We start from the raw sequence: 144,179 nt of genomic DNA, 5'->3' as shown, positions 1-144,179 counted from the left end.
GAGGTGCAGAGATTCCGACGTCATTATCTGGCTTTTCCAAAGTCCAAAAAAAAACAACAAAAAAACAGGACAGTCGGCATCTTGAGTTTGCTTCTGCCAGAACCACAAAAAGCTGAAAAAAACAGCAGTAGAATGAGTCACCCATCACCCTGCTGGGAGAAGCTTTTTTCAGCAATTTTTCGGAGTGACACCGAGCCAAGGGAGGTCTGATCAGATGGTGGGATCAATCGGACCATGACAGCAGGAAGAGCCACACAGAGCAGGAGGTGTTCAGGCCACATTCTTGAGTAGAGCGAGACATCACAGCCGAGGTGATGGAGCAGACACACTCAATCCTCACTTCCTCACTTTTAGATATATACAAACACCCAGTTTGAGCAACGGAGCCTCGTTCCGCAAATTTGTCTGAAGTGATAATAATTTAAAAATAAAATGTGACATTACTGCACTGCTGAAGGTTTAATGCACAGCTAACGTTAACTTAGCGTTTTAGCTGCAGAATCACAGTCAAGGTGAGTGAATGTTGTAATTTGTAAATGGTTCAATCTATTATTATTTATTTATTTTTACCAGATAAAGCTACATTTGTTTTTATTGTTACAACCCCAATTCCAGTGAAGTTGGGACATTGTGTAAAATGTAAATTAAAACAGAATACAATGATTTGCAAATCTTCTTCAACCTATATTCAGTTGAATACACCACAAAGACAAGATATTTAACATTCAAACTGATAAACTTTATTGTTTTTGTGCAAATATTTGCTCATTTTGAAATGGATGCCTGCAACACATTTCAAAAAAGCTGAGACAGTGAAATGTTTACCACTGTGTTACATCACCTTTCGTTCTAACAACACTCAATAAGCGTTTGGGAACTGAGGACACTAATTTTTGAAGCTTTGTAGGTGGAATTCTTTCCCATTTTTACATGCTGTACGACTTCAGTTGCTCAACAGTCCAGAGTCTCCTTTGTCATATTTTGCACTTCATAATGCGGCACACATTTTCAATGGGCGACAGGTCTGGACTGCAGGCAGGCCAGTGCAGTACCCGCACTCTTTTACTACGAAGCCACAATGTTATAACATGCAGAATGTGGCTCGCCATTATCCTGCTGAAATAAGCAGGGACGTCCCTGAAAAAGACGTTGCTTGGATGGCAGCATGTGTTGCTCCAAAACCTGGATGTACCTTTCAGCATTGATGATGCCATCACAGATGTGTAAGTTGCCTGTGCCATGGGCACTAACACACCCCCATACCATCACAGATGCTGGCTTTTGAACTTTGCGCTGATAACAATCTGGATGGTGTTTTTCCTCTTTTGTCCAGAGGACACAACGTCCATGATTTCCAAAATCAATTTGAAGTATGGACTCATCAGACCACAGCACACTTTTCCACTTTGCATCTGTCCATTTCAAATGAGCTCGGGCCCAGAGAATGCGGCAGTATTTCTGGATAAGCTAATGTTAGCTGTTACAGTCACTTGCCCAGTTCCGGATCATTGCCAGTTCCAGATCACTGCTGTAGTATTTGCACCACCGTTTCTCGTAATCAGCGCAAATAAGCTAATACTTGGCACCAGTGGAAAGACTGATGTTTTGTCTACAAGCGACCACAAGTTCGACCGATCCAGCCATCTTTGTGATCAGCAGAGGAATCAAAACATCCCAGTCTTGGTGGTGTGCGTGCATTTTCTGACTCACTCATTCCTGCAAGTGTGAAAGTGACAATCTCTATTAAGTAGCAAAGGTGAGTTAGCCATTCAGTGTCATTAGTTCTAGAGTGGGGAAAATACTTACTTACTTGGGTAGAAAATGTCAGTGTGTTATGTCTTGCTGTTTAATTGCTGCACAGATTTATCTCTGATGTGAAAATTTGCCGGTTGTGGATCACTGAAGCAGCAGCCTCGTGTCAGTACTTGTGAGCCATGTAGTTTGGGGGTCGTCTCAACATCACAAATGGGCATGAATGTGGGGGTTTTTACTTTTTAATTCGAGAGAAATCTCACCTCCACACTTCATTTTTTGCTTGTAAAAACGTTAACAGTGCCTTTGGAAACTAAGTAAACTCTCATTTAATAAGTATAATTATATCACAAGACTAGTCGAGTGAGTATAAGAGAAATTGTGGAGAGCTGGGCTTGTCCCAACTTGTCCTTTAACACTCCGAAACGGAGGTGTTCCCTTGTCTCGCTTCATCAGTGAATCCGTGGTGACGCGCGAAGCCTCCGCGCGGCTTTCCATGACAAAATCTCTTGTTAAAAGTGAAATCTGCCGGAAAAATGGCTGATGTCCAGCTCTTGTGATAACCAGAGAAATTGCACACGACGGTCCCGTCTCCACACAACGATCCGTTTAGAAATGATGTGGTGGTTTCTGCCTCTCGATGGCGGCTCAGAGCGCGGCGCGCCGTGCGCCATTGTGGGCCATCCTTAAAGCTGTAGTAACACTCCTTATTCTCTGTGAAGCCCGTAAAATTTTCCAGCTGCCTGTCTCTAACAGTTTCTGAAAAAATTCTGATGGAAAAAAAGCCCAAATCAATCCGCCATTTCCTCGCAATGAAACAACGACAAGAGGGGTGGACCAGTGCTCACTCAAAGCCTGCCCACAGGCGAATGACGCAACCGACAGGCGTGGAAAAACTCACGCATGCGCACGAAGGTTCAAGCTTGGCTGACGTAAAAACATATGAATCAAATCCATATATTTTTTGCATAAAATAAAAAGGTCAGATTCTTTTCTCACAGACCTCATATATATAGATATTTAATAGCTAGTAGGCTAAGCTGTATTTGTAGCTATGTTACTATATTAACAGAAGCTAAGATATAATGTTTTAGGTTTTTATCTAAGATTTATCCTAATTGTTAGGTTATGGATAGCTACTATAAGCAGAAAAAAAATTCCATCTTCCTCATGCTTTCTAGTGGGAACCCCAAACTTGGATATTATCTCTTGATATCTATTAAAAAATTATTTTAAAATGAAAAAACATTTTGTCATACAGAAACCCTTGTTTAACTAATCTACTAGTCAGGTTATGGTGTCTAGTGGGAAAACTTTGGTAATTATCACCGATACAACCAATTCTGACTAGTTGGGATGTGTAAACACCATATGTAGGTTTACTCGGTATGTTTCTACTCAAATAAGGAAATTTTACAATATGAAAATTAATTTCCTCCCAGGCAAAATTATATATTTCTTTACACATTTTACAAACGTCATGTCTTGACAGTAGTAAGGCTCCCATTTTTACTTGAATGGGAATTGGTCGGTAATTCATGCAGATACAGTTTGTCCACAGTAGGTTCTGTGATGAATGATATGTGCACAGCTTAATCATCGGTCTTATCAGACAGTTTCACCGTGCAGCAAAGTACAGAAGAGCTGGGAGGGAGAGGATTAAAATCATCCCATTTGTTGAAAACTGCTGTTCTAAACTATCTATAATGCTATACTCTATATCTAAGTATGAGAGTTTATCTTTTTCTGTAGTATTTTGCTGACTGGCTATTTGTTTTATTAAGTTGATCTTTCATAAATTTTTAATCATAATAAAAAGGAAAAGGTTAGCTAAAAATGGAGCACAATCTGTTCCATAGGTATCCCTATTGTTTGAAAATTCTGTTGCCAACTTCTATATAGATACTGTCTACAAGGAATTCTATATGCTCAATCATGTTTTCTTCAGTTATATTATGATAATGTGTCGAAGTTGTTTTAGACCAGTATGTAGTGCCATCATTTCTAATAACGATATATTTAGAGCCTCTAATCCTAAAAGCTTCCCTGACTAGTTCACTGATACTATATATAAGTTGGTCATGTCGGATGTTTGTATACAGGGTGGAAAAATCAAAACTATCAAAATGTGTAGCTACTTTTGTTTTAACTTTTTTAGTTTATTTAAAACCTCTGTATCATTAAAGATAATCCAAAAAACAGTTAACTCCAGTGTTACGAGCTATACCTTCGCAGTATTGTTTGAAATGCTTTGTAACTAATTTAAGACTAGAGGTTAGCAGTTGGAATCATGATTTAGTAGTACATGCACTAGAGGCTGCTATAAATCTACTACCTATCAGATTTTTTGTGCATTTTTGGAAGCCAGTAGAAAGATAATTGTTTCATGTCGGTAATAATTTTAATGTTATATTTAGTTATAAATTCTTGGTGTATTGTTATAATATCTTCTATGCGACTATTATAAGACATACATGTTTGTGAGTTAGTCCCATCACTACGAACAACGAACAGTTGTCCAGCTCTGAGGACGCTCTGCAGCGTGCGACTCGGGCAGCTCTACCTGGCTTATGTTTGTTGAGTCTAAATGTGAGATTACAAAGTATATGTTTGAAGGCAGTGGTCACAATGGAATCATTAAGCTTTATCCTTGTGAATCTCGTGCTTTTGATCCTCTGCATCAGTGTAATCTGTGGATATAATGTTGAAACCTGTGGGGATGCCCTGTCGGGGAGAGTGATTCTCAGCAGAGACTTGCTTCTGTCTTTAAGAGCCACAACCCATGGTTTAATACCACAAAACATCCCTACTGAGATTTTGGTGAGGAAAGCCAATCGAAGGAAAAGGGGAAGACGGGGTGGTTTGAAACGCAGACTGAAAAAAATTAATCTAAACAACTGTAGGAAACTACCGGCTTTACCAACAGTGCTTCTCTCGAACATGCAATCCATGTGCAACAAACTGGATGAACTGGAAGCGTGGATTCAAATGAATAGCGAGGAAAAAGAGACTTGCATTCTCGCTCTAACTGAAACGTGGCTTAGTGACTCTGTTCGAGAGGAGGAGCTGCAACTAGGAGGGTTTGGAAGCACTTTTCGTCTTGACCGCTCTTCTGACATCACCGGTAAACGGCGTGGAGGGGGCGTATGCATTTACGTGAACCAGCGTTACTGCAAGACTGTTGTCGTTCGTGAGAAGATTTGCACTCCTGACATTGAGCTCCGTCCATTCTATCTCCCGAGAGAGTTCCAGCAGCTGTTTGTCACTGTTGTGTACATACATCCAACAGCCAATGCTTCCGTAGCAGCTCACGTGATCGCTGACGTCACGCACAAATTGGATACCATCTCCCCTGATGCTCCTAAATTCATTCTTGGGGATTTTAACCACTGTCGCCTTGAGAAAACACTTAGAACATATGAGCAGTACATATCTTGTGTAGCTACATTAAAAAACACTAGAACAGACCTCTGTTATGGTTCTGTATCTGGTGCTTATAAGTCTCTGCCCCTGCTTTCCTTTGGTGCCTCATATCACAACAGTGTGTATCTTATGCCCATGTACATGCCCATTTTTAGACGGGTAAAGCGAGAGGACAAAACTGTCAAATGCTGGTCAGAGGACAGTATTATTGCACTTCAGGGCTGTTTTGAGTGCACTGACTGGGGTTGTTTTTCTGAGGGGTGCAGTGATATTAATGAATTATGTGATACTGTCTCTGCTTATGTCAATTTTTGTGTAGACTCTGTAATTACCACAAAGTCTGTGATGAAATTCCAAACCAATAATCCCTGGATAATGAAAAGCCTAAAGCCCTATTTACACATAGACGGTAAACTCTCCCAGAAGCGTCCTGGCAGAGACTTTGCCCCCTCCGGGCCGTTTTAGGGATCAAACATCGTAGTTAACGCCGGCGCACTGGGGCGTGGTTTGGTTCCGGCTTCACCGGGAGTCGTCGAAAAAATTATTCAACATGTCGAATAATTCCGGGAGCGCTCCCGGAGAAGTGGCCTGACGACGGAGACAACGTGAACAACGGCGTTTGATACTTTTTAATTGCTGTGTCATCCCGCCCCTTCCTGTAGTGCCGCAGTTTACACCGCCATAATTGGCGGCCGGCGTTGTATCCCTAACCAACAGCGTGTAAATAGAGCCCACATCGGCATCGTCAAAGGCGTTTTAACCGGCGACAGAGGCAGACAAAACAGCGGCGCTAGCGGACAGTACGCTGTTCTAAATGCCACCTCCCGGTTAACGGCGTTCCAAACGGCCGATAGGCGGCGGTCAGTATAAAAACGCTAGCGCGCTGCATGCAGGTCTCTCACTCGCGGCCAGCTCCAGATATTTTTGCAGAGAAGCTCCAGTATACCTCCTAAAATAAAATTGGCAGCGGCAAGGACTTACCAAGAGGTCTGGTTCAGAAGCAGAGGATAGCCCTGTGGTGGAAACGAGCAACACGTTGAGGAGGGGGAAAAGGAGAGTAAAGAAAAGGCTGAGAGATGAGCTCCCTGTCACTCCCTCCCCCTGCACTGACAGCTGCTTCAGCCTATTATACTCTGGGGGTGGTGCCTATAAGCAAAAGTTCCTGGAGTAACGCAGGGCATTATCGGCAGCAGCAGAACACCGCCATTCTCACGCGCGTCTTAACCTGCGATTGTAAAGGATAGAACTGAGTATTAACCCCCGTTGCCTGACGTATGCCGGATGCTACGGCGTCAAAACTCTGCTTTATTCGGCAGATTTAGCGGCGTTTATCCGCGTATTTGCGGGTAGTACGGCACTCAAAACGCCGGCAAAATGCTCTGCCCCTTTCCACCGCGAAAACAGCCGGAACTACCGCGAACTTCGGTCTACGTACTACCCGCGGACAAAACTGTCTATATGTAACCTGGGCTTAAAGGATATCATAAATAGGAAGAAGAGAACCTTCTATTCTGGAAGCCTCACAGAAATGAAGGAAGTGTCTAGGGAAGTTAAGAATAACATCAGGAAGTCAAGGTGGGAATACAAGAGTTGAAGCTCATTTTAGTAGTGGGGATATATACTCAACAAAAATATAAACGCAACACTTTTGGTTTTGCTCCCATTTTAAATGAGATGAACTCAAAGATCTAAAACTTTTTCCACATACACAATATCACCATTTCCCTCAAATATTGTTCACAAACCAGTCTAAATCTGTGATAGTGAGCACTTCTCCTTTGTTGAGATAATCCATCCCACCTCACAGGTGTGCCATACCAAGATGCTGATTAGACACCATGATTAGTGCACAGGTGTGCCTTAGACTGCCCACAATAAAAGGCCACTCTGAAAGGTGCAGTTTTGTTTTATTGGGGGGGATACCAGTCAGTATCTGGTGTGACCACCATTTGCCTCATGCAGTGCAACACATCTCCCTCGCATAGAGTTGATCAGGTTGTCAATTGTGGCCTGTGGAATGTTGGTCCACTCCTCTTCAATGGCTGTGCGAAGTTGCTGCATATTGGCAGGAACTGGTACACGCTGTCGTATACGCCGGTCCAGAGCATCCCAAACATGCTCAATGGGTGACATGTCCGGTGAATATGCCGGCCATGCAAGAACTGGGACATTTTCAGCTTCCAAGAATTGTGTACAGAGCCTTGCAACATGGGGCCGTGCATTATCCTGCTGCAACATAAGGTGATGTTCTTGGATGTATGGCACAACAATGGGCCTCAGGATCTCGCCACGGTATCTCTGTGCATTCAAAATGCCATCAATAAAATACACCTGTGTTCTTCGTCCATAACAGACGCCTGCCCATACCATAACCCCACCGCCACCATGGGCCACTCGATCCACAACATTGACATCAGAAAACCGCTCACCCACACGATGCCACACACGCTGTCTGCCATCTGCCCTGTGTGAACCGGGATTCATCTGTGAAGAGAACACCTCTCCAACGTGCCAAACGCCAGCGAATGTGAGCATTTGCCCACTCAAGTCGGTTACGACGACGAACTGGAGTCAGGTAGAGACCCCGATGAGGACGACGAGCATGCAGATGAGCTTCCCTGAGACGGTCTCTGACAGTTTGTGCAGAAATTCTTTGGTTATGCAAACTGACTGTTTCAGCAGCTGTCCCAGTGGCTGGTCTCAGACGATCTTGGAGGTGAACATGCTGGATGTGGAGGTCCTGGGCTGGTGTGGTTACACGTGGTCTGCGGTTGTGAGGCTGGTTGGATGTACTGCCAAATTCTCTGAAACGCCTTTGGAGACGGCTTATGATAGAGAAATGAACATTCAATACACGAGAAACAGCTCTGGTTGACATTCCTGCTGTCAGCATGCCAATTGCACGCTCCCTCAAATCTTGCGACATCTGTGGCATTGTGCTGTGTGATAAAACTGCACCTTTCAGAGTGGCCTTTTATTGTGGGCTGTCTAAGGCACACCTGTGCACTAATCATGGTTTCTAATCAGCATCTTGGTATGGCACACCTGTGAGGTGGGATGGATTATCTCAGCAAAGGAGATTTAGACTGGTTTGTTAACAATATTTGAGGGAAATGGTGATATTGTGTATGTGGAAAAAGTTTTAGATCTTTGAGTTCATCTCATACAAAATGGGAGCAAAACCAAAAGTGTTGCGTTGAGGGGAATTAAAACTATGGTCTCACTTAATCAGTCCCCATCAGGTAAAACAAATATTACAGTAGCAGGGATAAATGACTCAGAGTTGCCTAATGCACTCGTGTTCTTTTCTAGATTAGAAAAATCTGACTTTTTTGAGGATATTGTTTCTCTCAAACAATCTTTTGTTCCTTCAATGGACATTGACATTAGTCAGGAGGAGGTGGGTGCTCTCCTCAGGAAGATCAGCAGTAGGAGAGCGTGTGGACCTGATGGCATCTGTGGGCGCACTTTACATCACTGTGCTGATCAGCTCAGTCGAATCGTGACCCAGCTTTTTCAAATGTCTATACACCAGGGTCAAGTCCCCCAGTTATGGAAGACCTCAGCTATTATTCCTGTCCCAAAGGCCACACGACCGAAAAAGCCTAATGATTTTAGACCTATTGCTCTTACTCCCCTGATGAAATTGTTTGAGAAACTTTTAAAAGACATTATCTTATTTTATACTGCTGACAAAATGAATCCTCTACAATTTGCCTATCAGCCCAGTAAAGGGGTGGAGGATGCTAAAATATTTATTATTGATAAAGTTTTAAATCACCTTGAAAATCCTGGAACCTTTGCACGGCTTTTATTTGCAGACTTCTCATCAGCTTTTAATAAAATGCAACCGCATGTTTTAATTGAGAGACTCTGCACATTTTAATCTACCTGATCAGCTGCTGGCAATCCTTCTGGACTTCCTCACTAACAGAGTGCAGCGTGTGCGGGTAAATGGGTATATTTCTGCTGCTCTTGTGTCCAATACTGGCTCTCCTCAAGGATGTGTACTATCGTCACTTCTTTTTATTTTGTACACAGACGGGTGTAGGAGCTCAAACAGCAACACACACTTTGTCAAATTCTCTGATGACACAGTGTTGCTGTCCCTTCTGCGGAGCGAAGATCAGGGGCATGGCTCGGCCCTGTCTTCATTTGTCACATGGTGTGATCAAAACTATCTGGACCTGAACGTTGCAAAAACAAAAGAAATCATTATAGACTTCAGGAAATGTAAGAGTGTTCATATTCCTAGCGTCATTCATGATGATGTCCAGATAGTGGAGCAATATAAATATCTGGGAACCATTTTTGATGCTAAACTGAGATTTGATGACAACACAGAGGCCATCTGTAAAAAAACACAGCAGAGGATTTATCTGCTGCGCAAACTTCAATCCTTTGACGTGAGTGAGAGGATCGTCAGAGTTACTGTTCGTATATAGAGAGCCTGCTCACCTTCTCCTTTGTCTCTTGGTTTGGTTGTCTGTCTATGAAGGGTAAGAATAGCCGAACAATATAGTGAAAGCCTGTTCAAAAATAATTGGCGTCCAGCAGAGAGACCTAGCATCACTGTGGGAAAGTTGTGTCATGACAAAAGCCCAGCAGATCATTGATTTAGATCAGAGACACATCTTATCATTAGGCTTTACATTCATGCCCTCTGGGCAGCACTATCAGATGCCCCAGATGAGAACTAATCGCTTTTCAATGTCTTTTATTCCTTCTGCGATTAGACTCCTGAACACTGGCTGAGGATTTTGTCTTTGTTTTTAACCTTGATTCTGTGATTGTCATTTAGCATATATTTATGTAAATGTTATGTTTGTGTTTTTATGATTGGCCGGGGGTCTGCAATGAATTGCCCTTTAAGGGACTAATAAAGTATTCTGATTCTGATAGTACTAAGTTCCTTAAAAACTACATCTAAGTAATATTTTTTGCAAACTATTAGGGTATTGTTGCTGGCTGTATCTGCTAATACTAAAACAAAACGTCTTTGAAAGTTATTTAGGTATTCTAGGCAAACCTTGTCTGACAGTACTTGTTTTTTTTGTATGGATGTTTCCTTTTTTCCAAAGTCTATCAATCTTAATTTGAACTGTTTCTAATACACTACCTTCCCATTCATGCAATGTTCAAGTATCTACTTTTTCTTTTTTTAACCCAGTGTTTTTTGTAATCCCAAATGGCTTTTTTTTTAACCATTATGAGGTTTGTGTCCCAGTTAATATTATTTTGTTCTCTAAATGATTTACTAAGCAAATTTCTCAGCTTCCTGTTCTCAATTATTCCAAGATTACCGGTTATTACATGCCCTGTTGGCTTGTATTTGAAATTTGATGAGTGGCGGGTTTGTAGTTCCTAATTAAAGTCTAAAATTTTTATGCTTTGTTTGAAATTAAAAACTTTACCTGCTATAGTTTTAGTAATATGAGTAGCTAATGTAGGGGAAAAACCACAGGATGAATATAATAATGTTTTGGAATATTGAAAATTATCACTTGTGGATAATTTTATATCAGGGCACCACTTATTTCAAAGGATAAGTCCTTATGAGTTTAAACACTCATTAATTGATTAGTCTCAATTTAATTAATCAGTCTCAGTTTAATTAATCAGTCTCTAAAGGATAAGCTCTGCAGGTCAGATCCAACACCCTCTGTAAATACAAAAATCACAGACAACTTCACACGTTTAAGATATTTATTTAACTCTAGCAGGAGTTAAATAACAGGACATATCACAGTGAGCAAATTAAGGATGGCGACATTCAATTAGCAGTGATTATACAATGTTCTGATAGTTTGGTTTCGTAGCGGGAATTTAGGAGTAAGATTTGTCCTAATTTAACAGGTAATTTAGTATTGTTAACCTGAGAAGATTAATGATTTTGAATAGAGTTAAATAAAGCCACTCTGTTTATCTGACAACACAGCCCAGTCTTACTTTGCACAGTGCAGCGAGTCTCCGTGAGGTCCAATGCTGGAATCGTCTGGTTCGGTCGACGCTCTGTTCGCCACACAGCTTTGTCAGGGACCTTGACAAAGAGGCTCTGCCGGTCCACCCGCTCGGTCTTGTCAGTGGCGGGGATGATTTCGGTTATTGCTGTGATTTTGCGGCGGCAGTTCAAGTCGCTTTGGACGTTTCAACTGACCTGGATGTTTTTCCTCTGCAGCGCTCTGGTGGATGGCTCGTCAGAATAAATGTTTCGAGCGTCTTTATTCTCTGTCAAAAATCAAAAATTCGTCTTTCGTCGTCGTCTTTTTGGAAGCTTGGTCGAATCAAAATTCAATACAAAAATAGCTGACTTTAGAAGAAGAATGTTGGTGAAAGGAATTTGGAGTTTGAAAAAGAAAAAAGTTTTAATTTGAAAATTCAAAAAAGGAAGTTAAATGCGCCGGCGCGTTGCAAAAGTTATCTGTCGGAAAAATAAATTCTTGTCGGTACGCCAAACAAGAATGAGTCTTAAAGTAGCACGTGGCTTTAGACAAAGGGTCATAAATCTTAACGGCTTTTAGGCGCGTCTTTAGACCCACGGAAAAGAAGAGAGAAAAGAAAGGGTGAAGAGAACAGTGTATGAGCAAGAGAGTAAGAAAATAAGAGAAAGAGGATGAATTCCCTGGCGCGAGGTCTTTTAAAGGGTTAATAAGCTCCACCCCCAAGAATTCTGGGTAACGTAGTTTCTGGAGTTTCCTTTGTCTAGTTTTATATATATAAATCAGCATGGCTCCAACATTCCGCTTTGAAACCAAACCAAGTCCTGCAGAATAAATCTTGTAGCTGGTTTACCTGGAATTATATACCACACACATATATATAAAAACGAACACACTAAATAAACGTTCCCCAATGAACAGAGTGTAACACATCAAATATAATACTTTCATGGGTAAATAGAAAAGAGTGAAATGTTTCCTTTTCTCTTTTTTTTCTGTTCTTTTGTCACAACAATACAATGAAATTTCCTTTAACAAATGTGGTTACGGTTTGAGGGGTCCATCACCTGTCCTTCCCCAAATCGTCCCACAGGGGTCACTCTTGTTCCATGGTTAGACCTGGATTTATCTGGCAGAGCTGTGAAAGGTGGTGTTGAATGGCGTCTGGTTTTGGGTAACTGATAAGAATTCCCAGTTATGCAGAGAATGCACTTTGGGGGAGTTCTAAATCCTGCATATGGTGGGTTTTGTTGACAGATCCAGGCATGCATGGCTTAAACTGTCTCCTCTTTGGTACCTGGAGATATACCAGGCCTTGCTGTATGGGTTTTATCTTTTCTTTGAAGGAGTCCAAGGGCCCCATCTTAATGCAAGCTTAGGATGTTGGCTATTTGATCACAGCTTTCCGCTACATTCCCCCACTCGATTCGACTTTGGATCTCCAACGTTGAATCAGCAAGATGAGGAAGGCTGTGACAGTTGGTGGGTGATGTCTTCCACTGGCAGTGGTGGGCACACTTCCGATAATCCGATAACAGATAATTATCGAAGATAATGTTTTCATTATCGGATTATCGTTTTAGATAAATTTAAAAACCATCATCGGACTAATTATCTTCCGATGAATTACCGTCCGATAACTTTTAGACTGATAATGTACTAAACTAAGTTGAACAGTGAAAAACATTTTTAAAACTGTTAAAGCTGTTGAGACCTACCTGTTAAAAGTTTCGTAATAGGCATGTTGTTCTACCCTCTGCAAACAGAAACCACTCTATCGTCTGTAAGAAAAGGAGAAGTGGTGACCAAAAAAAAAAGTCATTTCCTTTAACACCATACTAATATAATCGCAATGTCACCAAGTCATCCAGAGTCATACATGTTTAACTTATGGTTCAAATTTTAACCACTCATTTTAGACAAGTTATTTAAAATTATTGTCATGTCTGAAGTTTATAAAGTGAAAATATCAGATATATGTTTTTGTTTTAAAGTAATGTGCTAATTTTTAAGGTTTTGTGAGCACATGCTGTGCCAGGCAGCAATGCATTATGGGTAGCATAAGGTAATGTCAGACGTTCATGACAGGACAAATGCATTTCAGACACTCTGCTCAGGGTCCACAGATAACAGCATTAAACTCTAGTGCCTAAAACTTTCGTGAATATATTCTTTGGGTTTATAGACGTTAGTGTATTTTCGTTTGTTAAATTCCACGCATTTTAAATGTAGCAGACACGGATTATCTGGAATTTTGTTTGACATTTTTTCAAGGCCGCTACTGCCATCTACTGGCCAGGAGTGTTCATGGCAGTATTAAACGTCTGGGTACATGGCTGCTCTCAAAGTGTTGGTATTGTCCATTGTCCAGGCGCTTTTTGTGTGCATATATTTGTTAACTTTGTATTCTAAAACTACGGTTAGAAGTATTTCCGACGAGGTTGGTGCCATGTTTTTAGTTTTTGTGGAAGTGACGACAAGAGAATAAGGCTCCTGATTGGATAGAATTTTAATCAGTACCGCCACCGAAAGGCTTGGCAGACTAATTACAACACATTTATATGGTTCGATGTGGATGGATTTTTTTTTTAAAGGACGTAGTGTGGATGAAGTTTTTTCCCCAAACTGAAAGGGTAAGATATTCGGTTTTACAAATACCCGACAACGTGGCAACGTGTGTACATGGCCATATGTCTGTGAAAGGCACTATATAAATGAATTTACTTACTAATATTGAGTGCACGTTTTACAACATCATAAAAGTTTTAAAACATGCAATTGCGATGACACTTCCAGGGCTCCTTAAAAATGCCTGTTTTTACAAATAAAAATGGAATATTTTACAAAAGCACATTTATCTTTAAACCAACACGCGTCACATTAACGTGTTGGTTTACATAATGGATTACTGAACCAATCACTGTTTAGCACTTTTACCCAGAATGCTTTGCGGTCTGTGTTTGTTACAAAACCTCAGAATTAGTGCCTTATTCAACATTAAAAGATATATATTATATTTTAACTTTGTACAAATGACAGAATTGACATTAATGGAGTTATTTTATCAGTATTTTATCAGTATGACTTTATTTTTCAAGACCTCCGCCTGACCGGAGTGTTGAAATTGATAAGGAGCTGGTCTTATGGCTGCTGTTGGTGTGGTGGGAGCGTTGTTATAAACAAGAGCTTCCAGCAGGGGCAGAATGTTGAAAGAAAAATGATTATGATTAGTAAAGAGTTGATTTCATGGGTGCTTTCAGGATTTGTCTGTGCTGTTTCCTGCAGGGGGGCAGCATGGTCAAACATTCTTACTTATTCTTTAAGTCTTTTACCGCTTTTGATGCTTTCAAAAGCGATCGTGTTAAAAATCAATTTCAGCTCTTTAGTAACTGCAAATGTCCCATAGACAATACCGAAATTTATCGGTTATCGATTATCTGTAACTTCCGATACATTTTTGGGTGGTTTATCTTTATCAAAGATAACTTTTCAGTTATCTTATTATCTGTTATCAAAGTTAATTTTTTTGGTTATCTGTGCCCACCACTGTCCACTGGTGGTGAGGCTGAGGAGGGTTAGTGTCAGACTAGCAGAGTGGCTACTACATGCTAAAGTGGTCCGACTATGGTACCACATCCTACATTTGCCTATTTATTTACATTATTCACGCCACGTTTGGCTACTCCAAATTTAGTAGCTCGGATACCTGGTCGGCTTCGTGTTCTCGGTCTAAATTTGGGTTGGCTTCAATGTCTTCAGACGGTTCGGCCACGCGTCGTTTTCTTTGGGCTAGTCTGGCAAGGGCTCGCGACCACCTGGTTATACCGTTCTGAAAAGTATTGGCGTATCTGCGCGCCCACAGAGCTAAGCCGAGGGTAGTCAAGTAACCGATGATTGTAGCCACAAACAACAGTGTGTCAGGAGTAGACCAAGCATATGATAGGGCTTGGTAGGGTTTGAGATCTTGGTTTCGAATCTCTTTCAACGTTTTATCTATTGGGGCCACGTCGATGACTTGAGAACCCTCATACTGGATTTTCTCCAGAGTCTGTTGGTCTATTTCGATAGAGGTTTGATTGTAAAAGTCGGACAATTCAATGGCTCCTTCGTATTGGTCAGGATGCAGGTAATAGAGAGACACCTCACCAATACGGAGCAGGGCGTTTTCGGGTACCGTGACCCACAAGGTTTTTCACGGAAGTTCGATACGAGTCGACGTGTCATGACGGTCGTACACTAGTAGGGCTGATTTTTCTGGGGTGTTGACTAACCAGCGTGGTCCTACTATCTCTGCCTGAGTATCCGTGACTTGGCGGAACGGCGTGATGGTCGTCGGACAGCGATTTGTCCCAGTAAGTGTTTTGAGATCGCAGATGCCGGCAGTGTCATCTCGAATGAACGGTTTGCTGGGGCACAAATAATGGATGTCTTTTGTGACAGTGCACATTTTGAGATTCGGCACTAAGTATAGCTCAGGATTAGCGTAGTTGAAAGCCACTACGGGTGGTGTGTGGATCTTAAGGTGATTGTCTCCTTGCCAGAGACCTACGTTCACGACACTTTTGAGCCTGTAGATGTTTTCAGTAGTGACAAACGGTAAGTTAATTAGAAACGCCATTGCAACATCCTCTGGGTCTACATAGATTGAGATTGAGCTTTCCAATGCACACGCGAGATGAGCTTGTAGCGGCGTGACTAGGCTATGAGTTGCAGACTCGAGAAGTTGGTGGACCAGGGTTAAAGGGACAATGTAGGGTGGAATCCTACCAATGGCAAGGCTGTCAATGGAAGATCCGACGTCCCTGGTCATGTCTGTTATGAGCATACTCAACATCTGTGTGTGTGCATAGTCTTCCTGCAACACTGACGTTAGTTGGTCAGTTACGCCCACGGTCTTTTTCAGCACGTTTGTATGGGTGTTAAGGATTACCACGGTGTCTCGTACGGTTTGTCCGATGGTCTCAAGACCTTCTCTCTGTATGTTAAGCTGAGCCTGTATTTCAGGGATTACCTCTTGGAGCTCGCTAACGTGTCTCTTTACCGTTGATAGTGTGACGGTGTTAACTGCTGATAAGCCGAAACTGAAGAGGGATCCTACAGCTGAGGCTGCCATTAGCAGACCTCCATTGAACCTCTTCTCTCTTTTGTTGAGTCCACTCAGTTCTGCCTGTGTTACCGTGAACTTCTCCATCTGGCGTAGCATGTGGACTATGTCTGCCTCAGCATGCTTCAGGACAGACTTGGTCCACCGGCTACCTGCCCAGGAGACCAGGTTCACTGTACTGCTGGCGAAGTTGGCCCTGTACACTTCTGTGGGGTCGAGCCTGATGAACACCCTCTGTGTGTGCAGGTGGCAGTTTGTTATCAATAAGCCGGGCTGGTCCTTCAGGACAATGCCCAATTCTGGTCCGAATTCAACCACGTCTGGGGAGCTGTTGGTGACGATTGCGCTGAGGAGCAGCAGGGTCACGAGCCAGGTCATCCTGGCAAACACAACAAACATGGTTAGGGATTTGTCTTAAAATGGTCAGAGATTTTTTCTTTTTCTTTCCTGGCTTATAGCACAGAGTTTAAGTGATCTAATTCTTACATAGTGTGTTAGGCTGCTGCCTCTTTTTCTTTTGTTGGTAAGGACGGAATTCACGTGGTGGTTCACCCCCACTACGGTGGTGTTGGTGAGATCACCTGAGTTGTTTTATTACTCTCGTTGGACATTAAAGTTATTTTCTTAATTTGTCTCGATCGGTGTGATTCGATTGTTTGGGACGCGGCAGATGTCGATATTCCTTCTTTGCGTCCTCTCGACCTAATGAGTTGTTTGACGTTCTATTGGCGACTGTGACGTCCCCGGCGAGTCCCATGGGGTTTTTGTGAGGCTTAATTTGGTTGCTGTGTACCCACTTGAAAACTGGTTCTCTTTGACCCTTGCTGACCTTGATTTGGTATACCACGGCAAAGAGTTTGTCAGTCACCAAATACGGTCTGGTCCAACGGGGTAGCAACTTGCGAGTTAACCTGGTTGTTTTCTGGCTGGGTTGCCCGAATGAGTAGTACCACACCTTGTCCCCCACTTGTATCTCATGGTGGGATGCCTTCTGGTCATAGTAGGCTTTTTGACCTTCTGCGCTTTTGTTCAAGTGTTTTTGAGCAAAGGAGAAGGTGGCTTTCAGATGTTCAGTCAGGTCAGTCATGTATTGTTGAGCCGTATACGCTGTCGCAATGTTTGCCTCCCCTGGCTGGTACAGCAGGTGGAGGGGGAGCATCATTTGATGGCCTGTCATCATTTGAAAAGGGGAGAACCCCGTTGATTTGTGAGGGGTCGCCCGGATGGCCATGAGGACCAGGGGAAGTTTCACATCCCAGTCTCTGTGGTTGTCTGCCAGATAATTGCGCAGGATGGTCACCACAGTTCGGTTGGCCCTTTCCACCTGTCCTGACGACTGAGGGTGGTGGCTGATGTGGAAGTTTGCCTTTACCCCCAGCACTTGCCAGAGCTGTTGCATGACTTCGCTGGTGAAGTGGGTGCCTCTATCCGAGTTTATGCAGATAGGTAGTCCAAATCGTGAGAAGATGTGATTCATCAACAAATAGGCTGTCGTCAAGGCTGTATCATTTGGAGCCGGTAGACATTCCAGCCATTTGGTGAAGTCACATGTGACAGTGAGGAAATATTTGTTTCCTCTTGCAGACTTCTTGAAGGGTGCTACCCAGTCGATTTGTAGATCTGATCAAGGGAAGGAAATACCTCTTTTTTGTAAGGGAGCTCTGTGAATCGGGTTCACAGGTTGGAATTGGCAACAGACCAAGCAGCCTTTGATGTAATCGCTTACATCCTTTTGCATTTTTGGACAATATGCCACCTGTCGTATCGCATTGTATGTTGCTTTCGTTCCTCTGTGACTTGCACATGCTGAATCGTGTCCGTGCATCAACATCACCCCCCGGTGGTTACGAGGAACCACTAACGCAGGTGAAGAGAAATCCTCGGAATCATAGAACAAGATGCCACGGAGCACTCGTAGGTTATCTCGGGTGTGGTACAGCAGTTTCAAGTCAGGGACGGAAGCAAAATCATCCTCAGTGAGTCAGTGAACTTGAGGATTAGTGAGGTTTAGCACCATTTTGTTTATGGCCGGATCCAGAGCCTGGAGTGAAGCCAGGTTGGAGTCAGAGAAAGCTGGAGCGACCGAGGCTGTTGTGGGGATGGAAGCAGTGGCAGGGTCTGCGGCAGCAGTCCTGGCACGAGTCACCACTGATACAGCATGGGTGGGTGGGTGGGGCAAAAGTGCCTCATCGAATGTTGCAAAAGTTATCTGTCGGAAAAATAAATTCATGTCGGTACGCCAAACAAGAATGAGTCTTGAAGTAGCACGTGGCTTTAAACAAAGGGTCATAAATCTTAACAGCTTTTAGGCGCGTCTTTAGACCCACGGAAAAGAAGAGAGAAAAGAAAGTGTGAAGAGAACATCGTAAGAGCAAGAGCAAGAGTATAAGAGCAAGAGAGTAAGAGAATAAGAGAAAGAGGATAAAGCGGAAGAAAATGGATGGATGGATGGATGGATGGATGGAAGAATTCCCGGGCGTGAGGTCTTTTAAAGGGTTAATAAGCTCCACCCCCAAGAATTCTGGGTAACATAGTTTCTGGAGTTTCCTTTATCTAGTTTTATATATATAAATCAGCATGGCTCCAACATTCCGCTTTGAAACTAAACCAAGTCCTGCAGAATAAATCTTGTAGCTGGTTTACCTGGAATTATATACCACACACATATATATATAAAAACGAACACACTAAATAAACGTTCCCCAATGAACAGAGTGTAACACATCAAATATAATACTTTCATGCGTAAATAGAAAAGAGTGACATTTCCTTTTCTCTTTTTTTCTGTTCTTTTGTCACAACAATACAATGAAATTTCCTTTAACAAATGTGGTTACGGTTTGAGGGGTCCATCACCTGTCCTTCCCCAAATCGTCCCACAGGGATCACTCTTGTTCCATGGTTAGACCTGGATTTATCTGGCAGAGCTGTGAAAGGTGGTGTTGAATGGCGTCTGGTTTTGGGTAACTGATAATAATTCCCAGTTATGCGAAGAATGCACTTTGGGGGAGTTCCAAATCCTGAATATGGTGGGTTTTGTTGACAGATCCAAGCGTGCATGGCTTAAACTGTCTCCTCTTTGGTACCTGGAGATATACCAGGCCTTGCTCTATGGGTTTTATCTTTTCTTTGAAGGAGTCCAAGGGCCCCATCTTAATGCAAGCTTAGGATGTTGGCTATTTGATCACAGCTTTCCGCTACACTAATAACGGGGGGGGGGGGGGGGGGGGATCACTGATGGAATTTGGTATAGTTTTTTGGATTGGTTTGCTATGTAGAATCTGTGACAGTTTGATCATTTCAATGCCTTTGTTGTGAAAAGGAATTTTCAAGAAAGATTTATTATTTTGGTTATTGTCATTTTTTTCTGTTTTATGTAAACCTAATCTAAAGCTAGCAAAATCTTTTATGAGAAGAGGAATATAAATAGGTAATTTTTATTATAAAAGTATTGTATTTGCTAAAGGTATTTGTTATATAAGTTTTCATTGAAAAAACGAAAAAATTAATGATACGTTTTTGCACTAACACACGTCTATTGTGATTGTTAACTAGTTCTCTTAATCTAAGTTCTAAATCTGTCTTTATGTTGTCTGTTGTGCTTGCCTGATCATTTTTTTATCTTACTTTTTTAATTAAAGTATGTCCATATTATCCATCCATCCATCGATCCATTTTGTTCCGCTTTATCCAGAGTCGGGTTGCGGGGGCAGCAGCTCAAGCAAAGCCGCCCAGACCTCCCGATCCACACACACACCTCCCCCAGCTCCTCTGGGGGAACACTGAGGCGTTCCCAAGCCAGCCGAGACACGTAGTCCCTCCAGCATGTCCTGGGTCTTCTCTGGGGCCTCCTCCTAATGGGACGTGCCCGGACCACCTCTCCAGCGAGGCGTCCAGGGGGCATCCGGAAAAGATGCCCGAGCCACCTCAGCTGGCTCCTATCGACGTAGAGGAGCAGCGGCTCGACTCTGAGCTCCTCCCGAGTGACCGAGCTTCTCACCCTATCTCTAAGGGAGCGCCAAGCCACCCTGCGGAGGAAGCTCATCTCGGCCGCTTGTACTCGCGATCTCATTCTTTTGGTCATGAGCCAATTCTCATAACCATAGATGAGGATCAAAACGTAGATCTATCGGCAAATGGAGAGCTTTGCCCCCCTGCTCAGCTCTCTTTTCACCACGGCGGTCCTATACAGCGACCACTTCACTGCAGACGCTGCACCTATCCGTCTGTCAATCTCACGCTCCATCCGTCCCTCGATCGTGAACCAGACCCCGAGATACTTAAACTCCTCCACTTGAGGCAAGGACACTCCACCAACCTGAAGAGGGCAAGGAACCTTTTTCCGGTCGAGAACCATGGCCTCGGATTTGGAGGTGCTAATTTTCATCCCGGATGCTTCACACTCGGCTGCAAACTGCCCCAGTGCACACTGAAGGTATCATTTTTTAGAAACATTACCTAGTTTGCCATTAAGCCCGGACAGATAAATTGTGACTAGTTTCTTGTACCAGTATTCCTCCCTTTGTAGTTGTTTTGAGACTAAGCTCAGGCATTCACCCTCTTCCAAAAATATCACTTCTATAAGGAATTACAATTATGTCACCTACACTATGACCATATGAGCAAAAGTGTTGGTATAAAATAAATCACACATTTTATTAAGCCTCTGTCTATGGTTGTTCATTCTACTCCTAAAGGTTTGGCTAGTTTCTCTTGCAAATTGGATACCACATTTTTTGCAGCTAATCAAGTAAATTATATTTTTTGTAGTGCATGTTATTTCGGTTTCACATGAGCTAACCATGTACTGTCTACCTGTGGTGTTACTACTGAAGTTATTCCCTTCTACTATGTATTTGCAAGTTTTACATGTAATATTACTGCATTTAATAACTTTAGTGTCCTGTCTAGCATCAATCACAAAACTTCCTACCAAGGTAGGGTTTAAGATAAGATAAAATATGCTTTATTGATCTCACAGAGGAAAAAGTCACATGCGATGAGATGAGATGAGATATACTTTATTGATCTCACAGTGGAGAAATTACGCTTACACTCCAGTTACCTCAGACAGCAGTTAGTCCACAATTATTACTTGTTTACCATAATAATGGCATACATCAGAATTAAAGACAGCACATACACATTTGACATTGTTTATGTGCACTAAATTTGAAGAAGTCCGTTCTCCGAATTGAGGCAAGTGGGTGAAGGTCACGCAGCAACCCTGAGTTGGGCCACCATCAGCATGGGGGGGAGGCAGCTGCAGCTAAAACCACGCCGCCCCCGCAGAAGGGAAAGGGTGTGACGTGAGCAGAAGCCGGAGTGGGCGGTGTGTGCTGGGGGGTAGGAGGGGGGTGGGGGAGGGAGTGGAGCATGCTTCAGTCCTATGAAAAACAGTTTATTGTCTTTGTGGGTTGAGGTAAGAAGGAGCCAAATAATCGTCAAGGCCAGAAGATATTCCTCTGGAGGAAAACAGTCGGGCAGTTTGTCTTTCAGGCTTGATAAACCTGCCGTGTTGTGGTTTGACCAGTGAAAAACACTTTTTACAGTTCCACTTGAACAAACCAAATCCCAATTATGAATTAAGAATATTCCCAATTATGAATTAAGAATATTCATATTCCGCGGCCTCCGAAATCTTCAACTTCATCTGCAAGGCACGCATCTGCTCCAAGATGTCATCCAACTTGCATCTAAGTTCAAGAGTCATCGCAGTCTGAGAATGCAATGACTTGCCCACCTCATTAATCATGACGGACAAGCCAGGGGCCGTGGTTCTTGGTGCCGCCGTCTTGCCATTTTCCGATAGATCAGGGCAGCACATAAGCCAGAAAGTACCAGCCCTGCTACCATAAGACCAAATACAAATAAATCCTCGACGTCCTCAATGGAGAAAGGGGCCAAGCATGCAATACACCAAGACCCCCAGGAGTCAAGAGCATAGCCCGCAAGATGCGTTCCATTTGGGCAGGTAGGATCCCACGGTCCTGACCTTCTTGTAGAAAAGATGGTGTCAGTAGTGTTCAGAGACCAGCTGATCAATTCCATGGTGAATCCAATAGTAGTCCAATAGATCCAGTATCCAATATAATTTGAGGAATTCACACTCTGGTGAAGTAGGGACTTGAAGGTTAAAGCAGAGAGCAGAGATAGGAGAGAGTGGAGGAGATGTGACCGCCCAAGCTGAATCATGTTACGTCAGCTCTTAAAAAACAGACAAGATGGGTGCAAATATAGGAAAATGTTCATCAAACAGCATGTGCAAGGATAAGCAATAATAATAATACTTGTAACAGTGCAAGACATAAGAAAATGAGGTTGAAATAGAATTACATGTATATGTGTATATATATATATATGTATATATATATATACGAGGTCTGTTAGAAAAGTAACGGACCTTTTTATTTTTTGCAAAAACTATATGTATTTGAATCATGTGCACTTGCATCAGCCAAGCTTGAGCCTTCGTGCGTATGCGTGAGTTTTTTCACACCTGTCGGTTGCGTCATTCACCTGTGGGCAGGCTTTGAGTGAGCACTGGTCCTCCCCCTTCGTCGGATTTTCATTGTCAGGAAAATGTCTGAACGATTGGAGCAGCGCTGCATCAAATTTTTTCAGAAACTGTGAGAGACAGCCAAGTGGAAACCATTCGGAAAATTCAGATGGCTTTCGGTGAAGATTCTATGGGCGTCATACAGATTAAGTAGCATTACAACCGGATTAAAGATGGCCCACAGCGGCTGAGGGCGCGCCGCACTCCGAGAGGCCATCGACAGGCTGAAATGACCAGATCATTTCCAAAGTGAAGGCTGTGTTGATCCGGAACGTCGTGTGACCCAGAGAAATTGCGGAAGAGGTGGGCATAGCCATTTTTAGGCACATTCCACTGTTAAAGGAGATTTTGTAATAAAAGACATGCGGCGGAATTTGTGTGTCGGGACGAAGCCGCAATGGCGGAGAACAAAAGCAAGTCCGTGTTGGAAGTCTCACAGGACATGTTGACATGCCCAGCTCTCCACAGTTTCTCGGATACTCACTCGACAAAAAAGCCACCGAAAGCCATCTGAATCTTCTGAATGGTGGAAGCTTTGGATGGCTTTTCAGTCGAGTGAGTATCTGAGAAATTGTCGAAGAGCTGAGCATGCCAGGGCATGTCCTCTGAGACCAACACAGAGGTGCTTTCGTTCCGCGCCATTAGCGGCTCCGTGGCGAATTTCTCTGCTGCTATTTTCATGACAAAATCTTCTTTAACAGTGGAATGTGCAGGAAAAGTGCTATGTGCACCTCTCTTGCCATTTCTCTGCTAGTCAGACGACGTCCCGGATCAACACAGCATTCAGTTTGGAAATGATCTAGTCGTTTCAGCCTGTCAATCACCACTCGGACCGCGGCGCGCCATCCGCCATTGTGCGCCGTCTTTAATCCGGTTGTAATGGTCCTTAATCTGTGTGATCCCCATAAGATCTTCACCGAAAGCCATCTGAATTATCCAAATGGTGTCCACCTGGCTGTCTCTCACAGTTTCTGGAAAAATTTGATGCACTACTGCTCCAGCCGTTAAGACATTTTCCTCACAATGAAAATCCGATGATGGGGGAGGACCAGTGCTCACTCAAAGCCTGCTCACAGGCGAATGACGCAACCGACAGGCGTGAAAAAACTCACGCATGCGCACGAAGGTTCAAGCTTAGCTGATGCAATCACACGTGATTCAAATCCATAAGGTTATTGCAAAAAATAAAAAGGTCCGTTACTTTTCTAACAGACTTCATATATATATATACACACACGTGCACACACATACCTATATACATACACATATACATATGGGATTGAAAAAGAGATAGGAGCATCCTATTTACAATATGTGGAGTGGAGTTTAGATGTGATAAGGTGACATTATTGCAGGGATTTGTAAATGAGCTGTTATTGCACATGATTTGTGGACATATTAATATTGCATGTGATTTGTGGACATATTATTGCATGTGGTTATTTCACAGTGTTATTGTACAGTCTGACAGCAGCAGGGAGGAACCACCTACAGTATCGTTCCTTCTTGCACTGAGGGTGCCTCAGCCTGTCACTAAACGAGCTGTTCAGCTCCACTACAGTCCGGTGCAGAGGGTGACAGGAGTTGTCCATGATGGATTTGAACTTGGCTACCCTCCTCTCAGCCACCTCCTCCACAGAGTTGAGAGGACAACCCAGGACAGAGCTGGACTTCCTGACCAGCTTATTCAGTCTCTTTCTCTCCCGCTCTGTGCTGCCCGGGGCCCAACAGACAACAGCATAGAGGAGAGCAGAGGCTACAACAGAGTCATAGAAGGTCTTAAGCAGAGGCCTGCTCACTCCAAAGGATCTCAGTCTCCTCAGGAGGTGGAGGCGACTCTGGCCTTTTTTGTACAGGCGTCGCTGTTGTGAGTCCAGTCCAGTTTGCTGTTGAGGTGAACACCCAGGTATTTGAAAATGTCCAGTGTCTATGTCCTCCCCATGGATGTTCACCGGTGGGTGAGGTGGTGGTTTCCTCCTGAAGTCGATCACCATCTCCTTCATCTTATTGCTGTTGAGACAGAAGCTGCACTCACACCAGTCCACGAAGTCTGTGATGAGCGACCGGTACTCCAGCTCATTCCCCTCAGACACGCGACCCACAATGGTGGAGTCATCAGAGAACTTCTGGGGGTGGCAGCTATCTGTGTTGTAGGTGAAGTCCGAGGTGTAGAGGGTGAAGAGGAAAGGCGAGAGGATGGTGCCCTGGGGGGCCCGGTGCTGCACCTTACCACCTCAGACTGACAGCCACGCAGCCGCACGTACTGCAGGCGGTCAGTGAGGTAGTTGATGATCCAGGCGACGAGATGTCCATCCACACCTGCGTCCTTCAGCTTCCCCTGCAGCAGTGCCAGTCTGATGGTGTTGAAAGCGCTGGAGAAATCAAAGAACATGACTCTCACAGCGCTCCCGCCAGTCTCCAGGTGGGTGAGCACTCGCTGCAGTAGGTAGATAACAGCGTCTTTTACCCCGATGTTGGGCCTGTAGGCGAACTGCAATGGGTCCAGGATGTCGCTCACCATGGTGTGGAGGTGAGACAGGACGAGCCGTTCCATGGTCTTTATGAGGTGGGAGGTCAGGGCAACTGCTCTGTACTGGGCCGGTTCCTTGGCGTGCGGTGTTTTGGGAACCGGGACCACAGAGTAGGGCTTCCACAGGCTGAGGACCACCCCCAGGCTGAGGCTCATGTTGAAGATGTGGCTGAGGACCTCACAAAGCTCATCTGCACAGGTCCTCAGCAGCCTCAGGGAGATCCCATCAGGTCCTGCTGCTTTCCTCTGCTTCATCCACTCACCTCAGTTGGAGTTACAGTGAGGGGGGAGGGAGGGGAAGCTGAGGTGTGAGCTGAGGTGGGCTGGTGCTGAATACAGTCCCGGGGGAGGAGGGACAAGGTCCAGGGTGCAGTGGAGGTGACTGGGGGGTAGAAGGTGGGGGTTCAAAGGGACTGGAGGGCTGGTGCTTCAGATGTGTGGAGAGCCAGGAGGAGGAAGAGGGGCAGGTGTGGAGGAGCCAAAACAGTTAAAGTAGCTGTTTAGCTCCTCTGTGAACCGGGAATCTCCATCTGCAGTCCTGCTGGCACCCTGCCCAAATCCAGAGGCAGTCTTGAGGCCTCTCCACACGTCTCTGATGTTGTTCCGGGCCAACTGCTCCTCCATCTTCCCTCCATACACCTTCTTGGCTGCACGGACCTTCCACTGGAGCTCCTGTTGGACTCTACGCTGCTCCTCTCTGTCTCCCGAGTTGAAAGCCCTCTTCTTCTGGTTCATCAGGACCTTCAGCTCGGGGGTCACCCAGGGGTGGTTGTTGGGAAAGCACTGTACCCTCTGGGTGGGCACAGTGCTCTCCACACAGACGATCATGTAGTCAGTGACACACTGGGTCAGGCTGTTGATGTCTTCACCATAAGAGTTTTGAAACATGCTCCAGTCTGTGGTTCTGAAACAGTCCCTCAGTCTCTCAGTGGCCTCTTCAGTCCAGAGTTTCACTGACCTTTTCTGTATTGGTTCTCTTCTCACCCTGGGTGTGTATTGGGGGAGCAGATAGATGAGATTGTGAGCCGAGTGTCCCAGCGGGGGGAGGGGGTGGAGGTGTAAGCGTCCACGGCCCCCGTGCTGCTCCTCCCTGACCCCGCTCGGTCCTTTATCTTTAACTGTAAATGTTCCTGATGTGGACAAGCAAAATAATATATTTTAAAATATAAAGACACATGAAACAATTAAAAAAAATAAACTTAAGTTATTTAAAGTTGAGGTTTTTTGTTGTAGTCACAGAAGCAAGAATTTAAAAAAGGTAGCTTTATTTGATAAAAATACAAATAGACTGCACCATTTACAAATTAAAATGTTTACTCAGCTTGTCTGTGATTCTGCAGCTAAAAGGCTAAGCTAATGTTAGCCGAGCATTGATCCTTCATCAGTGCAGTAATGTCATATTTTATTTGTAAATAATTCCCACCTCAGACGTTTTTGCAGAATGAGGCTCTGTTGCTCCAACTGGGTGTGTGTATATATCTGAAAATGAGGAATTTTGGACTGAGTGGGTGTGCTACATCAGCCCGGCTGTGGTGTCTCACTCTACTCATGAATGTGGCCTGAATCCCAGCTGTTCTGTAGGGCTCTGCACACTGTTGCGGTCCGATCGATCCCACCGTATGAGCAGTCCTCCCTTGGCAAGGCGTCACTCCAAAAAGTTGCTTAAAAAAGCTTCTTCAAGCAGGGTGATGGGTGACTCATTCTATAGTAGGCTAGTCAAGATATGGTTTGACCCAGAACAAATTGCAAATGTAATATCTTTGTTGTCATTTGGACCCCCCAAAAGTCTACAATAACATACTAAAAGTCATGGAAAATTGGAGTAGTGGAACAGCCCCAAAATGCAAGATGGCAGCCCAAAAACAGGCACTTTTTTTGGTTTTTCAGCCTTAACTTGAAAAATATTAATTTTAAGCCCTATGTAGATGTATTGAAGTTGAATATATTGCTGGATATTGCGGACATTTTGGTACCTTATTTGTTTCTATATCTGTGTTGGTTGTAGAGATATTGCATATATATACGCCGACTGACGCGAAATCACGCAAAAATGGTATAATCAAAACTATACAATATACACCCCATAAATGTATTAAAGTTGAATATAAATATGGATACTGCGCACATTCTGACATGAAAATCATATCTGTATCTGCTGTGGTTCTGTAGTTGCCAATGATGGCAAATTCTTAAACCACCAAAAATTTTCAGAAATATGCCATTTGTGTGGTTAGCAATAAAATTGTTGTGTGGGCCGCTGAAGAGGAGGTACTGCTGGCCCACCACCAGAGGGCGGCCTGTCTGAAGTGCGGGCTTCAGGCACGAGAGGGCGCTGGAGCAACCGGGAGTGACAGCTGTCACTCATCAACAAGCACCAGCTGTCACTCATCATTATCACAACCACATCTCCATAAGAGCCGGGCAGCATCTTCACCTCACTGCCGAGAAATCGTCTACCAATCAGGTAAACACTCAGCTGTGGTTTTGTGCCATACAACTTTCTGAACATTTGCAGGTGTACCTGTTTGACTGGTCAGCAGCTGGAAGCTGGGAGGAGACGACGTCTTCGCTCCTCGGATAAGTAGTTTTTCAGGCGCTGCACGTTTTTGTTCCTGTGTGACTGTGCTTAAGAGGTGGAGGTGCTTCCCACCCTTTCTGACTGTTTGCTGGGTGTTCACGCACCCACCATCACTTGTATGTTCTTCCTGCCAGCAGTACCCGATCTGACAGCCGGAGGCAGTGGCCACCTGGGGACCCAGCGCTTGGTGGTTCCAGGGTGCTTCAGATCCGGTGGCAGTGGAAAGCGTGTGGGATCCGGCTCTTTTCTGGACGGGCGTCTTCTATCCTCGAGCCTGCCCACACATCACCGTGACTTATTGACTGTTGATCTCAATTGTGTTGTCTGTTGCTCTGTTGTGCACATTCACAACATTAAATTGTTATATTTTGGCTTATTCCATTGTCCGTTCATTTGCACCCCCTGTTCTGGGTCCGTGTCCCTACACTTTCACAACAGGATTTCTCGGCCAGCGTCATGGATCCCGAGGGGCGTCAACCATCGTTTGAACCGCCAATGGAAACACAGGGTGCACAGGCGTCGGCAGGAGGCGTGTTGAGTGAGCTGCAGCACATCTTAACCGCCTTCACTGCTCGGTTAGACTTGGCAACCGAGCAGAACGTTATAATCAATCGGAGGATGGAGGCTCTCACCGCCCAGGTGGAAGCACGCACTCAGGGCGCTGCTGCAGCACCTCCTCCAGCTGACCGAGCACTAGATACAGACATTCCAGTGGTGATTCAACGAACCCCCCCCCATCCCCTGAAGCATACATAAGCCCTCCGGAGTGGTACGGAGGTTGTGTGGAGACTTGCGTAGACTTCCTGATGCAGTGTTCGCTCGTCTTTGCACAGCGTCCCGTCATGTACGCGTCAGATGCCAGCCGGGTGGCTTATGTCATTAATTTGCTTCGAGGAGAGGCACGCGCCTGGGCTACGGTGCTCTGGGAGCAAAATTCACAGCTCCTAATGACATATACTGGGTTTGTGAGGGAGTTTAAACAGGTGTTTGATCATCCCAGTAGAGGCGAGACCGCTTTGACAGTGCTGCTGTCAATGAGACAGGGACATCGGAGTGCAGCCTTCGTAAACGGACTGTCTCCGGTCCTGAAGGAGCACCTGCTGGCTATGGATGAGCCACGGGATTTTGACGGGCTTGTCGACCTGGTCATATGGTTAGACAACCGGTTAGAAGAACACCGTCGGGAGCGGGGCGAAGGGCGTGGCCAGGCGTGAGCCGTCCCTCTTCCTTCCGGGTCCGAAAGGGTGCCGCCGTCCCCACGCTCCACAGTCGGAGAGCTCCGTGGAGCAACAGCTCCCCCTGCTAACTATGGACATGGGCAGGGCTAAAGTAAAATCACATGACAGACAACGGAGGCTGGCTCGCGGAGAATGTTTTTTCTGTGGCTCTAATGAGCACATACAAAGAAACTGCCCCAAGCGGTTAAACTTCAACGCCTGCCCTTAGAGACTGGGTTAAGGGTGGGCCATAACATCCACGCGGGGAGAGCCCGTAGATCCGCACGCATCCCAGTGACGATCCTTTGTGGGGATCTTACCCTTCACGCTCCAACACTGGTGAACACGGGGTCTGAAGGGAATCTGCTGGACAGGAGGTGGGCCAGGGAGGTAGGGCTCCCTCTAGTGGCTCTACCTTCCCTATTGAAGGTACGGGCACTAGATGGCACCCTTCTCACCTTAATCACACACCAGACACCACCCGTGACTTTGGTGGTGTGTGGAAATCACAGGGAGGAGATTGTGTTCTATGTAACACCTTCTACCTCCCGAGTGATTTTGGGATTTCCATGGATGATTAAGCACAATCCCCGGATTGATTGGCCGTCTGGGGTAGTGACGCAGTGGAGCGATACCTGCCACCAGGAATGTTTAGGATCCTCGGTTCCACCCGGTGTGACAGCTAATGAGGAGGTTAAAGTCCCCCCCAATCTGTCGGCGGTGCCGGAGGAGTATCATGATCTTGCTGACGTCTTCAGCAAAGATCTGGCGATCACTCTTCCCCCGCACCGTCCGTATGATTGTGCCATTGATTTGATCCCGGGCGCTGAGTACCCGTCCAGCAGGTTGTACAACCTCTCTCGTCCTGAGCGCGAATCAATGGAGACCTACATCCGGGACTCCTTAGCTGCCGGGTTGATCCGGAACTCCACCTCCCCGATGGGTGCAGGTTTCTTTTTCGTGGGCAAAAAGGACGGCGGACTCCGTCCATGCATAGACTATAGCGGGCTGAACGAAGTCACGGTTCGCAATCGATACCCACTGCCTCTGCTAGATTCTGTGTTCTGTAGGGGACTGGGGGCCACCGTGAGCCTCTCGTCTGGGTACCATCCCCAGACGAACGGACAGATAGACCGGGCCAACCAGGAATTGGAACAGGTCCTTCACTGCGTGACCTCAGCGCACCCGATGGCCTGGAGCAACCATCTGGCCTGGATCGAGTACGCACACAACAGCCAGGTTTCATCTGCCACCGGCCTCTCCCCGTTTGAAGTATGTTTGGGGTACCAGCCCCCATTGTTTCCGCTTTTGGAGGGAGAGGTCGGGGTGCCCTCGGTCCAGGCCCATCTGAGGAGGTGCCGTCGGGTGTGGCGCTCTGCCTGCTCTGCCCTGCTCAAAACCCAGACGAGAGCCAAGGCCCACGCAGACTGCCGGCGATCATATCAGCCCGGGCAGGAGGTTTGGCTGTTGACGAAGGACATTCCATTGCAGGTGGAGTCGCAAAAATTAAAAGACCGGTACATCGGCCCCTTCTCCATCCTCAAGGTCCTCAGCCCCGCCGCAGTGAAGCTGAAGCTGCCAGCTTCACTGCGGATTCACACGGTTTTCCACGTCTCCCGGATCATGCCTTACCACACCTCTTCCCTCTGCACTCCTGGACCGGCGCTGCCTCCTGTCTGGATCATCGATGGGGAGCCAGCCTGGACAGTGCGTAGGCTCCTGGATGTCCGTCGACGGGGCCGGGGTTTCCAGTATCTGGTGGACTGGGAGGGTTATGGACCTGAAGAACGCTCCTGGGTGAAGAGGAGCTTCATCCTGGACCCGACCCTCCTGGCCGACTTCTACACCCGTCACCCGGACAAGCCTGGCCAGGAGGCGCCCGTTGAGTAGGGGGTCCTGTTGTGTGGGCCGCTGAAGAGGAGGTACTGCTGGCCCACCACCAGAGGGCGTCCTGCTTGAAGTGCGGGCTTCAGGCACGAGAGGGCGCCGGAGCAACCGGGAGTGACAGCTGTCACTCATCATTATCACAACCACATCTCCATAAGAGCCGGGCAGCATCTTCACCTCACTGCCGAGAAATCGTCTACCAATCAGGTAAACACTCAGCCGTGGTTTTGTGCCATACAACTTTCTGAACATTTGCAGGTGTACCTGTTTGACTGGTCAGCAGCTGGAAGCTGGGAGGAGACGACGTCTTTGCTCCTCGGATAAGTAGTCTTTCAGGTGTTGCACGTTTTTGTTCCTGTGTGACTGTGCTTAAGAGGTGGAGGTGCTTCCCACCCTTTCTGACTGTTTGCTGGGTGTTCACGCACCCACCATCACTTGTATGTTCTTCCTGCCAGCAGTACCCGATCTGACAGCCGGAGGCAGTGGCCACCTGGGGACCCAGCGCTTGGTGGCTCCGGGGTGCTTCAGATCCGGTGGCAGTGGAAAGTGTGTGGGATCCGGCTCTTTTCTGGACGGGCGTCTTCTATCCTCAAGCCTGCCCACACGTCACCGTGACTTATTGACTGTTGATCTCAGTTGTGTTGTCTGTTGCTCTGTTGTGCACATTCACAACATTAAATTGTTATATTTTGGCTTATTCCATTGTCCGTTCATTTGCGCCCCCTGTTGTGGGTCCGTGTCCCTACACTTTCACAACACAAATTTTGGAAAAATTGTAAATTGTTTACATTTTGGTAAAAAATTCAACACTTTGGTACCTTGAATGAATATTTACCCATCTCTATGAGAGAAAATCAAAAGTTTCAACAAATGAGGATTCAGTTATCACTGGACGTTGAGGAAATAACATTGCTACACACCCCACAAATCTGATCACATGCAGTTGAACACTGTCGGCCATGCTTCCGGCAAGTGCACATATGACTTGAGTATCCTGTTTTGCATGAGCACCTGATGATATCCAGCAATGCTGGTGACGCTAGACCCATGTCTGTGTGATTCAGAGGTAATTTTCCATCTCTCAGCAACCATCCCCACTTCTGAGGGTCCAGTTCATTTCCCATCCAATGTTGCACTTGGTGGTAAACTCTGACTACGAGGTCTGCGAAAAAAATAACGTACCTTTTTATTTTTTTCAAAAACTATATGGATTTGAATCACGTGCGATTACATCAGCCAACCTTGAACCCTCGTGCGCATGCGTGAGTTTTTTCACGCCTGTCGGTTACGTCCATCGCCTGTGGGCAGGCTTTGAGTGAGGAGTGGCCCACCCCCCTCGTCGGAATCCCTTTGTATGACTTCTTCCTGAGAGACTGGCGCTTTGCTTTATCAAAATTTTTTCAGAACCTGTGAGGCAGATCAAAGTGGACACCATTCAAGAAATTCAGCTGGTTTTTGATGAAAATTTTAACGGCTGATGAGAGATTATGGATTGTTACTGTCGCTTTAAGGACTTCTCATGGAGCGAGACGTCGTGCAGCGCTCTGAGGCGCCGTCGCCAACCTGTTTCGAGCTGAAAACCTCCAAATTTAAATCTCTGTTGACCCAGGACGTCGTGAGAGAACAGAGAAGTTTCAGAAGAGCTCGGGATCAGCAGTTTATCCGGACATTCCACTGTTAAAGGAGATTTTGTAATGAAAGACGTGCGGACGGATTGGCGCGTCGGCAGGCAGCCGGCGCGGTGCACTGCCACAGGTAAAAAACACCTCCGTGTTAAATGGTAAATGGACTGCATTTATATAGCACTTTTCCATCTGCATCAGACGCTCAAAGCGCTTTACAATTATGCCTCACATTCACCCCGATGTCAGGGTGCTGCCATACAAGGCGCTCACTACACACCGGGAGCAATAGGGGATTAACGACCTTGCCCAAGGGCCCTTAGTGATTTTCCAGTCAGGCGGGGATTTGAACCCATGATCTTCTGGACTCTAGCCCAACACCTTAACCACTAGACCATCACCTCCCTGTTTTGGTAACCATTTGTAAAAACCAGGCGGCTTTTGATGGCTTTCAGTAGAGTGAGTATCTGAGAAATTGTTTAACAGCTGGACATGTTCCAACTTGTCCTTAAGGCTTCCAACAGAGGTGTTTTTCCTGTGGCGGCGCGCCGCGCCGGCTGCCTACCAACACACCAGTCCGTCCGCACATCTTTCATTACAAAATCTCCTTTAACAGTGGAATGTCCTGATAATCTGCTGATCCCAAGCTCTTCTGAAAGTTCTCTGTTCTCTCACGACATCCTGGGTCAACAGAGGCTTAAATTTGGAGGTTTTCAGCTCGAAACAGGCTGACGACGGCGCCTCAGAGCGCTGTGCAACGTCCCGCTCCGTGGGAAGTCCTTAAAGCGACAGTAACAATCCATAATCTCTCATCAGCCGTTAAAATTTTCACCGAAAACCAGCTGAATTTAACGAATGGTGTCCACTTCGATCTGCCTCACAGGTTCTGAAAAAATTTTGATAAAGCAAAGCGCCAGTCTCTCAGGAAGAAGTCAGACAAAGGAATTCCGACGAGGGGTTGGACCACTCCTCACTCAAAGCCTGCCCACAGGCAAATGATGTAACCGACAGGCGTGAAAAAACTCTCGCATGCCCACGAGGGTTCAAGCTTGTCTGATGTAATCGCACGTGATTCAAACCTATATAGTTTTTGAAAAAAATAAAAAAGGTCCGATACTTTTCTCACAGACCTCGTATAATAATAATAATAATAATAATAATACATTTTATTTATATTGCACTTTACATTTGTAAACAAATCTCAAAGTGCCACAGAAGTTAAACAGAAGCATAAAACAACTATCAACAACAATAAAAAAAAAAAATATTAGGATAAATTAAAATAATTAAAATTAGCAACTATAATTCATAAGCTTTCTGAAATAAAAACGTTTTAAGATTTGATTTAAAAGAGTCCACTGACTGCGCCGCCCTCAGGTGGATGGACAGGGCATTCCACAGGCGTGGTGCTGCTGCCTGAAAGGCTCTGTCCCCCATTGTGTGGAGCTTGGTTTTGGGGACCTGGAGGAGGTGACTGTTGTTTGAGCGGAGGCGTCTCATGGGCTCATGGGGGGACAGAAGTTCTTTGAGGTACACTGGTGCACCGCCGTAGACACACTCATAGGTCAGGAGACAGATCTTATAGTCCACCCTGAACCTAACAGGAAGCCAATGGAGTTTATTGAGGATAAGAGTAATGTGTTGAGTTTTGGGCACCCCCATCAGGATCCTGGTAGCACAGTTTTAAATGGACTGGAGATGTTGTAAATTTCTGCCAGAGATCCCGATGAGGAGTGCATTACAGTAGTCCAGCCTGGAGGAGACAAAGGCGTGGACCAGCCTCTCAGCATCAGACAACGACAGGGAGGGACGGAGTTTGGAGATGTTCCTGAGATGAAAGAATGCTGTCTTACAGATATGCTGGATATAGATCTCAAATGAAAAGTTGGGGTCAAAACAGACTCCCAGGTTTGTAACAGATGTTGATTTTTTTTTTTTTCCTTTATATAGCGCCAAATCACAACAGAGTTGCCTCAAGGCGCTTCACACAGGTAAGGTCTAACCTTACCAACCCCCAGAGCAACAGTGGTAAGGAAAAACTCCCTCTGAGGAAGAAACCTCAAGCAGACTAGACTCAAAGGGCTGACCCTCTGCTTGGCTCATGCTACAATCATAAATTATAGAAATAATTCACAGAACAATTCACGGACAAATATACAAGAATTGCTGTTGGTGCACAGGACAGGAGGATCACCAACACAAACACAACTCCCATCTCTGGATGGAGCTGCACCTTAAACAGAGAAAAAACAGAATCAGGCATCAGAAAGACAAAAAATACTGTATAATTTGCCAGCATTTCTCAACAAGAAAAACAGAAGAAATACTAAGGTGATCGCTGGCCGCTAGCTAAGCTTCACTAGAATTTAGGTGAAGTTGAGGCCGCGGCCTGCTCCAATTATTAATAACATGAATTAAAAGAGTAAAAAGCATAAAACAAAACTGTACCAGTATGCTAGCCATATGAAAGGGAAAATAAGTGCGTCTTAAGTCTGGACTTGAAAGTTTCCACAGGGAGATCATTCCACAGAACAGGGGCACGATAAGAGAAAGCTCTGTGACCCGCAGACTTCTTATTCATCCTAGGGACACAAAGTACTCCTGCACCCTGAGAACGTAAAGCCCGGGCCCGTACGTAAGGTTTAATTAGGTCAGCTAGGTAGGGAGCTGCAAGTCCATGAATAATTTTATAGGTTAGTAGCAGAACCTTAAAATCTGATCTCACTGGGACAGGAAGCCAGTGAAGAGACGCCAAAATGGGTGTAATGTGGTCAAACTTTCTGCTTCGTGTCAAAAGTCTAGCTGCAGCATTCTGAACCAATTGGAGACCCCTAATGCTAGACTGCGGTAAACCAGAAAATAGAACATTACAGTAGTCCAATCTAGAAGAGATGAACGCATGGATCAGGGTCTCAGCATCAGCCATAGACAGGATGGGACAAATTTTAGCTATATTTCGCAGGTGGAAGAAAGCAGTCCTGGAGACCAAAGGACAACGAAGGGTCAAAAATTACCCGAAGGTTCCTCACTTTGTCAGTGTGATGTATGACACACAAGCCTAGGCTGAGTGTTAACTGGTCAAATTGATGCCGATGTCTCACTGGACCAAGAACCATCATTTCAGTCTTTTCAGAGTTTAAAAGTAGGAAGTTTGTAGACATCAAACTTCTCACTGCTGCAAGGCAATCTTCTAAGGATTTTATGTGAACGAGATTACCAGCAGTTATCGGCATATATAACTGAGTATCATCTGCGTAGCAGTGAAAGGTAATCCCAAAACGCCGCAATATGTGCCCAAGGGGTGCTATATAAAGGGAGAAAAGCAGGGGCCTAAGACAGACCCCTGTGGAACCCAAATTTCATGTCATAGGTTTGTAACAGATGTTGATAGTGGAATGTTGTTGCCAGAGAATGAAAATGCTTTAAGGGGGGATGATTTCAGTTGATGTGTGGTGCCAATGAGAATGGCTTCAGTTTTTGTGCTGTTTAGCTGGAGAAAATTGTCATTCATCCACGCCTTTGTCTCCTCCAGCCAGGCAGTGAGGGTGTGAATGGAAAATGAAGAAGTGGGGTCCAACCTGACATAGAGCTGAGTGTCATCAGCATAGCAATCGAAGGATATTCCATGCCTGCTGATGATATGGCCCAAGGGGAGCATATAGATGGAAAATAAGGTTGGTCCAATGACCAACCTCTGAGGGACCCCACAGGTTGCAATGTGGGGCCTCGACCTGGCTTCCCCAAGGGCCACATACTCAGCTCCATCAGTCAGGTAGGACCGAAACCACTGGAGTGCTGTGTCTGAAAGGCCAATGAAATGCAGGAGTCGGTGAAGAAGGATGGTATGGTCTACACTGTCAAAGGCGGCCGAGAGGTCTAGGAGCAAGAGAAGAGATGGAAAGCCCTGGTCAGGAGCCACAAACAAATCATTGGTGACCCTGACCAGGGCTGTCTCAGTGCTGTGGGCAGAGCGAAACCCTGACTGAAACTTCTCATTGAGGCTGGAAGATTGCAGATGATCATGGATTTGGGTGGAAACAACTTTTTCTATGATTTTTGATTGATTTAAGATTTGAAATGGGCCGAAAGTTTGAAAGTAGTGCAGGGTCGAGAGTAGGTTTTTTTAGCAAAGATTTTATTAAGGCGGTTTTAAGAGTTTGTGGCAGATGACCAGATTGCAGAGAGTAGTTTATAATATGTGTGAGGAGAGGGCTGAAGGAGACCACATGGGATTTAATCAAAGATGAGGGAAATGGATCCAAGTGACAGGTGGAGGGTGTCATCTTGCGAATGAGAGCCTCCACCTGTTTCTGTGTGGTGGAAGTGAAATTAGTGAAATTGGGAACTGGGGAACCAGGGGTGGAATTGGGGGCACCAGAGGGACTGAGAGAGCAACGGATTTTATCAATTTTAGATGTGAAAAAAATCTAAAAATGCATCACACTGTTCATTGGTATTGATTTCATGCACATGTTTTGGGGGTCTTAGCAATTTGTTTACGATTGTGAAAAGTTTCTTGAATTTCCTGAATTACTGTTTATTATATTGTAATAATAATGTCAACGAGCTTGACTGAGGTATTAGGAGTAGGATTTTTGATGTTGCCGGTATGCATCTCTATGGACAGTTAGACCTGAAGCTACATAGCGCCTCTCAGGGACCCTCCCAGCCACCTTCTGTCTACGCAGTGCACCAGTGTGCCACGGAACAGATTTGGAGAAGGACACAGCTTGCATTTTAAGGGGATTATGGACCTCAAGGATTTGCTGTAGTCCGGTGTTGTAGTAGTCCACAAGTCCATCTGGAGAGCAATTATTAGCAGTTTGAGTGAGATGAGATAGATCAGATGCCAGTTGTTCTGGATCAATGTCATTTATTTTCCAAAAATGGATCAGGCGTTTAGTTTTACTGAAATGAGCTTGTAGAGGGAGGTCCAGTGAGATCACCTTATGGCCAGAAACATCCAGATCATACACATGAAGATTTTTTATGGGGCAGTTTGTAATGTTGAGGTCCAAAATGTGTCCTTTAGTGTGAGTTGAAACATTGACATGTTCTATGAGGTGCAGTGAGTCGATGAGTTGTGTCAGCTCTGGAATACTGACTTTGGAGTGAATTAATATGAATATTCAGGTCCCCAAGTATCATCACATTGTTTGATGATGTGCAGATTGACAGAAGGAGCTCAGTTATCTCTGAAATAAAATTTGAATGTGGTTTGGGTGGGCGATATACGAGAATTACTGTCATTTGTAATGGTTTTGAGCAAGTGAAAGCCAAACATTCAAATGAAGACAGTTTAGGCAGAGTGACAGAGGACAGATGTAAATCAGAGCGGTAAATAACCGCGATGCCCCCACCCCTACCAGAGCCGTACGGGCCTTTTCTAAGAATGAATAGCCCGGTGGACGTTTCATTCAATATGCAGTACACATCTGTTTTGTGCCAGGTTTCTGTGAGGCACATGAAGTCAATTCCTTTTTCAGTTATATGGCTATGGATCAGGGATGCTTTGTTAGTCAGTGATTGACAGTTTAAAAGTTCAATTTTAACAGCTGAACTTGCATTTGATGGGGACTTTACCAGAGGGCGGAGCACACTGAAATCCACTCCGCGTTTTCCTGATTGCCCGCTGCGGCACTGCCCGAGGACTACAGTACTGTAGTTTTTATGCCCTGAAGTGGCGCTGTTCTGATGACGCGTCAGATGACCCGCAGGGTATGCGCCAGTACGAGCAGCTGTCCACAGGCTTGGAATTGAGCCCTCAGTCCAGGGTCCAGCGTAAATAAATCGCCGCCGAGCCCCTCTGTGGACATATCGGGGCTGACAGAGGTTCCCCAGGTGGTCAGTTGGTCCAGAGTGAAAGCCGAAATCCAGGAATTGGTTGGGCAAATGCAGAAGCATGGTAGCAGGCGGAGGGAGTGTCACGTTGCTATTGCTAGCTGGTGACCATGGACCGGGAACGTGTAGATGAAAAACTGTAGCATACAGCACGATCCACACCAGAGCCAAAAATGAAGAGGATGACGAGTGATGGATAGTGAGTCCCATAGACTGAACAGACTGAAGCGCTGTTAGGGTTCTGTGTGTAGTCTGTCTGTAATCAGGGCTTAGTTGGTTGTGTCTGCGTTTTGTCCTCCTCTGTCTATCTTCTCTTCCCCTATGAAACTTCACTGAAGTTGATTGTTGGTGGCAAGTTTTCAGGCTGGACAGCTGCAAGACTTGTGCTTACTTACTTTCTTTCTTTCTTTCTTTACCTTTATTTAACCAGGAAAAAAGTGTCATTTGTCAGGATGAGTTTGCTCTATTTTGCTTTGTTTTGTCTTTATCTGTTTGGTTGCTCTCCAGTTTGTCTGTTCCTCCTTGTGATCTTTTTCTGCATTGGTTTCTCTGTCTCTCTTGGTGGTGGGTGTGTCTCTTGGTCTCTGCTCTCCTGACCAAGCCCTTGTTCTAGGCTCCTCCTTGTGCACCTGCTGTCAATCTGCTGCTAATCACTGGGATGTATATATACTGCTCATTTTGTCTGTTTCTTCGCCAGATTGATGCGCCCTGTGCCTTCTTTCTAGCTCTCGATCCTGTATCCTCTTGTTCTGCCAGCCTCATTGTGTTCTTGACCTACAGCCTGTTTAATCTGACCATGTCTAAGCCTGATGTTTTTTGTACTGCTGCTGTATTTTTTGGTCTGCCTTCCCATGTACCGACCTCTGCTGTTTACTCCACTAAAGTCTTTTAACCAGAGCTGCCTGAGTGAGCCTTGCATTTGTGTCCAATCCATACATCCTGTCATCATTGAGATTAAGAATTTCTTTTACAAGAGTGTCCTGGCCATGACAGGCAGCAATGTTACATGTCAATTTCAACATTCAACCACACATACAAAATAAACAATTACCAACCAATGAAAAAGTTTCATTATGAAAGTTCAGAAACAACACATTTTTACATTATAATTAAAAATAATCAGTTAAAACAACGACATGTCAATGTGGCAGCATCTCTATCATTTAAAAGTCCTTTAAAAGACTCTAAGGAGACCAGCTCCCTCAGTTTTAGGTAATTCTGTAAAAGGTTCCATGCACAGGGCGCAGCAAACTGAAAACCCTTCTTTCCCAGCTCCATTGGAACCTTTGGAACTGACAATAAAAAATGGTCGGCTGAACGATGACGATATGAACCAGTACATACAATAAATACAAATGCTGAAGCCTGCGAAACACCAAGGAGGACCAACCAACACGAGATTAAAGAACACAGTGATGTGTAAGAGCTCTGATGCCAATGATGACCCTGAGAGCTCCATGATAGACAGTATTGAGAGCTCTCAGACTCTGAGTTGATGAGTGCATGTACAATACATCGCCATAGTCCAACATTGGCATTAAAAGTTGCGGCAACAAGCCTACTCCGGGCCTCAAAGGACAGACAAGTCCAAATTCAAAAAAAGAAACCCAACCTGATTATAAGTTGATTTCCAAGCAAATTAATATGGTGTGCAAATGAAAGTGTATTGTCAATCCAAATTCCAAGAAATTTGTACTGTTTAACAGATTCTATTTGAATTCCCTGTAAGGTGGTGATTTGTGGCAGGATTTGAAAATTGGATTTGGTGTTTGAGAACAACATGACTTTTGTTTTGAGTTTAGGGTGAGTTTTAGATTAAGATTATTTTGAATAATGTCAAAAGCTGATTGTAAATGAGTGATGGCTTGTGCGGGTGAGTGTGCAGAGCTCTAGATAATTGTGTCATCAGCATAGAAATGCAAATGGGCATTGAAGATATTCTGATGTTATTGATGTAGAGGTCCTAGTACTGATCCTTGTGGTACTCCTTTGGTGATGGTGAGTGTTTGTGATGTGAATCCATCTATCTTCACACATTGAGTCTGGTCTGAGAGGTAGTTGTGAAACCATTTTACTGTCTGATTTGAAAGTCTGCATGCAGTGAGCCGAGACTTTCTAATAAAAGCAGTTGAATCTGAGGGTGTTCAAGCGTTTGATATCTTTGCTGCCATACAACCGTACCAGGGCATTTTTGCCAGAAGCAATCACCTTCTTCTGTGACTGGTTGAGAGCTGTAAAGACTTGCGCATCCCATTTGAATGCTGTCTTTCATCAACAGCTTAAGGGATGCGGGTTTGGCTATGCCATAAGCATGAGAGGTAGTGTCACATCCTAGGACTGTATGGACAAAGAATATTCTTGCATACATCTAGGGCAAGGCTACACTTCAGTTTGTAGATGTTACAGAACTTTGTGGTTTTGCTGTTATTTCTCTTTGGCTCAGGACAAAGGAACAAATTCTTCACATCGAGAGTAGTGTGATAGCACAACAGAACCAAGATATCAGTGTCATCTGCAACAACAATTGTTGACTTGTCTGTGGCCCTGGCAACAGATACTGCTGTTGTTGCAGTCAACAAGTCTGCATTAGCAGATGCATGCTCAACATTGCATCCATTCTCATACAACAGTTGCCCCAGAATAGTCACAAACTGTTGCTTGTTGCGTATGTTTGTCAAGAAGTGTTCCTTCTTTCCCTGGAATAACCTTGAGCCAAGGACTTGCGCAGATGAGCCAGTGTGACCTTTGGTCATCCTGAGATGAGCAATGTCTTTGGTTGATGGACCTGAGACATAGCCATCAAATACAACTGCTGCCGTTCCATAATGGGCTGATACATAGCTGACATATTGCTGACAAATTTGATGGTATGTATGTCCTTGGTTCCAAGGGATTTTGTGTAGCAATGCTCCACCATCTAAGACATAAACTTTGCTGTCAGTTATGTCTGTGTCCTGCACTGTCGTGAAATGCTTCCACTTTGCATCAGCAAGTGTGGCTTTGTTTGCTGGACGGGGAAGGGTCTTGTTCTCAAATAGTGATGGTGGAACGCTGCAGAGCTCATATTTGAAGATGTTCTCCACATTCTCTTTGATTTCCTGCCATGACGAGTCACTGGAATAGAATCTGTGGATCAGTGTGAACAATGTCATCCTGACATTTGTGACCACTTGATGTTTCATCTTGAAGGAGTGACCTGAGATGGTTTTGCCCACCATGGACATGATGAGCTCATCCAATGTCAACTGAGTGATGAGCATTTACTGTAGCCTGTGCAGCTACACCAGTTACAATGTTGCGCAGTGTTTGCTCCTCATTGAAAGGGTTTCTTGGAAGAAGAAACGAAATGAGACTACATGTGTCCCCGGTGTCCTTCTTAGTGCAGGGCTGTGACATGTCCTTGTGCTGCTCCTTGGTAGATACCTGACATCTGTGAGCTCCTGCATGGCCAGGTTCACAGCAGAACATGCACAGAAAGACGATGCTCACACAAGCCTCTGAGTCTCAGTCATACCTCTGCCATGAGTCAAGCCACCAGAGATCTTCAGACTTCGCATTAGGACCTGCTCTACAATCAGTTCTGCAGAGAGGCCTGCCCAGTAGCGATCTGATCTGTGCACAACATGAAACCCTTGACTGAAAAAGCTGTAAATATCAGGAGATGTGTGCTGCAAATGTGCCATCCTCTTCAGATAGAGGTACAGGGATCTGGTGTAGTGGTTGTGCCCTGCAGAAGCTAGGAATGGGAGCACTTCTCTGAGGGTGTTGGATGTCGGCTGTTTATGGGGTTTTTATAGGAGTTTGGCGTTTCGTTCCTGTAAATCCCCTTTGTGTGTTTGATTGTGTGTGTCTCTGATCTCTGCTGTCTTGTGGGAGTGTCCTTCTGTGCACTCTGACTGTCTGGTGGACACGCCTCCTCAGGCTGTCAGTTGCAGGGCTCCAGCTTGGGTGTGTGCATGTTTTTGCACTGATCATCTCCCCTTCTTGCGGATGTTTTGTGTCAGACACATTTTGCCTCCTGTCTTTATTTGTCTGCATCAATTCTGTCTGGTTGTTGCTGTCCTTCCATGTTTCACCTCTGTCTCTACCGTTCAGTCACGTCTTGTGTTAATGTGGGTGTGGGGTTTTGAATCAGTCACGTATTTCCTTTTGTGATTGTTTTATTGTGGCTACTCAGTTGTTTGTCATGTTATTTGTGGTGTGTGTATCTCTACTCATTTTGAGTGGGTTGTTTTTATTATGCATTTCAGTTTCAGGTTTTCTGTCTTGGTCTTGCTGGAGTTTGTATTTTCTGTATTTATGGTTTGCTGCCTTCTGGTGTTGTCTTTTGGTTAATACGCATCATCATCTCAATCAGTATCACCTGTTCCCCTGTGTACTGGCTGTCTATTTAAACCTACTTTGTTTGATCTTCCGTGCGGGCTCATTACACTGTGAATGGTTTTTCTTGCGTCGTGTTTTAGTACGTTTTTCCACAGTTGTATTTCTGTTTTGATTTTGTTGGACTTTGTACCTTTTGACCTTAGCTGTTTTTCCTCATCCCCTTGTGAAGGGTTGAAAGTGTATTTTCGTTCTTTATCCTGCACCAGCCTCTCCTAATGTTGGTTTTACACTTGGACATGACTTCCTTTATGTTTGGTCCTTAATTCCCCAATCCCTTCAGAGGGTTTGAAATTGTCTTTTATTTTTTTCCCTGCTCAAGCCTCCCTGATTTTTGAATTACACTTGGACATTAATTTCTTGTATTTTGTTGGAACTTTGTTATCCCACTTCCTTGGTCGGGTTTGTAATTGTATCTTTGTTAATCCTCCTGTAATAGTATTTTTCATTCATGTTTGCACAATTAACCTTTTGCATATTTTTGGAACTTACCATTGAGTGTGGCTGACCTGCATTTCTGGGGTTTATCTCATTCCTTGAGAGCTGCTAATCATAACAGAGGGACTTCATCTGCAAGTGCCAGTTGCCTATTCAAGTTTACTAAACTTCTGTTACTTGAATTCTTATATTTCATGGCACACGAGATAAGCCCTTGTTTGTGTTATTATGCTTGTATAAAGGCACAAAAATACAATATCTCAACAACTGTAATAGTTATAGACATAGATTTGGTATCAAATTGTCCACAATATCCAACTTTATATTCAACTTCCATATATTTATGGGGCTTAAAATCAATATTTTTTAAGTCAGTGAGCTGAAAAATCAAAAAAATTGCCTGTTTTCAGGTGGCCAACTTGGATTTTGGGGGTGTTCCACTGCTCCGATTTTCCATGACTTTTAGTATGTTATTGTATACTTTTGGGGGTTTCAAATGATACCAGTACTTTTGCAAGTTGTTCTGGGTGGCCCTCTATTTCACTGTATCTTGACAAGCGTACTGATGTTTTTTTTTCTTCCAGCTTTTTTTTGTGGTTCTGACAGACATACCAAGATGGCAGTTGCTCTGTTTTTTGAGCTTTTGGAAAAGCCAGAGTGTGATGTAGAAATCTTCCCTCCCCTTGTTGCGTCGGACACATCCAACACATCAGACTGAAAGGGAGGCGTCATTTGACCCGGATCAAGCGTGCAATCTGAAAAGCCCTTAAAAGTGCACATTTGAGTCAGTTAATGTCGTGAAATAATGTTTAAGAAATGACACGACTCACATAAACTCCAGATTCTCAGTAATAAAGTACATTTTGTTTTTGTAAATAAAGATGTATATGTGGAACAACTTCTGTGTCTCTTTGTGTCCAGACTCTGTCAGACTGGTTCATGGGTCGAGTCTGTGTTCAGGCAGACTGCAGGTGAAGTTGAACGAGTCCTGGTCCTCAGTTTGTGAAGATGACTTTGACCAGCAGGATGCACAGGTGGTCTGTAGAGAGCTGGGCTGTGGACCTCCTTCAGTCCTCCAGGTGGCGCTCTATGGAGAAATGGTGTTAGCAAAGTGGACCAAAGAGTTCCATTGTGGAGGCAATGAGTCTGGTCTTTTGGCCTGTGGAAGCTCAGGCTCAGACAGAAACTCCTGTTTACGTGGTAAAGCTGTTGGACTCACCTGCTCAGGTAGAAGAGCAGCTGCAGCTTTGATTCAGTTTCTAATCAAACTCACTTTACTTCTTTTAATAACGACTCTGTCTGTGTTCAGAGCCTGTCAGGTTGGTGGGAGGAGCCACCCAATGTGCTGGTATAGTGGAGGTTAACGTCCAGCAAGACTGGAGACCAGTGATGCACTATTACTGGACCCTGAAGAGAGCAGATGTGGTGTGTCGAGATCTGGACTGTGGCTCTGCTGTTTATACAGAAATGAGACGTGGTTCCTCAGACAGACCTGTGTGGGAGATCACATATGAGTGTCTTGATTATGGATATTCACTGAGGGACTGTGGGGCATCTTCATATTCTTCTGACAGCATTCAGATCAACTGTTCAGGTAACTCCGTCGATATAAATAGCAGTGATGCATTCAGTGTCTCCATCTTTCTGTCAGGTTTTTTATGTTTGCTTTTCCGCTGCAACAGTAAATGAAATAAGAAACTGTAAGGTGTCTGGACTGGTGGAGTTACAGATTTGGTTGTAGTTTGCATTCCTCAGGTATGCGTAAAAACCAGACCACACATTCTGATGTCAGACCTGCACAGTGTACAAACTTAAGGACAGCTTCACTTTTCTACCTCATTCACTGAATCTGTTCCACACATTTTGTTAATCAGAAATATTCCAGAATTTGACGTGGACCATGTAAGAAGTCTGCTCCTGAGTAAGATTCCCAGAAGTGAACTAATTTAGCTTGACTTTTTCTGCTGTTTTCAGATTTGTTACCCTCCGGGGAATGTTGATTTGATTTTTTTTTTTTTTTTTGTGACATCACCTTGTGGACCTCCCTCCAGAGCCATATTCATGAGCTGGAGGCAGAGACTAAGCACCAAGATGGACAGTTTTTATCTCGATAACAGACTGTTTTTGTTGCTTCTCTGTTTTTCTGTTTCTTGTTGTTTTTTTCAGCATCTTTTGCAAAAACCTTGTAACTGCTGTAATGGCCCAAGCAGTGGGTCACCCCCCTGAGTCTGGTTTGCTTTGGGTTTCTTCTTCAAAAACGCCAGAGGGTTTTTCTTTACTACTGTGGCCTGTGTGCTGGCTCCGGGGGGTTGGTAAGTTTAGACCTTACCCGTGTGAAGCGCCTTGAGGCAGCATTGTTGTTGTCAGGATCCCCAGGCTGGGGTTCATGTCTAGGTTTCCCCCTTATTTGGGTCATGTCTTTCTCTATGGATTTTACAGTTTTACTTTTCCTATCATTATTCATTGTTATTTAAGTCTTGGTTTGGGTCTGTTAGTTTCTTTATTTTGTGTAATGCTTTTGTTACCGGTATAATTCTCTGTTTATCATTCATTTGTGGTTTAGTCATTCATTGCATTACCTGTATTCTGTAGTCTCTGGTTTTGTTTTTGTTCAAAATTTATTTCCCATTCAGTCAATAGTTTGATTTGTCGTTTATTGTATTCACTTGCCTGTATCACGTCCTCTCATTTTAGTTATTGTGATTAGTTTTCTGGTTTTCCACTCTTGCACTCTCCACCTTAGTTCTTAGTTTTGCCCCTTGTTTTGTTAGCATTTATTATGGTTAGTCAAGCACATCACGTTTTGCACTGTTGGGTTTTCTGTCACTTACTTATCTTGCCCCAATTCACTTTGCTTTTGTCTTACTGCACTCTCTTGCAGTTACTTTTGTCTTCCCTGGTCATACCCCCTTCCAGCACCTTCTGCACACCCTGATTCTTCCACTAGTATCTAAGCCCTCACAGTCCCTCACTAGTCCCTTGCACTTTCTAGCCTCATGCCATAAGTCCTGTTTTGCCTTGTTGTATTTCTGACCTTGTTTGTGTTATTGGCCTCCACCTCATCTTATCCCTGAACTCTGCTCGTTTTTTGACTTTGCCCCTGCTTCAGCACTATGAACTCCTTGGTGCCGTGCATTTGGAACTTTGCTTGTTTTTATACACTCTGCCTCAGGTTGCTACCTGCCTGTACCTCCACTACGTTGACTGATATCCTGTATACCGAATTTGTTGCTTGCTTACCAGATAATGCCATTTTTCTTAATCCTACACTTGTGTCTGTGAGTCTGCATATGCCTCCTACAAACTTCAGTGCCAGGCCACCACAAATCATGACAGAACAATCTGGCTAGTACCAGGAGGCAGCGGACTCAGATCCTGAGCTGAACCTGACAAGAATTAAAGAGATCTTCTCTGACATAAGTTTTTTTTTCACCTGTTTCCACCACACCTACTCCCTGAGGGAAAAGTTTGACTACCTGAAGCAAGCTTGGGAGCAAATACCTGGCTCTGCAGCCTCTTCCCTGACTTAGAAGATTTGAACAGTTTGTTTACTTCAGAGAGGCTGCCTGACTGGGTGAAGCAACCTGAGCCATATTTGCAGTCCACTTGCCCGCAATGCAATGATGACGCTGATTGGGTTGACTTGGATGAGGATTCCTCATCTGAGACAGGGGAGTCATCACTCCAGCAGATGGCAGAGTTTCTTTTCAAAATACAGGACTTATTTTTTTAGTTCAGAGACAGTTCAGGAGAGCACAACAAGCAGCACATTCTTTCTGCTTTAGAACATGTTCTACACGCTGCGTCTGAAATGGTAACTGCATTCCTAGATCTAAAATGTATCAAAACTCTGTTTAAGCAAGGTCGGCTTCCTACCTGTGTCGAGGATCTGATGGACTACTTGTTTGAATCTGAGATCTAACTCCTGCCTGGACACGCCCCGCTTCACACAGTCGGCCAAAGCAGTCACGCCTCCTCAGCCGTCTATACTTCCCACATCCTGTCTGCCTCCAACTCCTGCTCCACAAAGGCTGTTCATACAGGAACCGATGGATCTGAATCTCCGTGATGATATGCGGCACCAGCTCCAGTCCCACCTCGTCTGACCCTGTGTCGGCATTCCGGAAGCTCTGTGTGCCAGCCTGGTGCCACCACGATTTCCTTGCCCATGGGAACGAAGGTTCCCATCTTGCCCAACTTCTCTGCTGGAGACATTCCTCTCCTGGTGCCCACAGAGCCATCGGGAAAGACCACATCACCTCAGCCGTTGGGAGCACCAGCCGTGATGTCACCAGAGCAAGTGGAGAGACACACGACCACAGAGGTTTCTCTGGTACACACACTCCAGAAGCCAGCTGAACAGCCCGTGTCACCACAGCTCGTCAAGCCTCAGCTTCAATCGACTGTTCCCACGTCACTTGCATCACATACAGCACACACTCCGCTCCAGACTCAACCAGCGATGGCTGAAGTATTCACGGTGCACTCGCTGCCACCATCAATGGCCACATCACTCCAGGTATCAGCAGAGCGTCCTGTTCCTCACCCTTCAGTGAAGACAGCTAATACTGCCACCGTGCACACCAGGCCACGATCACCAGTCCAGCATCCAGCAGTGCACACAGCTTTTCAGCCTTCAGCAAAGCCAGCTGCTTCTGACAATGTGCGCGCTTTTCCATGCATGGCTGCAGAGCCAGTCGGGTTGACTATGGCACGTCTGATGCAGGACATCCCTTCATCACCTCCGTCTCTCTTCAGATCTTCAGAGTTCTTCCCAATGAGAACTGTTGCTGCCATAATCAGCGGAACTGAGAGTTTTTTTTAATTTTTTTTAATCATACTGGAAGACTGTTTCGTGTCTCATTTTTGGTCAACATAGGGCTCCTGCATTTCTTTGGTGCTAAGCTATTTCTTAGCTTATCGGTTGTCATATGTGTTGGGTATTTTCTCCTCCAAACATTTTTAAAACCTTTAACAAGACAAACAGAGTCAAGAAACACCAGTGAGACAGAAAGTCAAATTTTACGCGCGGAGTGCAGTCAGGCTGTACACCAAGGCTACACTAAAGTCTGGCCTGCGCTCCGCTCTTTTTATTAGTGAATCCCTCATCACATAAACAAAAACTTGTCCTAAGGGTGGGGGAATGACGCAAGACAAGTTTCTTCCCGTAACATAAACACACACGTCAATAAGTGCAGCTGTAAGCAAAAACAGTTTCTTTCTTTTACTCTTATCGTCGAAGGTCAGCACATCTCGTTCGTCTGTTGCAATTATCAGCTGTTCTGCATCTGCCTGGAACACTAAGCATCACATCACAATCAGTCAAAATTCAGCCTTCAGTTCTTTTACTCCCAGTCGTTAGCGGCTACGAAAACAAGTTGTATAATAATAATAATAAGTACATCCAGCTCCTCATTCCCAGTTCAGATTGACCCCAGCATGCTAAAACAAGGTTGAATAACACGTACATTCTCGGATTTAAGTGCAAACAGCACAACACCGTTCTCATCAGAAAGAAGACAAAGGTCCAAATGTTTAACAGTGATAACATATATATATATATATATATATAAAATCCTTAACATTTCCCTCCTGTTTATCACCTGTTAAACATACAGTAGTAGTTATCACCTAGCTTAGCACTTCTTTTTGAGATTTTCACTAAGAGGTTCATCATGGTATGTTCTATAGGCTTACACCCCAGAGGTGATGTCATCATTGTCACCATCATCGGTGTCTGGGTCATCATACTTCCATGGGTCTGGGTACAGGTCATGGGAGTCATCGTCCTCCTCGGTGTCGTCTTGCCCCAGGAGTGGATATGATGCTGGTCCCCCTCCTGGTCCTGGACTTATTGCTGCGGTTATCATTCTATTTACAAGGCCTCGGAGACATGGAATACAACAACATCCACACAATGTTAGAATTGCAGCAAATACTGCTATAGACACTAATAGTGAAGAAATCAAAGACCTCCATCTTCCCATCCCTTCCAGCCACCAATCCCAGCCTTCGGTGTTTACTCCACTGTGCTCTTTCATCTTCAACGTTCAACGTTCTCAGCCCGTCAATGGCTTGAGTGAGACTGCCGTCTGCAGCCGTGTTGTTGGGAATGAATGTGCAGCATTGTTCTCCGAACACGGCACAAACACCTCCTTTCTCTGCCAACAACATATCCAGAGCAATACGATTCTGGAAGGCCATAAGGGACGTGGCTTCTAACTGTGAATGGACAGCCTTAAATCCTTCCTCAGTCCAATTTCTTAATTTCTGTACATTGTAGTGGATGTAGTTTATTCTGTCCACGTTTTTATTAATTGAACACCACCAACAGATGGAAGATTCGAATCCAGCTGCTATTTGATCAACCAGTTTATACTCGTCAGGCACTCCTCTGGGGACTCCTATTGCGTCAATATATGTTGGATTTCCTACTCCTTTCCACTCTCTTTTTACTCTATGTCTGGCTATGCCTTTCTGCCAATCTTCAGGAATAAGAGAGGCTGCATATGTCGTAACGTCTTCAGGGGTCATGGGTATGGCTTTAACTGGTAACAATAATGATATTAATGCACAATAACCTGACACATTTCGTGGCAGTCTGTCAAAGATTCTGTTATCACCACACCACCAACATACGTCACTCCTCCCGACAGGTTTGAATGTGGGAGTACTATGGACCACATTCTTACACCAGGCAATGTGGCTTAAGCTACCCAAAGTCTTACTTGTCCCTGTCAAGTGTACACATGTATGGTTAGCATGCCCAACTTTGCTTGAAAATAAAGGTTTGATCTTAGTCAATTTGGTAAATGGATAGATCTTGTCCCACTTAGAACAATTGTTGTTTGCTGCAATGTATGTCTGTGTCATAACAGTCAGCAGACAGTCTTTGGGTAATGCTGCCGGTATTACCTGTAATATAGGTCTGGGTCCCATACATACAACACAGTCCTTCTTTGCTGCTAGTCCTGCTTGTTCTGCCATTAAAAGCCAATTGTTATTTTGTCCACTAATTCCTGTAGTTACTAGGAACCAGTCATCTGCCTTCATGTCTTTTGTGCCTCGTACGGACATCCCCTTTGCTTGTATGGACACAGAGGAAAAAATGGAAATACGGATCTTTTCCTTGTTTGTATACCCAAAGGAGGAACAACCAACAGTCTCCCTCTATATCAGGTGGGAATATGGTTCCTTTTTCTGTGGTATTCACCACTATAGACAGCTTATCATCTGTTTGATACATTTTGAGAATTTGACTCTGGTACTTAGCCCACTCGGTTTGTGCCCATCTTGGTGTCCATCTACTCCATTCATCGGCTACCAACGTTTCCCATCTCTTATCTTGTTGATCATTGGTCATATACCATGAGAAACTATTTCCGTAATTAGTCCCTCTGTCACCATCCCCACCATCCCATATTCCATGGGTAAGAGCACTATATGGTACAGAGATGACCACAGAAGCTTTTCTAGGAATGCAGGCTTGTATACCAAATCGGTATGCATTGTTCCTATCACAGCTATGTACTGTGGCATTTATTATCGGACTGGGGTCTTCGTTACTTCTTTTTGGTCTCTGCAATCTGCGGAGGTGATCCTTATTATCATGTCCCGTGCTTATGGCTTTTAATAATAAGCCCAATCCGAAAAAGAAAAGTAGCATAACAAGGACTGTCCATGGGGTCCAGAAACCCTCGTTCTTTTGTTTTTTTTCTTTCGCCATTTCTGCACACTACAGCACACCTATGTTCAGAACAGTGGCTTCTTAATGTCTTCTGCTAGCTTTCGTGTCTAACCTGGATCTTAACACCAAGCTCACACACTATTACTAGTCTTGTCCTACTGTTCTTACTGTTTGTCTGTGTCTGCAGAAATGACTTTCTTACAGTGAGTCAAATGAATCCATGTACTTCTTTCCCCAATTTTCAAGGCTGTGGGTGTTGTGAGTAGTACTTGATGGGGCCCTTCCCATTTAGGTGAATGCCAGTGTTTTCTCTTGATGCTTCTTATCAACACCCAGTCTCCAGGTACCACTTTAGGGTCCTCCTGTGGAGAAATGGGATCATCAGTGTTTGGAACTCTCCCTCGTTGTCCTTCTAACATTTTTCTTATGTAATCCGCCAAATTGGCTTCCTCAGGTACATCCCAAATTTGCCCATAATATGGCAATCGATATTTTCTGCCAAACAATGTTTCATACGGTGTCAACCCCATGGTACTAGTTATGTTTATATACATTTTTACCAAATCTACACAATGCGTCCATGGTCTGCCTGTTTCCTCCATTGTCTTTCTAAGTCTGTTTTTTACTGTTCCATTCATCCTTTCCACTAATCCGGCGCTTTGTGGATGATAAGCACAATGATTTTTGAGATTGACCTGTAGCGCTTCTCCTACGTATTGCACTATTGTATTAACAAAATGCGCTCCATTATCTGAATAGACTGTTTCTGGTATTCCAAATCGTGGAATGATGTCTTTGCACAATGCCTTAGCCACTGTAAGTGCATCTGCATGTTTTGTAGGGAACAATTCTACCCATTTTGAGAAGGCATCAATTATGACTAAACAAAATTCCTTCCCTTCATGTTTACTCAGCTGTATATAATCCATATGAATCACTTGAAAGGGATATTGTGGTGTTGGAAATTTGCCTCTTTGGGGTCTCAAATTGCCTTGTGAGTTGTGTTTTGCACATATCATGCATACTCTACAATGCTGTTTTGCATATGCATCGAACCCATAAAGACAAAAAAAATAGATTGCAATTGCGATATCATACCCCCTGATGAGACATGCGTCACGCCATGGCTCATAATAGCTGCCCATTTAAACATATTTTTTGGCAATATGGGTTTCTTTTGTGGTCATATCCGGAGGGGTGTCATATAGGAGAAAAATAGAAAGAGCTGTTGCTGCCTTTGCGGTTTTGTCAGCAACGTCATTTCCTTTTGAAACACTGTCAGAGCCTTTGGTGTGAGCCGCACATTTGCATATAGCAATTTGGTTAGGCAATCTCACAGCCTTCAGTAGTGCAGTTAGGAGAGTGGCATGAGTCACTGGCTTTCCAGATGATGTCACCATTCCACGCTCTTCCCACAGTTTTGCAAACACATGCACTGTGCTGAAAGCGTACTGGCTGTCTGTATAAATTGTTACAGCCGTACCTTTAAACAGATAGCAAGCTGCAGTTAAAGCAACTAATTCAGCTGCTTGTGCTGAAAATGAGGATGGCAATGAAGCAGAATCCAATACTTCTGAATTTGTGACAACAGCATATCCAGATTGTGTTTGTCCATAAGCGTTTTTAGTGGAAGAACCATCCACATACACAATTGTACTGTTTGGGATGGGTGTGTCCCAGAGGTCTGGGCGTGCTTTCGTACAGACCGTAGCTACATCAAGACAATTGTGCGGCTCACCATCCTCAGGTAAAGGTATCAATGTGGATGGATTCAATGTTGTACAGCGCTCTACCGTAAGGTGTGGTTGTGATAATAGCAAGGACATGCACGAAAGATGTCTTGCTGGGGACAAAAGGCTCATGTTTGTCTGCAACAGAAGTGCAGAAACTGCATGTGGAACTTTCAGTGTCAACTGATGGAATAGAACAACATTACTGCTACTTTGAACAGCCATAGAGGCTGCAATAACAGCTTGTACGCATGGTGGTAGAGCACTTGCCACTGCATCCAATTTAGATGAGTAGTAGGCAACTGGCCTCAATTTTGAGCCATACACTTGTACCAAAACACTAGTCATGAACTTATTCTTACAATCAACTGTTTGAATGAATGGTTTACTATAATCTGGTAGTGCCAAAACTGTGGATGACACTAATGTTTGTTTTACTTTTACAAAAGCTTCCTCAGCTTCTTTGTTCCATTCCAACACGGTTGACATTGAAATATCATCTTTGTACATCAAATCAGAAAGTGGACTAGTCAATTCTGCATAGCAGGGAATCCATGCCCTGCAGTAATTAGTCAGTCCAAAAAATGACATCATCTGCTTTTTGGTTTGTGGTTTTGGAGCGTGCAAAATTGCTTCCTTCCTGTCAGACAGGATCGTGCGCCCTGTGGCTGATAATTCATGTCCTAAATATTTTACTTTATCCCTACACAACTGAACTTTGTTTTTACTCACTTTGTGGCCATTATCAAATAAGAAACATAATAATGCTACTGTGTCAGTTATGCAGTTTTCTCGTGTGTCAGAGGCAATCAAAATGTCATCGACATACACTAATAGTTGGCTATCTGCCGGTGGAACGAAATTAGCTAAACATGCTGACATGACTTGAGAATAAATAGTTGGGCTCTCTGCGTAACCCTGCGGTAATCTGGTGAATGTATATCGTTGTCCTTTAAAGGTAAAAGCAAACCAGAATTGACTATCTGGGTGTACTGGTACAGAAAAAAAAAAAATGCATTACTGATATCTATTACAGAAAAACAACTAGAATTTAATCTCAATGAGTTTAACAGTGTGTGCGGATCTGGTACACATGGAGCTCTTTTTACTACAGCAGCATTTACTGCCTGCAGATCTTGAATCATTCTCCATCCCACTGAGGGCGGAGCCTTTTTTTACAGGAAATATGGGTGTCCTACATGGTGAATCTGGACATGGCACTATTACTCCTGCTGTTAACAAATCCTCTATTACTGGCCTGATTCCTTCAATTGCATCAGGTTTCAATGGATACTGTCTTACACATGGTCTGTATTCTGTTTTAGGTCTTATAACTACAGGTTGTGCATTTTTTATCAGTCCTACGTCTGAAGGACCTGTTGTCCACAATCCTGATGGTACCGAAGAGAGAAGATCATCCTCTTCAGGACTCAACTGAAACACTCAGGATTGTGAAGTGGACACATCAATGTGTGTTCCAGCTGTCAGCACCAATGAGACATTAACTGGCACTTTATACAATTTAGTTGATGGACTGAACTCCGTTCGTGGTCCAACTCTGCTCCAATCAGTGGCTGACAAAGCTGTTATGACTGTCAGTCCCAATTCTTGCCATTCTGTCAAATATGGCTTACAAAGTGACACATGCAAAGGCATACCTGTGAATCTCAATTTTAAAATGTCTTCAGTGGCACCTGTCACTATTATGACAGCTGTTGAGTTGCCATCATGAATCAAATCGGTCATTGTCAGCTTCACAGGTGAAATGTTTTTCAATTTGTTGTTCATACACTGGTGTTCCTGGCAATATGCCACTGTGGACCTTAAATACACTCTCAAATCTGCATCTAAACTCTGTCCATGGCTCTCCTTCTTTCTGAGCTGTCCTGGTAATTTCAGTGTAATTTATTTTTGGTCCTAACACACCTTTTGCTCGTGTAATCATAGCTTCCACTCTTGTTTTCAAGACTGGATCATCATGTGGCAACGGTACGCCATCCTGGTCTGCAGGATTCCAGTCTCCGCATATCTGACTCCATTTAGGGCCACATGCTTTCATCCACACCTGTTGGACTTCAGGTTCATTAAGGTGGTAAGAATTTCTAATGTTTTCTATATCCTGCATAAATCCCTCAATATCGACATGTGGCGATGGTATCATGTCGACTGCTGCTTTGATATCATCAGCATTCCATGTTCGATATACGAGCATGGTTGATCGATGTCCTGCTGTTCCTGCACGAGGATTTGGTACTTCTATCATAGGATAGGCACCTCCCTGGTCACTGTGTTCCACTATGGGAGGGGCTGTGGGCACTTTCGCTTGACTGCGTGTTTGTGGTTTTTCTGGTTTTTCTGGTTTTTCACTTTTTACCTTAGGTTTTACTGCCAAATCATACTGTGGTGGCGGTACATCGTCATCCTCTGGTAGAGGAGATAAAGGTGTTGTTGTCACCGACGATCCAGCCGGCGGTGGTTGCTGAGGCTGTTCTGATTCTCTGTGCTGAATTATCACATCTTCTTCTGCCTTACCTACAGCTTTCTTTTTCCTTGCTTTCTCTAATCGTCGCTTCTCTGCTCCCTTCTGTCTGTTCTCTGCTTCTTCCTCCCAAAATGCCACTAAATCTGCCCCTACTTTCTGCATCTTTTTCTCATCACCTTTATGTTTCTGTTCTAACTCCTTCTTTAGCTTCTGTATGCTGATCAGGTTCAGTCGTCCGTCAAAGTCATGTTTATTAATCCAGGTCTCCAATTTTTTGTTGTTTTTGGATTTTTTGCTTCCATAAATTTCCAGTCGTCAGTTGATAAATTTCCCTTATTTATAGACGTCTTACCCCCCATTTTTATTATCCCTTGTTATAATTTGGACTTCAGACGGGGGCACACCTAGGGTGTTCTAAATCTGAAGTTTTCACTTTCTTTGGACGTGACAATTAATTTGCCGTCGTGTGGTTGATTCCTTTCACCTCCCCGTAGGAAGCGGAATCACTTGCCTCTGCTTCCACGCGCACAGTTGTCACTAACGTTGTCCAAAGTATTACACTCTCACACAGTTATTTACACTTACACAAAACACTATTTACACATAGAAACACTTTTAATAATCGTACGCGTATTCTTAGCCCAGGGGAGCTCGCCCTCCCGTGAAATTTAACTAATGTCCTGCATTAGGGGACTCCGCCGTCCCTGCCAAATTTAACTGCTTTTTTACAGTGCACGTATTTCTACCCGGGATTTCCTTTACGTATTAAAACAGAGGAGTCCGTACCCTCCTTCCGGAATTTAACTACGGGCGTCCCTCGCAACCGTAGAGGAGTCCGCCCTCCTCGCGGATTTTAACTGCTTTGCATTAACAGACGATTCCACGCCATCGCTTACGGAGTTTAACTGTTTTATGTGATCACTTTTATCCCCTACCGGTACGCGTATATAAACAGAGGAGTCCGCACCCTCCTTACAGAGTTTAACTGCTTTGCATTAACAGACGATTCTGTATCATCGCTTGCGGAATTTAACTGTTTTATGTGATCTGATCACCACTCACTCAGTACTGTTTACAAAGAAATTTTACTCACTGACTCGACTTCCTGTCTGTCTTCTTCGGGAAAATCTCGTCAACCAGACGATGCCAACGGTGGTCGACAATTGCAGACACGATCAATCGATCGGACCTTGGCCAAGGATTTACGTCTGGACTTGGCGACCTCCGCTGGACACCTCCGGTGTTGTTGAGATCCCGGACGTAGCCCCCAGTCAATGTTGGGTATTTTCTCCTCCAAACATTTTTAAAACCTTTAACAAGACAAACAGAGTCAAGAAACACCAGTGAGACAGAAAGTCAAATTTTACGCGCGGAGTGCAGTCAGGCTGTACACCAAGGCTACACTAAAGTCTGGCCTGCGCTCCGCTCTTTTTATTAGTGAATCCCTCATCACATAAACAAAAACTTGTCCTAAGGGTGGGGGAATGACGCAAGACAAGTTTCTTCCCGTAACATAAACACACACGTCAATAAGTGCAGCTGTAAGCAAAAACAGTTTCTTTCTTTTACTCTTATCGTCGAAGGTCAGCACATCTCGTTCGTCTGTTGCAGTTATCAGCTGTTCTGCATCTGCCTGGAACACTAAGCATCACATCACAATCAGTCAAAATTCAACTTTCAGTTCTTTTACTCCCAGTCGTTAGCGGCTATGAAAACAAGTTGTATAATAATAATAATAAGTACATCCAGCTCCTCATTCCCAGTTCAGATTGACCCCAGTATGCTAAAACAAGGTTGAATAACACGTACATTCTCGGGTTTAAGTGCAAACAGCACAACACCGTTCTCATCAGAAAGAAGACAAAGGTCCAAATGTTTAACAGTGATAACATATATATATATATATATATAAAATCCTTAACAATATGTTTAAAGGAGACCTGCATTGAAAAAAATGCAGTCAGATTTTTTTGAACAAAAAATGACTTACATTTACACATGAGATCCTTCTGAATGTAGTAAAGTAAATCTGCAAGCCCAGATCTGTCATTCAACGGAGAAATCTTCATTTGAAAATGACAAATTTACAGCTAACATTTAGCCCTCTGCAAAACTTTCCCTCTCATCATGGACGCTGCCGAGATGTCACGGACAAGACCCTCTCCCAGCATGCATTGCGCCAATTGTAATTTGTGGATTTACGTCAGTTTGCATCTGCACCTTTTTCTTGTCTTATACGGAAGGATCTACTTTTTTTAAAACTTCATATTGTTTTGCGGCACGTTTGGTGAGTACACATTTCTTTTATTGTGCTTGAAAATGATCTTGGGGGACTTTTTAATTCGCCCGTTTGATTGAGTGGTGTCGCAGTGAAAATCTACTGTCTTTCTCCTTCGGTACCATCGCAGGATATGGAGGCGAGACCCCAGTCATTAAAAATATATAAACCTCTCTCAGCGTCCATGGAGCTCTGGGGCTCCGATTGCCGAGATGTGCGGTGCTGTGGATTTTGCCGCAAGAAGTCTGTCCTTGCAGCAACAGGTGTACCAGCCGCTCCACATCAAAACGGCGAGCGTAGTCTCTGGACTTGTTCCAAGCTGGCTGCACCTCCATTCAGTAGACAGAGAGGTGAAGCCGGTGTTGTGCACTGAATCTTGCACAACACCGGCTGCAAAGCATACACGGGTGGTGTGAGTGGCCTGCGTCGGAGGTTAACGAGCTCGTTAACGAGCCCGCAGTCTTAATAAGCGCAGCAGAGGCAGAGAGCGGAAGAGGAAGAACGGCGCCCGCTGTCGATGTCGTTGCTGATCTGAGCACACAGATCTGTATCTCACATTCATTGCAGCTTACTTTTGGATGTTGAAACCAGGACGTGTATAAGTAACATTACTAACAGATAAAATCAATTTCAATGCGGGATTGGACTGAAGGCGGGAGCGCGTCGTCTTGTCCCTGACGTCATGGAAATGATACGGCTGTACAAACTGTTTTCACAGAGGGCTAAATTTTAGCTGCAAATTTGTCATTTCAAACGAAGATTTCTCCGCTGAATTACAAATTTGGGCTTACAGATTTACTTTACTGCATTCACAAGGGTCTTATAAATACATATCAGCTATTTCTTTCTGAAATCTGACAACATTTCTTTCAATGCAGGTCTACTTTAAAAGTTTGCTTAAAACATGAGTTCCTACAACATGGTTCACTGAAGTGCTCTTCCTGGATCCATAAAGTGTGAGTGGACCTGGTTAGCTCCCCAGGTAAATCTGCTTTACTGTCAGTTTTTCATGGTTCCACTTTTGCAATTTTTGTCAAGTTTCTCCATTTAGTAGGTTTCCTTTTCTGGCAAGTAATGCTCTTCTGGTTGTTTTGGCTTGGTAAGCAGTTTTGTGTTCTGAGTCTCGTTCTGGATTGGTCCCTACATGCTAACATTACCCTGCTAGTCATGTGGCAAAAGGTCTGTCAAAATCTGCAAAAAGCCCCACTGTGTTCAGCACTGAGGGGCCAATTGGTCCATTCATATTTTGGTCCTGCAGGACCACTGGAGATCTAAATTTTGAAGAACGTAATGACACTGCCTGATAGAGAACAGTTCAAGTTTTAATCAGACATGCAATTCGTGTGAGTATTGTGCTTGGTATTGAAATACTCACATTGAACTTTTGAGAAAACACTCATAACTATGACAAAGGAGCCACGGGGATGTTGAGGACAACTGTAAATTGATAATAACAATGATTGAACATGTAATTTGTGAAAGTGATATCAACCTGTTGAGTGTTTGGTGCCACCTGTACTTGTGGACATATGACATATAAATGATAATTAGATGCTCTCCCAATATCTTCGAATCTAGAAAAAAAGTTAGTTGGGCAAATAAATGTCAATGAATAAATTTCATATTTTCACATTATTTGGGGTCATTGTCTTGTTGAAACACCCATTTCAAGGGCATGTCCTCTTCAGCATAAGGCAACATGACCTCTTCAAGTATTTTGACATATCCAAACTGATCCATGATACCTGGTATGCCATATATAGGCCCAACACCATAGTAGGAGAAACATGCCCATATCATGATGCTTGCACCACCATGCTTCGCTGTCTTCACTGTGAACTGTGGCTTGAAGTCAGAGTTTGGGGGTCGTCTCACAAACTGTCTGCAGCCCTTGGACCCAAAAAGAACAATTTTACTCTCATCAGTCCACAAAATATTCCTCCATTTCTCTTTAGGCCAGTTGATGTGTTCTTTGGCAAATTGTAACCTCTTCTGCACATGTCTTTTATTTAACAGAGGGACTTTGCGGGGGATTCTTGCAAATAAATTAGCTTCACACAGGCGTCTTCCAACTGTCACAGCACTAACAGTTAACTCCAGACTGTCTTTGATCATCCTAGACCTGATCAATGGGTGAGCCTTTGCCATTCTGGTTATTCTTCTATCCATTTTGATGGTTGTTTTCCACGCGTCTCTGTTTTTTTTGTCCATTTTAAAGCATTGGAGATCATTGTAGATGAACAGCCTATAATTTTTTGCGCCTGCGTATATGTTTTCTCCTCTCCAATCAACTTTTTAATCAAACTACACTGTTCTTCTGAACAATGTCTTGAACGTCCCGTTTTCCTCAGGCTTTCAAAGAGAAAAGCATGTTCAACAGCTGCTGGCTTCATCCTTAAATAGGGGACACCTGATTCACACCTGTTTGTTCCACAAAATTGACGAACTCACTGACTGAATGCCACACTACTGTTATTGTGAACACCCCCTTTTCTACTTTTTTTTTTTTTTTTTTTTACTAATAGCCCAATTTCATAGCCTTAAGAGTGTGCATATCATGAATGCTTGGTTTTGTTGGATTTGTGAGAATCTACTGAATCTACTGGTACCTTGTTTCCCATGTAACAATAAGAAATATTCTCAAAACCTGCATTAATCTTTTTAGTCACATAGCACTACTATCATTCTGAACACTACTGTAAAATGTTAATTATTGAACAGCAATAAATACTTTCATACAGTGAAATAAGAAAAATTTAGGTATAGCATGTACCCATTACAGATATTGTTACAGTCTGAAGTTTCTGTATGTTTTTCAGTTTCATAGCCAGTTGTTTTTAGACATGACAAGGGATGGAAATATGAATATTTCCAAGTCACTGATGATGCTTTGGAGTTCATTTCCATCATTCATTTTCTATACCCACTTCCTCAAATTAAGGGTCACATGAATGTTGCAGCCTATCCAAGCAGTCATAGGGTGAAAGGCAGGGTGCACCCACCTACAGTCAATTTAAAGTTTACAATTCACCTCATCTGGTGAGCACAGAGCCAGAGCATGACTTTATGTTTTATGTTTTGATTTTCTTATTTATCCTTGGTTTTATTTTTTTCCTGTAGCACAGATTTTTATTAATGAAAGGTGCCTTATTATTATTATTATTATTATTATTATTATTACCATGACACACAGTTTCACTGGATCTGTGACAACAGAGATATTTATTGAATAGAACACTTTTTGAAAATGACAAAGAAAAAGATTGTATAGCAGAAGTCAGTTTCAGTGTGGACAAGGCCTTAAAAACATGGGATGAAATAAAATTAAAATAATAAATGAGGAATTATATTCTTGGGGGTGCTATAACAAATCCAGGGGGAGCCTTAGCTCCCTCTAGTGCCCCCTTGGCGCCGCCTATGCCCCATGCTGACTGTCAGAGAGTTTCCTAGGCAACCAAATGCAGAAGTCCTGGAGCGACCAGGTACAAAACGATGACAGAAGGAAACCAAGGAATAAAAAACATCATGCACACCACACCTACACACATGCAGTCCCCCATAACACCTTCATGCACCCTGGGGGGGCAGGTTCAGGAAAACCACGCAAGCACACACACACACACCCACCTGACTCCATTCATTTATCCATAGACACCGACGGGATGCGTGTTCATCCACACCCACGCCTGAGAGAAGGACACACTACAACACATCCACATTCTCTCACTCATGCACCCACATACATAAAAAGGAAAAAACCATAGAAGCCACAAAAACAACCCACAGGACCAGACAACAACACCACTGCAGGAATATTTATATTTATTTACAAATATACAAAGAAATGAACAGGTTACTGGCATTTTGAAGATATGGACAATGATTAAATACACTGAACAAAAATATAAATGCCCCATGTCAAATTTATGAGTTTTTATTAACATTAGGATTATGCAACATATGAACTGAATCAAAACTCATTTTGAATAATCTCTAGATTTCCCTTCATTACATCTTGATATTGGCATCTGCAAAGGATTGACAACCCTTTGAACATGTTAGGGGTCAGTTCGAAGAAATTCAATGTTCAATATCTCGTGTGTCCACCATGTGTGTCTCTCAGAGCAACACCGCCTTTGCATAGAGTTGATCAGGTTGTCTACGTGGCCTGTGGAATGTTAATCCATTCTGTTGTGGTCACACGTGGCCGACGTGGATGTGGTCGATTTGCAGTACTGCCCGTCTGTCAGAAACAAACTCTGAAACAGCCGATATCAGTAAACAGTAAATAACAGTAAACAGTAGATAATAATAATAATAGTAGTAGTAAACAGTAGTAAACAGTAGATAACAGTAAACAGTCCGATAATTGACATTCAGCTGTAAAGCGACTGCTCTGGTGAACATCCCTGCATCCAGCATGCCAATGGCACGTTCCCGCATGACCTGAGACATTTGAGCCATTACAACTTGACAAAATTGGACATTTTGAGGTGGCCTTTTCTTGTCCCCAGTTTTGGGAGTGTCTGGGTACTGCTCATTCTGTCTGATCACCGTCTGGATATGTCACACAACATGTAATGAGTGAAATCACTGCATCACTGAGCAAAAGCTCAGCATATGCTCACTTACAGTTGTTGACCCCACGTGGCATCAGTATTTCACATGGGGCGTTTATATTTTTGCTCAGTGTAGTTTTATTATGAACACATTTTGTTATTCATGAGACGTTGAAAGAGAGCAGTGAAATAAAGCGCAAGGAATTAAGTAAATCTGATTTGCATTGAGTGATGAATTTTGAAGCCAGTTACTATGAATATTATCAAACAAAACTCTATGAAGCCACCTTGTACCATGTTACAAAGCCCTGCTGGAACCTACGACGGGTCACTTAGCTGATTCTTGAAAGATGTTGAATGATCCCTTCGGCATCAGCTGGGCTTGCCTGGTTCTGGGGTTGAACTGCTGGTTTTCCCCGATGACCCCAGATGTTATTTCGGTTTGGTTTGTTGGCAGGATGGACCAGTGTTTCTGAAGGTCCGTCAGCTGGTTTGCTTGACCCACAGATAAAGGTTTAGGCGTTTGTTAAAAAATGGAGCTCTGTTGTCCTAATAAACAACTTGTGGGGCCAGATTAAAAGTATTTGTAGATGTAGAAAATGTTAGAAAAAGTTAGACTTGAGAGCGAAAGTTGTAAAGTTAGAGAAAAAAGGAACACCGTTTTGGCAAATCTGCTCTTAATCTGAAAAATTCTGTGAGGAAGTTGTCTATAAAAAGTGACGAACTTGATAAACCTTAAAAGTTATCAGGCTGGCAAGCTGCTATCAAAAGTTGCAAAGTACTGAATCAACTGAAGAGGCCACGTGGTAGCTTCAGCTAACTGGGCCTGTTTAAGCTCTTGTAGAAAAGAAGAGAGCAGCCAGAGAGAGAGGGCAGAGTAAAAACCAGAGCTGAAGTCACAAGAGACTCCACGTCATAAAACTCCACCCACTTGGTGCATATTTTCATTCAGAGAAAACTTCATGTGCAGAAAGAATCAGAGGCGTTTCAAATACAACCCCTGGCAAAAATTATGGAATCACAGGCCTCGGAGGATGTTCATTCAGTTGTTTAATTTTGTAGAAAAAAAGCAGATCACAGACATGACACAAAACTAAAGTCATTTCAAATGGCAACTTTCTGGCTTTAAGAAACACTATAAGAAATCAAGAAAAAAAATTGTGGCAGTCAGTAACGGTTACTTTTTAGACCAAGCAGAGGGAAAAAAATATGGACTCACTCAATTCTGAGGAATAAATTATGGAATCACCCTGTAAATTTTCATCCCCAAAACTAACACCTGCATCAAATCAGATCTGCTCGTTAGTCTGCATCTAAAAAGGAGTGATCACACCTTGGAGAGCTGTTGCATCATGGATCCAACACAAGACATGTCAATTGAAACAAAGGAGAGGATTATCAAACTCTTAAAAGAGGGTAAATCATCACGCAATGTTGCAAAAGATCAATCAATCAATCAATTTTTTTTTTATATAGCGCCAAATCACAACAAACAGTTGCCCCAAGGCGCTTTATATTGTAAGGCAAGGCCATACAATAATGATGTAAAACCCCAACGGTCAAAACGACCCCCTGTGAGCAAGCACTTGGCTACAGTGGGAAGGAAAAACTCCCTTTTAACAGGAAGAAACCTCCAGCAGAACCAGGCTCAGGGAGGGGCAGTCTTCTGCTGGGACTGGTTGGGGCTGAGGGAGAGAACCAGGAAAAAGACATGCTGTGGAGGGGAGCAGAGATCGATCACTAATGATTAAATGCAGAGTGGTGCATACAGAGCAAAAAGAGAAAGAAACAGTGCATCATGGGAACCCCCCAGCAGTCTACGTCTATAGCAGCATAACTAAGGGATGGTTCAGGGTCACCTGATCCAGCCCTAACTATAAGCTTTAGCAAAAAGGAAAGTTTTAAGCCTAATCTTAAAAGTAGAGAGGGTGTCTGTCTCCCTGATCTGAATTGGGAGCTGGTTCCACAGGAGAGGAGCCTGAAAGCTGAAGGCTCTGCCTCCCATTCTACTCTTACAAACCCTAGGAACTACAAGTAAGCCTGCAGTCTGAGAGCGAAGCGCTCTATTGGGGTGATATGGTACTATGAGGTCCCTAAGATAAGATGGGACCTGATTATTCAAAACCTTATAAGTAAGAAGAAGAATTTTAAATTCTATTCTAGAATTAACAGGAAGCCAATGAAGAGAGGCCAATATGGGTGAGATATGCTCTCTCCTTCTAGTCCCCGTCAGCACTCTAGCTGCAGCATTTTGAATTAACTGAAGGCTTTTTAGGGAACTTTTAGGACAACCTGATAATAATGAATTACAATAGTCCAGCCTAGAGGAAATAAATGCATGAATTAGTTTTTCAGCATCACTCTGAGACAAGACCTTTCTGATTTTAGAGATATTGCGTAAATGCAAAAAAGCAGTCCTACATATTTGTTTAATATGCGCTTTGAATGACATATCCTGATCAAAAATGACTCCAAGATTTCTCACAGTATTACTAGAGGTCAGGGTAATGCCATCCAGAGTAAGGATCTGGTTAGACACCATGTTTCTAAGATTTGTGGGGCCAAGAACAATAACTTCAGTTTTATCTGAGTTTAAAAGCAGGAAATTAGAGGTCATCCATGTCTTTATGTCTGTAAGACAATCCTGCAGTTTAGCTAATTGGTGTGTGTCCTCTGGCTTCATGGATAGATAAAGCTGGGTATCATCTGCGTAACAATGAAAATTTAAGCAATACCGTCTAATAATACTGCCTAAGGGAAGCATATATAAAGTGAATAAAATTGGTCCTAGCACAGAACCTTGTGGAACTCCATAATTAACTTTAGTCTGTGAAGAAGATTCCCCATTTACATGAACAAATTGTAATCTATTAGACAAATATGATTCAAACCACCGCAGCGCAGTGCCTTTAATACCTATGGCATGCTCTAATCTCTGTAATAAAATTTTATGGTCAACAGTATCAAAAGCAGCACTGAGGTCTAACAGAACAAGCACAGAGATGAGTCCACTGTCCGAGGCCATAAGAAGATCATTTGTAACCTTCACTAATGCTGTTTCTGTACTATGATGAATTCTAAAACCTGACTGAAACTCTTCAAATAGACCATTCCTCTGCAGATGATCAGTTAGCTGTTTTACAACTACCCTTTCAAGAATTTTTGAGAGAAAAGGAAGGTTGGAGATTGGCCTATAATTAGCTAAGATAGCTGGGTCAAGTGATGGCTTTTTAAGTAATGGTTTAATTACTGCCACCTTAAAAGCCTGTGGTACATAGCCAACTAACAAAGATAGATTGATCATATTTAAGATCGAAGCATTAAATAATGGTAGGGCTTCCTTGAGCAGCCTGGTAGGAATGGGGTCTAATAAACATGTTGATGGTTTGGATGAAGTAACTAATGAAAATAACTCAGACAGAACAATCGGAGAGAAAGAGTCTAACCAAATACCGGCATCACTGAAAGCAGCCAAAGATAACGATACGTCTTTGGGATGGTTATGAGTAATTTTTTCTCTAATAGTTAAAATTTTGTTAGCAAAGAAAGTCATGAACTCATTACTAGTTAAAGATAATGGAATACTCAGCTCAATAGAGCTCTGACTCTTTGTCAGCCTGGCTACAGTGCTGAAAAGAAACCTGGGGTTGTTCTTATTTTCTTCAATTAGTGATGAGTAGAAAGATGTCCTAGCTTTACGGAGGGCTTTTTTATAGAGCAACAGACTCTTTTTCCAGGCTAAGTGAAGATCTTCTAAATTAGTGAGACGCCATTTCCTCTCCAACTTACGGGTTATCTGCTTTAAGCTACGAGTTTGAGAGTTATACCATGGAGTCAGACACTTCTGATTTAAAGCTCTCTTTTTCAGAGGAGCTACAGCATCCAAAGTTGTCTTCAATGAGGATGTAAAACTATTGACGAGATACTCTATCTCCCTTACAGAGTTTAGGTAGCTACTCTGCACTGTGTTGTTATATGGCATTAGAGAACATAAAGAAGGAATCATATCCTTAAACCTAGTTACAGCGCTTTCTGAAAGACTTCTAGTGTAATGAAACTTATTCCCTACTGCTGGGTAGTCCATCAGAGTAAATGTAAATGTTATTAAAAAATGATCAGACAGAAGGGAGTTTTCAGGGAATACTGTTAAGTCTTCTATTTCCATACCATAAGTCAGAACAAGATCTAAGATATGATTAAAGTGGTGGGTGGACTCATTTACTTTTTGAGCAAAGCCAATAGAGTCTAATAATAGATTAAATGCAGTGTTGAGGCTGTCATTCTCAGCATCTGTGTGGATGTTAAAATCGCCCACTATAATTATCTTATCTGAGCTAAGCACTAAGTCAGACAAAAGGTCTGAAAATTCACAGAGAAACTCACAGTAACGACCAGGTGGACGATAGATAATAACAAATAAAACTGGTTTTTGGGACTTCCAATTTGGATGGACAAGACTAAGAGACAAGCTTTCAAATGAATTAAAGCTCTGTCTGGGTTTTTGATTAATTAATAAGCTGGAATGGAAGATTGCTGCTAATCCACCGCCCCGGCCCGTGCTACGAGCATTCTGACAGTTAGTGTGACTCGGGGGTGTTGACTCATTTAAACTAACATATTCATCCTGCTGTAACCAGGTTTCTGTTAGGCAGAATAAATCAATATGTTGATCAATTATTATATCATTTACCAACAGGGACTTAGAAGAGAGAGACCTAATGTTTAATAGACCACATTTAACTGTTTTAGTCTGTGGTGCAGTAGAAGGTGCTATATTATTTTTTCTTTTTGAATTTTTATGCTTAAATAGATTTTTGCTGGTTATTGGTAGTCTGGGAGCAGGCACCGTCTCTACGGGGATGGGGTAATGAGGGGATGGCAGGGGGAGAGAAGCTGCAGAGAGGTGTGTAAGACTACAACTCTGCTTCCTGGTCCCAACCCTGGATAGTCACGGTTTGGAGGATTTAAGAAAATTAGCCAGATTTCTAGAAATGAGAGCTGCTCCATCCAAAGTGGGATGGATGCCGTCTCTCCTAACAAGACCAGGTTTTCCCCAGAAGCTTTGCCAATTATCTATGAAGCCCACCTCATTTTTTGGACACCACTCAGACAGCCAGCAATTCAAGGAGAACATGCGGCTAAACATGTCACTCCCGGTCTGATTGGGGAGGGGCCCAGAGAAAACTACAGAGTCCGACATTGTTTTTGCAAAGTTACACACCGATTTAATGTTAATTTTAGTGACCTCCGATTGGCGTAACCGGGTGTCATTACTGCCGACGTGAATTACAATCTTACCAAATTTACGCTTAGCCTTAACCAGCAGTTTCAAATTTCCTTCAATGTCGCCTGCTCTGGCCCCCGGAAGACAATTGACTATGGTTGCTGGTGTCGCTAACTTCACATTTCTCAAAACAGAGTCGCCAATAACCAGAGTTTGATCCTCGGCGGGTGTGTCGTCGAGTGGGGAAAAACGGTTAGAAATGTGAACGGGTTGGCGGTGTACACGGGGCTTCTGTTTAGGGCTACGCTTCCTCCTCACAGTCACCCAGTCAGCCTGCTTTCCCGGCTGCTCGGGATCTGCCAGAGGGGAACTAACGGCGGCTAAGCTACCTTGGTCCGCACCAACTATAGGGGCCTGGCTAGCTGTAGAATTTTCCACGGTGCGGAGCCGAGTCTCCAATTCGCCCAGCCTGGCCTCCAAAGCTACGAATAAGCTACACTTATTACAAGTACCATTACTGCTAAAGGAGGCCGAGGAATAACTAAACATTTCACACCCAGAGCAGAAAAGTGCGGGAGAGACAGGAGAAGCCGCCATGCTAAATCGGCTAAGAGCTAGTAGCTACGCTAAGCTAGCGGATTCCTAAAAACACGCAAAGTGAATAATGTGTAAATAATTTAGAGGTGATTCAGCAGAATGAGTGCTTTAGTTAAGGCACGTAAAGATTACAATGGGAAACAAATCGTAATCTAGATAACTAGATCAATCTAACTGCGCAGATTAAACAGCTAACAGATACAGAAAAACACCGCTGTGCTCCGGAACAGGAAGTGATACAATACCGCAGTGAGAGCCAACCACCAGTAGAGGCAAGCAAAAGATGTTGGTTGTTCACAGTCAGCTGTGTCTAAACTCTGGACCAAATACAAACAACATGGGAAGGTTGTTAAAGGCAAACATACTGGTAGACCAAGGAAGACATCAAAGTGTCAAGACAGAAAACTTAAAGCAATATGTCTCAAAAATCGAAAATGCACAACAAAACAAATGAGGAACGAATGGGAGGAAACTGGAGTCAACGTCTGTGACCGAACTGTAAGAAACTGCCTAAAGGAAATGGGATTTACATACAGAAAAGCTAAACGAAAGCCATCATTAACACCTAAACAGAAAAAAACAAGGTTATAATGGGCTAAGGAAAAGCAATCGTGGACTGTGGATGACTGGATGAAAGTCATATTCAGTGATGAATCTCGAATGTGCATTGGGCAAGATGATGATGCTGGAACTTTTGTTTGGTGCTGTTCCAATGAGATTTATAAAGATGACTGCCTGAAGAGAACATGTAAATTTCCACAGTCATTGATGATATGGGGCTGCATGTCAGGTAAAGGCACTGGGGAGATGGCTGTCATTACATCATCAATAAATGCACAAGTTTACATTGACATTTTGGACACTTTTCTTATCCCATCTATTGAAAGGATGTTTGGGGATGATGAAATCATTTTTCAAGATGATAATGCATCTTTCCATAGAGCAAAAACTGTGAAAACATTCCTTGCAAAAAGACACACAGGGTCAATGTCATGGCCTGCAAATAGTCCGGATCTTAATCCAGTTGAAAATCTTTGGTGGAAGTTGAAGAAAATGGTCCATGACAATGCTCCAACCTGCAAAGCTGATCTGGCAACAGCAATCAGAGAAAGTTGGAGCCAGATTGATGAAGAGTACTGTTTGTCACTCATTAAGTCCATGCCTCAGAGACTGCAAGCTGTTATAAAAGCCAGAGGTGGTGCAACAAAATACTAGTGATGTGTTGGCGCGTTCTTTTGTTTTTCATGATTCCATAATTTTTTCCTCAGAATTGAGTGATTCCATATTTTTTTCCCTCTGCCTGGTCTAAAAAAGTAACCGTTACTGACTGGCACAATTTTTTTTCCTGATTTCTTATAGTGTTTCTTAAAGCCAGAAAGTTGCCATTTGAAATGACTTTAGTTTTGTGTCATGTCTGTGATCTGCTTTTTTTCTACAAAATTAAACAACTGAATGAACATCCTCCGAGGCTGGTGATTCCATAATTTTTGCCAGGGGTTGTACTCACTCACTCATCTTCAACCGCTTATCCGGAATCGGGTCGTGGGGCAACAGCTTCAGCAGGGGACCCCAGGCTTCCCTTTGCTGGGCCACATTAACCACCTCTGACTGGGTTTTCCCAGGCCAATGTGGAGATATAATCTCTCCACTTAGTCCTGGGTCTTCCCCAGGATCTCCTCCCAGATGGACGTGCCTGGAGCAGGTGCCCAGGGCGCATCCTTACCAAATTCCCAGACCACCTTAGCTGGCTCCTTTCAACATAAAGGAGCAGTGGCTCTACTCCGAGCTCCCCACAGATGACCGAGTTTCTCACCCTATCTCTAAGGGAGACAACAGCCACCCTCCTAAGGAAGCCCATTTCGGCCACTTATACCCACAATCTAGTTCTTTCAGTCATGGCCCAACCCTCATGACCATAGGTGAGAGTAGGAATGAAGGTTGACCAGTAGATTGAGAGCTTCACCCGTTGCTTCATCCTTCGCTGCTCCCTTTTCGTCACAAAAGTATAGTACAGCAAATTCAATATCGCCCCTGCTGCGCCACTTCTCACGCTCCAGTGTCCTCTCACCCGTGAACAAAACCCAGAGATACTTGAACTCCTTCAATTGGGGCAAGACCACATTCCCTACCCGGAGTGGGCAATCCATAGGTTTCTTGCTGAGTACCATGGCCTCAGATGTAGAGGTTCTGAGCCTCATCCCGGCTGTGAACCGATCCAGTGAGTGTTGGGGGGTCACAGGCCGATGAAGCCAACACAAGACCACATCTGCAAAAAGCAGTGATGAGCCCACCAAACTGGAAACCCTCCTCTCTGACTATGCCTTGATATCCTGTCCATTAATATATTAATATCACAAACAGGATTGGTGACAAGCTGCAGCCATGGTGGAGGCCAACCTCCACTGGAAACGAGTCTGCCTTACTGCGAGCACCAGAACACAGGTCTCGCTTTGTGAGTACAGAGATTGGATGGCCCTGAGAAGGTACCCCCTCAGTCCATACTCCCACACTATTTCCTGGGGTACCCGATCATACGCCTTCTCTAAGTCTACAAAACACATGTAGACTGGATGGGCATACTCCTAGGCACTCTCCAGGAAACTTGTGAGAGTGAAGAGCTGGTCGGTTTTTCCATGACTGGGATGGAACTGGCATTGTTACTCTTCAGAGGTTTGACTATCAGCCAAGCCCTCCTTTCCAGCACCCTGAAGAAGACTTTACCAGGGAGGCTGGGTATTGTGATGCCCCTGAAATTGGCACGCACTCTCTGGTCCCTCAGTCACTGGGCACTCTGTCCCAAATACTTAGACAACTAAATATATTGACATACATTTTGTTCTTACGTTCCTTTTAACTGAATAAAAGATGATTAAAATTCCTTGAAACAAATCCAAAGAACTGTCAGGATTCATGGTGAGGAACAAAGAGAATGCAGGACACAGAATGCAGACTCACAGAAACTGGAGGTGGAGTAATAAAAGGCTTTATCTGGAAAAACTGGTACAAATTCAGTACACAGGTAATCACTCAAGGTGGCGGAGGTAATAGGTAGACATAAGGCTGAGGCGTGGTCAAAGCAAGCTGGTTTCAGTAGCACGGAGTAGCAATGTTGTCAGGACTCAGGCAGAGCCAGAGTCAAAAAACAAGCACAGTTCAAAAAGCACAGTGAGTCCAAGTACAAAGACTGAGACAAAAAACAGGATCTAACACAAAGCAAGGTTGTGCAAACGGTCAGGAGTATAACAAGGCTGGAACGCAGACTAGGTCAAATGAACTGGCAACAAACAGAGAAACATACAAGGCTTAAATAACAGGGTGTGATTAAGGAAAGTGAAAACAGGTGTGTGAGAAAGTTCAGGAAGGAAACAAAGCTGAGGGAAGCATGAGCAAGAGAGAGCAGTAAAACAAACACTAAACAGGCAAAACAGAGGCATGGAAGAAAGAGACAAAGATGAAGTGAACAGGTGCAAGAGAGTGCAGTAAAGTAAACACTAAGCAGATTTTTCTGTGTAGGCTCTCAGTTGTCCAGGTGGTTTCCATAGTAGAGAAGCTTGAATCTTCGACTGGACTGGGTTGCTTGATGCAAGGACGTTTCACTTCAAATCGCAGAAGCTTCCTCAGCTAAAATTCTTGCCCAGGTAGTCTGACTTCTGTCTTGACTCTTGTAGAGAAGAATAAACCGAAGCCACAAAAGCTGGAGTTTTAAACCTAACCAGACCCCTCCTACCGAGAGGCAGACTGCTATAGGCTAGTGACTAAACGATATCTCTAATTAGCACCTATTGTTAGTACCCTCCTAATGACAGGGCAGCTGTCCCTCCTAATGATGGGATGGACGCCTCTCCTGCCGGCTCCCTTGACGACTCTCCTGATGACGTGAATGACTCATTACCATGAACAAAAGACTGAAACTGCTTTGACCTGAGTACCCCATTGTAAACAGGGGACAAAGCGTGTCTCAGACCCCCTCCCCGGTTACGGTTGGGTTTCAACTATTTCACATAGAATGCCTCCTTGACCCCTCTCTCAAACCATTTCTTCTCTCTGGCAAAGATTTTAATTTCCTTGTCCTCAAACGTGTGATTAGTGTCTTTAAGGTGGAGATGAACTGCAGACTGAGGTCCACTGGTGCCCTCTCTGTGGTGCTGGTATAGCCTTTTGTGTAAAGGTTGCTTAGTCTCACCTATGTAGTGTTCGTTACAGTTTTCCTGACATCTGATAGAATACACTACATTGCTCTGTTTGTAACTAGGGATCCTGTCCTTAGGGTGAACTAATTTCTGTCTCAAGGTGTTAACCGGTTTAAAGTAAACTGGGATTTTGTGCTGTCTGAATATCCTCTGTAGGTTTTCCCCTACTCCTGCTAAATATGGGAGAGACACTCTTTTTCTTGTTTCTGTCTCCTGTCTATCTGGTCTCTTTGTTCTCTGGGACTTTTGCACTTTGTCCAGGGACCATCGTGGGTACACACATACTGTGAGGGCTTTCTGCACAAGTTGTTGTTCTTTAGCACTTCCCTCTGCAGTTGTGGGCACCTGTAGGGCTCTTTGTTGAAGAGTCCTCATCACCCCGAGCTTGTGTTCAAGGGGGTGGTTTGAGCCAAAGAGCAGATAATGGTCAGTGTGCGTGGGTTTTCTGTAAACCCCTGTCTGGAGTTGCCTGATCTCTCCATTCCAAGAAGTCCAAGAAGGCTAAAAGGTTGTTTCTGGCATCCTCACATGTGAACTTGATATTGGAGTCCACTGAGTTGATGTGTTCTGTAAAGTCCTCAACCTCCTGTTGCTTGATTTTAACCCATGTGTCATTGACATATCTGAACCAGTGACTGGGAGGGATGCCCATGAAAGATGTCAAGGCTGTCTTCTCCACTTGCTCCATGTACAGATTGGCCACAATGGGGGATACCGGAGACCCCATCGCACAACCATGGATCTGCCTGTAGTAATTCCCCCTAAACAGGAAATACATGGTGTTAAGACAGATCTCCAAGAGTTGGCAGATGTGGTCTGGTGTGAGTTTGGTCCTTTCAAGTAGAGACGCATCCTCCAGCAGTCTCTGCCTCACAGCTGAGACGGCCTCAGCGGTGGGGATGCAGGTGAACAACGATGTCAAGCAGATAGAAATAAAGATAGAAATAAAGTGGAAGGTGAGTCCCAAACATAATGCAAAAAAAAAATCTACACATGGAAGAAGCAAAGAAACAAAACCAGGAAAACAAAGGTGAGAATTTAATAGTGATCAACAATCAATCAATCAATCAATCAATTTTTTTTTATATAGCACCAAATCACAACAAACAGTTGCCCCAAGGCGCCTTATATTGTAAGGCAAGGCCATACAATAATTATGTAAAACCCCAACGGTCAAAACGACCCCCTGTGAGCAAGCACTTGGCTACAGTGGGAAGGAAAAACTCCCTTTTAACAGGAAGAAACAAGAGAATTAACAGCTGGGGCTGAAACTGGAACACAACTAAGATGTGGAAAACAGAAATTACACGCAATGAATACAGTGGTAGAAATGAAAAATGAAACCAGTGACTAAAGTAATTCTAAGAGGAAATCAAGACAGGGGATCGAGACTGGGGACATGGACACAGACAAAACCAAGATGAAAACCCAAACATTGGGAAGATCATGACAAGAACAAGCAGTTGATTACAGGAAAAAAGGTTTCACCATGAAAAAGCATTAACAATTCAACAACAGTTAAACACACTTCATCAGAAAGGGAAGATGTTACAGGTTAGATTCCAATATACAATGTCCTTTTTGGTCAATCACACAAACAAGAACTTTTCATACGCATGTAAAATAATGTTCTTTATACAAAGTGGTTGTGTTTTTCCCGCTGCTAAGACCTGTGGTCATGTCAAGGTTGTGAGTTTATGGTCCTGTCATCTTTGAGGAGATATTCTGGCTGGTCTAGGAAGCTTCTCATTTTGACGCTTGGCTATTAAGATGTCCCATAACTTACACTGGCCAGAATTTCACCGATAAGTATAGTTTCAGGGACATCTTTGAACAACTGTGAATTACCACTCTGTTGGAATGTGGAGCTGAAGAGAGTTTTTCAGGAGATATCTGCAGGTGGCCCCAGGAATTTCAAGTCAAAAGTGAAACAGTCTTTTCAGTTCAAACATTAGCTCTTTTGGAGAAGAAGAATTAATGCACCTTATTGGGTCACTGCTCACTGAGGCCATGTTCGCTGCAGCCTCCTTCATATTGACCAGGGTGCAGCTGGTATAATGTCACCTTGCCAATGTGGAGCATTGCATTTGCAGGTACCATGACAAAACACAGGTTCTGGTTAGTGTCACTGAATGCTAACACAGGGGGTGTGTGGATTTTAATCTGAGTTTCCCCTTGCCACAGACCTACCTTTATGATGCTCTTTCAACTATAAATGTTTTCTGGGGTGACAATGGGTAGATTGATGAGAAAAGCCATTTCCAAGGCATTTGGGTCCACATACAGTCGAATTGAGCTGCACGTAGTATAAGCTAAGTGGGCTTGGAGCAGTGTAACCAGGGTATGGGTTGCAGATTCCAGAAGACTTGGACCAAAGATAAAGGGACAACGTAGGGTGGAACTGTACCAACAGCAAGGCTGTCAATTGACAATCCAATATCCCTAGTCATGTCCAGCATTAGCATAGATAACATCTGTGTGTGTGCATAGTCTTCTTGCAACATTGAGGTTAACTGATCTAATATGCCTACTGTTAATACATTTCAGTACACTGGTGTGGGTGTTGAGAACCACTAAAGTATCTCGTACTGGTTTCCCGATGGTTTATAGACCTTCATATTGTTTGTTGAGCTGAGCTTGTATTTCAGGAACTGTATCTTGTAGCTTACTGACATGCCTTTTCACTGTGGCCCGAAGTCAGTCAACCTCAGTGAATCAACCTTAACTGTTAATTTTTAATTTAAGATGGATCCTACAGATGAGGCTAACAGCAGACCTCCAATAAACCTATTTTCCTGTCTGTTGAGACCACTCAGTTCTGACTGTGTGATGGTGAACTTTTCCATCTGTTGTAACATATGAGACATATTCCTCTGCATGTTTCAAGACATTCCTTGTCCACAGACTGCCTGTCAATGAGATTAGGGTTGTGGTGAAACTGGCGAAATTGGCTCTGTATACCTCCATGGCATTACCTCCACATTAGAGGAGGTTCTGGCGATGGTCTCACTGAGGATCAGCAGGTTCATGAGCCAGGTCATCCTGGCAAACACAACAAACATGATTCGAAGCCTATTGTACACTATACATTCCTTTTTCAACTCACAGCACAGTTGAATTTCTAAAAGACTCTCGGTTCAAGTGTTAGACGGTCTTTTACTCAAAGATGAGAATTTTACAGTCTTGGCTTTTACAGGTTGCTGTGCACCAGATTGTGGTTGCTTACAAGGTGGGCCCACCCCACTAAGGTAGCATTGGGGTGGGTTAGCCTATTCGTTATATTGATCCTGTGGTAAACGTCTGATTGATTGAGGTATTTCACATTGGTCTTTGTTTTGATCTGTGTAAACTGATTACTCAGAATGCAGCAGGTTTTGATATTTCCACTTAATGTTGCATCACCCTAATGCATAGGGTTTTAGATCCTATCAATGACTGTGGCATTCGCAGCAAGTCCCATGGGGATTTTGTGTAGTTTTATCTGGTTGTGGTGTACCCATTTGAAGTTGGGTTCTCTTTGGCCCTTCCTCATTTGGTACATGACAGCGGAAAGTTTGTCATTTACTCAATACGGTCCAGTCCAATGGGGTAACAGCTTGTCGGCCAGCCTGGTTGTGTTCTGGCTGGGTTGTCAGAATAAGTAGTACCATACTTTGCCCCCAAGTTGGATTTCATAGTGGGGCGCCTTCTGATCACAGTAGGTTTTTTGACCTTCTGCACTTTTGTTCAGGTGTGTCTGAGTGAAGGAGAAGATGGCTTTCAGATGTTCAGTCAGGTCAGTCATGTATTGGGCTGTGTACTATGTCACAATGTTTGCTTCCCCTGGCTGATACAGGAGCAGCAGATGGAGGGGCAGTGTAATCTGTCAACCTGTCATCATTTCAAAAGAGGAGAACCCTGTCAATTCGTGACAGGGTCGCTTGGATGGCCATGAGCACCAAGGGAAGTTTCACATCCCAAACTTTGTGGTTGGCTGCCACATATTTGTGCAGGATGGTCACCACAGTTCGGTTGGCCCCTCCACCTGTCCTGAAGATTGCAGATGGTGGCTGATGTGGAATTTTGCCTTCACCCCTAGCACTTGCCAGAGTTGTTGGATGACCTCACTGGTGAAATGGGTACCTCTATCTGAGATTATGCTGATAGGTTGTCCAGATCGTGAGATGTGATTTGTCATCAAACAGGCTGTCGCCAGGGCTGTATCATTCGGAGGTGGTGGACATTCCAGCCATTTGGTGAGGTTACACGTGACCATGAGGAAATATTTATTTCGTGTTAGAGACTTTGTGAGGGGCCTTGCCCAGTCATTTTGTAGATCTGAGCATGGGAAGGAGATAACACTTTTCTGTAAGGGTGCTCTGTGAAGTTTTTTTGCAGATTGAAATTGGCAACAAACCAAACAGCATTTCATGTGATCACTTACATCCTTCTGCATATTTGGCCAATATGCCACCTGTTGTATTGTGCTGTATGTTGCTTTTATTCCTCTGTGTCCTGCGCACATTGAATTGTGCCCACGCATCAGCATGGTGGTTCTAAGGAGCCACCAATGCCGGGGAATGGAGATCCTCAAAAGCATGGAACAAGAAGCCACGGAACACTTTCACATCACCGTGGGTGTTGTGAAGCTGTTTCAAGTTGGGAACTGAAACAAAATATTCCTCAGTAAGTGGGTGAGTCTGAGGATCAATGAGGTGCAGCGGCCTTGGTGTGGGTCAGCACGCACACAATAGGGGTGAGTTGGCGGGAAAAAAGTGTCTCATCAAATGGCCACTGTGTACTGTCAAGAGTGCCCTGCTTGGTTAGTGTATCAGTCAGTCATTGAACTCTTTGTCTTTGCCTGATGTGTGGGCGTGACCTCTGACCTTCTTCCAGTATTTCTGGAGGTCATGTGTACTTATCTTTGTGCTTGACCGGTTTCCTGTTGGAGGTCACAAAGCCATTGCATTTATAGCCAGACAGATAGCATGAATAGCTAAGGCATGCATCACTGGAGTCTGTGCACAGTACAAATATTTTGACATTTTGCATCACAGCTAACTGGTATGTATTGAGTATGCCAGCAATTTCTGCATACTGGAAGGACTGTGGTCCCAGCCAGTGTTGCCACAGTTACTTTGAAAAAGTAATCCAATTACTGATTTCTGATTACTCCTTGAAAAAGTAACTTAGTTACTTTACTGATTACTCAGTTGTAAAAGTAACTAAGTTAGATTACTAGTGACTTTTTTAGTTACTTTCACCAGCTGTCGACAACAACCCTCTGCCACCACAACATGACAATGATACTTGTTTTGCCAAAACTCACTTTATGGTCACCCTTTCTTGACTTCAATGAACATAAATACTTGTTTTATAAAAAGTAAAATAAAGACCTGTTTCTTGACCTCATATTTAACTGTTGACAGTACTGTAACAGAAAAACTTGCAATTTCTAACCTACATTGTTTATAAATGTAACTATTAAATTCTTTCTGACATTTTTCTAACATTTAAATTCTCTCTAAACATTTTACTTGTCAAAATTATTATTATTATAACTGGTACTAGTAGTTGTAGCAAAAAAAGGCTTCAAAACTGGACCTTTAATCTAGGGGTGTTGTGAGGGGGGCACATCCTTGCCCCACGCCCCCATTCCATCTGGATTCGCCCCTGCTTTGGCGTTTGAGCACAAAGAATGGATAACATTTATTTATGCAGAAAACATGACCAGATTTACAGGTAAGAAAGTTTTATTGCGTTTTCACATCATGTGGTTCTCAGAAAGAGAGTTTAGGTGCATTTGAGTGGAAAAACGTGTTAGTTGTTGACGCATCGCGGAGGATCAGCTGTTTTTAGCGAGCAGATATGGAGCGGCTCAGCTCAGAATTCAAAATAAAGGAGAAAAAATCATAAAAATGTCTTTGTAAAGCTCAGTGCAGGTGTGCCGGTGTCACCGCGCTTTAAGAGGTGACACCAGCACAAGTCGTAGCTGCTGCAGAAAACCGCGGATGAAATACTCACAGCTCGCTTAAAGTGTGCAGTTCAGTCGAACCCCGACCCCCTGCCCACGGACCAAGTTTAATGCTGCTATCGACACACAATGCAAAAATAATAGTAACTCACAGTGACTTGGAGAAGTAACTTTAATCTGATTAATGATTTGGAAAGATTAATGCGTTAGATCACTTGTTACTAAAAAAGTGGTTAGATTAGAGTACTAAGTAAAGCGTTACCGGCATCACTGGTCCCAGCTGAAATGTCTGTGGCTTGTATGGTGTATTGTCAACCCGCGTGACCTCCACTCCTGCCCAGATGATTGTTTCATGGCAAAATGAATAGCCATCAATGTACACAGTGATCAAGTCTTGGCAGGCTTTTTGGTCAAAGAAATTAAGGGAGTCAGGTTGCAGTCGGTGTGTCTTCAGTGCAGCGCAGGCAAGCAGCCAACTCCATGCTTAAGTGAGTTTTGCAGCTTTGTGCATATCACACCTCCATGTCAAAACTTTGTAACGCCATCAACCAACAAGCGACCCGTGAGTTTGTCACCACACAGAGTCTGTCTTTAGATCCTGCATGGCCTGTTCTTGGGGTTCACCCCATAGGAACGGTGTGTCATTCTTGACCAGATCTGTCAGTGGTTTCAGGAAATCTGTGTAGTTTTCAATGAACTGCTGAGAGTAGTTGCACACTCCCAAGAAGCTGTGCAGTTCAGTTAGGTCTGTAGGTGTTTGATGCCCTGGACATCCTATCTGACCTGAAAAGGAGTCAAACGTAGTTGACTTTGTTCTGGCACCACTGGCATTTTGAGAGTAAGATTTTGAGATTAAGATTTAGCAGTCATGAATTGACCCAGTATGTGGTTTATTTTGTCCAAATGTGAATCTTAGGTAGGGTTTCGCTTAAGGGCATCATTAACATAAATAAGGTTGCCTTGCTCATTAGGATTGGGGCATTAGTCAAAAAAATATTGAACTCTGCAGGTGAGTTGTCAACACTAAATGGGCAGCTGGTGAAGGTATAGTGGTGTTTGGCAAAGGAAGACACCAGTTTGTGTTGATCAGCTGGGATTGTCCAGAATCTGGATGCCACATTGAGTGTGGAAATGTACGAGGGCTGTCCATAAAGTATAGGTCCTTTTTATTTTTTTCAAAAACTAAATGGATTTCATTCATATGTTTTTACGTCAGACATGCTTGAACCCTCGTGCGCATGCGTGAGTTTTTCCACGCCTGTTGGTGACGTCATTCGCCTGTGAGCACTCCTTGTGGGAGGAGTCGTCCAGCCCCTCGTCGGAATTCCTTTGTCTGAGAAGTTGCTGAGAGACTGGCGCTTTGTTTGATCAAAATTTTTTCTAAACCTGTGAGACACATCGAAGTGGACATGGTTCGAAAAATTAAGCTGGTTGTCGGTAAAAATTTTAACAGCTGATGAGAGATTTTGAGGTGATACTGTCGCTTTAAGGACTTCCCACGGTGCGAGACGTCGCGCAACGCTCTCAGGCGCCGTCGTCAGCCTGTTTCAAGCTTAAAACCTCCACATTTCAGGCTCTATTGATCCAGGACGTCGTGAGAGAACAGAGAAGTTTCAAAAGAAGTCGGTTTCAGCATTTTATCCGGATATTCCACTGTTAAAGGAGATTTTTTTAACGTCTCGCACCGTGGGAAGTCCTTAAAGCGACAGTATCACCTCAAAATCTCTCATCAGCTGTTAAAATTTTTACCGAAAACCAGCTTAATTTTTCGAACCGTGTCCACTTCGATGTGTCTCACAGGTTTAGAAAAAAGTTTGATCAAACAAAGCGCCAGTCTCTCAGCAACTTCTCAGACAAAGGAATTCCGACGAGGGGCTGGACGACTCCTCCCACAAGGAGTGCTCACAGACGAATGACGTCACCGACAGGCGTGGAAAAACTCACGCATGCGCACGAGGGTTCAAGCATGTCTGACGTAAAAACATATGAATGAAATCCATATAGTTTTGGAAAAAAATAAAAAGGACCTATACTTTATGGACAGACCTCGTACTATGCATCGCTGACTTTGGGAAGTTCCTGCTTTGAGTCATTGGACATTAAGATAGCGACACCTATTGATTTAGATTTCTGTAATCAATGGTAAGTCTCCACTTATCATTTGCTTTAATCAAAGGCCGTACAGTGGCTGAATAAGTACTGTTGCATGGTCTTATGATCCCTTTTCCCAATTGGTCATCTATGATTTCCTGTATAGGTTCATAAGATGCCAAAGGAAAGGGTGTACCACGCTTTATGCCCTATGACTGTGTCAGGATTTGGCCCTGATTGGGGATTCAGTCCTATTTTTCCTTTTTCTATTTCTCACCATCTGCCCCAGCTTTGATTTATTAGTTGTTTTATTTTCATTGTGTGTTTATTCTCTGTTCTTTTTTGTTTTGTCACTTTGTTTCTTTGTTACTTTTATACTTTGGCGATAGTTCAGTTCCGTTCTAGTTTTGTTCTGTCAGTTTGGGTTTTCTTTGTTTATCATGAATTTATCACTTGTTTATTTAGGCCCTCTAATTTATTATCTGTTATGCTTTTGGAATCGGGTATTGTTATCTGTTTATGCTTTAGTCTTTATTTATTTGTGTTGCCATCTGGTTATCTTTTATTGTATGCTTCTGTCATAAGCGAGTTCCAGTTTAGTTTTTTCTTAGTGTTTATTTTCCTATTATTCTCTGATCAGTGCTTATGTAGTTTTTCTTGTGTGCTTATTATCTTCTAGTTCGCTTCTCACGTTCATGCTCTGTTCAAGTTCCTGTTCATAGTTGTATTATATTCTGTCCACGGGTTTTGCTTTCTGTGTTCGTTTTGTCTTCATCTCATTTGATTGTTTTCACTCACACTCTTGGCACCTGCTCACGTATCTTTGTCCTCCAGCCATGCTTCCCTCCCCTTTCTAGATCTTTCACCTCACGTGCACCTTGTTAACACCTGTCTATTTAAACTCCGCCAAGCAACCTCACTTCTTCCAGTTTGTCGTCTCTGTACACATCCTAGCTCTTGAATTCAGTCCTGTTCTTGCCTTGCTATGTACCTTAATCAGCTCTGTGTTTTGACTGTGCCTTTTGCCTCATCTCTGATGTCTGTGTTTGCTCGTGTCCCTGAACCCTCCTCGTCCATGACTGCGCTCTTGCCTGACCCTGATTGTACCTCTGCTCTGCTGAATGACCACGTGTACTGTACCTAAGCCTGGAATAAAGGCCATGATTTCTCTTACACCTAAGCCTGGTCTGGGAGTCTGCATTGCGGGTCCAGTCGCTTTGGCTGCTTAGCACCCACCCCTCATGACAGACTGCTGGGATAGGCACCACCAACCCCCCCCCCCCCCCCCCCCCAGTGACCTTTGATCAAAATAAACAGGTATTGAAAATGGATGAATGAATGGAGGTTTATGGTGAATCAGTAAGTATTTCTCAAAAACTGAGTGAGCCTGGAAAAAGGGGCAAGTGAGGGAAGCCACCAAGACAGCTCTGAATGAGTTATAGGTTTCTGTGGCTGTGATCGGAGAAACTGTGCATTCTGCAACATCTGTCTGTTGGACCTGCAGTTCCAGCTTCATGAAGGAGTGGAACACAAAGTGATATTAACACATAAAAACAAATCAAACCTATACTTAAATCTCCCATGAGCTTTCTGGCAAAATGTTCCTGAATCTTAAAATTTTCATGAAATCTTTCTCTGTTCCAGTCCATCGCGAAGCCGTATCACAAGTTACAACAGTTCACTGCCGAAACGTGGAAGAATAAAAGTCCACAATTGAGTCAGTTAAGTAAAGTAAAGTAAAGTCAGTGAAATAAAACAATGTTTAAGAAATGACACAACTCACATAAACTCCAGATTCTCAGTAACAAAGTAAATTCTGTTTTTGTAAATAAAAATGTTTATGTGGAACAACTTCTGTGTCTCTGTTTGTCCAGAATCTGTCAGACTGGTTCATGGGTCGAGTCTGTGTTCAGGCAGACTGGAGGTGAAGTTGAACAAGTCCTGGTCCTCAGTATGTAAAGATGACTTTGACCAGCAGGATGCACAGGTGGTCTGCAGGGAGCTGGGCTGTGGACCTCCTTCAGTCGTCCAGGGGTCACTCTATGAGGAAATAGAGCCTCCAAAGTGGACCAAAGAGTTCCAGTGTGGAGGAAATGAGTCTGGTCTTTTGGCCTGTGGAAGCTCAGGCTCAGATAGAAACTCCTGCTCACCTGATAAAGCTGTTGGACTCACCTGCTCAGGTAGAGGAGGAGCTGCAGCTTTGGTTCAGTTTCTAGTTAAACTCACTTTATGTATTTTACTAACAGCTCTGCCTGTGTTCAGAGCCTGCCAGGTTGGTGGGAGGTGTCAGTCGCTGTGCTGGAAAAGTGGAGATGAAGGTCCAGGAAGACTGGAGACCAGTGGTGGACTATGACTGGACCATGGAGACAGCAAGTGTGATGTGTCGAGATCTGGACTGTGGCTCTGCTGTTTATGTAGAAAGGAGAAATGTTTCCTCAGACAGACCTGTGTGGAAGATGAACCGTCAGTGTGTTTATTCTCGATCTGCACTGAGGCTCTGTGGGACATCTTCATATTCTTCTTCATATAGCCTTCAGATCACCTGTTCAGGTAAGTCAATCAGTGACATCATAAATAACAGTGATGCGTTCACTGTCTCCATTTTTCTGTCAAGTCTGTTTTTACACTGGAACAGTAAATAGAATTAATAACTGTAAAGGCCCAGTCACATGGCAGTTAAGGAAGGGTAACAAAGCCCAAACAAAACAATAAATCTGGACTTTTGTTGATTTTTGTTGGCATCATTTAACCTTTGCGCAGCTTCATTCCTGCAGCTGGCGCTTCATCAGGATTTTTAAACTGTCAAAAGTTTTTCTGTGTAGGCTCTCAGTTGTCCAGGTGGTTTCCATAGTAGAGAAGCTTGAATCTTCGACTGGACTGAGTTGTTTGACGCGAGGACGTTTCGCTTCAAATCGCAGAAGCTTCCTCAGCTAAAATTCTTTCTCTGGAAGTCTGACTTCTGTCTGACTCTTGTAGAGAAGAATAAAACAGAAGCCAACAAAAGCTGGAGTTTTAAACTTAACCAGACCCCTCCTACTGAGAGGCAGACTGCTATAGGCTAGTGACTAAACAATAGCTCTAATTAGCAACTATTGTGCTCTAGTTAGCACACCTAATGACAGGACAGCTGTCCCTCTAATGATGGGATGGATGCCTTTCTGATGGCTCCCTTGATGACGTGAATGACTCATTACCATGAACAAAAGACTGAAACTCCTTTGACCTGAGTACCCCATTGTAAACAGGGGATAAAGCGTGTCTCAGACCCCCTCCCCGGTTAAGGCTGGGTTTCAAACGTTTTACAAAGAATGCCTCCTTGACCCCTCTCTCAAACCATTTCTTCTCTCTGGCTAATATTTTAACTTCCTTGTCCTCAAACGTGTGGTTACTATCTTTAAGGTGGAGATGAACCACAGACTGAGGTCCACTGGCGCCCTCTCTGCGGTGCTGGTATAGCCTTTTGTGTAAAGGTTGCTTTGTTTCACCTATGTAGTGTTTGTTACAGTTTTCCTGACATCTGATAGAATACACTATATTGCTCTGTTTGTAACTAGGGATCCTGTCCTTAGGGTGAACTAATTTCTGTCTCAAGGTGTTAACCGGTTTAAAGTAAACTGGGATTTTGTGCTGTCTGAAGATCCTCTGTAGTTTTTCCCCTACTCCTGCTAAATAAGGGAGAGACACTCCTCTTCTTCTTGTCTCCGTCTCCTGTCTATCTGGTCTCTTTGTTCTCTGGGACTTCTGCACTTTGTCCAGGGACCATCGTGGGTACCCACATACTGTGAGGGCTTTCCGGACACGGACACGTTCCGGACATGGCTAAAGAACAACAACGTGTTCTTTAGAGTCAAGCTTCTCTACTATGTCAAAAATTTTGAATGAATGCCACCAAAAACCTCAATTCTTCTGTATATTGTTTTGCTGTAGTTCTTAAGATTAAGATTAAGATAAAACTTTATTGATCTCACAGAGGAGAAATTCACATGTTACGTCAGCTCTTAAAAAAACACACACACACAAGATGGGTGCAAATAGAGGAAAATGTTCATCAAACAGTGTGTGCAAGGATAAGCAATAATAATAATACTTGTAACAGTACAAGACATAAGAAATGAGGTAGAAATAGAATATGTATATATATATATATGTACACACACACATACATGCATATGTATATATTATATATATACACACACACACATACACGCATACACATGCATATGATGGTTTTTTTTTTATCGTTTGCTTAGTTTTTATAATGTTAGCGTTTAGTTCGACTTCATTCGACCCGCTGAATGTTTTCATACAGTGCAGAAGCCGGTTTGTGTGCCCTGCTGCTGCTGCCGCTGTGTTCATGTACCATGGGAAATTACAAGGCGAAGCCTGTATGCTTTCATTTTTTTTTTTTTCTGGGTGGGGGGCAGCTTCACTGGGCTCAGGCACCTTATATAGCCCAGAATTAATCTTTTGTGTGGATACAATGAATTATTTTACCAAGAATAAAATTAAAACCACACTCCTGCCACAAGCAACTGCTGAATTTGAAACAACAAAAAAGTCGTGTAATTTCCAATGGTACTTGAACGCAGCGATCGCCTTCTGCGTGCACTTATGTTTTATTAAATATAACTATGAGTGTAGGAATGACAATCCAGCCCTTCTGTACATGTGGCCACAGGTAGATGCTTCAGATGATTATGGAAGAGCTGTTCTGGAAGGCAGAATTCACGTGGATCAGCTGCAGCTGGTGGAAATAACCGCACATAGGGAATCAATGCACGGTGTTCACACTGACTGATCAGTTTACTGCTCTGATATATTCAATCATCTTTACACTTATATTTATTCCCCCTTTTGACAGTTTTCTGTTATAAATCAATATACGAGGTCTGTTAGAAAAGTATCCGACCTTTTTATTTTTTTCAAAAACTATATGGATTTGAATCACGTGTGATTGCATCAGCCAAGCTTGAACCTTCGTGCGCATGCGTGAGTTTTTTTCACACCTGTCGGTTGCGTCATTCGCCTGTGAGCAGGCTTTGTGTGAGTACTGGTCCACCCCTCTCGTCATTTTTTTTATTGTGAATAAATGTCTGAACGATTTGGAGCTTTGCTGCCTCAATTTTTTTCCAGAAACTGTGAGAGACCTCCAGGTGGACACCGTTCGGAAAATTAATATGGCTTTCAGGGACGATTTTGTGGGTTTAAGGAGTGTTACTGCCGCTTTAAGGCCGGCCCACAGCGCACGAAGGTTCAAGCTTGGCTGATGCAATCACACGTGATTCAAATCCATATGGTTTTTGAAAAAAATAAAAAGGTTGGATACTTTTCTAACAGACCTTGTATATGGCTTAGTAACATAATACAGTGACACAGCCACCACAGCACCCCAGTGTTTTTTTTTTAAATTGGAGCAAGATGGAGCGTGCAGCGCATCATCAGTCTGAACAGTGAGGATTCTGATTATGAAGAAGATGATCCCTCTGTTCTTCTGGATGAGTAAACAGAGCAGGTGGATCCACCGACATGCGCACAGATCTCCACAGTGTGTGTAGCTTCTTCAGGACTCAGGCATTCCAGAGCTCCGAGTCCTGGAATGCAGAGCATAATGCAGCAGTGGCTCCAGGCGCATTTCATTTAAACTGTGGAGATCAACGTTAGCTTTGTTTTTTTTTTTGTTCCTCTTTCATTCATTTTGCGCTGTTGATTTGCAGGCTATTCGATGATGCAGCTCAAACTCTTATGTCAGCCCTAAAGTATATTGTCAATTGGCTTAACGGATAGTGTCTGCAATTAAACATACAGAAAACTGTCTGTCTGTATGTATTTTTCAAAAACAGCTTCCAATATTGAGCGCTCCAATGTGTACATTGGAAATGATGAACTGCAGTTAGTTAAAGAATTCAAATATTTGGTAGTGTTGCTGCACTCGACACTCTCCCTTTAAAAATCATATTAAAATGATAACTAAAATAATCAAATACGTGTTTAACTTCAACCAAATAAGGAGGTCAGTGACAGATCAAGTGGCTATGATGTTCTTCCACTGTATGATCTTTTCTCATGTAGGTTACTGCGTGAAAGCTGGTCAGTCATGTTAAAAAAAGCATTTGCAAAGCCGAAAAGTCTGTTCAATTGTGATTCAGGACGTGTGATATAACCGGCATTAAAATGCATAGAACACTGCCATCTACTGGCGACCCAATATATCACAGTGCGGTCGACCGCAGGATTTTAAAATTATATGTAGGTTTCCAAAACCTGAGACCACATATGTGGAGATTAAAAAAACATAGATCTGACAGGTTTGGAAAGGAAGAAAAGGTGTTCTTTAAAGGAGTGGAGACAGCGTGACCACGAGACTTTCTGGTAAGCCGTTTTGATTTTAGATTTCACTCCGTGCATCCATCACCTCACTTGCTGATTGGCTATCTTGAGCGTCATCACGATTGTAGGGCGTCCTTAAGACTGTCAGAAGGGGAAGATTGGGTCCGATATCGGCCTAATTATCTTGCTGTGTGAACCAGCTTTAACAGATCTGTTGTTAATATGACGCCTCACAGAGAGACTGATTGATCCGTTACGACACCGCACGGAGCAGCTAACCGATCAGATGTTATGACGCCTCACAGAGTGACTGATTGATTCGTTGTTATAACACTGCACGGAGTGACGAACCAATAGGATGTTATGATGCCTCACAGAGCGACTGATTGATTTATTGTTGTGACACCTCACAGAGCGACTGATTGATCTGTTGTTATGACACCGCAGGGCTGACTAACCGATTGGATGTTATGACGCCTCATGGAGCGACTGATTGATGTGTTATTATGACACTGCACGTAGCGACTAACCGATTGGATGTTATGACGCCTCATGGAGTGACTGATTGATGTGTTATTATGACACTGCACGTAGCGACTAACCGATAGGATGTTATGATGCCTCACGGAGTGACTGATTGATGTGTTATTATGACACTGCATGAAGCGACTAACCGATTGGATGTTATGACGCCTCACAGAGCGACTGATTGATTTGTTGTTATGACACTGCATGGAGCGATGAACCGATAGGATGTTATGATGCCTCACGGAGTGACTGATTGATTTGTTGTTATGGCACTGCATGGAGCGACGAACCGATAGGATGTTATGATGCCTCACAGAGCGACTGATTGATTTGTTGTTATGACACTGCATGGAGCGACGAACCGATAGGATGTTATGATGCCTCACGGAGTGACTGATTGATTTGTTGTTATGGCACTGCATGGAGCGACTGATTGATGTGTTATTATGACACCGCACGAAGCGACTAACCGATAGGATGTTATGATGCCTCATGGAGCGACTGATTGATGTGTTATTATGACACCGCACGAAGCGACTAACCGATTGGATGTTATGATGCCTCATGGAGCGACTGATTGATGTCTTATTATGACACTGCACGAAGCGACTAACCGATAGGATGTTATGACGCCTCACAGAGCGACTGATTGATTTGTTGTTATGACACTGCATGGAGTGACGAACCGATAGGATGTTATGATGCCTCACGGAGTGACTGATTGATTTATTGTTATGACGCCTCATGGAGCGACTGATTGATGTGTTATTATGACACCGCACCGCAAAGTTCAACGACCAAAATACCAACATTCTGGGTGCAATGAACATGTTTTCACTATTATTTGATTTCTTTGTGTGACTGAAATCATTATTCAAGCATTCAAAAGGCTATTCCTATCGCCACACAACTCCAACCACACATGAAAAAAATTTTTGACAGTTCTTGTTACTGAGGTCATCACGCATGCACTTATGCGCTGTCCAGTGGGATCTTGAAACTCCTCCATTACAATTTAACAGACTTCTTGGCTTTACAAATGCCTTTTTTTTTTACAAATGAAAAAAAAAAAAGACATATTTTACAAAAGCACATTTATTTGTAAACACCAACACGTCACATTAATTCACTTGTGTTGGTTTTTACATAGAATGAATGAATAAGTCAATCAATCAGTATGAGCAGAGGCTAAGTTTCGCCATAATCCCTTTGCCATAATTCCCCGTGTGTTAATGTTCAAATATTCAGAATTCGTGCATTATTTTAAAATTAGCAGATATGTGTTATATATCACTTTGTACATTTACATTAATGTAGTTATTCTATCTGGATTGATTTGATTTATAAATCAATCTCCTAAGTCAAACCTGCTTTCCTTTTCAACTTTTTTTCCTCAGAAGGAGTTTTTCTTTACCATTGTTGCTCTGGGGGTTGGTAAGGTTAGACCTTACTTGTGTGAAGCGCCTTGAGGCAACATTGTTGTGATTTGGCGCTATATAAAGAAATGAAATGAAGACCTCTGCCTCATAGCTGGACCACTCTATGGTGTCAAGGTAAATGATGATAGATAGATAGATAGATAGATAGATAGATAGATAGATAGATAGATAGATAGATAGATAGATAGATAGATAGATAGATAGATAGATAGATAGATAGATAGATAGATAGATAGATAGATAGATAGATAGATAGATAGATAAACTTTGTTGATCTCACAGAGGAGAAATTCAATGCTTCAGTGCTTCCTTACAGCAGTGGGCAGGGCGCACAAAGACAGAAGTGCTGACTCATTGGCTGCCTTTGGGTTTGTCATCACCTTTGATTCTGTTACAAGCTTTGGCAGTGTTTAAACTCGAAATCGGTTTGTTAGTAGCTGAGAGCGCATGGGAGACAAAATTGAAAGTTATCGGTTAGCTGTAGCTTCCGATAAGTTTTAAGGGAGGTTATCAGTTTAGCATTGTAAAATATAGCTTTTCAGTTAGCTGATTATCAGTTATCGAAGGTAACGTTTTTGGTTAGCTGTGCCCACCACTGGCTGTGGATCTGTGAGGGTTTAAATAAGGAGCAAACTAATCAGGGTGATGTGAAGCAGGTGTATGGAAGTCTCTGGAAGGTGGCGTGACCGGGGAAGACAAAATTGTGCACAGTGCAAGATAGTGAAAGAAAGCACAGAGTGGAGTGATGAAAGAGACAGACACATGAGCAGGTGCAAGAACGGGAGTGAATGAAAACACAAACCAGACAGAATCAAAGTGTGAGACAAAGACACAATGGCAGATGCAGTGATGAGGTGTGGGAACATACTCGGATGGGTGTGAGCCAAACAAAAGGGGCAAAACTAAGAAATAATGTGACTAGTCTAAGAAGGGGAAAAAGCAAGAGCCTAATGTTAAACCAAACTAGGACAGAACTGATGTTGACTGAGACATAAAAGAAAATACAATAAAGATGATGACAAAACAAACTACTGGTATAATGCTACTGGTATACTGGTATAACACTACTGGTATACTGGTATAACACTACTGGTATACTGGTAACTGCTGGTAAAACAGAAAATAAACAAACCCGGTGACTACAGAATGAAGCAATGAATAAAACAGGATGACTGATAAACCAAAAATACAATACATGACAAATGGAACATAAGCTGATGAGCAACACTGACAATAAATAATAACAAAAACCTGTGACTAAAGCATGATACAATAATTTTGATAACCAGAATTAAACTAAGACTAAAGTACTTTAAGGGACAATGAGTGAAAGAATACAATAACCCACTGCCAAATAAGTGATAACCAGAGAGTGAACCAGTGACTAAATAGTAAACAAAGCAAAGCAATACACACAACCAAACTGAGACTTACATAATGAAGTAAAAACTAATGAAAAGTAAAACCAGAAAACCACAGAGGAAATAACGTAAAGCTTTAGGACCTAAACCTTGAGCTGCATGACATACTTTTTCCCTACTTTCAGGAATCATCATATGCCGTATGGCCGGGCCTTAAGTTATAGATTTGGATATAGTTTGTTTTCATCAGGTATCCGTAGAAACCAGACCACACATTTTGATGTCAGACCTGCACAGTGTACAAACTTAAAGAAAGCTGCCTAACTGACTGTATCTGCTCCACACAGTTTGCTCATCAGAACTATTCCAGAATTCGATGTGGACCATATCAAAATTCTGCTTCTGTGTAAGATTCCCATAAGTGAACAAAGCTGTGGTCTGGAAGTACAATATTATTTAAATTTCCAGAGTTTTTGCATATTTCAGTAAAAATAACCCTGGTATTCTAATCCAAACTCTGCCTCTAATCCATTTAAAATAAAACTATTTGTGAGGTTGCTAAGTAGTTGCTGAGAGGTTCTGTGACTTTTTCTGACAACACAAGTGCACAGCACCCTTTCAGAAATGATGATCAGCTTAAGGAGTGCATAAAATCTCTCAGATCATTCATTCCATCACTATCCAGACAAAGATGTAAGATTATGTTGTGAAAAACTATGTGAATATGACATTTGGTAATACAAATGTCAGACTTTCTGAACTCACTGAACAGAAATTGAATTCTTAATAAACATATTGATTCTGTAAGTTAAATTTCAATTTTTATTATACAAAACTTCACTTGATTTGAATTTAAAGTGGTAAGTGAAATGTCAAATGAGCTGATAATTCAAAATGCTGAAAGAATTATGAAACTTTTGGTGTATTGTGTTTTATTTTTGGTGCCATATTGCCCTGTGTTATGAGGCCATAAACATTGGGAATTTAACTTGATTTCATCTCCCGTTTTTAAATGCTCAGACCTGCTAGCCTGTGGAGAATGGTGATTTTTGTGACATCACCTTGTGGATGTCCCTCCAGAGCCATTTCAGCTGGTGTATTCGAAGTGATGGGATGAATCCATTTTTTTTTTTTTTTTTTTTACAATTGCAGCAAGGTGTTTTTGGTTGTTTCACATTGAATGCTTAAATATGGTGAATGGGTGCGTTGTGGGAGGGTCCATTAACACCAGTTACGATGGCTATTAGGTGCACAATTTTCTCAAGGATGAGATTTTTATGCAGAAGTGGGAGCATTCTGTCTGTGCTCCCTGGAAAGTCTGCAGAAATCCAGCTGAGCACACCGTGTGAAATGAACTTCAAAAAACACTTGGGTCGAAACAAGAAGGATATCCCTTCCATTTGTGTGGCCAGCAGAACTCGAACAAAGTGTGCTGCTTTTTCTAAAAGCATGGAATGGGAATGTTTTGTTTTTTCTGAAGTCAAAGAGATGAAATGTCATTTCTCCCACGGTACCCTAAACTAAGCTGGGAGCTGGTGAATCTCACAGAGAAATCTACAAGTTTATCCATGTGTTTATAAGTGTGACCACAAAGAGTTGGAGAGAAAGCAACAGTGGGTGACAATGGTTCATGGGTTTGTTTGCAGTCTTACCAGGAGAACTGCGGTGTGGAGATGAGAATGGCTTTCTGCCATTTGTGTTATTGATGTGGCAGATGTTTACCAGCTCATTGACTGTGGATGGACAAATGAAAGAATAAAGCAACACACACGTGTTGATGCCTGTTGGATATTTATTGACCATCATGTGGAACTCATACAATTTAGAGGTTTTGAGAGGAGACAGTTGACAGGCTGGAATTGGTGGACACAAATGCAGGGCTCACACAGACAGCTCACACAGACTGCCTTCCCATGTACTGGTCGGTACATGGGAAGGCAGTCCAAAATACACAGCAGCAGTACAGTGATCATCAGGCATAGTCATAGTCGTAACAGGCAGGCAGGAGGTCGAGAACACACAGGCAGGACTAGATAACACGAACTCGAGCTGGAAAGAAGGCACAGGGTGCATCAATCTGGTGAGGAACAGACACAAGCAGTGAGCATATATACTCCCGGGAGCTAATCAGTAAATCCAGGACAGGTGTGCATGAGGAGGACCAGAAACAGGGCATGGCCAGAGACCGAGTGCAAGAAAGCAGCAGACACACCCCCACAAGAAAAGGAACATAAAGAAAAGCATACATGAACAAAGAGAAAAAAGGCAAAGCTAAGCAGAAACAAAGCAGAAAACCAAACCCCCCGTCAGACCCTGACAACAACAACTGTTCACATATGGAGCCGTGTGGAATCGGAGCAGTGCAGACAGCAGGTATTCTACACGGCTGCTGTGTGTGAACACAGGAGAAGTAAAATCAGCTGGATGCAGGTTTCTTTCAGTGTATATCATTACTACTACTTTGTGCTCATTTAATCTCATTTACACATTTTATGGTTTGTTTGTTTTTTTTTTAATACACCATGGGTTACACAGGAAGTGGAGACGGAAACAGGTCGATTGGAAAAATACAAGAATTTGATTTGAAAACTATATTAAAGCCATGTTACATTTGTATACAAAAATCATGCCGGACTGACTGTGAGTACTGGCTAAATCCAAGTGTGAAATGGATTGCAACTGGCTACAGGCTGACCTTCAGGCAACTACAAGTCAGTCCACAAGTTTATGTCACAATTCTGGATCAAAGTGGTGATGGATCTGGCTTGTATTTTTAATATGCACTCTGGCTTATTTTATTTAGATCAGCTATATCAGGGCCCACACATGAAAGACTTGAGATGAAATGATTTGTAATCTGGTAAAAAAAAAAAAAACAATTAAAAAGTGTTGACTGGATTGAGATCTGCCCTTTAAAGAAGATATTAAGGCAATATAACTTAATATATGTAATACAACCTGGTCTCATGGTAAGTCGTGATTCATCAGTATGAAATATACATTAATCTATTGGTTCATGATATTGTGTCGAAAGCGCCTCATTTTCATCACGGCAGCACCGATTCATTCTAATTCATTCCGTAATGGTTGCACAAAATTAAAAGTGAAGGAGGGGGTTGGGGGGAGTTATGGTTACAGTTGGGGGAAGGAGTAGGATTAGGTTATAGTTATATGCTATATAGTTATATAGCATTGGCATATATATAAACCCTGCCTTATTAGAAAAAACTGCACAGAAACAGGAGAAATTGTACCCCAGAGCCTGTTTTACACCACTTGGTATAAACTCTGAACCTCTCATATCTCAGAGGCTAAGCAGTGTGGGTCCTGCTTAGTACTTGGACTGTAGACCTCTTCAGAAGACCAGCAGACTGTGTGCGTTTCTCTGGGTAAAACTGGAGTTATGCCAGTAAGCTACATCTGGTGTAAAACTTGTGGGAATTCCCAATGCAGATCTGTGCTGATCTGCTGGTGGCCTTGAACAAACGGGGGCAGCTGAATGGCAAATAACATCTTTCACCACCCCCACATTTCATTATCTCGAGAGAAAAGAATCCAGCTTGCTCTGATAACTTCTTCATGAGTCTCTCTTTCCCAGCAGTGTGGACGGGGGAATCTCCAAAGTTGATTCACTGCATGACAAGGCACCTTGTCTTTCTGTAGTTCAGTTACTCTGTCTGCATTATAGACATGGGCAGTGACAGTGCCCTTGGGGGGAAATCTGGGTTTTAGTGACTCATTTCTTAATAACACTGAAAATTAGTCCACCTTCATATCAGAGGGAAGGACACCACAAGGAGGAACCACAACCCCAGCTGGTAGAGAGTAATGTGCAGGAAAACATTTTGTTTCCAAAGGATTTGGCAGTTACTTTGCAGGTAGCAAATACTGATTCCCCTCGGGGGACTGGAAGTGGTCCAGGGCCCATCCATTGTGTGTGTCCGACACCATCATCTGCAAGGCTTGAGGTGAGTTTGGGTTCATTATGTGCAGGGGGCTGTGCACACACTCGCCATGACTGCGCTGAGCTGCTACTCCTTGTTCTGTCTGTGGTCTTTGGCTCACAAAGGAAACAGCTTGCATTGGTTTCAATAATTATTGGTGAATGCTCTGGGCCATTAGGGTCTGGGTAGACCAGGGCCAACACAGTTTTTGGCTCAGCATGTGTTCCATCATCCACAAACTTAACATCCATAGCTATATATCCTTTATAAGGATAGTGGGACTTAATGAGACTCCAAATAGCCAAACTAGAAATGGGATGGAGCAGCAAATCTTCCAGTTGCACTGCATAACAACTCAAACATGCTGACAGAGGAGCCATCACCCATGAGTGAAATGGCTGGGTGTCGCTCAATGATTACTTTACTCAGTGAGAGTTCTCACATTCGCCCTTCAGGAAGGAACGTGGCCTTTTTTGCATCTATAGCACTGCACTTGACAGCAGCTGGTATTTTCTTTGCTTTTTGTCTTCACTTTGCTCTTTATTGTTTACTTTATGTCTCTTTAGTGCACAAATTACTTTCTGTGTGACTTTTGTGCAGTCCTCAGGGGCTGCACAATGAGTGGGCAAATGTCCATGATCACCACATCGATAGCAGAAGAAATCATCTCCATCATTGTTCACTCTGGTTTTCCCTTTGTTGCCTGGTCAATCAGGACTATGACTTCTTCCTTTATTCTCTCTGAAATATGTCTTCTATCCCATCACTTTTGGAGGGCGAGTGTTGGAGTTCAGTTCACTTTAGGTGTTTTGTGTCCTTATTTTGTGGTTCTTGTCCACCGTCCTATTTATGTCTCTGTCTTTCGTGCGTGTGGATCTGCCATCTGGGTCTGTGGTCATGAGTATGTGAGCATGCATGTGCATGGGTCTGCCTGTCTTCTTACCTACGTGTGCGTCTCCTTCTGTTGCTCTTGGGTGTAGTGGGAGAATGTGTGTATGACTTGGGCTGTCTGCGAGTGAATAGAACAGAACTTTATTGTCATTGTGGACACAATGAAACTTCATTTTAGTGTGTGGTAATTTTCCAACCCCTCTTATCTCCATCCCCCCATCGCTTATGGTGGCCATGGTCCAGTCTGCCATGCATGGCGCCTGTCAGTCCCCTGGGTCTCGAGGGGCTCTGTCTCTCACCCCTCGCTCACACTGCTTCTGGTGTTACTGTTGTGGGGTACAGATGTGGGCCCGGCAGAGAATCCAAGTCATTAAAAAGATACAAACCTCTCTCTCGGTTACCAAGACCCTACGGTGCTATGGATTTTTCCGCAAGAAGTCGATCCTTGCGGGCTGCCAGACTGCTCCCCATCAAAACAGTAGTGTTTCCATGCCCACTCATGTAGAAATGTTTGAGCAGTCTCTGGACCTGTTGCCAGAGTTGGCCGCAGCTCCGCACAGCAGACAGGGGGTGGTGTGAGTGGCCCATTGCGGCACTTACCGAGCCCGCAGACTCAGTAAGCACTTCAGAGGCAGTGAGAGTGAGGCCTCACGATCTGCCTTACATCCATCTTGATTCTTGTCTCTTTTATGTTTTCCTGAGTGTCGATATGTCAGATGTTTAGACTTTGATACGTTGCTCTGAAACATTGTTCAGCATTCTGTTGAGATGTTAGAAGAACTTTATAAACTGCACGGGAGAGATATTATAAGAAAGAACTGGAGAGAGACAAATGATGAAAAAATAGATTCTTGGAATTTTGCTACTAACGGATATGGCATACTTACTCTGGACTTTACATCTCGCTACAATCTAATATAACTAATCGCAATGATGTATAATTTATGAATAGGTGAAAGTAATTACTTATAAAACAGACTCATAAACGAGGATTTGCAGACTGGGATTCTCTCTTGAGCTGTGGTCAGAACAGAGTACTTCACCATCATGTCTCTGACCTTTTGCTGGGTGGGATTTTGCACTTTGGATTTTCTACGTTTAACTGCCTTGACATCCATGACACTACCTTGTCTGTCATAGCGTATAAAGTTTGATTGATGTACGCAATCTCATCTGGGGACAGCGTCACCGCTTGACACATGTTTGCTATGTTGTGTACACAAGCTACACCGGATGTCCCTCCACTATGCCGGTTTTTTTTTTGGACAGAGATTGGTTATTCTTCCTCCTCCAATGACCTCCTCCGTATCATCAAATGAGACCACGTTTTTAGTTCATAGTTTTCCCTCTCGGAGTCCGCTCATCTGTGCTGATGTTGTGAGAGCCGGCGCTGCCATCTTGGTGCGTCACGTGACCGAAATGTGCTTCGCTGATTTGCCAAATGGAGTTTTTGGCCTCCACTGACAAACGGAAGAGCTTCTGCCGTTGTTGACAACTGACCCGAAGTTTGGATCCACAGTTAAATTTTACTTCCGCATTAGAAACCCGGAAACATGAAAATCCCCCATTGCACTCTGGGCTGGCCGCAGTTCTGTGTGCAACTCCAGTATCACTGGCCTTGGTAATCAAAATTGGCTTATGAGGCAATTATCATCATTTGCAAGTAAATCCTTGCATTCCCTGAATACACGTTCACGTCAGATCAGGTCCTCTAACAACATCAAATCAAATCAAATCAATTTTATTTATATAGCGCCAAATCACAACAAACAGTCGCCCCAAGGCGCTTTATATTGCAAGGCAAAAGCCATACAATAATTACAGAAAAACCCCAACGGTCAAAACGACCCCCTATGAGCAAGCACCTGGCGACAGTGGGAAGGAAAACTCCCTTTTAACAGGAAGAAACCTCCAGCAGAACCAGGCTCAGGGAGCGGCAGGTTTCTGCTGGGACTGGTTGGGGCTGAGGGGAGAGAAACAGGAAAAAGACTTGCTGTGGAAGAGAGCAGAGATCAATCACCAATGATTAAAAGCAGAGTGGTGCATACAGAGCAAAAAGAGGTGAATAAAAAGAAACACTGGGTGCATCATGGGAACCCCCCAGCAGTCTAAGTCTATAGTAGCATAACTAAGGCATGGTTCAGGGTCACCTGATCCAGCACTAACTATAAGCTTGTTCAAAAAGGAAAGTTTTAAGCTTAATCTTAAAAGTAGAGAGGGTGTCTGTCTCCCTAATCCGAATTGGGAGCTGGTTCCACAGGAGAGGAGCCTGAAAGCTGAAGGCTCTGCCTCCCATTCTATTCTTACAAACCCTAGGAATTACAAGTAAGCCTGCAGTCTGAGAGCGAAGCGCTCTATTGGGGTGATATGGTACTATGAGGTCCCTAAGATAAGATGGGACCTGATTATTTAAAACCTTATAAGTAAGAAGAAGAATTTTAAATTCTATTCTGGAATTAACAGGGAGCCAATGAAGAGAAGCCAATATGGGTGAAATATGCTCTCTCCTTCTAGTCCCTGTCAGTACTCTAGTTGCAGCATTTTGAATTAACTGAAGCCTTTTCAGGGAACTTTTAGGACAACCTGATAATAATGAATTACAATAGTCCAGCCTAGAAGAAATAAATGCATGAATTAGCTTTTCAGCATCACTCTGAGACAAGACCTTTCTAATTTTAGAGATATTGCGCAAATGCAAAAAAGCAGTCCTACATATTTGCTTAATATGCGCATTGAAGGACATATCCTGATCAAAAATGACTCCAAGATTTCTCACAGTATTACTGGAGGTCAGGGTAATGCCATCCAGAGTAAGGATCTGGTTAGACGCCATGTTTCTAAGATTTATGGGGCCAGGTACAATAACTTCAGTTTTATCTGAATTAAAAGCAGGAAATTAGAGGTCATCCATGTCTTTATGTCTGAAAGACATTCCTGCAGTTTAACTAATTGGTGTGTGTCCTCTGGCTTCATGGATAGATAAAGCTGGGTACCATCTGCGTAACAATGAAAATTTAAGCAATGCTTTCTAATAATACTGCCTAAGGGAAGCATGTATAAAGTGAATAAAATCGGTCCTAGCACATAACCTTGTGGAACTCCATAATTAACCTTAGTCCGTGAAGAAGACTCCCCATTTACATGAACAAATTGTAATTTATTAGATAAACATGATTCAAACCACTGCAGCGCAGTGCCTTTAATACCTATGGCATGCTCTAATCTCTGTAATAAAATTTTATGGTATCAATGCAGCCATTGTTAGTGCCATTTTATGCATTACTTTGAGCATGCTTTTACATCCATCAGCATAACTGCAAAACACATTGTGTTAAATGTTCATCACTGTGTCTCTGATGTGCACATCACTCTGCTGACTTCTTGTTGTCACACTATTAACAGTTCCCAGTATCACCTCCATATGTCAGAGATGGCACAATCAATCAATCAATCAATCAATTTTTTTTATATAGCGCCAAATCACAACAAACAGTTGCCCCAAGGCGCTTTATATTGTAAGGCAAGGCCATACAATAATTATGTAAAACCCCAACAGTCAAAACAACCCCCTGTGAGCAAGCACTTGGCTACAGTGGGAAGGAAAAACTCCCTTTTAACAGGAAGAAACCTCCAGCAGAACCAGGCTCAGGGAGGGGCAGTCTTCTGCTGGGACTGGTTGGGGCTGAGGGAGAGAACCAGGAAAAAGACATGCTGTGGAGGGGAGCAGAGATCGATCACTAATGATTAAATGCAGAGTGGTGCATACAGAGCAAAAAGAGAAAGAAACAGTGCATCATGGGAACCCCCCAGCAGTCTACGTCTATAGCAGCATAACTAAGGGATGGTTCAGGGTCACCTGATCCAGCCCTAACTATAAGCTTTAGCAAAAAGGAAAGTTTTAAGCCTAATCTTAAAAGTAGAGAGGGTGTCTGTCTCCCTGATCTGAATTGGGAGCTGGTTCCACAGGAGAGGAGCCTGAAAGCTGAAGGCTCTGCCTCCCATTCTACTCTTACAAACCCTAGGAACTACAAGTAAGCCTGCAGTCTGAGAGCGAAGTGCTCTATTGGGGTGATATGGTACTATGAGGTCCCTAAGATAAGATGGGACCTGATTATTCAAAACCTTATAAGTAAGAAGAAGAATTTTAAATTCTATTCTAGAATTAACAGGAAGCCAATGAAGAGAGGCCAATATGGGTGAGATATGCTCTCTCCTTCTAGTCCCCGTCAGTACTCTAGCTGCAGCATTTTGAATTAACTGAAGGCTTTTTAGGGAACTTTTAGGACAACCTGATAATAATGAATTACAATAGTCCAGCCTAGAGGAAATAAATGCATGAATTAGTTTTTCAGCATCACTCTGAGACAAGACCTTTCTGATTTTAGAGATATTGCGTAAATGCAAAAAAGCAGTCCTACATATTTGTTTAATATGCGCTTTGAATGACATATCCTGATAAAAAATGACTCCAAGATTTCTCACAGTATTACTAGAGGTCAGGGTAATGCCATCCAGAGTAAGGATCTGGTTAGACACCATGTTTCTAAGATTTGTGGGGCCAAGTACAATAACTTCAGTTTTATCTGAGTTTAAAAGCAGGAAATTAGAGGTCATCCATGTCTTTATGTCTGTAAGACAATCTGCAGTTTAGCTAATTGTGTGTGTGTCCTCTGGCTTCATGGATAGATAAAGCTGGGTATCATCTGCGTAACAATGAAAATTTAAGCAATACCGTCTAATAATACTGCCTAAGGGAAGCATGTATAAAGTGAATAAAATTGGTCCTAGCACAGAACCTTGTGGAACTCCATAATTAACTTTAGTCTGTGAAGAAGATTCCCCATTTACATGAACAAATTGTAATCTATTAGACAAATATGATTCAAACCACCGCAGCGCAGTGCCTTTAATACCTATGGCATGCTCTAATCTCTGTAATAAAATTTTATGGTATCAATGCAGCCATTGTTAGTGCCATTTTATGCATTACTTTGAGCATGCTTTTACATCCATCAGCATAACTGCAAAACACATTGTGTTAAATGTTCATCACTGTGTCTCTGATGTGCACATCACTCTGCTGACTTCTTGTTGTCACACTATTAACAGTTCCCAGTATCACCTCCATATGTCAGAGATGGCACAATCAATCAATCAATCAGTCAATTTTTTTTATATAGCGCCAAATCACAACAAACAGTTGCCCCAAGGCGCTTTATATTGTAAGGCAAGGCCATACAATAATTATGTAAAACCCCAACAGTCAAAACAACCCCCTGTGAGCAAGCACTTGGCTACAGTGGGAAGGAAAAACTCCCTTTTAACAGGAAGAAACCTCCAGCAGAACCAGGCTCAGGGAGGGGCAGTCTTCTGCTGGGACTGGTTGGGGCTGAGGGAGAGAACCAGGAAAAAGACATGCTGTGGAGGGGAGCAGAGATCGATCACTAATGATTAAATGCAGAGTGGTGCATACAGAGCAAAAAGAGAAAGAAACAGTGCATCATGGGAACCCCCCAGCAGTCTACGTCTATAGCAGCATAACTAAGGGATGGTTCAGGGTCACCTGATCCAGCCCTAACTATAAGCTTTAGCAAAAAGGAAAGTTTTAAGCCTAATCTTAAAAGTAGAGAGGGTGTCTGTCTCCCTGATCTGAATTGGGAGCTGGTTCCACAGGAGAGGAGCCTGAAAGCTGAAGGCTCTGCCTCCCATTCTACTCTTACAAACCCTAGGAACTACAAGTAAGCCTGCAGTCTGAGAGCGAAGTGCTCTATTGGGGTGATATGGTACTATGAGGTCCCTAAGATAAGATGGGACCTGATTATTCAAAACCTTATAAGTAAGAAGAAGAATTTTAAATTCTATTCTAGAATTAACAGGAAGCCAATGAAGAGAGGCCAATATGGGTGAGATATGCTCTCTCCTTCTAGTCCCCGTCAGTACTCTAGCTGCAGCATTTTGAATTAACTGAAGGCTTTTTAGGGAACTTTTAGGACAACCTGATAATAATGAATTACAATAGTCCAGCCTAGAGGAAATAAATGCATGAATTAGTTTTTCAGCATCACTCTGAGACAAGACCTTTCTGATTTTAGAGATATTGCGTAAATGCAAAAAAGCAGTCCTACATATTTGTTTAATATGCGCTTTGAATGACATATCCTGATCAAAAATGACTCCAAGATTTCTCACAGTATTACTAGAGGTCAGGGTAATGCCATCCAGAGTAAGGATCTGGTTAGACACCATGTTTCTAAGATTTGTGGGGCCAAGTACAATAACTTCAGATTTATCTGAGTTTAAAAGCAGGAAATTAGAGGTCATCCATGTCTTTATGTCTGTAAGACAATCCTGCAGTTTAGCTAATTGGTGTGTGTCCTCTGGCTTCATGGATAGATAAAGCTGGGTATCATCTGCGTAACAATGAAAATTTAAGCAATACCGTCTAATAATACTGCCTAAGGGAAGCATGTATAAAGTGAATAAAATTGGTCCTAGCACAGAACCTTGTGGAACTCCATAATTAACTTTAGTCTGTGAAGAAGATTCCCCATTTACATGAACAAATTGTAATCTATTAGACAAATATGATTCAAACCACCGCAGCGCAGTGCCTTTAATACCTATGGCATGCTCTAATCTCTGTAATAAAATTTTATGGTCAACAGTATCAAAAGCAGCACTGAGGTCTAACAGAACAAGCACAGAGATGAGTCCACTGTCCGAGGCCATAAGAAGATCATTTGTAACCTTCACTAATGCTGTTTCTGTACTATGATGAATTCTAAAACCTGACTGAAACTCTTCAAATAGACCATTCCTCTGCAGATGATCAGTTAGCTGTTTTACAACTACCCTTTCAAGAATTTTTGAGAGAAAAGGAAGGTTGGAGATTGGCCTATAATTAGCTAAGATAGCTGGGTCAAGTGATGGCTTTTTAAGTAATGGTTTAATTACTGCCACCTTAAAAACCTGTGGTACATAGCCAACTAACAAAGATAGATTGATCATATTTAAGATCGAAGCATTAAATAATGGTAGGGCTTCCTTGAGCAGCCTGGTAGGAATGGGGTCTAATAAACATGTTGATGGTTTGGATGAAGTAACTAATGAAAATAACTCAGACAGAACAATCTGAGAGAAAGAGTCTAACCAAATACCGGCATCACTGAAAGCAGCCAAAGATAACGATACGTCTTTGGGATGGTTCTGAGTAATTTTTTCTCTAATAGTTAAAATTTTGTTAGCAAAGAAAGTCATGAAGTCATTACTAGTTAAAGTTAATGGAATACTCAGCTCAATAGAGCTCTGACTCTTTGTCAGCCTGGCTACAGTGCTGAAAAGAAACCTGGGGTTGTTCTTATTTTCTTCAATTAGTGATGAATAGAAAGATGTCCTAGCTTTACGGAGGGCTTTTTTATAGAGCAACAGACTCTTTTTCCAGGCTAAGTGAAGATCTTCTAAATTAGTGAGACGCCATTTCCTCTCCAACTTACGGGTTATCTGCTTTAAGCTACGAGTTTGTGAGTTATACCACGGAGTCAGGCACTTCTGATTTAAAGCTCTCTTTTTTAGAGGAGCTACAGCATCCAAAGTTGTCTTCAATGAGGATGTAAAACTATTGACGAGATACTCTATCTCACTTACAGAGTTTAGGTAGCTACTCTGCACTGTGTTGGTATATGGCATTAGAGAACATAAAGAAGGAATCATATCCTTAAACCTAGTTACAGCGCTTTCTGAAAGACTTCTAGTGTAATGAAACTTATTCCCCACTGCTGGGTAGTCCATCAGAGTAAATGTAAATGTTATTAAGAAATGATCAGACAGAAGGGAGTTTTCAGGGAATACTGTTAAGTCTTCTATTTCCATACCATAAGTCAGAACAAGATCTAAGATATGATTAAAGTGGTGGGTGGACTCATTTACTTTTTGAGCAAAGCCAATAGAGTCTAATAATAGATTAAATGCAGTGTTGAGGCTGTCATTCTCAGCATCTGTGTGGATGTTAAAATCGCCCACTATAATTATCTTATCTGAGCTAAGCACTAAGTCAGACAAAAGGTCTGAAAATTCACAGAGAAACTCACAGTAACGACCAGGTGGACGATAGATAATAACAAATAAAACTGGTTTTTCGGACTTCCAATTTGGATGGACAAGACTAAGAGTCAAGCTTTAAAATGAATTAAAGCTCTGTCTGGGTTTTTGATTAATTAATAAGCTGGAATGGAAGATTGCTGCTAATCCTCCGCCCCGGCCCGTGCTACAAGCATTCTGACAGTTAGTGTGACTCGGGGGTGTTGACTCATTTAAACTAACATATTCATCCTGCTGTAACCAGGTTTCTATAAGGCAGAATAAATCAATATGTTGATCAATTATTATATCATTTACCAACAGGGACTTAGAAGAGAGAGACCTAATGTTTAATAGACCACATTTAACTGTTTTAGTCTGTGGTGCAGTTGAAGGTGCTATATTATTTTTTCTTTTTGAATTTTTATGCTTAAATAGATTTTTGCTGGTTATTGGTAGTCTGGGAGCAGGCACCGTCTCTACGGGGATGGGGTAATGAGGGGATGGCAGGGGGAGAGAAGCTGCAGAGAGGTGTGTAAGACTACAACTCTGCTTCCTGGTCCCAACCCTGGATAGTCACGGTTTGGAGGATTTAAGAAAATTGGCCAGATTTCTAGAAATGAGAGCTGCTCCATCCAAAGTGGGATGGATGCCGTCTCTCCTAACAAGACCAGGTTTTCCCCAGAAGCTTTGCTGTAGAAGCGTATCTACACCAGTCATGATTTTTGCATGATGCAGTGTACATTTCTACCGTCATTTCACTTTTGATACATCTGAATGCAAGCATGTAGATGGGCATATGCCCCATTTTTTGCATATGCACGCTTTGCATGTGAGGGCCCTGAAACATGGCATATGCCAAAACCCAGAAACTGGTGTTAGCACAAAAATATCCAGAAGTATCAAAGTGTGCTTAGGCATGGATCCACGCACATTCTGTTTGTGTTGTGAGTTTGCTTGTGAGTTTGTGTTGGGAATGACATGCATACATGCAGGGATCATTTATTTATAGGACCCCTGTCACACAGAATACACATGAAATGGTAAAAGCGTTAGTGGGACTGTGTGTGTGAGGCAAGACATAGGAAATATTTTCATTCCATCAATGTTCAAATCATATGTAATGCACAAATGCGCATCAGGCTGGAGGCTGGCACTGTGCTGGATGGCTGATTGGTGGTTAAATCGTTTATCTGTATAATTGTTCTGAACAAAAAACAGCACTGGCACATTTGGGCATGTGCACATTCAAATGTGTTTTTTGTTGTTATTATTACCAATATGTTTTATTTTTTTGATGGTGAAAATACTAGAGAGCTTCTTAACAAGTGCTACTCTGAGCTCAGCATTTACACACATGAACGCACTCATTTAATTTTTGTTTTATATTGCGGTGAGCTACATGGGAAAATGGCTACCAAGGCAAAGCTTTCGTTGTTTTTGCACGTTGTCTCTAAACGTTCTTTAATTTTTACACCTAACAACACAAAGATAATGGCAGAAGTCATCAAACAGGCTACACCTCACAGTTATGGTCACTAGAGCACAACACAACCAAACTATTTGAATGAATTGGCATATTCAGATGGACATGTGGCCAGGGAGATGTTTGGCGTGTGTGCACATGTGCTAAATTCCACTTGATTGGGATGTACAAACTGGACATGAGTGGATCCATGCACACTTTGATTCAGTTTCAGTCGGAAATTGACGCATGTTTCAGCCCTCTCCTGTTTCAGCCAGTCAGTTCTTTTTATATAACTGCTGAGTGGATCCTTGTCGTTTGATTGGTGCTTTGTATGTCACATGACATGGATTAATTCATCCCATTTCTGTTGGATTGCATTTAAAGTGTGGCTTGGTTCCATTTAGAGTGCAGATTTGGTTGCATACATGATGTGAGTTTTGGCTGGACTGAGGAACGACAGTTTTTTTTTATGTAAGTCTGAAGTCAGTGCACAGCATCACTGGACTACATGTTACAATTTGGACTTTAGCAGCAGTGGAACACCAAAATGTGTGTTTTCTGTTGTTTATAAATTAATAAAATATCAAATATCAAATGACAAGGATTTATTTTAGCGGTTATATAAAATGAATTGTCAGGTTCACCCTGTAATAGAAATCACAGTCAACCTGATTACAAAGAAACACACCAGGAGTCACTGCTTCTCTTTTACTTGTGAGGAGAGTGTTGCTCACGAGGAGAGAGAGAGTATCACTCGAGCATCAAATTCCTTCCTTCCTTCTCTCTCTCTTGAGTGACTCCTCCTGCTTTTTATTTACTCAAGCAAACAAGGGTGCAGGTGGTTACAGAAAGGATGACGGAATGAATGATCAGGAACTGTCATGGGAACTAGGACAGTTAGAATCTTTAGTTAAGTGTCAATATCAGCAAAATAAGATTAACAGATACCTTTCAAGTTTTATTTGGTTGGCTGCTTGCTCTGTCATTAGAAGCCAATTATTATCTTTACCACTAATCCCGGTCTCAATGTCAAACAGATCATCAACTTCCAGGTCTGTGGAATTAAGTACTAATACTTTAACTCTATTGTGGGCCCCTACCAGTCTCCTAAAGGTGGTGCTGGTTGCCTCATCCTGACAGGTTATTATCCTTTGTTTTGGGTCATCTCCTGCTGCGTAGGCAGGCATTAAGGAACATACATAGCAATTGGTCAAGTTAGTTTCATTGGCTAGGAATTCAGCATATTTGTACCACATATTCATCTGATATGGATTACGTGGTGTATCGAACATTCATTCAAAACCTTGTGGGCTCAACTGTCTTTTGTTTAGTTTGTCACTTTGTTGATTCTCACAACACCAGAAAACAGAAGTCATAATTACTGTCACAGTTACCAGTGTTACCAACAGGGTGCAGGGCTTGCACCCTATTCTTGCAGCGAAGGTTTTGATGAAATTCATGTTGACGGTTTTCTCTTTTTTCTCCTTTTCTTTTTGACAGTTCAGCAATTCAGTTCAGCAGTTCTGGGGTTTGGGGTTATGTTACTTATGTCAGTATGTGCATATATGCTGCAATTGTACTTCAGCTAAAAATGTACTGTTCCTGTTCTTTATCTCATCTGCTTCAGATCCTTGTTTCAACTCCTTGGGATGGTTAGGCCTGTCATCTTTAGTTGGTCTCCCTGGTGGTTGCCTCTGGGCTGTTGCACCGCCGGAGGACAGATATGTTTCAAGCCATTAATGGGCCTATACAGGCCGTCAGCTGACACCCTACACAACACTGTCCCCTTTGGTGGTTTACTCAAGGTCTTTCAGGTATCTCTGTTTCTAGCAGTGTGACAGATGGATCCAGGAGGAGCGCTCAGCAATCTTGACAGCAGTTGGTGTGGTCAGCAGCACATGGAATGGGCCTTCCCACTTTGGTGATGACTAATGATTTTGCTTGATGACCTTTATCAATACCTAATCTCCCACCTGGATGGAGGTCTCCTGTTTCTGTATAGGGAGAGAGGATTCTGACATTTGTTAGAGTGTATCATATCCTTATCATTGAAAACACTCCTCATATAATCCACCAGGTTCTGCTCTTCTGCATCTGGTCCTTTAACAATTTGTAGGTCCAGCAGTCTGTATGGTCTACCATACAATATCTCAAAAGGTGTTAAACCACTTTCTGCCCCTGGAGTTATGTGCATGTAGAGTTTGACTAAATCTAAACAGTAAACCCAATTTTTTTTTCCTTTTTCTTCCATGCATTTCTTTAATTTGCTTTTTACTGTGCCATTAGGTCTTTCTACCAATCCTGCACTTTGTGGGTGATAAGCGCAGTGTGTTTTCATATTTATTTTTAGGTGCTCTGACATATTTTGTATTACTTTATTTACAGAATGTGTGCCATTGTCACTGAATATTATTTCTTGTATTCTGTGTCTTGGAATAATGTCTCTGCATAATATTTTTGCTCCTGTTAGCGCATCTGCTTGTTTACCTGGATATACTTCTACCCAATTAGAATATGCATCAGTAATCACCAGGCAATATTTCTTTCCCTCACACCGTGTCAATGCAATAAAATCCATGTGTATACTTTGGAATGGGTATTGTGGCAGTGGGAATTTCCTATTGCCTTGGGGATTATGTTTGGCACAAATTAGGCATGCTCTACAATTTTTTTTTGAACAGTTAGTAAATCCATAGGTGTGTTGTTGTACTATCCTCACCATCCCTCCTGTTGAGGCACAGCAAGGTCCATGGCTCAAAATAGTTGCCCATTTAAACAAGCTTTTAGGTAATACTGGTTTGTCTAAAGTCACATGTAAATTTGATCTCTAAGCGTAGCACCTCATTTTTTCCATAGTGCTTTTTCATTTTCATGAGCATTATTTTGCATGTCTCTAAGGACATCTTCGTGTTGGGAAAGTGTAAGTTCACGGACCCACAACAGGGGGTGCAAATGAACGGACAATGGAATAGGTCAAATAACAACACTTTACTGTTGCGAACGTGCACAACAAATACAACAAATTACAACAATGGACAAAATTCAATTCACAAAGGTGTCGTGTGGGCAGGCTCGAAGATAGGAGACGTCTCTCCAAAGTAGAACCAGAACCACACGGTTTCCTCCGCCACAGGACCCCGGGAATACTGGAGCCGCCAAGTCCCGAACTCCCAGGTGGCCACTGCCTCCGCGTGTCGGACCTGGTACTGCTGGCGAGGAACAAGAACACAATTAAACGTGGGCGCGTTTGCACCCAGCAACCTGCACGGCAGGGAAGCTACCTCCACCTCTCGTTGGAGAAAAAAGTCTGCAATCACTCACAAAAATCACAAAGGTTACTGTCAAGCAGTCAGCTGAGATTATTACCTTCCAGGTAGAACGATATCTCGGCAAAGAGGTGGAGACGTCGTCCTGCTGATATACTCCTGCCGATCAGATGATTGGTAACAGCTGTTGCCGGTGATGCGTGACAGCTGTCACCCTGGCTGCTCCTGTGAGGCGGCTGCGCCCTCTGGTGCCAGGAGCCCGCACTCCAGACAGGGCGCCCTCTGGTGGTGGGCCAGCAGTACCTCCTCTTCTGGCGGCCCACACAACACTTCCCTTATGATTCGGTCTGTGAGCTGGAATAGTAACCCTCTTTCCTGTCATTAATTTGCATGCTTCAGTCAATGGCACTTTTAAGCAGATTCATCTTTCATTTCTAAGATTCCATTCTACTGAAATACTTTATTCAGGACACAAAAAAACAGCCCATAGGACAAAAGAAAGATAAATATGAGACAAAATAAATGCAACAAAATAAAAGTAAAACTTTCAGAAATCCAAAGTAATAAAAATTTTAAATTTTCAATCAGGACTGAAATATATACAAACAATATATAACATCTGTGATATTATATATTGTATTTTTCCCTACTATTTCATAAACATGATTTTTTTCAATCTAAAATCATTTGTTAATCCTGCAGTATCACAGTATCAGTTTCTACCCCCAGGTGTCAGCCTTTAACAGTTTGTAATGTCAATATTATTCAGAATCCCAAATAAAGAGACTCAGCAATATTGAATTGAGCTGCACAAAGTTTATCTCTTATAAAAGCTAGAGCAGTGCTCATTAGCGCACATAAATGTAACAAATTACAGCTGTTAATGCAGGACCGGGGACCCATTAAGCAAGGTACTGAACACAGAGGAGCACCGACACATCAAACTGCTCCACTGACCCAGTTTGTCAAACTGCTCCAGCTCGTTGCTCGACTATCTGTCCTGCCATACTGACGCTTGTCAAAGCAGCTGAAACAGACACAGCTAAACCGGAAGGTGAACTATGTGGGTTTCAAATTATGAATGATGGTATAATGATGTGGCCCTGAGATAAATCGTGCAACAACTGTGATACTAAAAGTCATAGTTTAAGCAAAATGAATACAAGAAGCCAGAAAGTGTAAACATTCATTTTCCCAATATTTTCATAATTTGAAATAATAGCAAGGAAATGAAAATGAGAAAATAACAATCTATTTTGAAACATCAGTCAAGTGCTCAACTTTCATTTTAGCTCATTTATAAAAGCTGCACTACCAGGTTGTGACAGTGGGCTGTCAAAAGTTTCTGACTACAAGACAGAACATTTCTAAAGTGTTGCGAAACATTTGAAAACAGCTTTTATAAAAACAATTTGTGTAGATTCCCCATAATCCTATGTTTACTGTTTTGTGAAGTCTTTACCGGACATTGTACAGTGCATCCAGAAAGTATTCACAGCACTGAACATTTCCTGCAATTTATGTTGCAGACTAGTCTAAAATTACAGAACCTGGGAGAGGTCACATAAAGTGAATTTTTTTTGGTCATGATAATTTGTGCACGTGTTTTCTTTTAATTGAGCCCTCGAATGAATAAAATGTGCTCTCAAATGAATAAAAAGTCCGCACGTTTTCCTGGACCTGATAATTTGCGCACGTTTTCTGGCCGTGATAAAATGTGTTTAATTGAGCCCTCGAATTAATAAAATATGTGCACGTTTTCCTTTAATCAAGCCCTCGATTTAATAAAATGTGTGCACGTTTTCCTTTAATCGAGCCCTCGAATTAATAAAATGTGGACACGTTTTCTTTTAATTGAGCCCTCGAATTAATAAAATGAGCGCACGTTTTCCTTTTATTCAAAATTAACTCCATAATATGACGTAAATTGTCATCGTCATGACGGGGAGACGCTTCACCCTCAGCATCCTTTTTAATATGCTTAAACTCCAGTTGATGCCATGCTGGGTAGCTTGTTCTCTATAAGTCCTTTTGCGCCCAAACCATGATGATATACCCTAACCAGATCCATTTCCAATGGGGAAATGCAGTGGTGGGCACAGATAACCAAAAGATTTACTTCGATAACAAATAATCAGATACCTGAAAAGTTATCTTTGATAAAAATAAAATGATAAACCAGCCAAAAATGTATCAGAAGTTACAGATAACCGATAAATTCCAGCATTGTCTCTGGTATAGTTGCAACTACTAACAAGCTGATATTGAGCTTTAACACCGCGATCGCTTCTGGAAGCATCAAAAGCGACAACAGAGAATCAGCACTTCTGTCTTTCAGCATCCTGCCCCCTTCTGGAAGCTCCAGTTTACTACATGGCTTCCTTCACAGATGCAACTGAGAAAAGCCAGAGAGCTCATCTTTAACCAATCACAGTGCTGCAGTCAGGTCGAGGCCTTGGAAAATAAAGCCCTCCTGAGTTATGGTTTGGTGTATAAATAAAATGAATACTGATAGAATCAGTGATGCGTTACTCTAATCTGACCACTTTTTTTAGTAACGAGTAATCTCACGTGTTAATCTTTCCAAATCAGTAATCAGATTAAAGTTACTTCTCCATGTCACTGTGCGTTACTATTATTTTTCATTGTGGGTCGACAGCAGCAATAAACTTGGTCCGTGGGCAGGAGGTCGGGGTTCGACTGAACTGCCCACTTTAAGCGAGCTGTGAGCTTTTCATCCGCGGTTTTTTTGCAGCTGCTCGACTCGTCGTCTCCTCTTAAAGCGCGGTGATCAGCACACCTGCACTGAGCTTTACAAAGACATTTTTATACTTTTTTTCCTCCTTTATTTAGAATTCTCAGCTGAGCCACTCTGTATCTGCACGTTAAAACAGCTGATCCTCCGCGACGCGTCAACAACTAACACTATTTTCCACTCAAATGCACCTAAACTCTCTTTCTGAGGACCACATGATGTGAAAACACAATAAAACTTTCTTACCTGTAAATCTGGTCACGTTTTCTGCATAAATAAATGTTATCCATTCTTTGTGCTCAAACGCCAAAGTAGGGGCGAATCCAGATGGAATGGGGGCGTGGGGCAAGGATGTGCCCCCCTCCCCCACAACACCCCTAGATTAAAGGTCCAGTTTTGAAGCCTTTTTTTACTACTAATACTAACTACTAATACTACTTAAAATAATATTAATTTCGACAAGTAAAATATTTAGAGAGAATTTAAATGTTAGAAAAATGCTAGAATGAATTTAATAGTTACATTTATAAACAATGTAGGTTCGAAATTGCAAGTTTTACTGTTACAGTGCTGTCAACAGTTAAATATGAGGTCAAGAAAGAGGTCTTTATTTTACTTTTTATAAAACAAGTATTTATTTTCATTGAAGTCAAGAAAGGGTGACTATAAAGTAAGTTTTGGCAAAACAGGTATCATTGTCATGTTGAGGTGGCAGAGGGTTGTTGTCGGCAGCTGGGAAAAGTAACTAAAAAAGTAACTAGTAATCTAACTTAGTTACTTTTACAATTGAGTAATCAGTAAAGTAACTAAGTTACTTTTTCAAGGAGTAATCAGTAATCAGTAATTGGATTACTTTTTCAAAGTAACTGTGGCAACACTGGATAGAATAACTCAATGTCAATTCTGTCATTTGTGCAAAGTTAAGTTATAACATATATCTTTTAATGTTGAATAATGCACTAATTCTGAAGTTTTGTAACAAACACAGACAGATGGCGTTCTGAGTAAAATGTGCCACTGATTGGTTGATTAATTCTATGTAAACCAACACGTTAATGTGAGGTGTGTCATGTGTTGGCGTTTACAGATAAATGTGCTTTTATAAAATATGCCATTTTTTAGTTGTAAAAAAAAAAAAAAAAGCCAAGTTGTAATTAGATAACCATCTGATATAACCGGTGTCAAAATAAATAGGACACTGCCAACTACTGGTGCCAGTGCGAGTTTTGGCACTTTTCCAGCTGATTTTTCATTTGTGTGAGAATTTTTTATTTGTGTGAGTTTCAGGTTAATCACGCGTCCTGCATTGTTTAATATACATGGAGCGAGCTGAGTTTAACATCTCGTGACCACCTCCTGATCGCTGATTGTATGGTCAGATGAAAATCAAACCTGTTTGATATTCTTGTGCCTGTGCAAACACCGCAGACCTATCTTGTAATGTTTTTTGTTTGTTTGTTTTTTTTGTTTGTTTTTTAACTTTGATGTCTCCCATCAAGAGTTTTTGTAAATTAAGTTTGGGAAAAAAAGCTTCTGATTACATTTTGCTTCTGGAAACACGAGTCTGACGTGTGGTTTTTGAACGTACAGTGTGCGTGAGAACATAAATCGGGTGCTCTGAACTTTTAAACCATGTGGTTCTGTGTTACAGTGTCTGCCCAGCTTCAGTCTGAGCACTGCCATGAACACTACTGGCCAGTAGATGGCAGTAGAGACCTTGAAAACTTGCCAAAACAAAATTCCATATAATCTGTGTTGCTTCTTGCTATGTTTAAAATGCATGGAATTTAATAAAAGCAAACACAAAAACGTTTATAAACCCAGAGAATATATTCACGTGAGTTTTAAGCACTAGAGTTTAATTCTGTTGTCCTGATCACAGTGTCTCAAATGCATTTCTCCTGTCGTGAATGTACTGAGATTACTGTACTGAGATTACCCTATCACCCATAATGCACTGCTGGGCAAAGCATGCCCACACTAAAACCATAAAAATTAGCACATTACTTTAAAACTAAAACATATATCTGATATTTTTACTTTATAAAACTTCAGAACTGAAATAAGTTTGGTTAAAATTTGAACCATAAGGTAAAAATGTATGCCTCTGGATGACTTCGGTGATATTGGCCACGTATCAGTATGGTGTCAAAAGAAATGTTTTTTTTTTTTGTTTTTTGTTTTTTTTGGTGACCCGTTTTCCTTTGCCTACAGAGGATAGACCAGTTTTTTATAGAAACAGCTCTTTTCTGTTTACAGAGGGTTGAACTGCACGTGTTCACCTTTGGTTACCACGTTAACGGGCTACAAATTATTGGACAAAAATTCATGGGAAAATAATTAGTCCGATAATGGTTTTCAAAGTTATCTGAAAAGATAATCCGATAATGAAAACTTTATCTTTGCTAATTATTGGATTATTGGAAGTGTGCCCACCACTGGGGAAATGTATTACACTGTCTCCTGGTTTGTTGACTAATAGCTAACATTTATGTGTCTCGACAATATTGAATGCATGTTTTACAAATTGTGGCCACATTTAAGTAGATTGTGCCTTTGTTTTACTCAAATGATGCTTAAAACGTGCGCACAGTATAATAAAACATGCACACAATATAACAAAACGTGCACACAATACAACAAAACGAGTGCACAGTATAAAATGTGTGCACAATATAACAAAACATGCGCACAATATAATAAAATGAGCGCACAATATAATAAAATGTGCACACAATATAACAAAACATGCGCACATTCTCTCCACATGCAAAACATTTTGCGATGACACTTCCAGGGCTCCGTATAAAATGGATGAAGTTCATTTTTTTTCTTTAGTTTTGAAAACTTAACTTAAAAAAAAATACATGTATGTTTCCTTCACTTTTTCACAGAATCAGCTGCTTTTATTTTTATTTTTACCAAAAGGGCATTTGTGGAATCAGGAGTCAATTTTCCGTCAAAGTCTAATTTATTTCTCCAAATTTTCAAATGTCGGTTTGAACCAGGATATTTTGCTGCCATATATTTATAATCTTTCCTGGCATTTTTATTTTCCTCCTCTTTCTCCTTATTACAACATGAACAACAATTTCCCATGATTACAATTTCTAACAAAATCTTAAGCTTTCTCTTAAAATCACACTTGATAATATTTTGGTGATTTTCTCGTATATAGTGTTGCTGTCAGTATTGCTCATGTTCGGTAACACACACGCACACAACAAAGACAAAGACACAGCCGCGGCACATTCACACCAGTTGTCTTTTTTCAGTATTTCTCGTGGACAATACTTACTTCCATATACGAGGTCTGTTAGAAAAGAATCCGACCTTTTTATTTTTTGCAACAACTACACTCAACAAAAATATAAACGCAACACTTTTGGTTTTGCTCCCATTTTGTATGAGATGAACTCAAAGATCTAAAACTTTTTCCACATACACAGTTTCACCATTTCCTTCAAATATTGTTCACAAACCAGTCTAAATCTGTGATAGTGAGCACTTCTCCTTTGCTGAGATAATCCATCCCACCTCACAGGTGTGCCATACCAAGATGCTGATTAGACACCATGATTAGTGCACAGGTGTGCTTTAGACTGCCCACAATAAAAGGCCACTCTGAAAGGTGCAGTTTTGTTTTATTGGGGGGGGGATACCAGTCAGTATCTGGTGTGACCACCATTTGCCTCATGCAGTGCAACACATCTCCTTCGCATAGAGTTGATCAGGTTGTCAATTGTGGCCTGTGGAATGTTGGTCCACTCCTCTTCAATGGCTGTGCGAAGTTGCTGGATATTGGCAGGAACTGGTACACGCTGTCGTATACGCCGGTCCAGAGCATCCCAAACATGCTCAATGGGTGACATGTCCGGTGAGTATGCCGGCCATGCAAGAACTGGGACATTTTCAGCTTCCAAGAATTGTGTACAGATCCTTGCAACATGGGGCCGTGCATTATCCTGCTGCAACATGAGGTGATGTTCTTGGATGTACTGTATGGCACAACAATGGGCCTCAGGATCTCGTCACGGTATCGCTGTGTATTCAAAATGCCATCAATAAAATGCACCTGTGTTCTTCGTCCATAACAGACGCCTGCCCATACCATAACCCCACCGCTACCATGGGCCACTCAATCCACAACATTGACATCAGAAAACCGCTCACCCACACGACGGCACACACGCTGTCTGCCATCTGCCCTGAACAGTGTGAACTGGGATTCATCCGTGAAGAGAACACCTCTCCAACGTGCCAAATGCCAGCGAATGTGAGCATTTGCCCACGACGAACTGGAGTCAGGTCGAGACCCCGATGAGGATGACGAGCATGCAGATGAGCTTCCCTGAGACGGTTTCTGACAGTTTGTGCAGAAATTCTTTGGTTATGCAAACCGATTGTTTCAGCAGCTGTCCGAGTGGCTGTTCTCAGACGATCTTGGAGGTGAACATGCTGGATGTGGAGGTCCTGGGCTGGTGTGGTTACACGTGGTCTGCGGTTGTGAGGCTGGTTGGATGTACTGCCAATTCTCTGAAACACCTTTGGAGACGGCTTATGGTAGAGAAATGAACATTCAATACACGAGCAACAGCTCTGGTTGACATTCCTGCTGTCAGCATGCCAATTGCACGCTCCCTCAAATCTTGCGACATCTGTGGCATTGTGCTGTGTGATAAAACTGCACCTTTCAGAGTGTCCTTTTATTGTGGGCAGTCTAAGGCACACCTGTGCACTAATCATGGTGTCTAATCAGCATCTTGATATGGCACACCTGTGAGGTGGGATGGATTATCTCAGCAAAGGAGAAGTGCTCACTATCACAGATTTAGACTGGTTTGTGAACAATATTTGAGGGAAATGGTGATATTGTGTATGTGGAAAAAGTTTTAGATCTTTGAGTTCATCTCATACAAAATGGGAGCAAAACCAAAAGTGTTGCGTTTATATTTTTGTTGAGTGTATACGGATTTGAATCATGTGCGCTTTTTGCTTTTTGTTGTGTGCCATGCGGCTCCGTCCCGACGCGCAAATTCCTCTGCACGTCTTTTCATGCTGAAAAAGTGCTGATGTCAAACTCTTCTGCCATTTCTCTGGTAGTCAGACGACGTCCCGGATCAACAAAGTGTTCACTTTGGAAATGAACGGCACATTCCACTGTTACAGGAGTTTTTCGGCATGAAAAGACGTGCGGAGGAATTCGCGCATCGGGATGGAGCCGCATGGCACACAACAAAAGGCAACGCTGTGATGAAGCCTCCCAGGACATGTTGTGGCATGTCCAGCTCGTCCACAATGTCTCGGATAGTCACACGACTGAAAAGACACCGAAAGTCGTCTGAATCTTCCGAATGGTGCAAGAGCTGGGCATGTTAGGGCATGTCCTGTGAGACCAACACGGAGGTGCTTTTGTCCCGCGCCATGAGCGGCTCCGTGGCGAATTCCTTCACTCCTCTTTCCATTACAAAAACTCCTGTAACAGTGGAATGTACCGAAAAAGTGCTATGTCCAGCTGTCTTGCCATTTCTCTGGTACTCAGACGACGTCCCGGATCAACAAAGCGTTCACTTTGGAAATGATCTGGTTGTTTCAGCCTGTCGATCGCTGCTCGTTGCATGGCGCGCCCTGTGCCGCTGTGGGCTGTCTTTAATCTGGTTGTAATGCTCTTTAATCTGTGTGATCCCCATAAGATCTTCACCGAAAGCCATCTGAATTTTCCAAATGGTTTCCACCTGGCTGTCTCTCACAGTTTCTGAAAACATTTTGATGAAGCAAAGCAGCAGTCAATCAGCCAATTTCCTGACAATGAAAATCCGCCAAGGAGGCTGGACCACTCCTCCCACAAGGGAGCTCACAGGCGAATGACGCAACCGACAGGCATAAACTCACGCATGCGCACGAAGGTTCAAGCTTGGCTGATGCAAGCGCACATGATTCAAATCCATATAATTTTTGCAAAAAATAAAAAGGTCAGATTCTTTTCTAACAGACCTTGTACTTCATTTTCCCTTCTTTTGGTTCTTTTCCCCATAATTTAGCCGTCCGTGGTTGTATTTCCTAGGGAAATCTAAACGGACGGATTGCTGTCATTTTACTGATTAAAGATCAGTCAAACTGAAAAGTTGTCACCACTTCAACCTCAGGAGGTGGGTGAACTTTGCCTGGAGCCTCTTTTCAGTTTCGTTTTCTTTTAATCAGGTGTCATGTAACATTCACACATAAATTATTTACAACAATTATTTACAATGATCATTTTCAGCCGTCTGAATCAACCGAATGGTTTCCACCTGGCTGTCGCCCAGTTTCTGGCAAAATTTGATGCGGCACCGCTCCAGTCGTTCCGTCTTTTTCCTTGAAATGAAAATCCGCCGAGCGCACTGCACACATCCCACACAAAGGCTGCTTACCAGAAAATGATGCAATCGACAGGCGTGAAAAAGTTCACGCATGTGCACGAAGGTTCAAGGTTTGCTCATGCAAGCACACCTGATTCAAATCCATCAGGTTTTTGCAAAAAATAAAAGGTCTGATACTTTTCTAACAGACCTCATATATATATATATATATATATATATATATATATATATATATATATATATATATATATATATATATATGTATATATATATATATATATATATATATATATATATATATGTATATATGTATATATATGTGTGTGTGTGTGTGTGTGTGTGTATATATATACATAAATATTCTATTTCTACCTCATTTTCTTATGTCTTGTACTGTTACAAGTATTATTTTTGCTTATCCTTGCACACGCTGTTTGATGAACATTTTCCTCTACCCATCTTGTGTGTTAAGAGCTGAAGTAACGTGAATTTCTCCTCTGTGAGATCAATAAAGTTTATCTTATCTTATCTTATCTTATATCTCATTTATCTGAACACTGCGTATGAAAAACAGACACTTTGCATTAATCACCCCAGGAGAGACTTCTACTTGCTCTGAGTAAGCGAAACAAGACCTCAGATATCTAATGTATCTGAACACTGCGTATGAAAAACAGACACTTCGCATTAATCATGTCATGGGTTACTCAACTCCAGATTCAAGAAAACATTTCCTTTAGACATTTAAGTGATAACAAAATAAGGCATATTCACAATTTTTCCAACACAAATAATGTTTTTACATTCTTTCAATGGAACGAATATTTCATGAGGTGAAAGCTGGAGCATACATTCAATGAGGACAAGCCGAGTTGAATGGTATGTTCCAGGTTTCAATGAGGCCAAGCCGAGTTAACTACTATGTTCCAAGTTTCACCGAATTACATTTGTATACTGTTTCAGGGTTGTCATTGTTCTTGATATCCCTGAAAGTTTGTGAATTTGAAAAAAAAAAAAATTGAAGGCCCTTAATATTTTTGTGTTTATTGTTTTTTTTTTGGAAAATAGACATAGACATGGGTCATGAAAGTACTTGACTTTTATTTGTGAAAGACAGAAATTTTGTCTTTTTTTTCCCACCACTGATGTGTTCAACTCCACTCACACGTATCAGTTGGCAAGTCATAGTGGTGCAGTGACCATGCCACCACAGCTTAAGCAACTTATCAATCATCGCTGAGTATTAATTGACGTGAGTGCAGCAATCATTAACTGAGCGAGTAAATTGTCATTTTGATTCATTCCAGCAAAATTAATTACAGAACATTTTTTACTGGAATTTCTGTGACTGGAATATAAGTCACATACATGAAACAGACATGAAACATATAAATACAATTTCAAAAAAAGAAAATGAAAAGTCGTTGGTACACTGACAAGTCTTGTCGTAAGGTCTTTTGGTGTTTTTGCTCTATTACTTTTGGTTTTTACCACCAGGTGGATTCAACACCCAATCCATATATAAATTATTTATCCTTCATATATAAACAAACAAACATATAAACAAAACAATGTTTTTGCATCTGATTTTTGGTGATAAATGACTGAATGTGGTGTATTTGTGGCATATATGGCTTGCCATACGCAAAGGCTTTGATTTGTCACCTTTAGGTTTTCCCTCCTTCTTGTCCCGTCATATTTTAAAAGTTGTTGCAGTCTGCACAATTATTCATTTTCGATCATGGATCAGATATTTTTGGCAGAAAAGTCTGCAAATCTTGGCTGTGGATCATACCTGGAGTCTGACATGCACCTGCTGAAAAAATAACACAGCAAAGGCTGTGATTTGTCACTTTTATGTTTTCACTCCTTCCTGTCCCGTCATATTTTAAAAGTTTTTGCAGTCTGCACACTGAATACATTTTGATCACGAATCAAATACGTTTGGCTGAAAAGTCCGCAAATCTTCACAACGTGGAGTTAGAAAAAGATACTAAAATTAACTGCAATTTATGGAGGAAATTGAGCGTACTGTATCCTTGGTTTGGATGTTGATAATTGTATAAACAAGTGGAGGGACAAATTAATCTAGAAAAAGCCGCTGTTCCAGACAAAGTTTTGACCCGGTCATTAAATGAAACAGGTCCTTTTTTGTCTCTGATTAACCGTTCTTAAGGTAAAAGTGTATTTTACCATTTTTTTGCCAAGAAGTGGCCTTTGGCTTATTTTTCCAAAATTTGTGAACCGCTCTAAAAAAACATAGATCTATATATCCCTCCACTCTGCATGCTTTCAGCAAATTTCAAGTCAATCAGATGAAACATACTCAAAATTTAAGGTGAACCAGCTAAGGGCTCCGTCACATGGGAGGATGAATGAGTGTGAATGCCAAACAAATCAGCTGGATAGGAAAAACAGCCACATTTGAGTCACGTTACTATGGGACAGGCATTTGTACAGCTGTGTATGAATGCCATACAAATACCCAGAATGTGGTATGAAGAATGGTTCGTGGACATACGGAGTGCAGCAGCTTCTGAATCCAGGTAGACTACCCAGAGTGCAGGTCAAAAGAGGACATAACACATAAAAAATTCAATAAAAAAGAGGATAAATAAAAAACCCAGCACGAAATCCAACAACACCAGCAGAAAGCAGCAGAAATATGCAGAATGCACCTCCAATGCAAGATGTGCCACCCGAGGTCTGGGTGTATAGCAAGCAGCATGGTAGAGCAAGCGCTGTGGTCTGCACATCTGAAGACACCATATCCTACTGCTGGATGTCAAATGACATCCAACCCATGAACTGATTATGTACAGGAATATGGGTTGGATGCCCCCCACCCCATTGCACATGCACCCTGTCTCTCTCTGGAATTCAGCTGTTTGGGCAGATTGTGTCAGAGCAAGCACTGTGGGCCATTCAGCTGTTATGGGCACACGCATGCACAGCCCTTTCATCAGCTGTTCTGACCACATACACGTACAGTGGGCTGTGTGGATGAGCCAGCCTGCAGTTTTGATCAGCTGTTCTGACCATACACACACACAAACACAGTGGTGTGTGTGGATGATCCAGCCTGGGGCATGTATGGCGCTTCAATCAGCTGTTATGAGTACATGCACGCACAGTGCTTTGATCGACTGTTCAGACCACACACACACACACACACAGTCACTACATTTTTTTCTTGAATTTGGGGGAACTGGACCTTAAAAAGTCTTTGAATGAGATCTGAAGGTGTGGGAACCCTGGTGTTTACAGAGCTGCTGCTTCAGCCAATATTTCTTTCTCTGTTTACAGAGGTGCTGTTTCTGCCAATCATCTCTCTGTCCTCGTCTGTGGGCGGAGTCTCTGTTGTCCAGCAGGAGGAGATTTGGGTGTTCAGAGGCTCCGTCTTTACCATCAGCTGCTCCATCCAGCCACAGTATCCAGGAGGCTCCTTCCAGCTCACCTTCACTTCCTCCAACGCAACACGCAACTCCACCCAGCCAGCTGTCAATCACTCTGCCCTCTTCCTGTTTCCTGCTGCAAACCACACCCACCGAGGCAACTACAGCTGTGTTTATAACATCCACAAGTTTTCTCATAACTTTTCATCTGTGAGCCGTTTGCTGTCTCTGACTGTCTCAGGTAAGATGTGACGATCACGGTGTCCACATCATCTTTGACACAAATAACTCAAACATCACACTTCAGATTTGGCCCCAAAGAATGATGGGATGTTTCAGGTCAATTGGCTCCACTTTGAAGTTCTTAGAAGGAAGCTACAAACTTTATTCAGTTAATGTTATTTTAATAGTTAATAGTTAAAAAAACTGTACTAAAATCATCTCAAAATACTATGGTTGTTGTTTAAAGAGCAAAATCAGCTGAATTAATACCAGGTACAATCAGTTCACAATGGCACTGAGAGTCTAACAGGCCAAATAATGGCTCATTTATAATTTTCCATTTAATTTCCATTTAATTCCATTTAATCTTGTGTTTTTAAGGCCTTATCTACACTGAAACTGAACTTTCCTCATACATTTTTTTTTCATTTTCAATAAGTGTTCCATTCAAGAAATATCTCCACTCTCATGGATCCACTAAAAATGCTTGAAAATGCTTTAGTACATAAACCAGGCCTGTATGTGGTGCTGCAATGCATCCACAAAAAAATGGAGAAGACTTGGAGCAAATCAATGTAGCAACAAAAGCTAGAACTTTACAAAGCAGCAGACAAGAGTAAATAAATTAATTTAATCCGACCTGTTGCATGGATTCATCATAACAGCTGAAAACTGTTCTCCACATGACGCCTCCTTGTTCTGGAAGATGACGTCTGGAAATGTGTTTCTTCCTTATCATGGAAATTACTTGTGAATAAACGAAGGGTTTTACAGAAGGCCCTCAGTGTTTGTCTGCTTTGTGTGTTTCTCAGCCCAAGCTGGAGGATGTTGACACTTTGTCCCACCACCAACAAGAAGAAAAAATAATTTATGTCAAACTGCAGTGTTAAAGTATACTGTTAACAACACCAACATCTTGATGTCCTTCATTACGTGCCTTTTTTTTCTTCAGAATATTACCACACAAAAAGACAAGATATTTAATGTTCAAACTGATAGACTTTCCTTCTAACAACACTCAGTAAGCATTTGGGAACTGAGGACACTAATTGTGAGTGTCATGATTGGGTATAAAAGGAGCATCCCGAAAAGACTCAGCCGTTCACAAACGAAGGTGGGGCAAGGATCACCACTTTGTGAACATCTGCATGAAAAAATAGTCCAGCAGTTTAAGAACAATGTTTCTCAACATTCAGTTGCAAGGAATTGAGGCATTCCATCATCTACAGTCCATAATATAATAAGAAGTTTCAGAGAATCTGGAGAACTTTCTACATGTAGGCGGCAAGGCCGAAGACCAACATTGAATGCCTGTGATCTTCAATCCCTCAGGCGGCACTGCATTTAAAACCGACATCATTGTGTAAAGGATCTTACCGCATGGACTCAGGAACACTTCAGAAAACCATTGTCAGTTAACACAGATCGTCGCAACATCTACAAGTGCAACTTAAAACTCGGCTATGCAAAGTGAAAGCCATACATCAACAACATCCAGAAACGCTGCCGCCTTCTCTGGGCATGAGCTCATTTGAAATGGGCAGACAATCATGGACGTTGTATCCTCTGGACAAAAAAGGAAAAAGACCATCCAGATTGTTACCAGTACAAAGTTCAAAAGCCAGCATCTGTGATGGTATGGGGTGTGTTTACAGATCTGTGATGGCACCATCAATGCTGAAAGGTACATCCAGGTTTTTGAGCAATACATGTGGCCATCCAAGCAACGTCTTTTTCAGGGATGTCCCTGTTTATTTCAGCAAGACAATGCCAAGTCACATTCTGCACATGTTACAACAGCATAGCTTCATCATAAAAGAGTGCGGGTATTAGACTGGCCTGCCTGCAGTCCAGACCTGTCGCCCATTGAAAATGTGTGGCACATTATGAAGCGCAAAATACAACAACGGGGACCCCCAACTGTTGAACAACTGAAGTCGTACATCAAGCAAGAATGGGAAAGAATTCCATGTTCAAAGCTTCAACAACTAGTGTCCTCAGTTCCCAAATGCTTATTGAGTGTTGTGAGAAGGAAAGGTGACACAGTGGTAAACATACCACTGTCGCAGCTTTTTTGAAACATGTTGCAGGCATCCATTTCAAAATGAGCAAATGTTTGCAAAAATATATACATAAAGAAATAAAGTTTATCAGTTTGAACATTAAATATCTTGTCTTTGTGATGTATTCAATTCAATATAGGTTGAAGAGGATTTGCAAATCATTCTATTCTATTTTTATTTACATGTTACACAACATCCCAACTTCATTGGAATTGGGGTTGTACAGTAGTGTTCAGAATAATAGTAGTGCTATGTGACTAAAAAGATTAATCCAGGTTTTGAGTATATTTCTTATTGTTACATGGGAAACAAGGTACCAGTAGATTCAGTAGATTCTCACAAATCCAACTAGACCAAGCATTCATGATATGCACACTCTTAAGGCTATGAAATTGGGCTATTAGTAAAAAAAAAAGTAGAAAAGGGGGTGTTCACAATAATAGTAGTGTGGCATACAGTCAGTGAGTTCGTCAATTTTGTGGAACAAACAGGTGTCCCCTATTTAAGGATGAAGCCAGCACCTGTTGAACATGCTCTTCTCTTTGAAAGCCTGAGGAAAATGGGACATTCAAGACGTTGTTCAGAAGAACAGTGTAGTTTGATTAAAAAGTTGATTGGAGAGGAGAAAACGTATGCGCAGGTGCAAAAAATTATAGGCTGTTCATCTACAGTGATCTTCAATGCTCCAGTGGAACAAAATGGAAAACAACCATCAAAATGGATAGAAGAATAACCAGAATGGCAAAGGCTCACCCATTGATCACCTCCAGGATGATCAAAGACAGCCTGGAGTTACCTGTAAGTGCTGTGACAGTTAGAAGACGCCTGTGTGAAGCTAATTTATTTGCAAGAATCCCCCACAAAGTCCCTCTGTTAAATAAAAGACGCAGAGAAGAGGTTACATTTTGCCAAAGAACTGGCATAAAGAGAAATGGAGGAATATTTTGTGGACTGATGAGAGTAAAATTGTTCTTGATTCAAGTCCATATGGTTTTTGAAAAAAATAAAAAGGTCGGATACTTTTCTAACAGACCTCGTATATATATATATCTATATCTATATCTATATCTATATCTATATCTATATATATATATATATATATATATATATATATATATATATATATATATATATATATATATATAATGCCAGCATTAGAACACTGAAAACAAAACAAAACAGAGGACAATAAGAAATAACTGCAAACATGAGTGATTAAGAAAAGCTACACCTCAAAGTGACTGGTTCACCTGAAATGTGTCAAAAAGAGTAGTTCGTTTTGATTGCTTTTTTTTTTATTAATTTCTTTAATTGTGGTGCCGTACTGTAAAAATGTTCAAAGTTTGGTTTGGAGACTGTCCATCACATTTTATGAATATGAGATTTTCCCAGGAGCACATGATTCAGCGAAAGTGCACGTCCTTTCACATCCTCTACCTTGTAGAGTCTACAAGGTAGAGAGTAGCCAGTGGACCATGTAGACTTTAAATATGACTGCTTGACTGCTTGACTTTAAATATGCACTAAGTCTATTTCAGATGATCAGCGTGGACCCTCTTTCTCTTGAAAGGCTTTACTTTACTCAGTGTGCCACTTTGATCACCTCCAAAATTCAGTGGCGTCGTCCATGCACTAATACTTATCTGTGGTGCAAATGTAGTGAGAATCTGTGAAGTAGTTTTGATGTAATCTGTAAAACCCTATAGAGTGTAATCCTGAGACAGAATCTGGATGTCGATCCAGATCACCTCCAAAATTTAATGAATTATTCGATGGCCTAATGTCTATCTGTGGTGAAAATTTCATCAAAATCTGTACAGTAGTTTTGACGTAATCCTGCTAACAGACAGACAAATAATTAAATAAACAATGATGATTTTATTATGTCCTTGGTGGATGTAAAAAAAAAAAAAAAAAAAATTGCTTCACAGGGGATAGAGTCTGTGGGGAAAGTCATAGTCAAAGACAAATGATGTGGCTGTATCTATACGGTGACAGAAACATGACAGAATCACAGCTGTTGACATTTCAGCAGTTCACAGCAGAACAGCAGTTCAGCCGCCACACACAAAATACTTCAGGTATAAAACAATTTGGGGGATTTAATCTGGGAGCTGTTGGACTCATTATGTTGTGTGAATCAGTTCCACCAGATCAAACAGTCGTTGTGGTCAGACTGGTGACCTCCGTGTTGCTGACTCTGCTGCTCATCATCATCATCATCTCTTGTGTCTGTGGGAAAACATGGTACCATGTAAGTTCTGAACCGGACCGCCAGGAATCAGCCTGTGAAGAATGATGTGAACCAGAGGAGGGCGCCACTAACTGAAATCTGTTATTTTTCTACAGACCACCAGGGGGCACAAAATGATCAGTCAAAACAACATTGAGATGGTTAACCTCAGTGTTTCTGGAGCTGAAGGAGGCTCATCTGAAGATGAAGTAGCCGAGGAGCAAGTCTAGAAGGATTTTTTCAGCTGCCATAATACATCCATCATTTTCCATCACACACACACTCATCTTCAACTGCTTAGTCCAAATAAGGGTCACGGGGGCTGGAGCCAATCCCAGCATTCATAGAGTGCGAGGCGGGGTACAGCTAGGACAGGATGCCAGTCTGTCACAGGGCCACAAACAAACGCATTCACACCCACTCACACACCTACGGACAATTTAAAGATTCCAGTCCACCTAACCTGCATGTGTTTGTGCGTGGGAGGAAACCGGAGCACCCGGGGGAAACCCACGCAAACATTGGGAGAAAGGCCACAGGCAGGAATTGAACCTATGACCACCTTGCTGTGAGGCAACAGTGCTAACCACTAAGCCACTGTGCAGCCTATTTTCTATCAACAATTTTATAATTTTAGTTTTAGATGATTTAAAGTGCAACTTAAATCACAGCAGCAACTAAAGAAGAAATTGGAAGGATTACAAACAGAACCAGACAACCATCAACACTGGTCCAACTCAGTAAAGCCTGAATTTTAATATTTTTCTAATGAAGTACATCATCAAACTGGGAGCAGGCCATAGAGTTACATTTATGAAAGCTAGATGGCAGACTCGTGTCTTGCCATGTGCCGGCCTGGAGCATGCTGTGCCATTACCAAAGAGGGCAAACAGCTGTGTCTGTCTTAGGTTCAGTGGTGGGCACAGATAACCAAAACATTTACTTCAATAACAGATAATGAGATAACTTAAAAGTTATCTTTGGCAAAGATAAACCTATAAACCACCCAAAAATGTATCGGAAGTTACAAATAACCGATAAATTCCAGTATTGTCTCTGGTACATTTGCAGCTGCTAACAAGCTCATTTTGAGTTTTAACAACACGATCGCTTTTGGAAGCATTAAAAGGGACAACAGACCCAAACAATGAGTCAGCACTTCTGTCTTTGAGGGTCCTGCCCCCCACTGGAAGCTCCTGTTTACCAGATGGCTTCCAGCACAGACACAAACTGAGGAGCACTATGAAGCTCACCTATCTGCTCAATCACAATGATGCTGTGAGGCGGGGGAGGTCTTGGAAAATAAAGCAATGCTGAGTTATGGTTGGAATAAATAAAATGAATACTGATAGAATAACTCCATTAATGTCAATTCTGTCATTTGTACAAAGTTAAAATATAACATATATCTTCTAATGTTGAATAATGCACTAATTCTGAAGTTTTGTAACAAACCCAGACAGATGGCATTCTGGGTAAAACTTGCCCCTGCTACACTGATTGGTTGATTCATCCTATGTACCAAGATGTTAATGTGATGTGTGTTGTGTGTTGGTGTTTACAGATGAATGTGCTTTTGTAAAATATGCCACTTTTTATTTGTAAAAAAAAGGCATTTTCAAAAAAAAAACAAGCCAAGTTGTAATTTGATAACTGTCTGATATAACCGGTGTCAAAATAAATAGAACACTGCCATGATCTACTGGTGCCAGTGCGACTTTTGGCCCTTTTTCAGTTGATTTTTCATTTGTGCAAGAATTTTTTGGATCGCACAGAGTTTCAGGTTAATCGCGCGTCCTGCATCGTTTAGGATACACGGAGTAAGGAGCTGCGTTTAACATCTCACGACCACCTCCTGATCGGTGATCGTATGAGTCAGATGAAAAAAAACCTGTTGATATTCTGTTCGGCTGTCGTGAGGGTGTCCTGCTGCTGAAGTGCTACAAGCATCCATTTTGCTTCTGGAAACACGAGTCCGACGTGTGGTTTTTGAACATACAATCAAGCAATTTCAATCAGTTTTATTTATATAGCGCCAAATCACAACAAACAGTTGCCCCAAGGCGCTTTATATTGTAAGGCAAGGCCATACAATAATTACGTAAAAACCCCAATGGTCAAAACGACCCCCTGTGAGCAAGCACTTGGTGACAGTGGGAAGGAAAAACTCCCTTTTAACAGGAAGAAACCTCCAGCAGAACCAGGCTCAGGGAGGGGCAGTCTTCTGCTGGGACTGGTTGGGGCTGAGGGAGAGAACCAGGAAAAAGACATGCTGTGGAGGGGAGCAGAGATCAGCATAACTAAGGGATGGTTCAGGGTCACCTGATCCAGCCCTAACTATAAGCTTTAGCAAAAAGGAAAGTTTTAAGCCTAATCTTAAAAGTAGAGAGGGTGTCTGTCTCCCTGATCTGAATTGGGAGCTGGTTCCACAGGAGAGGAGCCTGAAAGCTGAAGGCTCTGTCTCCCATTCTACTCTTACAAACCCTAGGAACTACAAGTAAGCCTGCAGTCTGAGAGCGAAGCGCTCTATTGGGGTGATATGGTACTATGAGGTCCCTAAGATAAGATGGGACCTGATTATTCAAAACCTTATAAGTAAGAAGAAGAATTTTAAATTCTATTCTACAATTAACAGGAAGCCAATGAAGAGAGGCCAATATGGGTGAAATATGCTCTCTCCTTCTAGTCCCCGTTAGTACTCTAGCTGCAGCATTTTGAATTAACTGAAGGCTTTTCAGGGAACTTTTAGGACAACCTGATAATAATGAATTACAATAGTCCAGCCTAGAGGAAATAAACGCATGAATTAGTTTTTCAGCATCAATCGGAGACAAGACCTTTCTAATTTTAGAGATATTGCGTAAATGCAAAAAAGCAGTCCTACATATTTGTTTAATATGCGCTTTGAATGACATATCCTGATCAAAATGACTCCAAGATTTCTCACAGTATTACTAGAGGTCAGGGTAATGCCATCCAGAGTAAGGATCTGGTTAGACACCATGTTTCTAAGATTTGTGGGGCCAAGTACAATAACTTCAGTTTTATCTGAGTTTAAAAGCAGGAAATTAGAGGTCATCCATGTCTTTATGTCTGTAAGACAATCCTGCAGCTTAGCTAATTGGTGTGTGTCCTCTGGCTTCATGGATAGATAAAGCTGGGTATCATCTGTGTAACAATGAAAATGTAAGCAATGCCGTCTAATAATAATGCCTAAGGGAAGCATGTATAAAGTGAATAAAATTGGTCCTAGCACAGAACCTTGTGGAACTCCATAATTAACCTTAGTCTGTGAAGAAGATTCCCCATTTACATGAACAAATTGTAATCTATTAGATAAATATGATTCAAACCACCGCAGCGCAGTGCCTTTAATACCTATGGCATGCTCTAATCCCTGTAATAAAATTTTATGGTCAACAGTATCAAAAGCAGCACTGAGGTCTAACAGAACAAGCACAGAGATGAGTCCACTGTCTGAGGCCATAAGAAGATCATTTGTAACCTTCACTAATGTTGTTTCTGTACTATGATGAATTCTAAAACCTGACTGAAACTCTTCAAATAGACCATTCCTCTGCAGATGATCAGTTATCTGTTTTACAACTACCCTTTCAAGAATTTTTGAGAGAAAAGGAAGGTTGGAGATTGGCCTATAATTAGCTAAGATAGCTGGGTCAAGTGATGGCTTTTTAAGTAATGGTTTAATTACTGCCACCTTAAAAGCCTGTGGTACATAGCCAACTAATAAAGATAGCTTGATCATATTTAAGATCGAAGCATTAAATAATGGTAGGGCTTCCTTGAGCAGCCTGGTAGGAATGGGGTCTAATAGACATGTTGATGGTTTGGATGAAGTAACTAATGAAAATAACTCAGACAGAACAATCTGAGAGAAAGAGTCTAACCAAATACTGGCATCACTGAAAGCAGCCAAAGATAACGATACGTCTTTGGGATGGTTATGAGTAATTGTTTCTCTAATAGTTAAAATTTTATTAGCAAAGAAAGTCATGAAGTCATTACTAGTTAAAGTTAAAGGAATACTCGGCTCAATAGAGCTCTGACTCTTTGTCAGCCTGGCTACAGTGCTGAAAAAGAAACCTGGGGTTCTTATTTTCTTCAATTAGTGATGAGTAGTAAGATGTCCTAGCTTTACGGAGGGCTTTTTTATAGAGCAACAGACTCTTTTTCCAGGCTAAGTGAAGATCTTCTAAATTAGTGAGACGCCATTTCCTCTCCAACTTACAGGTTATCTGCTTTAAGCTGCGAGTTTGTGAGTTATACCACGGAGTCAGGCACTTCTGATTTAAAGCTCTCTTTTTCAGAGGAGCTACAGCATCCAAAGTTGTCTTCAATGAGGATGTAAAACTATTGACGAGATACTCTATCTCACTTACAGAGTTTAGGTAGCTACTCTGCACTGTGTTGGTATATGGCATTGGAGAACATAAAGAAGGAATCATATCCTTAAACCTAGTTACAGCGCTTTCTGAAAGACTTCTAGTGTAATGAAAGTTAATCCCCACTGCTGGGTAGTCCATCAGAGTAAATGTAAATGCTATTAAGAAATGAGCAGACAGAAGGGAGTTTTCAGGGAATACTGTTAAGTCTTCAATTTCCATACCAGAAGTCAGAACAAGATCTAAGATATGATTAAAGTGGTGGGTGGACTCATTTACATTTTGAGCAAAGCCAATTGAGTCTAATAATAGATTAAATGCAGTGTTGAGGCTGTCATTCTCAGCATCTGTGTGGATGTTAAAATTGCCCACTATAATTATCTTATCTGAGCTAAGCACTAAGTCAGACAAAAGGTCTGAAAATTCACAGAGAAACTCAGTAACGACCAGGTGGACGATAGATAATAACAAATAAAACTGGTTTTTGGGACTTCCAATTTGGATGGACAAGACTAAGAGTCAAGCTTTCAAATGAATTAAAGCTCTGTCTGGGTTTTTGATTAATTAATAAGCTGAAATGGAAGATTGCTGCTAATCCTCCGCCTCGGCCCGTGCTACGAGCATTCTGGCAGTTAGTGTGACTCAGGGGTGTTGACTCATTTAAACTAACATATTCATCCTGCTGTAACCACGTTTCTGTAAGGCAGAATAAATCAATATGTTGATCAATTATATCATTTACTAACAGGGACTTAGAAGAGAGAGACCTAATGTTTAATAGACCACATTTAACTGTTTTAGTCTGTGGTGCAGTTGAAGGTGCTATATTATTTTTTCTTTTAGAATTTTTATGCTTAAATAGATTTTTGCTGGTTATTGGTGGTCTGGGAGCAGGCACCGTCTCTACAGGGATGGGGTAATGAGGGGATGGCAGGGGGAGAGAAGCTGCGGAGAGGTGTGTAAGACTACAACTCTGCTTCCTGGTCCCAACCCTGGATAGTCACGGTTTGGAGGATTTAAGAAAATTGGCCAGATTTCTAGAAATGAGAGCTGCTCCATCCAAAGTGGGATGGATGCCGTCTCTCCTAACAAGACCAGGTTTTCCCCAGAAGCTTTGCCAATTATCTATGAAGCCCACCTCATTTTTTGGACACCACTCAGACAGCCAGCAATTCAAGGAGAACATGCGGCTAAACATGTCACTCCCGGTCAGATTGGGGAGGGGCCCAGAGAAAACTACAGAGTCGGACATTGTTTTTGCAAAGTTACACACCGATTCAATGTTAATTTTAGTGACCTCCGATTGGCGTAACCGGGTGTCATTACTGCCGACGTGAATTACAATCTTACCAAATTTACGCTTAGCCTTAACCAGCAGTTTCAAATTTCCTTCAATGTTGCCTGCTCTGGCCCCCGGAAGACAATTGACTATGGTTGCTGGTGTCGCTAACTTCACATTTCTCAAAACAGAGTTGCCAATAACCAGAGTTTGATCCTCAGCGGGTGTGTCGTCGAGTGGGGAAAAACGGTTAGAAATGTGAACGGGTTGGCGGTGTACACGGGGCTTCTGTTTAGAACTACGCTTCCTCCTCACAGTCACCCAGTCGGCCTGCTTTCCCGGCTGCTCGGGATCTGCCAGAGGGAAACTAACGGCGGCTAAGCTACCTTGGCCCGCACCGACTACAGGGGCCTGGCTAGCTGTAGAGTTTTCCACGGTGCGGAGCCGAGTCTCCAATTCACCCAGCCTGGCCTCCAAAGCTACGAATAAGCTACACTTATTACAAGTACCATTAGTTGGAAAGGAGGCCGAGGAATAACTAAACATTTCACACCCAGAGCAGAAAAGTGCGGGAGAGACAGGAGAAGCCGCCATGCTAAACCGGCTAAGAGCTAGTAGCTGCGCTAAGCTAGCGGATTCCTAAAAACACACAAAGTGAATAATGTGTAAATAATTTAGAGGTGATTCAGCAGAGGGAGTGCTTTAGTTAAGGCACGTGAAGATTACACTGTGAAACAAATCGTTATCTAGGTAACTAGATCAATCTAACTGCACAGATTAAACAGCTAACAGATACAGCAAAACACCGCTGTGCTCCGGAACAGGAAGTGATACAATACCACAGTGAGAGCCAACCACCAGTAGAGGCAAGCAAGAGCTGTCACAAACACGTGTGAGAACATAACTCGGGCGCTCTGATCTTTTACACCGTGCGGTTCTGTGGTACAGTGTCTGCCCAGCTTCAGTCTGAGCACTGCCATGAGCACTACTGGCCAGTAGATGGCAGTAGAGACCTTGAAAACTTGTAAACACAAAATTCCAGATAATCTGTGTTGCTACTTGCTACGTTTCAGATGTGTGGAATTTAATAAAAGCAACGTCTATAAACCCAGAGAATATATTTACAAGAGTTTTAGGCACTAGAGTTGAATGCTGTTATCAGTGGAGCCTGATCAGAGTGTCTGAAATGCATTTCTCCTGTCATGAAGGTACTGAGATTACCCTATCCTACCCATACTAAAACCTTAACAATTAGCGCATTACTTTAAAAGTAAAACATATATCTGATATTTTCACTTTATAAAACTTCAGAAGTGACATTAATTTAAATAACTTGTCCGAAATTAGTTTGGTTAAAATTTGAACCATAAGTTAAAAATGTATGCCTCTGGATGACTTGGGTGATATTGCCCACATATCAGTATGGGTTAAAAGAAATTAGGTTGTTTTTGTGTGTGTGTGTGTGTGTGTGTGTGTGTGTGTGTGTGTGTGTGTGTGTGTGTGTGTGTGTGTGTGTGTGTGTGTGTGTGTGTGTGTGTGTGTGTGTGTGTGTGTGTGTGTGTGACTAGTTCTCCTATGCCTGCAGAGGACAGAGCGGTTTCTTCTAGAAGCAGCTCTCCTCCGTTTGCAGAGAGTAGAACTATGCATCTGTTCACCTTTGTTTACTACGTTAACGGTGTAAAAATTATCGGACAAAAATTTATCAGAAGATAATTATTCCAAAAATGGTTTTCAATGTTATCTGAAAAGATAATCTGATAATGAAAACTTTATCTTCGATAATTCTCGGTTATCGGATTATTGGAAGTGTGCCCACCACTGGGCATTTCTGTCCAAACAACTGTGGCTCAATGGATGTCTTCTCTCTTTTGGACCATTCTCTGTAAAGTCCACAGATGGTTGTGTGTGAAAATCCCAGTTGATCAGCAATTTCTGAAACAAACAAACAACCATGCCACATTCAAAGTCACTTTTATCCCCTTTCTTCCACATTCTGATGCTCAGTTTGAACTTAAGCAAGTCATCTTCACCACATCTGGATACCTAAATGCATTGAGTTGCTGCCATTTGATTGGCTGATTAGCTATTTGTGTTAACAAGCAGTTTAATAGGTGTCCCTAATAAAGTGGCCATTGAGTATATGACTATTCAAAATGTTATTTTAATACATTCATTGTGTAGATATTTTGTTTACTTTCACCATTATTAACATTTATGGTGGAAACAAATGTAAGTTTTTTTTTAAGTTTTCAGTGGAATGTTTGCGTTTTGAAATTTTTTGTCTGTTGTAAAAATCCATCTAAAAGTTTCATAGTTTTATTATTTTTCCCTTTACTGCTGTGAAACGTGATTTTAGTTTGAAGCAGTTTTGTGCAGACTGCAGTTATTCTGTAAATGAGATTACTGATTATTGATAAATGTCACACAGTACAGTGCCGTGCGCACTCACAGTGTGACCTTTCACCTTCCTGCTGTTATTATATTATTACATTTGCATTTATTGATTTTTAGGGAGTCATATTGTGTGAAATCTGTTTTTGTCTAATTCTTAGAGTTAAACATGTTTAGTTTGATTTTAAAGATTTTCAATGTGCTAAAATTTGGTGCATGTTGCATTCAGTAATTCTACAATAATTATATTTTAGGTGTTAAACGGTTCATTCTGTATGTAAATATTGATCTGTTAAATACCTCTTTATGTTATATAAGCGTTTTAACTGAGATGGTCGTTCTTGGTTTCCTTGATGAAATTTCAGAGCAGGAGGATGTGGGTTTAAATATATGTGGATTATTTCATAATGCTCTCAGTGTTTCCCGTCACTGTCTTTGCTGTCCAGAGTCGCAGAGATCATCATCATCATTAATGTGTGAAGAGATTTGTGGAAACTTTGGAAATAGTGATAATTACAGTGAATCAACATTTGATGATATTTTAATGCTGAAACTTGGGAAATCAGCCCGTAGAATGAATTAAAATTCAAAATCAACAAATTTTATTGAAAACAGATTATATTGAAAGCTGTGCTATAAAGTTCAACAAACCTTCTCATGTCTTCTGTTGATGTAAACACCAAACAGATACTGTCACCTCTCAGACATAATTAGAATCCATTGATCACACTGTCTTTTTTAAGCAGTGTTTATACACACATCACTGCTGATTGGATAACACCTCTGACACACCCACCGAAGGAGAGAAAATGTTCCCCAAAAAGCCCGTTGCACACGTGTGGAGTAAATGTTCAAACTGGGAGCCGTAGCAAAACATTACAAAATGGTCCTAGTAAAATCACGAGTGTTAAATTTTTAAAGATTGCCCAGCGCCCCCTATGAAGAGAAGAGGTGTAGCAAGCAGCAGCAACTTGACATTTAAAGCAACAGTGTCAGAAATACGTCTCAGGATGTGTCGCCTCAGTGTCCATGGAGATATTTTTCCTAAAAGCTTTTTGTGAGACATCTAACAAACAATATTCACATCCTCAATAACATGAGCAGTCAGTGGGACATCCACAGATAATCAACAACAGTTATTGTTTGTTTTTGCTTGTAAGGTGATTATTTAGTAATCAGATGTGATTATAAATGTTTTTAATGTGTCTATTTTTGAGTGTTGTGTGTATTCTATTTGTACTGAATATAATCATGTCATTAAAACCCATCAGTTATGTGTGATGTCTGGTGATCTATTTACTTGTGAAGGAAAAAAAAGATAATTTTATTTGCTGACAAAAATCAGTTCAGGTCTTAGAACGTGAGCTGGTGCTACACCTCACCACATCGACATTAGAGAACCACCTTTGGTCCAGGATGGAAACCATCCAAGCAGACATCAGGTCCATCCCAACCTCTCCAAAGTAACCGTCTGTCTGCTGCACCCAGGTGAAATATGGGTCTGTACTCGGCCTTGTCCAACACTGAGGCATCTGTGTGCTGGATCATGCTCAGAGAAATGAACCACACGGTCAAAATATTGTAGCTGACATTCTCTCACAGTGCAGGTGATACTTCTCATCTTATTCTCCTGAAGTAACCGTTCATTTGATACAAAGTAATTTCCATTGTACCCAAGGATTCTCCAAAAAGGGCTCATATTCATGAAGCAACTCAAAGCCCTCTCAGAAAGTTCCTAACTTTGACTAAAAATTCCTGGCAAGGAATCTTAGCCTAAAGCCCCTTTCACACGGCGCAAATGTAGAGTTGTGTATTGCAGTGTACCGTCTATGCTAAGTTAAACAGCTCTACACTGAGTTTTTACTCCCCTACACAGCAGTAATTTGAGCGCTACGTGCGGAGGAGGCAAGAAATTAAACGTTTAATTTTTTTCGGCGTAGAGCACTGAACACATAAAGTACGCAGTTCTTAAGCAAGTCTACACAACACACCCATGGGTGCAATTTGGTGGGAGATAAGGGGGACATGTCCCCCCCATCTTTTCAATCAGGGGGGACAGAATATGGTATGCCCCCCCCACCTTCTGACATATATGTGTGTACTTGAAACATGCTATGCCAGTCTTATGTGCAAACCATGTCAGAATAGTATCTTTGTTTCTGCACGTTTGTATTTTTAGCAGCATTGACTTGTTTACAACACCTGTTTCTTGTTTGTCACATTCGGAATTTTCTGGGACTGCATTTGCCCAGATTTGAAACCAAAAATAGTTGCCTCTAAGGACTACTGTGTACACATAAGTATCAATGGACCATATGCTAATTTACTAAATTCTGAAAGTTAGAAAAGGAAATCAGAAAAGCTATCTGGGACCTCAGAAAGCCCATCTGCAATTATTGCTTGATCTCCAAAATCAGTCTATGCAAGCGAAATTATGTTCAGTCTGAGTGTTGTCATTAGTGCCACTTCGAAAATTAAATTCATGATAAGTAATTTATCCTAAACGTATGATCTGTTGTTTTTTCAAACTTATGCAAAAACAAATCTTGAGAAAAAAAATACAGTATGCGATAGTTAATAATTATTAAGAGCCTGTTCTTTCATATTTATGAATACATTTTACCACATTGCAGTTGTTTTTTTTTAATGAAAACTCAACCTATCATTCTTTTTGAGTTCTACACATGTGGTGATACCTTATTTAAACCAGGATGTTAATAAAATCAATGCTGGCTATTCACAGAATAAAGTACTTTATCCACATTTTCAAATTGCATAAGTCAAATGGTGTCCACTTTGTGGTCTTCTCAAAACATAAAAATTACTGTTCTGGATGCTCAGAATGCATCTGAGCTTATCTAGAAACTGTTGACCCCTGGCCTCGCACTTTGTCCCCCCCAATTTCTAGTTCTAAATTGCGCCTTACAACACTACAACAGCACTACACTACTGTACAACAAGCTTCCATAATTCTACACACCAGGGTGACAAATTCTTTTATCAGTACCAACCTGGATTGATAGATTTTATTCATCCTGCAGGACGTTGCTGGCAGTGAAGCTTCAAAACCACAGAAGAAGAAGAGGTGAGCCAAGCTTCCACGTTCAGAGAACATGTCCACTGTCCACTCCTCATGGACTGATTGCCAAAGGGAGGACACGTCCACGGTCCCCTGTTCAATTCTCACGGAGGGTCAGGTGCAGCCGCCAGATGCAGCTTCACTTTGCTTCAATTTTCACCTCCAGTCTGTTGATTGCGGCACATTAAAACAGTCCATTAAGTCCTACGCACAGACGATCGCCAGCAGGTAGACATGTCCACATCCAGGTTAACTCCCCACGGATGATTGCCAACAGGAGGACATGTCCAGCGTCCACCGTTCACTTCTCGCGATGCGTCGCGTGTGCGGCCTCCAGCCAGAAGCAGCTCTGCTTTGCTTCGTTTTATACCTACAGTCTGTCAGGATTGTGACACATTAATGTTCATCAACAGCCAGCAGGAGCACATTTCCATGTCCATCTCCACTTCTCACACAATGTGCGCATGGATGCCGACGTGCACGCGTGACAAATGGAGTGTCTTGTGCAAAATTAACAGACTCAAAATTTGTTCATAGGAACTGCAATAACACTGGTTTTCCTGCTTTTCCTCAGGGACATGTGTCAGAGGTCTGTGGATCAAAGCTGTTCTCACAGAATGTCCGATGCTGCTGATGGCTTTAACACCTTCATTCTTAAGTGAATTATCACAGCAGGGGTTTTTCGATTGCCACTCAGAGAGTTATTAGCGCCGCTCTCTCTTTAGCCCCTTTCACATTGGCATATTCGTAGAGCTGCTCATTGCAGCGTTTCATCTACGCTGAGTTGAGCAGTTCTACACACACTTTTAGCAGCTCTACGTCGAGTTTTTGCTCCCTACGCACAGTGGTGGGCACAGATAACCAAAAATTAACTTTGATAATAGATAAACATCCATCCATCCATTTTCTTCCGCTTTATCCGGAGTCGGGTCGTGGGGGCAGCAGCTCAAGCAAAGCTGCCCAGACCTCCTGATCCACACATACCTCCCCCAGCTCCTCCAGGGGAACCCCAAGGCGTTCCCAAGCCAGCCGAGAGACGTAGTCCCTCAGCCACTTGTACTCGCGATCTTATTCTTTTGGTCATGAGCCAAATCTCATGACCATAGGTGAGGATTAGAACATAGATCGATGGGTAAATCAAGTGCTCTGCCCCCCTACTTAGCTCTCTCTTCACCACGACGGTCCGATACAATGACCGCATCACTGCAGATGCTGTACCGATCTGTCTATCGATCTCACGCTCCATCCGTCCCTCACTCGTGAACAAGACCCCGAGATACTTAAACTCCTCCACTTGAGGCAAGGACACTCCACCGACATGAAGAGGGCAAAGCACCGTTTTCTGATCGAGAACCATGGCCTCGGATTTGGAGGTGCTGATTTTCATCCTGGATGCTTCACACTCGGCTGCAAACTGCCCCAGTGCACGCTGAAGGTCCTGATTTGACGAAGCCAACAGAACCACATCGTCCACAAACAGCAGAGATGAAATTCTGTGGTTCTCAAACCAGACCCCCTCTACACCCTGGCTGCGCCTAGAAATTCTGTCGATAAAAATAATGAACAGAACCGGTGACAAAGCCCTGGCGGAGGCCAACGTGCACTGGAAACAGGTTTGACCTACTACCGGCAATGCGAACCAAGCTCCTGCTGTGGTTGTACAGGGGCCGGATAGCCCTTAGCAAAGGACCCCGGACCCCATACTCCTGGAGCACCCCCCACAGGGTGCCCCGAGTGACACTGTCGAACGCCTTCTCCAGATCCACAAAGCACATGTGGACTGGTTGGGCAAACTCCCATAAACCCTCGAGCACCCGATGGAGCGTGTGGAGCTGGTCCACTGTGCCGCGACCAGGACGAAAACCACACTGCTCCTCCTGAATCCGAGGTTTGACTATCGGTCGAATTCTCCTCTCCAGTACTCTGGAATAGACCTTACCGGGGAGGCTGAGGAGTGTGATCCCCCTGTAGTTGGAACACACCCTCCGGTCCCCCTTCTTAAACAGAGGGACCACCACCCCGGTCTGCTAATCCAGAGGCACTGTCCCCAACCACCACGCAATGTTGCAGAGGCGTGTCAGCCAAGACATTCCCACAACATCCAGAGACTTAAGGTACTCAGGACGGATTTCATCTACCCCAGGAGCCTTGCCACCGAGGAGCTTTCTAACCACCTCCGTGACTTCAGCCTGGGTGATGGATGAGTCTGCCTCTGAGTCCCCAGTCTCTGCTTCCTCTTCGGAAGATGTGACGATGGGATTGAGGAGATCCTCGAAGTATTCCTTCCACCGCCCGACAACATCCCCAGTCAGGGTCAACAGCTTCCCACCCGTACCGTAGACAGTGCTGGTAGAGAGCTGCTTCCACCTCCTGAGGCGTTGGATGGTTTGCCAGAATTTCTTTGAGGCCGACCGATAGTCCTCCTCCATGGCCTCCCTGAACTCCTCCCAGACCAGAGTTTTTGCCTCTGTGACCGCACGGGCTGCGGCACGCTTGGCCTGCCGGTACCTGTCAACTGCCTCCGGGGTCCAACTTACCAACAAAAACAAGTAGGACTCCTTCTTCAGCTGAAGAAGGAGCTGAAGCTGAAGAAGGACAGATAAACAGATAACTGAAAAGTTATCTTCGATAAAGATAAAATGATAAACCACCCAAAAATATATTGGAAGTTACAGATAAATGCTAACCGATAAGTTCTAGTATTGTCTTCAGTATAATTGCAACTACTAACAAGCTGAATTTGAGTTGCATCAAAAGCGACAACAGACCCAAACAATGAGTCAGCACTTCTGTCTTTCAGCGTCATGCCCCTTGCTGAAAGCTCCAGTTTACTACATGACTTCCAGCACAGACGCCACTGAGAGAAGCCAGGAATCTCAACTCTGCCCAATCATTGTGCTGCCATCAGGCTGAGGTCTTGGAAAATAAAGTTCTGCTGACTTATGGTTTGGTGTATTAATAAAATGAATACTGATAGAATAACTCCATTAATGTCAATTCTGTCATTTGTGCAAAGTTAAGATATAACATATACAGTGAGGAAAATAACTATTTGAACACCCTGCAGTTTTGCAAGTTCTCCCACTATGAATTAATCAACCAATCAGTGTAGCAGAGGCACATTTTACCAAGAATGCATCTGTCTGTGTTTGTTCCAAAACTTCAGAATTAGTGCATTATTCAACATTAAAAGATACAGTGAGGAAAATAAGTATTTGTACACGCTGCAGTTTTGCAAGTTCTCCCACTTAGAAATCATGGAGGGGTCTGAAATTTTCATCTTAGGTGCATGTCCACTGTGAGAGACATAATCTAAAAAAAAATAATCCGGAAATCACAATGTATGATTTTTTTAATAATTTATTTGTATGTTACTGCTGCAAATAAGTATTTGAACACCTGTGAAAATCAGTGTTAATATTTGGTACAGTAGCCTTTGTTTGCAATTACAAAGTTTCCTGTAGTTTTTCACCAGGTTTGCACACACTGCAGCAGGGATTTTGGTCCACTCCTCCATAAAGATCTTCTCTAGATCTTTCAGGTTTGGAGTTTCAGCTCCCTCCAAAGATTTTGTATTGAGTTCAGGTCTGGAGACTGGCCAGGCCACTCCAGGACCTTGAAATGCTTCTTACGGAGCCCCTCCTTAGTTGCCCTGGCTGTGTGTTTGGGGTCATTGTCATGCTGGAAGACCCAGCCATGACCCATCTTCAATGCTCTTACTGAGGGAAGGAGGTTGTTTGCCAGAATCTCACAATACATGACCCCATCCATCCTCCCTTCAATACGGTGCAATCGTCCTGTCCCCTTTGCAGAAGAGCACCCCCAGAGTATGATGTTTCCACCCCCATGCTTCACGGTTGGGATGGTTTTCCTGGGGTTGTTCTCATCCTCTAAACATGGTAAGTGGAGTTGATTCCAAAAAGCTCTATTCTGGTCTCATCTGACCACATGACCTTCTCCATGCCTCCTCTGGCTCATCCATATTGTCACTGGTGTACTTCAAACAGGCCTGGACATGTGCTGGCTTGAGCAGGGGGACCTTGCTGCCCTGCAGGATTTTAAACCATGACAGCATCATGTGTTACTAATGCAATCTTTGTGACTGTGGTCCCAGCTCTCTTCAGGTCATTGACCAGGTCCTCTTGTGTAGTTCTGAGCTTTCTCAGAATCATCCTTACCTCACAAAGTGAGATCTTGCATGGAATCCCAGACCGAGGGAAATTAGCAGTCATCTTGTGTTTCTTCGACTTCCGAATAAATAATCATAACAGTTGTTGTCTTCTACCAAGCTGCTTGCCTGTTGTCCTGTAGTCCATCTCAGCCTTGTGCAGGTCTACAGTTTTGTCCCTGGTGTCCTTAGACAGCTCTTTGGTCTTGGCTATGGTGGACAGGTTGGAGTGTGATTGATTGAGAGTGTCAACAGGTGTCTTTTATACAGGTAACAAGTTCAAACAGGTGCAATCAATACAGGTAAAGAGTGCAGAATATGAGGGCTTCTTAAAGAAAAATTAACAGGTCTGTGTCAACCAGAATTCTTGCTGGTTGGTAGGGGGTCAAATACTTATTTGCAGTAGTAACATACAAATAAATTATTAAAAAATCATACATTGTGATTTCCGGATTTTTTTTTTTTTTTTTTTTTTTAGATTACACTATGTAACAAATTTTTATTTTTGTTTTGTTCCTGGGTACTCAGTGTGTTTTCCTAACCTGTTATGCCTTAAATAAATAGAAAATAGCTGTTATTCCACAGAAACTTTGCTTCTGTGATCAGGACAATGATATTTTGAAATATGTCTGTTTTCAAGAATATTCTCTATTTGCCTTCACTACTACTGAGTAGTCTTCTAGAATATTCTTGAACTGCTAGAACTGTCCAGAATTTTCTCGAAGTTTCCAGAATTGTCTAGAAATTTCAAGAAACGTTTAGAACTTTCTAGAACGTTAAAAAAACTAAAATCAAATTTTGTGCTGAATGTAGTCATTTTTCCATAGACTTTAGACATAAGCAGTTGAAATATAACACTTAGAAGCCAGGAACAAAAATTGTGTTACATAGTGTTATGTCTCTCACAGCGGACATGCACCGAAGATGAAAATTTCAGACCCCTCCATGATTTCTAAGTGGGAGAACGTGCAAAACTGCAGGGTGTTCAAATACTTATTTTCCTCACTGTATCTTTTAATGTTGAATAATGCACTAATTCTGAAGTTTTGGAACAAACACAGACAGATGCATTCTGCGTAAAATGTGCCTCTGCTACACTGATTGGTTGATTAATTCTATGTAAACCAACACGTTAATGTGAGATGTGTAGAAAGAAAGCCAAGTTGTAATTAGATAACCGTCTGATATAACCGGTGTCAAATAGAACACTGCCAACTACTGGTGCCAGTGCGAGTTTTGGTCCTTTTTCAGCTGATTTTTCATTTGTGTGAGAATTTTCTGGATCGCACCGAGTTTCAGGTTAATCACGCGTCCTGCATCATTTAGTATACATGGAGTAACGAGCTGTGTTTAACATCTCATGACCACCTCCTGATCGGCGATCGTATGGTCAGATGAAAATCAAACCTGTTTGATATTCTTGTGCCTGTGCAAACACTGCAGACCTGTCTTGTAATGTTTTTTTTTTAAACTTTGATCAAGAGTTTTTTGCGAATTAAGTTTGAAAAAAAGCATCTGTTTATGTTTTGCTTCTGGAAACACGAGTCCGACGTGTGGTTTTTGAATGTACAATGTGTGTGAGAACATAAACTGGGCGCTCTGAACTTTTACGCTGTGCGGTTCTGTGGTACAGTGTCTGCCCAGTTTCAGTCTGAGCACTGCCATGAGCACTACTGGCCAGTAGATGGCAGTAGAGACCTTGAAAACTGCCAAAACAAAATTCCAGATAATCTGTGTTTCTACTTGCTACATTTAAAATGTGTGGAATTTAATAAAAGCAAACACAAAAACAACGTCTATAAACCCAGAGAACATATTCACGAGAGTTTTAGGCACTAGAGTTTAATGCTGTTGTCCTGATCAGAGTGTCTCAAATACATTCTCCTGTCGTGAACGTACTGAGATTACCGTACTGAGATTACCGTACTGAGATTATCCTACCCATAATGCACTGCTGGGCACAGCATGCCCACACTAAAACCTTAAAAATTAGCGCATTACTTTAAAACTAAAACATATATCTGATATTTTCACTTTATAAAACTTCAGAAGTGACATTAATTTAAATAACTTGTCCAAAATAAGTTTGGTTAAAATTTGAACCATAAGTTAAAAATGTATGCCTCGAGATGGCTTGGGTGATACTGGCCACATATCAGTATGGGGTTAAAAGAAATGGGTTTTTGTGTGACCAGTTTTCCTTTGACTGCAGAGGATAGAGAGGTTCTTTCTAGAACTAACTCGTCTCTGTTTGTAGAGGGTAGAACTACATATCTGTTCACCTTTGTTTACTACGTTAACGGTCTAAAAGTTATCGGACAAAAATTTATCAGAAGATAATATTTACCTTCTGATAAATATTAAGAAGATAATTAGTCCGGTAATGGTTTTCAAAGTTGTCTGAAAAGATAATCAAATAATGAAAACTTTATCTTTGATAATTATCAATTATAGGATTATCGGAAGTGTGCCCACCACTGCCTACGCAGCAGTATGTTGAGGGCTATGTGCATAGGACGGAAGAAATTAAACATGTTTAATTTTCTTCGGCGTAGAGCACTGGACACAGTTTGAAGCAGGTCTGCGCAGCACAGCGTTACTGCAGGCAAGTCTGTGCAACACTGCGCTTCTGTACACAACCAAAACCTGAGTGCGTCAGCTGGAGAACAAGAGAACATGATCACACAGCCCAGAGCACCTGTGTGTTCAGAACAGGGAATCGAACCTCAACTCAGAAATCCAGAAACACAACAGAAACAGTAGGTCGGTCACTCACTCTCTCTTGCACGTACGCGCTCTCCCTCTCTCTCTGTGTCCTATCTAACCTGTTACTTTAAAATAAAAGTGCACTCGCTGCATGTCGGTGCGATCATCAGACAACCTGATCAATTAGTCTGATCAAAGCTGAAAAGAGCTGTGACTCTTTAAAATAAACGCACACTCGCTGTATGTCGGTGCGATCATCAGACGACCTGATCGATCAGTCTGATCAAAGATGAAAAGACCTGTGACTCCTTAAAATAAACGTGCACTCACTGCATGTCGGTGCGATCATCAGACAACCTGATTGATCAGTCTGATCAAATCAGCGGACCTGAAAGGACCAACAGGGCAGCCTTTACCACAGCCAGACTCAGCAGCATCTGGACACAATGAAAGTGATCCACCAAGACTAAATAAATAAATAAATAATAATAATAATAATAATGTTAAATGACTCTGTTTTTGAGCCGCACCACACCATGTAGTAGAGAACAGAGTGCACTTCCATAGGTATTAAAGGCACTGCGCTGCGGTGGTTTGAATCATATTTGTATAATAGATTACAATTTGTTCATGTAAATGGGGAATCTTCTTCACAGACTAAAGTTAATTATGGAGTTCCACAAGGTTCTGTGCTAGGACCAATTTTATTCACTTTATACATGCTTCCCTTAGGCAGTATTATTAGACGGTATTGCTTAAATTTTCATTGTTACGCAGATGATACCCAGCTTTATCTATCCATGAAGCCAGAGGACACACACCAATTAGCTAAACTGCAGGATTGTCTTACAGACATAAAGACATGGATGACCTCTAATTTCCTGCTTTTAAACTCAGATAAAACTGAAGTTATTGTACTTGGCCCCACAAATCTTAGAAACGTGGTGTCTAACCAGATCCTTACTCTGGATGGCATTACCCTGACCTCTAGTAATACTGTGAGAATCTTGGAGTCATTTTTGATCAGGATATGTCATTCAAAGCGCATATTAAACAAATATGTAGGACTGCTTTTTTGCATTTACGCAATATCTCTAAATCAGAAAGGTCTTGTCTCAGAGTGATGCTGAAAAACTAATTCATGCATTTATTTCCTCTAGGCTGGACTATTGTAATTCATTATTATCAGGTTGTCCTAAAAGTTCCCTAAAAAGCCTTCAGTTAATTCAAAATGCTGCAGCTAGAGTACTGACGGGGACTAGAAGGAGAGAGCATATCTCACCCATATTGGCCTCTCTTCATTGGCTTCCTGTTAATTCTAGAATAGAATTAAAAATTCTTCTTCTTACTTATAAGGTTTTGAATAATCAGGTCCCATCTTATCTTAGGGACCTCGTAGTACCATATCACCCCAATAGAGCGCTTCGTTCTCAGACTGCAGGCTTACTTGTAGTTCCTAGGGTTTGTAAGAGTAGAATGGGAGGCAGAGCCTTCAGCTTTCAGGCTCCTCTCCTGTGGAACCAGCTCCCAATTCAGATCAGGGAGACAGACACCCTCTCTACTTTTAAGATTAGGCTTAAAACTTTCCTTTTTGCTAAAGCTTATAGTTAGGGCTGGATCAGGTGACCCTGAACCATCCCTTAGTTATGCTGCTATAGACGTAGACTGCTGGGGGGTTCCCATGATGCACTGTTTCTTTCTCTTTTTGCTCTGTATGCACCACTCTGCATTTAATCATTAGTGATCGATCTCTGCTCCCCTCCAC

At 42.5% G+C, this 144,179-nt stretch overlaps 1 protein-coding gene across 1 annotated transcript; it reads left to right on the top strand.

Moving 5' to 3' along the window:
- The first annotated feature begins 41,933 nt into the window (after positions 1 to 41,933).
- LOC117521162 (scavenger receptor cysteine-rich type 1 protein M130-like) lies at positions 41,934 to 124,635 on the top strand. Its single transcript, XM_034182515.1, has 6 exons — positions 41,934 to 42,051; positions 44,192 to 44,497; positions 44,580 to 44,864; positions 119,782 to 120,111; positions 124,300 to 124,409; positions 124,505 to 124,635. Exons 1-6 carry the CDS (start codon positions 41,934 to 41,936, stop codon positions 124,616 to 124,618), a joined length of 1,263 nt encoding a protein of 420 aa, XP_034038406.1. The 3' UTR covers positions 124,619 to 124,635.
- Positions 124,636 to 144,179: the final 19,544 nt, after the last annotated feature.

The sequence above is a fragment of the Thalassophryne amazonica genome, chromosome 12 (assembly GCF_902500255.1).
Source record: "Thalassophryne amazonica chromosome 12, fThaAma1.1, whole genome shotgun sequence".
Taxonomy (NCBI): Eukaryota; Metazoa; Chordata; class Actinopteri; order Batrachoidiformes; family Batrachoididae; genus Thalassophryne; species Thalassophryne amazonica.
Note: the sequence above shows the minus strand (reverse complement) of the source record. Positions and strands in the feature narration are given on the sequence as shown.

Excerpts from the sequence above, each read along its gene's own strand:
- LOC117521162 (XM_034182515.1), top strand. The coding sequence starts at position 41,934 with ATGCTCACACAAGCCTCTGAGTCTCAGTCATACCTCTGCCATGAGTCA. Across the intron at positions 42,052-44,191 it reads TCTGCAGAGAGGCCTGCCCA|ACTCTGTCAGACTGGTTCAT; the intron begins GTAGCGATCTGA and ends CTTTGTGTCCAG. Across the intron at positions 124,410-124,504 it reads GTGGGAAAACATGGTACCAT|ACCACCAGGGGGCACAAAAT; the intron begins GTAAGTTCTGAA and ends ATTTTTCTACAG.